At 41.0% G+C, this 144,179-nt stretch overlaps 2 protein-coding genes across 4 annotated transcripts; both read left to right on the top strand.

The window, feature by feature from the left end:
• The first annotated feature begins 85,484 nt into the window (after nucleotides 1-85,484).
• BOD1L1 (biorientation of chromosomes in cell division 1 like 1) lies at nucleotides 85,485-123,322 on the top strand. 3 transcript variants are annotated; one of them, XM_080624993.1, is made up of 25 exons: nucleotides 85,487-86,018; nucleotides 86,514-86,638; nucleotides 87,861-88,051; nucleotides 89,292-89,921; nucleotides 90,387-90,536; nucleotides 91,900-92,069; nucleotides 93,124-93,247; nucleotides 93,604-93,748; nucleotides 94,436-94,511; nucleotides 95,408-101,534; nucleotides 103,689-103,756; nucleotides 105,209-105,278; nucleotides 107,832-107,875; nucleotides 108,774-108,861; nucleotides 109,922-110,001; nucleotides 110,666-110,750; nucleotides 111,717-111,790; nucleotides 113,108-113,183; nucleotides 113,264-113,298; nucleotides 115,244-115,289; nucleotides 118,395-118,429; nucleotides 118,544-118,628; nucleotides 119,079-119,232; nucleotides 120,849-120,992; nucleotides 122,185-123,322. In XM_080624993.1, the coding sequence occupies exons 1-25, from the start codon at nucleotides 85,812-85,814 to the stop codon at nucleotides 122,291-122,293; spliced, it is 9,138 nt and encodes a 3,045-aa protein (XP_080481119.1). In that variant the 5' UTR covers nucleotides 85,487-85,811; the 3' UTR covers nucleotides 122,294-123,322. The 3 variants fall into 3 exon arrangements, 2 of the variants coding, with proteins under 2 accessions (XP_080481119.1, XP_080481120.1); XM_080624994.1 differs by lacking the exons at nucleotides 85,487-86,018; nucleotides 86,514-86,638; nucleotides 87,861-88,051 and adding an exon at nucleotides 88,620-88,695; XR_013957570.1 differs by lacking the exons at nucleotides 103,689-103,756; nucleotides 109,922-110,001; nucleotides 110,666-110,750; ... (7 more) ...; nucleotides 120,849-120,992; nucleotides 122,185-123,322 and having other exon boundaries at nucleotides 85,485-86,018.
• A 17,852-nt stretch (nucleotides 123,323-141,174) lies between these two features.
• Nucleotides 141,175-142,467, top strand: NKX3-2 (NK3 homeobox 2; the record flags this gene model as incomplete). The annotated part of the gene is made up of 2 exons (XM_080623717.1): nucleotides 141,175-141,574; nucleotides 141,992-142,467. The coding sequence occupies 2 exons, from the start codon at nucleotides 141,175-141,177 to the stop codon at nucleotides 142,465-142,467; spliced, it is 876 nt and encodes a 291-aa protein (XP_080479843.1).
• Between the last annotated feature and the right edge of the window lie 1,712 nt (nucleotides 142,468-144,179).

The raw sequence follows: 144,179 nt of genomic DNA, 5'->3' as shown, positions 1-144,179 counted from the left end.
GGGCTGGAAGACCCCATGATGACTATGCCTGATGACTGCAGTATTTTCTAAATGGCTTTCCACAGTACCCAACTTTTCCAAGATCTGAAGTTAGGCTAACAGGGCTGTAGTTCCCTGGGTCTTCCTGCATGCCCTGCTTGCAATTTGCAGTAACACCGGCAAGCTTCCAGGCAGCAGGGATCTCTCCAGACTTCCAAGACCTCGGGTAGATGAATCATTGGCCATAAACTTTAATAATCATCAATGTAGTGCTGAATCCATGTGACATACCAAATCTGCAGCTAATGAGGGTGGAACTTTAACTGAGTTTGAACAACACATCTCACTTGGACTCCCTTTATTGTTTTTGTGACATTTACTTTGGTGTACTCAGCAGGGTGTAATGGAGGCATTGCTCCGGAGGTGCAGATGTTCCCCTTCTCCCTCAGATGGGCAAAGGAGAAGTGCTTGGTCCCACCGGCGGTTGCTGGGAAAATTGAACCAGGCTGGGGCAATGGTGCAAACAGTGGAAAGCATGCGAGCCGTCTTGGGCACATGCTCAGTAGAGGCACCACACTCAAATCATTCCTGTGGATGATCAGGAAGGAATCGGAGAAGCAGTTGGAGATAGACTGTTGAAAAGGAGAACTGAAAACGAAAGCAAGCAAACAAGTCCTCTCACAGCGCTGAGAGGGAGTTTACCTGTGGAGGTTCTGATGAGGGTAGTTCTGAAGGGGTGAAGGAGGAGCTGGAGGAAAAAGGTTGCTATCCTTAAAACGGGAATGCAGTGAGCCCAGTCCTGTCCGCATGGCTCCGGGACAGGACAGGACCTCAGTGCGCCCCCTCCCTTCACTTTTTGGCTATGGCGGGGACATGACACAAGTCAGTCACCCCCGCCCGCTGGGCTGGGCCGGCGCGGGAGGATCCGAGGGGTCGGTCCTAAACCCCTCCACGGCCAGGCAACGCCGCCGCTAGCTGGAACCGTCGCTGGGCAGAACTGGCTTGGCTGCGGTGGCCACAGAAATGCCCTTTGGAGAACAGCATCGGTGACAGGGCTGCCCCGAGCGAGGTCAGGGATAGCCCGCCGGTCACACCCGGAAGCTGGTGAGGTGGACGGGAAGAACCGTCAGGGGCCCAGAAGGACCCAAAGGCGGCCGCCCCCCTTCGGCCTAGGTGTTCGCCTTCTCGCAGGACCCGCAGGGCTCCTGAGACCAGAAGCCGTGCTTTGGGGCTGGGGCTGCCCGCTCCGCCTGCCGAACACATCCCCTAGGCTTAGAGCAGATAAACCTGGATGTGTAACTGACCCCCGGACCCACATGAGTGTTTTCAATAAAGAGCAGGCAGAGGAGTTAGGTATTAACCCGTCAAGGAAAGCTGTAGGTACGGTGCGGGTAACGGGTGTAGCAGAATGTCCCTTAGCTCGAACTCAGCTCTGGGTAGCTGGGAAGAAGGGGATGGTAGCGGTGGGAGTGGTTCTGAGCTCTCACAAGGAAAATCCATGAGGCTTTGACATACTAGCAGGTAAGCGATGGTATCTAACACAACAGGCCCGGCAGCAGCGAGCTACCAATAACAGCAATGAAAACAGGGACTGTGGTGGATGTTCCTGATTTACACAGGGAGGTGCAGAATCCAGCAGTAGGACTTGTTAAATTTCATATCATTATTCATTGCCCATTGCTCCCAGCTATCTAGATCCATGCAATCTCAGAAGAAGGATCCTTCCTCCATAATTTCCAACCTGACTTGCCAGAACTGGGAGCTTTGGATAATTCAGTAAGTATTTCAGGAATTGGGAGTTTTTTGGTGCATAACTGTGCTGTTCACCCTGTCCTCTAGTCCACGACCACAAAGTAAGAACATCTCCTGGTGAATTTATGGGGTTTCTTTTGTCCACAGAAAAGTCTAAGTCTTTTAAGACCTTAATTTAACTTGCATCTGAATGCTAGACTTTGAGCATTCTTTTAATTATTTACAGGCAGAAACAGTATTTCCTTTCCTCACTGGCAACATTCTAAGACTTCAGGGTATTATTTGTGATCATTCCTGTAATTTTGTCTGGAACTCATCAGAACTGTTAGCAAACTTACAGAACGCGACTTCACACCTAATATAAGTGAATGCAATTTGTCTGTAGACTAATGAAACTAGCTCTCTACGCTTTATACATTAAAGTTCAAACAAACACCCTTTGGCATGTTGTAAGCATTTTTACCTGAAGAACAATAACAATTCCTTTGATTAAAGCTTAACCATCTTACAGATCATTGATTAATAGGAAGAAAAGTGTGTGAAGACTTTCAAGGGGGAGTGGATATTGAAGGATCTCAGATATTGCAAAACAGTCAAATTTTTCTTTTTTTTTAACAGGTATAGTTTTCTGAAAGATGGAAATTAATCAGGTTTTTTTTTAAATAAATGTTCTTTCACTCACTTCTAAATCTCAGTATACACTTGGCCATCTCAGTAGTGCTACATGGCCTTTGGAGACACAGCCCTTGTTTGTCCAGAGCTCTTAAACTGACTCACAGGTGAGCAGGCACTAGGGTACAGGTATTATGCTGACCTACTGGCAGCAACAGGAGGTGCTAATTTTTCATCTTTTTAAATAGTTGGCTGTTATTCAACTGCTGAAAGAGAGCCTGGTGTTTCTTGCTGTTTCTACAAAAGGCTCCTCTTGGTTGTTCAGGGCACTTCATTTCTTGGTTGTATTGTGTACAGCCCTTTTATACTCTTTTGTGGCTAAGATACACTTATTTCAGTACTGCATGCGTGGGAATTCTTTTAAAATCATCTAGAGATTCGTTTACGTTTCAAGCCAGAAAGGACCATTAGATTGTCTAGTCTTTACATCACAGGCAAATTATGCATCACACTTACATGGAGCCTAAGGACTTGTTTCTGACAAAAGTATAGCTTCTACAAAGCTATTAAACCTTGATGAACATTCTAAGCAATGTTAGAAAATCCACCTCTCCTGTGAATAATCTGTTGTAATGGAAATCACTACTAAAAATCTGTGCTGTATTTTTCAGATTAATGTATCAGCTTTCTGCTTCCAGACATTGATTCCAGAGCAGTCCTTTAGAAAACCAGATTTTTTGTTCTTTATTAAGACATTTGTACACTGTCACCAAGTCTTGTTGGTGAGTTTTTCTTTGTGAAGCATTTCCTCCAGGTGTCCCGTAATTTCTGTGTCTCCCTGTAAGTGTCTCCAATTTCTAAACAACTTTTTAAAATGAAGGTGCCGTTAATCTTACTCTAGCACGTGGAAGTTAAAATCAGTTCCTTATTTCTCATCAGTGATTTCTAGTGTATACATCCCCAGATGACACTTCTTGTCAGAAGGTAGAAAGAGTTTTGGAATCAGGACTTTGTAACCCTTAAACCCATAGAAGAATCCCATTCAGTGGCATTTCCCTCTGTGCGTTTATTCTGTGAGATCTATCATTTAGCCAATGCTTAATCCCATTTCAGGTATTCAATACTGATATTATAGGAAGCAACTTTTAAAATAAGGGTCAAATGTCAGTGCTAAGTCAGATGTCATAGAAGTCTATCCCTCTATAAATAATTTTATAAATCTAATCTAAATTAAAAATCAAAAAACACATCAGGTTTATTTCAAATCTTTGCCATAAAAACATATATTGTTTCATATTTATATATTTCACCCCTTTTATTTCTTTTCAGATTTAATCCTTCATCAGTTTTTCAGATGTCTCACCTTGTACAGATGACAGGATAGCCATTCTCTATGTAATCGGTGTTATTCCTCTGGTTTTTTTTAGTATTAGCATAAATGGTATTCTTCCAGACATCTGTCATTTCCCTGGGTTTCCATAATACGTTACTAGCCAGCTCTTCTGGAGATCTCGAGAAAGTTCTCCAATTTTTAAATATTTCTCTTTTACAGACACTATTGTCTCCCTTAGTCACTAATGCTAAGGAATACTGGACTAATTCCTCGCACTGAATGCAGTGAAGTACCTCTTGCCCCTTTCCATATCCTCCAGAGCCCATTTGCCTTTAGCAGCCAGCAAAAGTGTCAGATACTTCCTAGGCCATTTGCAGATCTTGTCAAAATACTCTTCCCGGGTTCTTTTTGTTGCTGGTGTTTTTGGACAAATACAGACTTCAGTGGTTCAGTCTGCTGCCAGAACATGATGCAAGGGTCTTACATTCCTGTTTATTAACTAAGTTTATTAACCAAAAAACATTTCATCAAACATTGACTTTTTTGATTTGGAAAACAAAAATCACACACTATGTGACCTGAACTATAATCTCAGACTTCTGTTTCCCACATCCTCCTGAGTTTTCCATCTCTATCAGATGTCCTTGTATTCACCCAAGAGTTCAGAATTACTGGGAGTGTATACAGAAGTGTATACACTGCATGGGCAACACATTGCAGGTTATTCCTGCTTCAGGTAAAGGCAAACCCAGTCGTGGGGTTGCTTTTGCTCTGGGACCCGGATGCAGGGGCAATGCTGTCAGATTTACTACAGTAGAACCATCCAGAGTGCTGTTGGGCAGGGAGTTGATATGAACCATACAAGGAGAGACATGAGATTCTGACTTGATTTACATTGGCAAAAGAAAGTCTCAAATGAAATTTCATAATACGGCATTTAATAAATGCATCTTGGGAGATGGGCCAGTATGTCCGAAGGAGAAAAGCTAGTCAAAGTAGCAGTGTTGACACCAGCATAAATGGGTCATTACTAGTCAGAAATAGACATAAGCTGAAGTCCTTGGTGTGAGAGGGCACACTGCAGTATCCTTGCCCTGGCCATCATCCTCAGCAGTTCCTCTCCATACTGTGTCCTCCGTAACCTGCGTACATTTTGGTACTCAAAAACCACACCTTGAGAGTTACATCGGTCTACACCAGTCTCTGTCATCCTTGAAGAAATAGCCTCAATTGCAAAGGAAGGACCACTTTTTGTTTATTTCTCAAATGACATTAAAAGTGTTTGGGCAGAAGACAATTTCTGGAAGAGCACACAGTAGCCTGTCTTGAGTGCGGAGTGCGTATGCAATGCAAATAAGGATTTATGTGGGGAGGGAATCAGGTTTGTTTTTCATATTATTTAGTTTTGTTTGCTTGTTTGTTTTATTTTCTTGTTAAACCAAAAATATTTTCCTTCTCATTTGAATAATCATGATTACTGCAGTACCACCTCTGACAGCTGTAACCATTACTTAATAACAAACAGAAGGTAGAAATAATGTGAAACTGCTGTTGCAAGTATAAAGAAAAAGAAAGTTCTTTTACACTAGATGAGTGAAATGAGTAAATGGGTATTTATTGTTTAGACATGTAGTACTCTTCATGCATATTGGAAGTGACCTTTCTCCTTCCAGAGAAGTGCCCGCCAAGTGTATTATACTGAACCAATTAAAATGTGCAAACATCCAGAAGGCAATATAAAAAAAATAGCTACAGTAAAATACAATGTGTTTACAAGCAAACAGGAAAAAGCAGTCAGGTTTGAAATACATTTCCTTCGTACTAAACTAGGCAGCAAAAGCTGTACAACAGAACTAGATTATCACAAAGCTGTTTATCATTAGAGTGGGAAGGGAAAGGAAAAGAAGAAATTTTGAGATAACTTTGCAAGCGGATTTTAACTTTTTATAATATATATGCCATTCTTCGTCATTCAGTGACTAATTTTCTACTGTACTTCACTTGGAAGATGTTAGCTACAAGTATATGAGATTAAAGGACTTCTGATGAGAAACAAGCCTCACATTGTGAATAAGAGAAGCAGAGTCCTTAAAATTAAAACTACTAAAAATACCACTCTGGTATGAATGCTTATGACTTGGAAGTTTGTAATTTTATAGCATTTATCCTCTACATTTATTTTCTCAGGTCTAACTCTATTTTCTGTGTTTGCAACAGATTAAACTTATCTTGCTGCCGTGATCAGAATGGTTCGATATTCAGCAGCAGCATATATGAGTTTCCCAGCACTTTCTGGAGACAAGAAACAGGACATACAGTAACATACTGGGACTTTGCTGTCTATGCAGGTAATTGCAGATACCTGTACTGGTACACCTGAAGTCCTTTTTTGACCACTGCCAGCGTACACAGTCAGTGTGAGATCTTCACCTCACTAGCTCCCTGTTTGATGACTGCAGGAAAGCAAAGGCTTTGTAGTAGCCTTTGTATGGCTGAACTTCACTTTCAAAGCAAAGAGCCCAGTAAGGAAATACAGCACCACTTTTTATCTCAAAATAATTGCGCAATAAGTCACAAGATGTTGATGCTGTGTCACAGCTCTGAGTAAATCTGAGATTCTTTTGGTGTTTCATTTCTTCTGCCCATAGCAAGACCCTGGCTGTTACTGTTAACTTTTCATAAAGCACCATATTTCCAAGATGTGGATATCCCCGTGTTTAACATTTTAGATCCTATGCCCCCCAAATGCAGTCAGATCATCATGACTTTTTAATTTAATGGCAATGGCCTTAGATGAAATCATCCACTAGATAATTAAGCTGCCACAAAATAAAAATGTGAACACAGAGGGAAAAATCCTGCTTGCGGTGCATCCAGCACTACATTGTTCTTGGATTCAGTCTCCAGCCTGGTGTCGTGTACCCCTGCTTACCTTGACACAGCTGTGGAGCACTACAAAAGCAAGTTAAATATTCACTAACCATCCCAGGCACCAAATATCCTAGGGCTCTACAGATTATGTCTGTCAGGGGAACATACAAATGAAAAACCCACCAAGCTGCAATGCAGCTCAGTAGCAAAGTGCTTACAAATTTGTCATGCATACTGTCATTTATTTTGGCCAACAAAACTTTTTCAGCTAGTTAAGTGGTTTAACTATTTGTCAATTTTAAGACCAGAAGGTATTTACGTGTTGGTGTAGTTGACATCTACAATGTTGATGAGGTCAGAGAGGCTAATACTACAACGTCTGTATAGAGGTTGTAATTTTCAGGTGACTTTTAGCTATAACACTTCATTTATAAGGACATCTTGCTCTCTTGAAAGACTTCAAATGGGGAAGTCCATCTGCCACAGACCAGTCTAAGGTTTTCAATTATGTAAATAAAATACTACACTGCATACACTAACTCTGCAGACAGACTAAGAGAAAGAATGAACCATAGGTACTGTATATAATTTGCCTTGCTTAATATGAAGGAAAGTCCACTGAGCACTAAACAGTCTTCTGAACAGAGAGACACAGCAAGCTCCAGCAGGAAAAACTAAGTGAGATACATTGGTGCTCACATAGGAGCAGGCTTTTGGGCTTAAGCTTTCTACTGCCTGTGTCCATCTGCCAGATTTACATTGAGTACCTATGTACCTATATGTAGAGGTACTCTGAGCATAGCATGAGATCTAGCAGCAACATGGAGTTAAAATACACCGTCATTGTCAAAGGATTCTATCTTCCTTATAACTTCTGACTTGTCCAATACCCACAATTTTTGTTTCTTTCTTCTCCTGAGACAATGTATACTGACATTCAGTGCTCAATCATTCCTCTCTCAATAGGCACAATAATTATTAGTCTTTTCCTACCCAATGTATAGGGTTATGTTCATGTCTTTGAAAGTTGCTCACCTCTTCAAACATAAAAGGGTAGAATATTGAACACCGTAGCAGAAGACACAAAAGTTGCTAATATATTTTCCAGGTATGCTTGCAAGTAGTAGAATTTAATTACTGAAAAGCATCAATCACTGGTTTTAGGTCCATTGTGAAAAGTAAATTAGATTTCCTTGTATATTATGAAGGCCTTTCCTTTGTTTTGCAATAGAAATGACAGCACAGACATGAAAAGCACAAATAGAAAAAAGACAAAAGAGAAGAATTGGACTGTGAACATAAATGTCATAGTGGCATACTGGCAGACACAATACCACCTCTGGAATTGATACTTTACTAGCCTGACACATAAAGGCACATGAGTTAGTACATAGGTCAACAGGAGTTGAATGCAGTCTAGCAACCTCATTAATGTAAAAAGAATAGAAAGGCCAAGAATCACAGAATCATAGAATCATTTAGGTTGGGAAAGACCTTTAAGATCATCAAGTCCAGCTGTTTAACCTAGCACTGCCAAGTCCACCACACTTGAAAAATCCCCCCTTTGCCAGGGCATTGCTACTCTGTGAATATAAGAATAGCTGAACTGGTGAGACCCAAGATCAACAGGAGACAGGGTCTGAGGTTACAGCTGCCATAAGGGAGTAAACTAAGGAGGACTAAGCAAAAGGCAAGAATAGACTATACCTGTCCATGATACTTTCCCAGCCACCACCTGTTTTTCAGCTCAGGGACTTCCTCAGTCAAGTCTGGTGTGTGCATAGTTGGTGTCCCCAAACTTATTTCTCTTCCATTAATGTGCCCAGTCTCTCCTTGGTCCCCCCTAATCCTTTAGTATTCACTGAATCCTTTAGCAGGCAGTATCACTGACATATCAAGAATATGAAAACGTATTACTGACATATGAAGACGTATCACTGACATATGAAAAATAACCTACTTGTTTGTTTTGAAGCTTGTTCCTACTATTTTGCTTTGATGATCCCCAGCACTTCTAGTGGAAAAGGCAGGGAACCATCAAGCTCCATCCATCCTCTCCACCTCACTCCTGATTTTATAGCCCTCTAGCATGTCCCCTGTAATTTGTCTCTTTTCCAGAAAGAAGAATCTTAGCTTACTTAGTTATTCCTTACACAGCACACGTTCCATATATTGATAGCCCTTGACAATCAAGGACAATTGAACCTTTTCCCAGTTCTACTATGTTCTTTCTGAGATGAAAAGAACAGAACAGTATAAAGACACAGACATGCCATACATTTTTATAAAGGCATAATCATGAGCTCTGTTTTTTTCTCTATTGCTTTATCAATAGTTCCTAACATTTGCAATTTTGTTGCTGTTGTTGTTGTTGTTGTTCAGTGCTGGGCACTGGGCTGTCATTTTCATGGAATTTTCAATTGTATCCCCAAATTCTCTCTCTAAACTGGTAAAGCTTAGGTCAGAACCCCTTGTTTTACAAATGAAATCAGTGTGATGTCTTTCCTACGTGCATCACTTTATTTTGCCATGCATTTAATTTCACCATCTATGCAGGTTGTACACATTTTCATTCAGATCTGTCTTTTCAGTTATTTTCTGTTCTTAGCAATGTTTCAACAGCTGCTAAGAACATAGCACACCAAAGCCTTAACACAGAAACTAGTATATCCATTGCTACGTTCACTAGGATGCCTCCCAACCAAGAGGTCCTACTGAAATATCAATGTGGGCAGAGAGGAGACATGGAGTTCCAAGAAAGAAACTAGACAGGGAGATAAAAGAATGAGGCTGAAAGAGCTTTCTGTCTCTTGGCGATTAATAATGTTCCTCTTTTGGGGAATCTAAACTGTAACTTGTTCAGTCATTTTATAAAGGAGAAAGTGAAATTCAGCCACTCTGTGCACATGGAAGTCCTGTCTCAGGTCTGAAAATCAAAAAGAGGAAAAAACTTTTAAAGGCTTAGGGTCCTTATGATGAAGGCATATCTGGCTTGTGCCACTGCTTTCCTTGTAAAAATTGATTTTTTACTGAGGTTATAGGCAGTGTTTATTATACCATTATATATTGGAATTTTTTGCAGCTATGATAAACAAAGGCCAGAAGATCACAAGGGAAACTCTACCAGTAAGACACAGAACAGAGATCTCGAGCTTGTGTATTCTGAGTTTAGTGAAGAGACATGATTATATACAGGTTGATAAGTTTGCGTGCACTCACAGCACTTTGCTGATCACAGTAATGCAGACCTATCCTATGATGTTTGAAAGCATGATCTGATTTCTAGTCCTAATTTAGGTGTTGTCTGCAAGGGACACTTACATATTTTTACTCTTTTTTTGCTCACATCCATTAAATGTCTCACCCAAAAGACCTGAGAAGGGTATGTTCTAAGTTTATTTTCCACTGTTGTAGGTATACTTATTTCCCTATTTTGGCTCCAAATAAAGAACTTCCACTGTAGAATTCTACCAGACAGCTCTGTGAGAGAGTTTAAATGTTGACAGTTCATGCAAAGAGAATTATTTTCAACAACTGTTGCAAAACAATTTTTTTACCCAATGTGGCTGTCTATAGCTAAATTCCACTGGGCTTCTCTAAACGCCTTCCTCCCTTTGTCACATTCCCACATGCTTGAGAAGGTCACTTAACATTTCTTTTGTCCTGAACTATTGAATACCACTGCCCACTGTCACAATTACTGCTTTTCATCTTTCTCTGTAGCTTTGCTAAACCCTCTTTTATGTTAACACAAGTAGAAACATTTGCAAAGTGCTTAGGGATCCATCTGCTTAGCAGAGTATACATGTAGGATCATTGCCACTGATAATAGTTAATAACCTTCTCCATTCTCGGGGAAAAACCTGTATTTATTTTGTCTAGAGCCCATCTTCAGGAAATAAGATGACACAATTCGTCATGATCCAAGCTTGCATTGTGTTCTTGGGTCAGGGAAATAAAGTGATGTAGTCTGGGAAGTCAGCCTAAAAGCTTCTTAAATACAAATGGTGTCAGAGCTTCAGGGGAATGCTGGGGCAGGGTCTTGCCAGCTGCGCCCCATCCCTTTGCCTCAACAGGAACTAGGGGAGCAGCCAAGGGCACAGCCAGCCCAGGGCATCAGGCACCTCCCTGGGCACAGGGTTCCGGCCAGAGTGGGATGTGGATCAGCAGGGCTGGAATGGGGTTCTGGGCCAGAGACAGGGTTGGGAACACCTCAGGAGTGTCTGGCAGGAACAGTCTATCCCATTGGTGCCCTCAGGCCACGGCAGCATGCCTTTGGGTGAACTCCAGCTAAAGTTTTCTACTCTCTTCATCCTTCGTCCACTCTGCCTCTATTAAAACTCTTGAAAACTAGTACCAGCAGGTCATAGCACACTAATATTCCTCCTGGTGTGTTGGCAGGCCAAGCTTTAACTGGTGCATGACTGAGTGTTTCAGTCGTAGCTGCATGTCCTGATATTAACTGGGTTTGTCATGCTATGTAAGGGCCATGATCAGCAGCTGGCCTCAGGCAAAGGGAAAGTAATCAGTCTTTTGGAGAACTTTTCCAGTGGCTGCCAAGAATTTTCTGCATGAGAAAGCCTATTAACAAGCATCATGTGAGAGAATGTTTACAAAAAGTCAGAAAATGCTGACCCAGGATAAGGAGAATGTCCCCTTTACGTAGTTTCACAGCTGAATAGCTCTCAGATATTTCATTGAAGGGATTTATAGATAAGAGTTACAAAATAACTGGAAAAAAGTGCTTTTAGAACATGTTTACACCAACAGCAGCCCCGTCCTGTATGGTAATTTTTGAGCAGAGTTTACGTTGCAAGGTACCAAGGAATGTTCCTGGAGTGTAATATGTGTGCAAAGTAAGATCTCAAAGGTCAGATGGAGCATCTGACCCCAGGAGCTGCTTACTCACTGCCTCACCTTGTGACTGAGCCAGCGTAATGATAGGCTTGTGAAAGCCTTGTGCACAAGTTAACTTGATCTGCTCCTAAAGGAAACTCAATAAAACCTCAAGTTGTGTAATGAAAATAAACTACACAATTACCAATGGCAGCTATTCTATTATTTATAATCCACAAGGAAAAGGGCATTTTAAAATATCTTTCCAGGAGCTTTGCCAGAGAAGCAAATATTCTCATAAACTATATCTTTTAATTCTGTTACAATTTTGCTTTTTTAGGCTATGAGAGTATGTTCAGAACTGAAACATGGAATTTAAGTGTTTAGGCTGACAAAGTCATTTTCCTCACAAAAATATATATCGGAGATTTTTTCTCAGACCAAACATTCACTAATTATATCAGTTCAACAATTGTCTTGTGCTCGCCTCTAAACTTTGACATGCCTGAAGCAAAGCAAGTTCTCAGGTGCTTGCAGGTTGCCTGCCCTAAGCCTGTCACCAGAAATTTACCAGACCCTTGGCAGAGCAGTGCCGATGACATGTCATCTCATGCTGATGTACTTCTGTCACCCATGTGATTGCTTTCTTGTCACTGAGCTGGAGGAGGGGGAACAAGCTTCCAGCCTCATCTGCTGCTATTTGTGCTCAACTGCTGAGACTTTATTGGCCTCATTTAAATCCAAATGAAAAAAAGAAGAACTGAACCAGTTGTGACAGAAGAGATTAGTCCAACTTGTTGCCACATGACATGCCTGAAGTTAATACTCAGCATCGCTGCTTTGAAATAGTGACATTTCCATTAAAAGAGCTGCTAATCAAATCACCCTGAACTAAACCATCTGCCTTTGTAACTGAGATTCTATCTTCAATGGCATTTAACATAAACTGTAAACACAGAAAATGATTCTTCCTTTTATGTATTACCTTGTGGTCTTAGCAGATAGATTTCAAAAGGTGGTATGTTTTACCTTACTTTCAGACTTTTCCACCTTCTGCCTCTCTGTGCCTATGGACACTGACGCACACGTCCTTAGATTCTATGTACGCATACAATGGTGATACTATAAACAAAGTTTCAGAGCAATTTAATACACATCCTTCAGGTGAGCTCTGCTAACTAATTGTGCCTGCATCTCCTAATGTATCCCGTTTTCGGTCCAGAAACTGGCAGAAATAAAAGACTCCTGATAAATGTTCCTGCTTTTCTCAAAAATACCCACTCTGAAATTTCATCCACAAATTACACTGGACTGAATTTTGAGGAATATTGCTTGGTTTAGGTAAGAAAGATACCAAAATCAATGCTTTATGGCAAGGGAAATAAAGTAAATAACAAAACTGCACAGAATCGTGTTTTCATGACCTTTCTTGTGCATCTTCTGATGGAAAATAGTATAAATGGTCTACACTCCACACTGGTCGCGCAGACACTGAGCAGTGTCTCAGTAGGTAAGCAGCCACACACTACCACAGCTGCTCCTGGAGCTGTGGGTACAGAGATGACAGAGCTGGTGGGAATGTGCCTTCAGTGGAAGATGCATCCTTTTACCACCTCCTGGAGAAAGGTGTTCACTGAGCAAGGGGATATGTCACCTGGGTCTGCACACCCAGGGATGCTCTGCTTAGAGAGTCCAAGGCAAAGCTGAGGTCAGAGTTATGGTGTTGGACACGGACTGAGAAGGTGAAGGACTCTACCCCAAGAGATTGTGTGAGTTCTTTCATGTGGGTTTGCAGGGGTGGTAGGCTGCTCCCCAGAGAGCTGCTGCTGGTAAATATTAATGATTAACACTGCTGATGAAAGGGAGGAGGCCACAGGAGCAATTCTGAGTGACCTGGGGAGGTCACAAATATTGGCAGGAAGTATCAGCCCTGAACGAAGAAAACTCAAAGAGCAGCTTCAGAGCTGCAACTGGAACAGCAAGCTTTAAATTGTGAAATGGCAGCAACAAATGCAGAAAATTAATTTAGGATATCACAATTGTATGGTGGTGCCTTTTGCCCACTGACTTCTAGAGATTTTCATGTACACAGCCAAGGTACAGCAATTCTGCACTCTTTCTATGTATGCAGCATATGTATGAAGCAATTGGAGCTTAATGGTAATAATTAATGGTTTTGTGAGAAAATTTGAAACATATTCAGTGAAAACTCTTGTGAGGATTAATTCTTCTCACAATACTAATTTTAAACTGCAAACTTAAATAATTTTCAAAAGTATTTTACTTTTTTCATAAACATGAAATCATAATTCCCACATCTCTACTGTTACATAATGCTCTTCGTGACAAAAGCTTTGCTTCTGTGAAAACAAAATAGTCTTTTTCCAGAAAATCTGGTTCAGTCAGAATTAAAAAGCAGTTGAACGCACATCTGGTTCCTACAAAATATTTTAACAGAAATCTCCTGACAGCCCTCAGACTCCTACATGGCATATTATAAAACTAGCTCATTTTGCTTGTTTTGACCAACAAACACCTGAATGTAGCATCAGACATTAATATGTCTGTGTTATCATTATCTGGATGAGCACAAAAGATTTAAATTTAAAAGAAAATAAAACAATATTGGCATGAATGTCATATCTTAAAAGTTACACGAGTGGTTATTCCTAAGAACTGTAAGTTTTCCATCTGAGCCTGATTCGTCAAAGCAAGTTCCTCACACACGTTTGAATCTGTGCACAAGTCATGGCCATCATGACTGGCCCAGCTTGGCATCAGAGTAACACAAAGCACTGCTGCCATCACCAAGGTCAATAAGCTTGGTAGTCACACTGAAATGTGTTTGCCTGGGAGCCTTCTCAGGGACTGCTCTGGCCCTGCCAAGCACAGTCTGGTGTTTGCAGGCTTTGCATGGAATTACATAGAAGCTATTCCAGGCTCTTGGCAGAGACATGCTGGAACCTGGGATGTGCCACCTCATTCCATTACTTGCTTTTTTACCTTATGGAGGACATGATTTTTCCATTTAAGAATGCAGCAAAAGCAATCTGCAACATCTGACTGGCTGATAGAAGCAGCTTTACCAGAGTGCCAAATGGCTGAGGCCTCAGCACAGATCTCATCATCCCCCTTGCTCCCTATCGTATGTCTCACTCTGTACCAAAGCCCTTTTTTTGCTCCTGCTTCCTACCCACTTCTCACACATTTCTGATACCCTGATATAAGTATATACAGCTTCATGGGATCAAAGGATAACGTGGGCTAGGAGGCCTAAAGCCCAACCTGCTGCTCAAAGCAGGATAAGATCGGAGATCAGACCAAGTTGCTCAGGACTTGACCCATCTGGTTCTCAAAAATCACTGATGGAGACCACACAGCCTCTCTAGTCAACCTCTCTCTCTCACTGCTTGCTATCCACATAGAGAAAAAGCGCCTAAAACACAGGGGTTTGTGACAGTGGCTTTCCCTCAGAACTACATAAGCATATATAGGTTAAAGCTGCGCTCTCCTTTCCATCCAGTGTCCCCAAAGGTCACAGATTAAACAGCCCATTTGGTATCCTCTGGACTGAGCGCATGGCAGTGTGAACCCTGTGTGGCAGCCTTTGGGGATCTGTGGCCAAGAGCAGAGCTGTGTCAAACCTCTGCACACCCTGTGCTGTGCTGTTTCTACCTGACACCTAAACATGTCCATTTAGAAGACAAAACTCTGTGTCTTCTTCTCTATTTGTCTTTGCTACACTGATGGTAAATGGGAACAGGGACAATGGTCATCATGTTCAAAAAAATCTCTGGGATTTTGGTGCAAAAGCAGTTAAATGAGCAATGCCAAGATACTTCTCAACTGAAGAAGCATGGAAGGTGCAAACAGGGGTGGTTTTTGAGGACAGCAGTTACAAGAGTGATAGAAATTTGCAGGCCACAAGGCTCAGTGCAGTAGGTATATTTTCTCTACTTTGGAACAACAGCTTAGCACTGTAAGTAGAGAGGCTTTCCACAACTATTTGTCACAGGGTTGGCAAGAGACAACTGAAGGAGATGCACAAGAATCTGACTGACCTTTTGCAACCAAGACCACACAAATGCATTCAATGCAATTACCTTGTGTTATTGTGATGAGAGAAAATTTAATTTTATCTCTGGACCCAGACGACAAGTGTTCCAATACCTTATTTTTTTTCCAGTGATAATGTCTGAGGGAAACTCTGAGTCATCCAGAGAGGGAAGAGATAAATAATATCCACCTTGAACTCTAGACATAGATGAGAGCTTTCCAACCTGATGTTGGGAAAGAAAAGTCTGTTTGCTTCCTATAAAAGAAGGGTAGTATTTTGTGAGAAAAAGTGGAACAGGGGGATACAGAAGCCACTCAATACCTAACTTGTCAATTATTGCACAGTTATGCCTTCCAGCATCTTCCAGAGCAACTGGTTGCAGCCACTGTCAGGATATTGGACTAGTAAATCCTCAGCCTGATTCAGTATAGCATCAATCTTGCATTAGAGACATGCTGCAGGGCAGGCAGATTCATACGAATGTTGGTAATGGTTAGCAACATTTTGCTCTGTATGTACTCTGTCACAGGGACTTGAAAGAGAACCACAAAACAGAGCACTGACTTGTTTGCCAATATGGAAGCAATTCTACAGGGAACTTTGCTGGAGATACAACCCTCTCCTACAGATTAAGAGCACTGCTATCAGGCGCACATTGTGCACCATAATGGGTTTGAGCCGAGAGTTTGCATAGGTCTTTTTGTTATTTAGCTTCCTTCTGATTCTTAGAAGCATGAAAAAACTCAGAAAAAGCGGATTGCTTTAGTTGTTAGAGCACAGAGTAAGCCACAGTTGCTCGAGGTCATTTCCCACAGTCTGTCTGGCTTACCAGTGAATGCCTGACAGTTGCCAGTGAAACAGCTGAATTTGTTGTATTTTTTAAATGGTTGAAGACAGGAGCTTCAGCACAGAGAGATCAATTAGCCTGTGGGAATGACCTTTGCAGCATCCTAGATCAATTTGAGCTCTTGCATGTGTGCAAAAGATCTGAAAATGTGCAGCAGGCATTTTTTTGAAGGGCTCAGATTTCTAAACCCAGAAGTAGCAATTCCAAGGAAAACACAGATCCAACAAACTATCGACATAAAAGTCTGAGCTATTTGTGCTATTGGAAAGGAAAATAAAAACAAAGAAGGCTTTCCCAATTAAAATCTCTAGACTACTTCTAAAGTAAAAGTCATACCCAGCTGAATGCAAAAACAGAAATGCCAAATGGGCTGCATTTTAGGATCAGAAAATCAATCTTGGCCTGTGGAGGGGACTCCGGGGAGCCTCCCAGGGTGTTAGGGGTGCCCAGCCCTGGGGCTGAGCCTGAACTTTGTGGCTACGATACTCCCTTCTGCATCAGGATGCCCAAAACAAAAGGAAGGGTTTGAGCAAAAAGAGAAGTTATCAGAAAACCTGCAACTTAGGAGCTCTCGCTATCTTCATCAGCCTAATTCCTGCAAGATCCTGGAGTCTAATAGTCTTCAGTACATGCTCAAAGCCTGGTTTGAAGCTGTCCCTGCAATTTGTCCCCATAAATCCTACCAAGGTATGGTCTGTCTTGTTTGGGTAAGTCGTTAGTGGCTTCCCATTTGTCACATCATCTGTTACCCCAATGCACACTGCAATCTCAAGCTTAAATTGAGATATTTAGAAGTGGCTGCATTCTTTATATGACACACTGATTATATGAAAGCATTGGTCTGCCCTGTATGGTCTCTGGATTAAACTGATCCAATCCAAATTACATTTAAACAAATTCAAATGCACAGCTTTTGGCTCTGGTACAAATGAATAAAATTGAAATAATGCCTCCTATAAAGGCAACTGCTCTTGCCAGCTTCTTTAACAAGGCCCTTGTTGGTTGATCCTGGTTTCATCTCAGATGTCACACCAATGTGCATCTATAGGGAACTTAATAAAAAAAAAAAAATGCTTTGGGCTTTGAATGGATTAAGTACAAGAGACTTGCACCATAAGAGTGCAAGAAACATCAGTGATTTGGACTTTCTAAGTATTGAACCATCTTGAAGAATTTGTAACCTTGGCTAAGTCAGCAAGCTGGGCCAGGAGCATTTTAGACTAGCCAGTTGGAAATGCCACAGAGAGGAACAGTGTCTAAGCCTATGTAGTACAGACAGCAGTAAGCTGGAGAAGCAGCATGAGGAGGTGATGACAGTGCTAGAGAAGAGAGAAAAACCAACTCCCCCTTTACCAACCATTCCTGGCTGGTAAAGACCAAGTCATGATATTTCTTACACTAACAGTTATTACTCTGCCTATGTACAGACAAACTAGTCCCAGTTAAAAATTGAGAACTGTATTTGTTTGGTTGTTGACTTTGTGAAACACTTTGTCCTTTTCCTTACTCTGAAAAACAATTAAATCGGATTTACGCTTTGGCAGATGTGGAGCGAAGCCTTTTCCAAATCATGGGAAGGCTGCAAAATTATTCTACGGGCTTCAATGAGTGAAAGTAGAAAACCAAGAGGCTGGAAAAGGTTTACACACTGATGAATACAGGGCAGAATTAAAGGGAATGAAGAAAATTCCTGGAAAAGTCAATGCACTCTCCCCAGACTATCAGATATTTTGGTTCACTTAAGCCATGTGTTTATATTACTATTATTTCTGAAGTTCACCTTGGTAAAAACTAACCAACTGTCTTGGTACAATGAGAAACAATTGAGCAGGATAAAGTGAAAGAGAATGAACAATGACCTTTCCTTCTGCAGAGCCCATTGCTGAGAGAGGCAGGAAGAGATCTATCTGGTAATGTTTATCTGACTAAGGCAATTTACTGGATGATAGCTTTCCCCAGAAGATCTAAGGACAAAAATGGCATAATATCAACTCACAAGGGACCCACTAATATGAGTCCTAAAATGAAGCCCTCCGTGCTGAACCAACTGTATATTTCACATATAAGCCATGCCGTTGGGATGTTTAATGTTCATCTGGAGAGCAATAGACTAGTGACAAGAAAAATAAACAAGAGCTAAAGATGAAGATGTCCTTCAACTGAGAGTGCTTCACTTTAGGAAACCCAATAAAGTGAGTGAGAAACTGTGAAGCATGATTGCATTAAAATAGGCAATATTTTTTGTCTCTTCAGTGGGATGACTTGGGTATTTTATGCCATAGGTTTCCATGTAATTATGAGAACAGTGGTTTCAGCTTGCTGTGTACTACTGAAAGGTGGAACTCCATCTCCTGGTGACAAAATCTCATTTCAGTGGGAATGGAGGCTTAATCTGTAGCCTCCTATATATGTCCAGGTATCCTAACTATTGGGCTGTAGTGCCCCTCTGTCCTTTCCTCCTCATGCATGCATTTCCTGACATTTCAGTGTATCAATAAAAGTGTTGCTGAATCTTCGCTTTTTCCTTTAGAACTTTTGATTTTTAACCAACAATTGCTTTGTCAGAAAAATCCCTGCGAGCGCCACATGAAATGTACTAACAATTGGGTTAATCTAATAAATGCCTTTATTCTCATGCACCTCATGGCCACAATATGCCAAGCTAAACAATCCAAAAATACACACAAAGGTTGTCAACCTTGTTTTCAAGCCCCTGCTTAAATGCATCAAGCCACTAGATCTGGAGTAAATATAATTAAGCGAGCAGAGGTGGAAGGCTATGGCTGATTTCATAAGGCATGTACACACATAAACACCTATAACGGTAAATAATCTTTTCCTAGGGTGAAATAGGAAGCACAAAATGTCTGGAGGCATAAAATGATACAGTTTATATAATTCCAAGGTTTTCAGAGTAACTGGTTCCTTTGAGGTCACTTGCAGAGTTGTTTTTTTTCCTGTAAATTGCCACTTTTCCATAAGTATTTCAGCATTTCTTATCCCAAATTGTTAGAGATTCCCATTCTGTGAGGTAAAATATATTTCCATCTGCCCTCTTTACTTAAAAGTTAAGCAGAAGTCAAAGTGTCAAGAGTAGCTTGAGGGGTAGAAAATTCAAATATTTTTCTGTTCTAATTTTAAACTTGGAACTTGTGGCCATTCTTAAAATTAAGGTATTGATCATTATTCCCAATCAGTCATGCTACCGTCCTTATTTTCATGCCAAGGTCTTTTTTTAAGCATGTCGAAAAGTAATCTGCACTATTACTTTCAATTACAGTTTAATAATTTATGAAATTATTTAGTATCATACCTGCAATATGTCAGTCAGGCTTCATTACATTGCAATGAGGTCTGATTTAACACAGTCATTATTGCTGCTGTTAAGGGTTTGTGGGGGAAAGATTCCTGCAACTGTATTAATTTTAGCCGTTTTAGACTAAAATAAGCAGCTACAGATAAATGACAGTATACATTGGGGTACTTACGCATACCTAAGACTATGTCTCCTAATTGCAAATACTTGCCTCCTGGAATAGCTCCATGTTTTGCATTCCGTTAGGGAAACGTTCTCCTAATTTCTTACTGCAGATTGTTTTACAAGCAAGGATGAGCTATGAAAACTCATGAGGAAGGCAAAGACTTGCATAGCATTCCCTGGCAGCTAGAATGCAGGCAGCTTAACCGGCAAGAAGACTCTTTGCAAGCATTGATAAGGACATCATCTTCATACAAAGCATGCTCAGGTCCGTTCTTGGCTTTAGGCTGGCCCCTGTGTTGTGGTTACACTAACAGTGGGTTTGAGTCTATACCCCTCACGTATGATATCGTTGGTGGCACAAGGTGAAACAGTGTGCCAAATAATAAGGAAAATCTTTATTCAGTTCAAAGAAACTTTGAATGAAACAACATTTGGGAAGGAAGATTATGAGGCTTTTTCCTTGGCATTAGTTCTCCAATTTACCTTTAGGTAGCCAGAACTAAAGCTTTGCCAACTTTGAGATCAGGGGTTATTCCAAACTTTGAAATTAACATAATAAAACACAGGTATTTGGGTTTCTCAAGGTGTGTTCTGTTTTGTATGGAAGCATGAAATCCTGCAAACATGTAATTCAGCCAAAGCATCTTGCAGTATGTAGAAAGTTGCACTTTTCCACTGGTAATATGAAAAGCTACTTTCTCATGTTTCAGTCTTCACAAAAAGGCAATCTAGTTTTCCTAATCATGTGCATAATGCCAGGCCAGGACAAGGACTGCTTCTGTGCCTGCATGTACCCCAGACCAAGGTAAAGTAGAGGGAAAAAAGCAAACCAAAAATGTTCTTATTTACCCAGGATTTCATCAGGAACAGAATTAAACCAAAATTTAACTCTCCCAAATAATTGGAAACAGCTTTTACTCCAAGGTTAATGCTTCTGACTGCAAGCCCCCAAGGCAATATTGTCTCCAGTTTGTATTTGATACAGCTCCAAGCCCAGCACATTGAAGAAATAATCAGTGTAATTCTTTGCTGTTGCGTTCAGCTCATTAGGCGCTTTTTTTTGGACTCAAGCGTCGGTGGCTGAAGATGATTTGAGGCATCAGTCAGAGGGGCTGTTCGGGCGCTGTGCTGCTCAGGAGCCACAGCGGCCTGGCAAGATAGGAAGTGTTAACTGAGGCTTCTGCTGGGGAGGGAGATGGCAGACTTGCGTGCAGAATTAAAGTAGGAGCAAATATAAGGGGAAAAATGAATCATAGTATTGATGTCTGGAAAGAACAATATTATGACTATATGAATTTAATGACTGTTGATATCTAGTTCAGTGACAGGTAGTCTCATCCACAGGGACAAAAGTACACTGTGTGCTTCGAGGAGACCTGGAGGCAATCCTTCAACTCAAATCCCATGAGAGGATAATATGCTATGGCTTCTTTTATGCTGGAGGTGGCATCCTTTCTAGATCCCTTCTGAGTATGTCAGTTGATGATAACAGCATAATTTGCCTTAGAAATTTTAATTCCACACACGCGCCCTTTTCCTTACAAAGAAGAAAAGCGTGAATGTTCCCTTTGAGCTGTCCTGAATAAATACCTTAAGAATATTAAAAATGAGAAGTGGATTAAAGCCTTCTGAGTGAATTCCAAACTATGTAGGGCACTTAACTAATTTTAAAAGGAGAGATGTTATAACGTTCAGTGCTCACACTGTGTGACAGACAGTGTTAGAAACAGACAGAGTCTATCTGTGGCTACAGCCAGATGTATGATCTCTCCTGGAACAACATCTGTTTGCCTTTACCCTGTCACAGAGGAAATGTAGTGAGGAGCAGGTAAAGCAGTCCTGTGACATCATGGTTGTTCTACAGGAACTCCTGGATGTCATTAGCTGTTGCACTTTGTTTGCCCGTATTTTATATTCAGCATGCATTAGCGGTTGCTTGTTTTGAAGTTCTCCAGGGTATTCTACAACGAAGTTGCCTGGTAGCAGAACAATCTGTGCTCCTCAGATATGCAAGTGACTAATTTTCCATCAATCAGAGATGAGACTTAAATAAATAAAGGTACTTCATGGGGCTGCTGTGCCTAATGATAAGCAATTATATAAAGTCAAATTAAGGCAGTTCTTTGTGAAGGTCCTGTGAAATTGGTTAAGCAAAAAGAATAACTGCACCATTTCAGTGATTCATCCTATTGCTCATTTCAGTGGGAGCATTATCTCAGTTAACTGATGCAATTAATATGAAAATGAGGAAATCATTGTTTAAGGAGATGAGGAGAGAGAGGGGGTCTTAATGCGGCAGCAGTGAAGAAAAAGAGTCACAGAGATGGAAATTTGCATAGGTCAATGGTAATGTAATGCATTTAGCACATATTCAAAGCTTAACTTGCATAGTAATACAGATCCATTAAATTCTCATTATGATGACCTGTGTCCAACACAATTCAATTTTTCTGAATCTTAATGATAAAAAGTTAATTACGTAAGGTGAAAACCTTTTGTACTTGGTCTTAAAATAAAGCATTGAAAGGGCATTGAGACTATCTTTTAGATATGGCAGGTAGTTTCATTTCTGCTTAATTCAATATTTTATTAAGCATGACAAGATCTGAAGTTTGGCTTCTGTGTGCACTGCAGATTTTTAATGTAGTCAGTGGCAATAAATAAGCCTTTGTCTGTACAACTACAGTTTAGTGCTAGCCATTTTCTACTTACAGGCTTCAGTTACAGATTGCATTCCTATTTTATTCTGGTTTTCTTATTTTTAGCAACCAGAAAGCCTGTTCAAATCTGGGAGAGGAAAAGACATCTTTTCCCTTTCAGTGCTGTATACATATTCTAGCTTTTGCTCCCCAGACATGTCTAAACCAACAACTCTTTAACACGGTACAGTGCAAGGTCTCCAGCAGCTGTTTCTTGTCATTTCCTGATTTTGATTCTCACCACAGCTACAGGTGGAAGATAAGTGTCTGAGTGCTGCTCACACCATTTCCTTCCACTTATCCCATATTCACAGATAATGGTCATTCTTTGACTTACTCATCCAAGACAGGGAGCAAATGTGCCAGTTTCTTAGTGCTCTGAATCATACTTTGGATTAAGCAGAAGGTGTGGAGATATGCTATAATCAGATTCAACAAGGCAGGCTGCCATGTGGAACAGGTTGTTGTTCTTAAAAGAGGGCATGCCAGGGCGGCACCTTCCTTACTCGTTTACATTCAAGCCGCCATATATCATTCAGGCCATGTCAAGCTATTTTAAATGGTGATTAATATGCATTTAATAGATTTATAAGGCACCTTTATTAACATCTGTGTAATGTAAGTAACACTTAGTGCAAACGAAAGCCAAGTCCTGCAAATATTATTCTCCTTGTCAGGGTCTTTTATCCTGAAATCTGCATTATACTCACTGCAGTACATGACTGGTGTTTGTGGAGGAGATCCAAGTGATGACTTTAGCCACCTATCACAGAGCCAGATCTTGGGATTCATTTGACAAAATGCAGATATCTGCAGAGCAGATGCCTGTACCTGAGCTAGACATGCAGGGCTATTCGTGCAGGAAGTGAAGACACCCAGCCACAACACATCACAGAGCAGGCAGCCACATGTGGTCCTGGGCAACAGCCCAGTCCCAAAGATACAAAGCTACATGAAAAAAAATATGACACTAATTCTCTAAACCCAAGCCTGAGATCCAATCCTTGCCTTGCTTTTAAGGCTACAATTCACAGTAGTTTAAATTGCCACAGTCCCCTGAATACTCCAAAGTTCTGTTTTTACCTTCCTCTAGTGTTTGTCTGAGTTCCTGAGCAGCTATTTGGCCTACCAGGGAGACAGTTCAGCTCTCTCAGCCAGCATAAAACTAATCCAGCCCCTGCCCATGCATACACGCACGAGTGGGCACTGGTCAGAGCATCACCAGTGCTGGTGCAAGGCAGGCTACAGGCACATCTCTTCCCAGCGCTGCCCTAGGCTCCCTGTTGGATCTCTCATTGCCCGTGATTCAGTTTTTTAGCACCACATAGGAGCTGCACTTTTAAAACCATTTCAATGCTTTGGAATGCAGATAAGCTTTAACGTCTAAAAGTATGTAAGAGTTAGGTAGCTAAATATTTTGTTGGGTCAGAATCCTATCACAAAATAATTGATCTCAGTAAGAGTTAAATGTCCATTGTGGCCTAGTCTTAGGCATTTAACTACCTTTACAGATTTAAGCATATGTGCTTCAAAGGTGTACATCTTTACAGACAGTTTTCAAACCACAGTTTTATGTTTTAGAAGAGGTAGAAGATAGATGCAGCACATAAGCTGCAAGGTTATTCGGTCGTTCTGCCTGCTCCAGCTGTTTTCATCAGCCTTCTTTCTGGCAACTTGCTGACAGTCACGTGCTGCCCCCCTTGAGGTGTCTTCATGTGTGGCTGGTCAGTGAACAAAATCTAGCTGAAAAATAACTCAGAAGAAAAAAAGTCACTCATTAATACCTTGCTTTTATTCTTTCCTGGTTTGTCATTTCACGCATGGGAAAAGCAAGCAGCTCTGGATGAAACCATGTGGTCAGTCTTGTGGAGTCAGTGGAGTATGTGGAGAACTGTAAGAAATGGTTCTATAAAATTAATTGTGATTAAACCTATAGGAGAAAACAACTTGTAGATCACACTAATCTTGCTTAAGGGCAGCATATTCACCAAACTACTTCACAAACATCACTCTAATTAATAAGCTTCAGTTAAAGAAGAATCAATAAATACTGCTATTCATAGGAAATAGGTATTATGTGAGGAAGAAGACTGGATTTTAAAATAGGTCAGTTTTCTCCAAGCACAAATGAAGATTCTTTTAGTGAAAAAAGAAACACCATGTAGTAACAAATAGAGGAATATACTTCAATTTAAGTTTCACTGGTTTCATTGTTTATGAAGATCTGATGAAATCATTTTATCTCAAGCATTGATATTTACCAAAAGGGGAATTCTGTTTCTAATAATAGAGAAAATCCACTTTGCAACACAAACACCATTGCATATTGCTAAAAGAACTCTAATGTGCCATACAAATAGAGCAACAAGCAAAAGCAATGCTAGGAAACCCTGATGACTATAAACAGATATCAAGAAATTCACAGTACATGCTGTGTGATATAAAATCTTTGAGATTAGATTGATTTCCTTTATTGTCACTATAAAGCATCAGAAGAGTCTGTGGATCTTTTTCTTTTAGCTGTACAGGTGTTTCGCAACAAACAGCAATAATTTGCCAACAAAAGAAGAAAACTGGAACATGTTCTGTGATTCCCCACAAAAAGTTTTTCAGAGGACATATTTTTATAAGCTATCAAAATCCCTTTCTTTGTATCTTGTTTCTGTGAGCTGCTACTGTTTTGTGACAATATCATGACACATTGCTGTCCAATTTCATTTGCAGCCTCCTTGTAGAGGGAGGCTCTACAGCCAAGCACTTTGCTGGTATAGATGATCCACTGGGACCTAAGAAGCTATACTAGGGACATGAGAAGAGTCTTATGGGTTCTTTGGTAAGAGTCTTATGGTTTCTGTGTTTGTAACCACAGTCTGTGGACAGGGTAGAATCCGTTAGGAAAGAAAAATGTTTGAAGTTTCTTTTCACAGATTTCCAGGTTTCAGGTCCTTCTTGAGCTGGACACTGGCAGTGGATATCCAGTACAATTAGTTTCATGCAACAGTTGTGTGAATCTCCAGGAATTAGTCTAATCTATTTGTGAGACACTCTTGGCCCTTGCAACACCTGGTAGCAAGGAGCTCCTCAGCATCTGTGTTTTAGGCTCTATGAATATGTCTCCCTTTCCACCTCTACTTTTTTTCCTGTCCACTGTCTTTTGCATCAAAAAGCTCTCCAGTGGTCTGCTCTAATGACCACTATGGTATCCAGGTCAGCCAAGGACAGTAAGCTATTCCAACATGCTGTTGGTTCCTCAGTGCTCACTAGCTTCCACTATAATCTGCAGTTGTTCTTACATAGACTGGCATCCAGATCCATCTGTATTTTCCACACCTGTTAAATATCTTTGATCATCAATAACCCTGAATGGATTTGCCTTCCCTAACTTCAGAGGTCTGAAATTAAGCCTTTTGTCTACACTTCTTGTCTGTGCTCTGTCTTGTCAGATAGATCCCTCTAGAGGGGTATTCAGATCACTTTTCTCAGGCCCGTATTTTAGAATGAGATTAATTGCTGTCTGTGAACGCATTTCCGCCTCCATTGATGAGGTGACTGACTTAGGCTAGATACACGGGTTTTTGATAGCTAAATTTAGAAGAGATGACTCTCATGCTGGGTGCCTTCCAAAAGTCAACCAAAAAAAAACACCCAAAAAAACCAATCCGACCCTACCTTGCATTTCCACATTGTTACTAGTATTAGAAAATGATGTAAGGCATTGGCATGGGCTCACATTCCCCTATTTCCTTAGCTACTGATTCTGCAGTACTGAAATCAATATAGGCTTCATGCAGAATTTACTAAAGCAAAAGATGCAGATTCATTATGTATATTATGGGACTAATAGGACACACAGACCCTAAGTGTGTAAGCAAACCCTCTGGAACAGCCTTCTGTCACTCTCTTCAGTATCTGCTCTCTGCGACCCTATCCCAGAGAGCTTGCCCAGCCTGTAGACGCAAAAAGCTTAATTCAGCCATTAGAACCACATTCAGATTTCAGAACTCCTCAGAGCTAAGAGGGCAGGTCCAGAGACTTAGGTGAGACCCATTTCTGTTTTAACGCCATCAGTAAAATAGTGCTGAAAAACATTGTCTCCCATTGCCACTCACCAAAGCCAGGCAGCGACCCTTGTGCAGCTCTGCTACCTGCCAATACCCACCCTGGGAAGACAGAGCCCTTGCAAGCAACGTTTCTCAGGGCAGCGTCTTGCATGTCATAAATAGGATATCTGGGTTTCTAAAACAGCTCAACTTGCTTCACTACTGAAGTCCTGGAAAATCAAGAACGACAAAAAATGGCATCTTGCGAGGCTGTCAATTCCCTTCGCTGCTCGTTCCCAAGCTTTTGCTTTTGGCACGAACACATCCCTCTGCTGCAGTGATCCCTGCATAAAATTTAAGTAATCATCCTGATAGGTTGCTAGACTAAATTTTGCTGGATATGCATACAAGAATGTGAAAAGCTATTTTTGTGCAACAAATCTTGCTCTGTTCTAGCTCAACAACAGAGAGGAGGGTAGAGCAATGGAGAAAAAGTTAGCGCTGTGGGAGAGGCAAGGGGTTTTATTATTTCACTTACACAAGTATAATGCAGCTGTGTCCTTTGATAGCTTTAATGCAGCTCCTTCTAATTTACATTGGTGTAAGTGAAATCAAATAAAACCCATTATGTCCCTGAACCCCAGTAAGCGATCAATGTAATGCAGACTTTTACAAGCCCAGTTTCTTTCTGTAATAGCAAAGGAACAATATGGGTTTACAGAAGGGCCGAGCTAAAGATAAACCTCCACTCTCTTCTCTTTCTTAGGCTGCAATCAGAAGAATCTAAATGGCCATTCGAGTATGAAGACTAAGGTCAAGAAGGACGACAAAAGATCAAGTGAAAGCCTGGAAGCTGAACCTGGGGATAATCTTGCAACTGAAAAATGTTCAGTGCACAGAAGATCATCTACCAATTATACAAAGATACGAAAAATCAGAACATTCATTAAGATTCTTTTATTACTTCATTAATAATGAAGTCAAATTGAGTTATAACAAGTTAGGATATGAAGATGATTTCTTTGTATTGTTAAATATACTTGTTTCAATTTTACTGCCTCAGAATTGCAGTATAAAATGTATTTCAAAAATAATAGATACATTTGTAGTAATTATAGGATAGCGGCACACTCAAAATGCTTTTAAAATCATGCACTCCCCAGACTTCTTTCAGCACCTCTTGTCTCTGCTTATTTTTCTCTAGTTCTCCTTTCTTAGCACTGTCATCTTCACTGTGAGTCGGCAAAACCCCCACCATGTCTGGTGCCAAAACCTCCTCTGCAGCTCTGCAAGTTAAAACAGTCTGTCTGTAACTCCCTATTTCAGCACTTTTCTGATCTCCTCAGGAAAAAAAATAAATGGTACAATGGATTCTTTCCTGGGGAATTTGCAGCAGGACTCAGGATACCTCCAGGGGCTTCAGTGCAGCTGAACATCAGTTTACCTCAGATGAAAACTGCCATTCTCCATTCTCTTTTTTCTCATTCATACCTCCTTTGGTCATTTTTCACTCTGCTGCTCTGTTTAATGCAAGACGTGTTGTAGGGACACTGGTTGTATGAAATACATGATGTTAAACAAATTATATGCTAAACAGTCAAGAGAGTGACAATGCCCTTCCTTGCAAACATCCTCCTGAGTCAGTGGAAGTGGCTATCATACAGAACATTCAGAAGTCAGCTCTTTAATGCAATAGCAGTTCACTTGTGTTGACAGCCAGAGATCCAGCTTTCTGGGGCTGGGAGTGACTTGTCTCACATTATGAATTGAAATGAGATGAAGGCATCTTAAAAGTAGTGACTTCCACAGACAGCTTGGATGAGCTTGCTGACAATGCAGCACAGGAACCTCCTAGATGAACTGCTCTGCCCCAGCACAACAGCCTGGGACACAAGTAAGGGAAGAAGGTATCTCAGACGAAGAAAGGGTGGTGGTATTGCCCGTGGTCCCCTCAGTCCTCAATTTCATCTGCACAAATGGAGGGAGCGAAAAACCCAGCTGCCCAACGATGAGGCCCAAGTACTCCTAGGAAAGAGATTTCCTGACTCCCGATCTTGAATTTCTTCTGAAATGAAATACTGTCTGCTCCCGCAGTCTCCTGCTTCAACCTTTGCTTTTCATTGCAGATATTGAAATCACCATTCTGTCTTGACACTCAAAGATGCTCTAATCAATACCACTGGAAATGTCATTTAACTTTTCACTCGGGCGAAAGGTGATGCTGACATTCTACTTTTCCTGAGTTTCCCGGGAGAATATTTAATCTCTCTGACCTTGCAGATATTTAAGGAACCATTCACAAGATAACATTGCATCGTGGCAGCCAGCAGGGACTTTCTCACAGACAGCATTTTGCCTGCAGGGACCACAGACAGCATATGGATTCAGATAGAAAATAATAACAAAAGGGAGCACATTATTGTTGTTTATCAGTATCACTCACGGGTGTATTTTTATTTCTGTCCATTGGAAACAATGCTGTTGTTTTTTTAATGCAAAATGGCTGTGACCTATGAATCTGGTGATGAGAAACTGTGGTGGTAAAAGCATATGAATAAGATTTACAGTTGCTGAATGCAGACTAGCCCCTGCCATCAGTAATACTTCCTCTTTATGTTTCTCATCCCTTTGGAGGGGATGTGAATGTATTCTGTGGGCATGCTATCAGATTCAGGGGTCAACAAGGATGGCAGTCACTGGCAGTATATCTAAAGAGCTCTGGCATAGGCCTTAGAGGAAAGCTGTTTGCTTTGCAAAGCAACAGGAAGAGATACGGGGGTTAAGTAGCAGAGAGCAGTGGGACCCTAGTGGAGCTGCTTTGGTCGGTCAGGTGTGGGCACAGCAGAAAGCAAAATAAATTAAACTCCTCCAGCTGGAAAATAAATATGAAACAGCAAGTGAATTTGTGCACTTCATGACTGAGTGAGCAAAGCTTAATTCTCTAATTATTACCTCTATTCTACCCACTGAGATAAAGAGCGAGTTAGGAGAGATAATCAGGTTCTAAAATACTGTGCCCTCTTGAATTCAGCCCAAATGTAACAGTCAGCAATCATTCCAAAACTGATGCAGTCTCTTGAAAGATCTATAATACTATAATATTTGCTATTTTGTAATTTTAAGTCAGTAGCAAGTGAAGAAAAGCTTCATTCTTTATTTTTTTAACCCACTTTTCATTGCTGATTCAAATGGTTGAATTGCAAAATTGTGCATGTATTGCACAAAGGTCTGGTTAAAGCGTTTTGCATTTTACATTATTCTAAATATTCATATTCTTCGAATTTAATATAAATTCTGCTAATACCACCCAGATGTAATCTTGCATTCACAGTCTTTAGTTATGTCAATGACATATTGTTTCAGGATTGATCATAAAATTCCCTGGTTTCACAAAGGCACTCTGTGCATGTAGCTACTGTACAACAAAAAAGAAGGGGGTGAAGTTCTTTTTAGTTTTTGCAATATGAAAAGAATAAAAGATATCAATAGAATAATTCAAAATGCTACTTGCAGTCACATTATGCGTTAATTATCCCGTGACCCTTAAGAGTGCCTGATAGCTAAATAACAGTCTAATCATTTGTTTCAGCACTTCAAGATTAAATTTTATTCATTCAATACCTGCAGTAGATAAAAGAAAAAAATGGAAGAGATTTGATTTGGGTCCATACAATTAAGAAGGGTATCAAGGAAGCTGATCAGTTCCTCCTTCTTATCTCATCCCTTTCTTCATGAAAAAGAGCAGTTAAGAAATAAAGGTCTGACTGAATAGCATTGAAACTGAACACAAAGAGGAAAGACATGCAAGCTCACACAGGAGGAAGTCAGCCAGAGGTAGCTACTGGAAGGCAGTAAGTCAGCTGGCAGAGCTTCAGTTTTGAAGAGGTGACACAATTCTCATCACAAACAAAATTGTTACCACAGGAGACCCTTTTGCAGAAATGGTTGTTACCATGTGTTGTATATAAGGAAAGGGAACAGGGGAGGAAAATGTATAACCTCAATAGCCATAGGTGACTGGAAGAATGATCGCCACTCTTCTGGGCGATGGCCATATAAAGAGGCAAGGGTCCCAGCTTCCTCAGCAAAGCCATGCCAATTAATGGTGCTCAGAGCAGCACAAGATGCTTCTTGGTGAGGTGGCTGTAGGAAGAAAGAAGTCTGAAATGGTTTTTTGATCACAACAGAAGTGGATCTGCAGAGCAAATTGCTCCCTGCTTCACAGTGCACATCTCTGGTTGACTTCAATGAGCTCTAGGCGGAGCCTGTAGGTTTGGCTGTAGCATGAGAATGGTCAAGGTGTGCTTCTGGAGAGCACCTTCCAGTTCAGTTTCATTTTTATGCCTCAAGGTTGCCTGTGATACTAATCAAAGTGTATGAAATAGGAACAACTGGGTAATGCAAAGTGAAAAGATGCACAGGTTCTAGGATAGGCATCTTTTAAATTATTTTAAATATTAATTAATCCTAACAGCCCAATAAATGGCCATGAGTTACTTAGTGCAGTGTTCCAGAGGAGATATCTCTCATATGTCCTCCTCAGCACAATAAGAAAGCTTTTTTTCATTTCATCTTCCTGTTGATTCAGACTCTGGTAAGTCTGAAGCCTGTACTTGCTCTTTGCTCAGTACTTACTTTGTCAAATTCCTCAGGGTTTTCCTGAGCAAAGGCTGAAGCAGTGTTCCCCAAGCTGTCCCCGCCTGGTATGCAACATGCTGCCCAGGAGCCTTCAGCTCTGAGCTACAGGCACTGCTGTGTGGAGAAACAAGCATTTTCAGAGCAACCTACCTAACAGGGAGTCAGACGTAAAACACAGAGGCAAACAGCCCAATGCTGACCATCAGCTACAAGTGAGTGATAGGTGAGGAGGCTTCTCCTATTGCAATCCATAAACCTGGAGCTAAATGTTTCTACCCCATCTGCAAAACAGAAAAAAAAGCAAGGGAGGTTCCAGCTCACAGGATCCAATAATCCAATTAGAGCATCCTGGCAATGTCAGAGAGCCAGGCTCAAACCACTCTTCTGGATGATTTGATTTTTGTCTCTTCTGTGCTGGGGATCCCTCCCTTGGGAGCTATTCATTGTGCACACAGCATTAAACATTTAGCAAGGACTGAGACCTCAGCTTCCTAGATCTCAGCTGAGTGCACTCACCAGAGGGATATAGACTCAGTTAGACCAATATAGTATTTAACTGAGAATTGACCTGCACTGAAGCTGGCCAAAGCGCTCCAACAGGAGGAATACCTATGGAGAGTGGCTGGTATCACTTTTCTGACATGTGAGACACCAAAGCCTGCTTCAAAAGCAGAAATCTGAGTCAGGACTTCCCCTGTCCCAGAAAGCACAAGCTCATTTTGAGAGCCAAGGACTGTAACCCGTGGCTTACAGGTGATCTTTGCATCCCTCATGCCTCAGGTCATGTTGTTAAAAATTGTGTGAGAATGGCCATTCTGAGAAAACAACTCTGGTCCTTCATGGGCAGTGTGATAGAGTATGTGCAGCCTAGTGCACTTTTTGGGTGAATGTAGCTCTGCTCTGCAGTCCAGACCAGCCCATTGCTTGGCAAATAAATAGAGCAAATGAATTGGACAAAGATCAAATTCTTTTCTCAGTAATGATACAATTCCCCAAGCTTTCTGATGCTGTCAGTCAGATTACAGGTTTTCAGGACAAAGCAGGTGGATGAATATGACATCAGTGTAAAAACATCAGGATCCACTCCCTGCTGCATTGTTGCAGTGACAGGTATGCATTTCTGCCATAAGAAGAGTTACAGACATAGACAGGTTGTGCTGACAGGACAATACATATATTTTGTGGAGGAAGCTAAAGCTGCAAAAAAAAAAAAAGGTCCTTCTATTTCTTTAAATTTAAGTGATTACACAGATAATCTCGTGTCTCTTTGGATAACAGTTTACAGGTCCTCACTGAATCATTTAATCTCAGCAGGCACCGTGGTGTTCTAGTATCCTGATGGGCATTTTCTCCCTGGCATATGTTGAAATTCACATTCACTCCCTGCCCTGTGCCAAAAAATTATCTAGATTGTGAACTGGAGCTGTGTGTTTGTTACTATCAGCTGACATTTGAGGCATGCTAAGAATTCTCATTTTAGGGGCTTTAACCCATGCACTCACATGTCAGCTCCACAGTACAGGCAAAACCGTTCTGAAACAATACAAGTTCTCCAATGATTTGCCCTAAAAAAATGAACTTTATGTTAAATTTGCATTTTGTTGTTTTAAGATTGTTACAATTCTGTTTTACTCTTCTAACTTTTAGGAGAAAATCACAGAAGGCTGCTTTAGAAATCAGGAAATCTCAGCAGCTTAAAGAAAGCTTTGCTGGGTGAGGCAGTGAGCTTCACTTTTAGATCAGGTCTGACACAGCATGGACTTCTCTGGGCTTCGAGTGCTGCACATAAAAACTTAGTATAAACTTTGTCCTATTTGAGATTTTTCTGTGTTAATGCTGACTGAGGCATTAAGCAGTTGTAAAATCTGCCACATAAAGTTTTGAGTAATATAAACTACTAGAATATAGAAACTCACATTAACGTAACATTCAGGTTACAAACAATAATGCTTAAAAATCAGGAAACAGCAAATTTATGGCAAAGTCAGCCGTTAATTCTCTTCCATTTGCTCCATTATATGGATTATAACACAGGATTTTTCTGCCTGTTATTTTATTCCATCTTTATTCCCATTGATTGCTATAAAATAAGAATATTACAGCAAATTATCTGTAATCATAAGACTACCTATTTTTCCTTCAAATAAGATAGTATAATCCCATAAATACAGCTGGGCATGCACCGGATTTCTTATATAGAAAACCTTTAATTAAAAGAATCCTAATCCAAGATAGAATGAAAACCAAAACAATAAGAGGAATTAAATCCCAAAAGAAAATCAAATGGAATGGGCATTTTAATATTAAAATTAAATCATTTTATCTGGAGTCTGACTTGCTACCGAATGTGGCGGTTGCTAGAAGTTCATATGAGTGCAAAATGCACTTCAATACATTCACAGAAGAATCTGGTGAGGTCCAGTGAACACAGAGATGCCTGCTCTGCCTCACAAAGTTTCTGAACAGAAAATTGCTACAGGCTGATAAAATGCTCTGTGAAAGCACACCACAGTGCTTCCTGAAAGCAGAACAGTTAGATTTTTCCATGGATATCTGACATTACTGCTGTCAGAGACAAGACACAAGGTTCTGGCATCCGTGGGTGAGATTGGTGTGCTGTCCCCTTGAACCACAGCATCACAGAATGGCTGGGGTTGGAATGGACTTCCAGGATCATCTGATCCAACCTGCCTCCACACCGAAGCAGGTTCACCTGTAACAGTTTGCACAGGATCGTGTCCAGGCAGGTTTTAAGTATCTCAAGAGTAGGAGACTCCAAAACCTCTCTGGGCAGCCTGTTCCAGGGCTCTGCCACCCTCACAGTGAAGAAGTTCTTCCTCATATTCAGATGGAACTTCCTGTGTTTCAGTTTGTGCCCATTACCCCTTATCCTGTCGCTGGGCACCACTGAAAAGAGTCTGGCACCATCCTTTTGACAGTGGCCATTAAGTTATTTGTACACACTTATAATGTCCCCTCTCAGTCATCTACTCTCCAGGCTAAACAGGCCCAGCTCGCTCAGACTTTCCTCATAAGAGAGACGCTGCAGTCCCCTAATCATCTTTGTAGCCCTCTGCTGGACCCTCTCCAGTAATTCCTTGTCTTTCTTCAAATTGGAAGCCCAGAACTTCAGCCTCACCAGGGCAGAATAGAGGGGAAGGATAATCACCCTTTGCCTGTTGGCCACACACTTCCAAATGAGCTCCAGCATACCACTGGCCTCCTTGGCTACTAGGGCATGTTGCTGTCTCATGGTTTTGTCCACCAGGACTCTCAGGTCCTTCTCTGCAGAGCTGATTTCCAGCAGGTCAGCTCCTGACCTGTACTGATGCATGGGTTTATTCATTTCCAGGTGCAGGACCCTGCACTCACCTTTGTTGAACTCCATTAAGTTCCTCTCCATGCAGCTCTCCAGCATGTGCAGGTCTCACTGAATGGCAGCACAGCCTTCTGGTGTATCAGCCACTCCTCCCAGCTTTGCATCATCAGAAAATGTGCTGAGGGTACCCTCTGTCCCTTCATCCAGGTCATCAGCCAGTAAGTTGAACAAGACCAGACCCAGACCCATACTGACCTGGGGAACACCACTAGCCACAGGCCTCCAATGGGACTTGGCACTGCTGATCACAACCCTCTGAGCTCTGGCATTCAGTCAATTCTCAAGTGCTGATCTAATTTCCATTAATTGCATTTTATTAAATTAGAACAATATAGGGGGCAGGGAGCAATCAAAACATAGAAGTGAGCTATTCCATGCTGAAAAGACCAGGACACTCCATTTTCAATTAGCTTTCCAGAGGAGGATAACCCATCACTTTCCAAAGTAAAAGGGTTACATGAGGAAACATCTTACACCCAATGTTCTCTATCAATCAGCTTTGATTCATAGGTCTAGAAATTAGCAATACAGAAACTCTTGGAGCAAGAGAAAAATTAACATTTTTGTTTTTACAAGACTGAATTTCCTTTGATGAATGTTTGTAAATGTGGAAATTACATAGAAATGAAAGCAAACTGTAAAACTTCACTAATAAATTTACATGCCAATGACAAACTTCAAAATAATTGTAGGTCTTTCAAGAAAAGAATGTCCAAATTTAAGACTCTACTTTCATAGTTAGACTCCCAAAGACACGGCCTTGTTTTGCTTAAGGTCCTGTACTTGCCATTCATCTGCACATCCATTCTGAAAGATGAAACTAGAAGCCATGGATAGAAGTACATGCATACAAATGTATACATTTTGCAGTAGCTGTTTCAGCTAATGTCTATTAGAAAGAAACAATGTGCTTAATACATTAAAAAAAATGGAAACAAGACAAATCCAGAAAGTCTTAGAGCATTAAAACTAAGGTGCATGAAGTATCCTAAATGGAAAACAATCTGGAGTGTTTTCATTTCATTCTTAGTACTTTTAGTCTTGTGGGCTCTATGGAAGGTCTCAGTGTTTAGGGGTCTCTGGCATTATGCGTTAGTCATTATTGATAAGTGTTTACAGTTCTCCAGGTGGAAATAAAATGTTAAGCAATATTCAGCACCATTGTCACATCACTGGATAAGACATTTTCCATCTCCAGAAGTCAAAAGCACTACAAGTGGATAACAGCCCAACTTTCCACAGGCAGGAATTTAAGAGCTTGCAAAATATGCAGGGTTTTCTCATTGAAGAATCATACCATTACAGCTAATGGAGAAGCAGAATGATCTGTTAGAGCTATTGCGAAAATGATTTCAGCTGTAAATGTTGAAGGCAAAGAGCAGGAATCATGAATGTAAAACTATCTGTGCAACTATAGAGACATGCCTCATAGTGCTATTGGCTTGGCCCCAGCAAACGCCATCTTCAAGACAGAAATTTATACTCTGTTGCCCAACTATTTTCCTCCAGCAGATGATGATGAATGAATAAAAATGAATCAAGCTGCAATCAAAACATTATTCAGATGCTCACCTTAAAGAGTTCCTATTGCAAAATAAAAGAACAAAGCAAAATAAAATGGCTTTCCATTTCAGCCCTTGCTGCCAGGTTGATTCTGGCCTTGTTCTACAGGTTGTTTCAGATAAAATATATTTTTAAAAGCCTTTGAAAGAGGAACAGGTATACAGGATTCCTTTCCCTCATGTGAGCTCCTCTGACCGTGCTGGTGCAGCTCTTCCATTTCTGACCTAAATAATATTCAATTAATTTCTGTAGCTTTAAAGATGAGGGTGGAGAAAGGTTTCTTCATCTCCAGCATTGAGATGGAGAACTCATCCCCACTCCCCACTCCTCTCCAAATCCAAAAGGGTACCAGGGGTTTGGTGTCTCTGGACAGGAGACTGGTATCCTCACTGGTTCTCCTCCTGAGTTCTGGGTGAATGCTGAGCCCGAGCCTGGGACATACATGAGAATGGATGATGAAGAAAGTTTGTCAACTTCAGAGAAAGACCATGCCGTGACCATGAGCAATTGAGAAGGTGGTGATTTACTTTCACAGAAGGCAGGTAAAATAGAAGAAAAAAATCAGAAACCAGGATGATCTCAAGATTTTGGGCTCTGGAGACATTTGACAAGTCTAGACATGAAGGACATGGTGTGTAATGCCTCGTAGAGTAAGTAGCTGAGAAGGAAATGCTTTTTCAGACTTAAAAAAACAATTGATACTCTAAAGAGGGGCAAAATGGTCTGTTTATGCAGCCAAGCCTTACATGTCAAGAGGAAAACAAATTAGATGCTGACATTTTACACTTTTGTCGGTGAATCCCCATGTATGGAGCACCCACAAATAAAAGCTTCACATCCATTTTTAACTTCACTTTTTTAGGTGATGAAACTTCCTGAAGCAAAAATAAAGCAATGAACTAAAGTAGAAGGCAGCAGACTGAAGTTGTTAACAGGCTAACAGCATGGCCATTGCCTAAAGCCAGAAATAGCTGATGGATGATACAACAACAGTCAACAGACAAATCCTCATTACAATTGTAAATTTTGTGTCCCAAACAATTTACTCTCTTCACTATCATCCCTACACTCACTTTTTGCAGCAGATACACTACCACCTTTCAGTGCTGGCATGGCATGCTTCTTCTGCATCCCTGGCACAGACTGTAAGCTCCGAGATTGCCACTGTCAAACTAGAATGATGGTTCTGGAGGAGCATCGTGGCAGAGGGACCAGAGGCAATGTGCAGGTGTGTACTGGCCAGCCTACAGCATGCTGACAAGAAAAGCTGCCTAGTGGGGGATTTTATGGGCAAAATAAATACGGGAAGGGAGCACCCACCCATGATCAGGTGCAATCTGTACCACATGGCAGAGAGGATGCGCAACTACAGTGTGTCTGGATGAACTGTACTCTCAATCCTCAGTTCACAGGAAAAAGAAGTCTTCAAAAGAATGCAATAGTATTTCAGCAGAAAACTGATGGAAAAATGAGGCATTCAGAAAAAGACACAATGAAGTTTAACACCAAAAAAATCCTCTTGCCCGTTGATGCATATAAATATGTGGTGGCATCTTCTTTTCCACCTAGCACTCTTTTACATATAGTCACATAATTATAGTCTATGTAAAGGTGCCTGGGCAGTCTTTATTCTTCCTTCCCTAAGCATCTGGGGGTTCTATTTGCAGACTACAGAATGCTTTTGATATGTAGGTTTGGTGTTGCTCACATTACAAATAGATGAAATGGAATATAACATGCAGAGCTAACTTCCAGTCTGCTGTAAACTCGCTGGAATCACTGGAGTAACACAAGTTGCAAACGTGGTCTGCATATAAACAAAGAATGTTTTTTTCTCGACTCGTGTATTCTGGTTGGGCACTGAGACTGGCTCTATAGAAGAAACTTAACTTCCTTTAAAAGTAAAGTGGTGAAAGTAACTCTCTAGCTGCTTGATTAATGAAAACAGTCTTCAGTGTGAAGCCTATGACTAACATGTTCAATAGGTCTCTCTTTATTGATAAATTACCATATATCTCCAAGCATGCTATAATTAGGTAATAGGGCAGAGTTGTAAATCTAATTCAATTTTTATTGATATACCTCAGCTCTGTATCCCATCCTGTGGGACTGCTAGAAAACCAAAGGGTTGGTTTTATACCTTTCTAATTTCAGAGAAATACATCCACTGCACTCATAGAAATCTTGCAGCTACAAGCTATTGCTGAGTGCACCAGACAGGGAACTCATTACTCTCGCACCATTTTTTATTACTTCTTCACCTCTTTCTTCTTGTTCCTGACTTCTAAGCTCACAGGAAAAAATGGGAAGGTACTTTCTCACTGCTTAGACGTTGCTGCCTGAGCTTCTGTTTTCCATTTCATTTGAGCTTGAATTCAGCTCACCTATAAATTCATTGACATGTTGAATCTGCTTGAAACACAAAGTGCCGGTGGAAGAATGGACCGTCTCAACTTATTAAGGTCCTAAACAAAAAGGTATCAACCTCCTGTTCCAGCTGGAAGGATTGAGCTTCCTTTTTTGGTTTGGGTTATTAGCCTTTGCTTTATAAGAAGTTTGCTCATGTGCTCAGCAAGGTAGCCTGAAAGGAATTAAAATTCACCGCTGGGGTCTAATTATCTCCTGCTGCATGTCATTTTGCACAGTGCAGAAGGAGAAAAAATAAATAAATAAAGATTATCAAAATTTGCACATTGGAATAGAAAAATTACTGATCCAGATACCCCTCCATTTATTTCACATGGAAGGAGTAATGACCTGAATCATTTTAAAGGTGAAATTCAAAGATAAAGCAAACTTTTGACTAATCCTAGCTTTACATATTGCCCCAACCCATGAACCAAAGTGTGTTTGCCAGTCAGGTTCCCCCTCCCAGTGGCAGAGTTTCAACTAACAAACGTTTTCTTCATTACCCTTCACAGTTCTTTTGCCTTTTTCTGTGTTGCCTCTGCCCATAACCTAATTGTCTCCCCAAGTTGCTCTGCAGCTAATTAGGGTCAGACACTTGGATAATGTAAAGCAATTTATTCTGTGGACTTGGAAGAAGCTAAGATGTTGCCACACGCCTATCAGTTGAGAACATGGGCACTCTGTATTTCTGTTTTTCTCCAGCACTAGGCTCCATAGCACACCAGGATTCTTGGCTAATAGGTTCCAAGGGAACCATCAAAAAAGTGGTTTGACTGGATTAGCTTCTCAAATGTTACAGTACATTGATATATCCTTACAAAGGCAGATTCCAACATTTAATTTCTGAATGTCTAAGTTCAATCTGAGAATTGGAATTCATTTTCATCTCTTGTATGAGTGCAGAGAGGCGTTTACCAAGGTTTATACTGACAAATATTTAACTATTCCTTCGTATGACAGTGAGCAAGCTAAAGACTCTTTGATGAAACTATAGATTTCTTTAACAGTCTATACTTAGTCTGCTACTATTTCACTTCAAATATTAATTTATTTATTTCTGTGAGTTGTCTGTTGCCTCTCCATTATTCCTTGCCTATTACTCTTTGGGAATCTGGCATACTTTTCCACCAATTGGCTAAGCTAAGGGCTCATTTACAGATAAGTCAGACTCTTCAAAAGCTGTGACTGTTGGCCATCAAACTGTCTTCCTCAAAACTACTAAAACTGTGTTCCCTTCTGTTGCTATATCTAACTGCTTGTGCATAGAAATATACGTTCCTTAAATTATGGGGTGTCGGAAGGCATCAAAGTAAAGAATTGTAGTAGATATTAATAAGAAGCTGCTGGCAAGATGGCCATTGGCAGAAAACATCACCCTTTTGTATAAGACAGAGGAAGTTGGGATTTTACTTGCTAGATAGAAAGACATAGATAAGAAATAATTTTTATTTGCCATTTTATTATCTGAACCCTGTTATTTCAAGACCTGTATCCTGATAAACAATAGCAATAAGACAGGACTGGGCATTTTGAATATTACTGCAGGGCTTATGTTATGGCTTTCTTAGTATGCGGAACTATATGTTATACTTTCATCACTAGGCAAATCTCAGCCTTTGCCTAATTTATGGAAAGATAAAAACATCACTGGTTAGAACCAGCAGCTTTTTCAGAGAGGAACACAATAAATCCACAAAACTACATACTTTTCAATTGACAATACTATATCATTTGAAAAAAAAATGGCTGTTTCCATCTGGTCAGCATCTGTTAAGCTCCATGTCACTACAGAATGTGTAAGATCTTTTTCCTCTAGTGTTTGCTAAACTTGATGTGATTTAATTTCAAAATCAAGTGATGCACATCTTAGAAAATAAGAGAAAGAGGGACAGAATCTTCTTTATACCTGCCCTCGGAGATACCTGTACTGATCATCTCTTGTATTAAATACAGATGAATTACTTGACCCTTTCTACATGATTATCCAAACTGTCTTTATTTCAGTTCTCAGGGATGCTGTCCTTTAATGAAAACCACTATGGACTGGAATATATTTTATATCCTTTATTTATTAGTAGCTGATTTCATTGGCTAGAGACTGTGCAAAATACATAACAATTTATTTGGTCAAGGACAGCTTCTTAAACTAACAGATTAACAGAGACTAACAAGAGATGACATGGGAAAACTGGCGTGCCCAGGTTCCCATGCTAGGTCAGTAGCAGCTCTAACTCAGCCTATGTCCCAGCTCAGTTCTCTGTCCATCACCCAGGATCTCTGTTCATGGTGAGGTTCAAGTAAGTGGCTGACTTACAAGCCATGGTTACAGATCTTATATCTCTCACAACAACCATGAGGCCTTTTTCTAATTTACTTGATTCTCTTCACATGAAAGCTAATTACAGTGGTGAACAAAGCCACTTCTACCCATCATCATCTGATTTTCATACTTGCTAAACATCCAGCTTAATCTTTTGTCACTTCAAGTATTGTAAGATTTCCCTTTTGATAAAATACAGGTGGCAGAAATAGATATGAAATATATGTCTGCTGTATTAGCAGCCAACGCATTTTTTTTTTGGCATCAGTAGCTTCTCAGCATGACAAAGCAGTAAATTCTTTGTTTGTATGAAACATATTTTCATCCAAAATGCCTTATTATCATGTTTATTGGGTCACTTTCACCTATTTTATATCATTGTTATTCCACTTCCCGCAGGGAATCACTGCTGATTTGAAGCACTATTAGATAAAGATGAGCCCATACCATACCTCAGCATAACTTCAAGTTTCCTTTATTTTGTGAAAGGTTGATTTAGCATTAGATCAAGCATCTCTTGAGACTTTCCATAAAATTGAACTTCTACTGAAATACCATGTTTTGAGATAATCACATGCCTTAGAAGTCACGGATTATGTGTATCATGTAAGATATTAAACCTGTCAAGATGTTGGGTTTAATATGTCTTTTAGTTAAGACCATATCTTGACATGAATTATTCCTAGCATAGTTTCTCACACACTGGTTCAGCAAGCAATCATCCACTACATCCATCATTTCTGTTGCTGTCTCACCATATGTCTCAGACAGGGTGGAGGGGGGAAGTTTCCAGTTAATCATTTTTTTTTGCATTTGGTATGCAAATCACTCTAAAATTGAATGATGTGGCAATTTCAAACAGCATTGTCCTAAGGAAGATGGAAGGTTTAGGACCGAGCTAAGTTTGATCGGTTTACTGGGTGTTTTGGTGGTGGGTTTTCTTTTCTTTTGCTTGCATCTTTACAAAATCTTACAGCTAAAACAAGCTCTCAGGATAATCTCTCGCCTATTTCCTCCTCAGAGATGTGTTTGCAGAAACCAGTTTTCTATTATCTTAGTGAGAGGCTTCTGCTTCTGTAATATTTCAAACCTTCATCTGTCCTTGGCTGCCACGACATTCATCCGTCTGATATAAATGGGGGAAAAAAAGTGCCAGCCAATGAGTGAATGCTCCTTTAAGTTAATTTGTTAACCAGGCATAAAGGGTACTGTGCTCACTGAAGCTGCATTGGCAGCTACATCCTCAAAGGTTTTGTGTCTCCTACAGGCAATGGGTAATACAGGGCAGCAGGACTCATGACTGGACATTTGAATGGTAGCGCTTTTGCTTTTAAGAACAATCTGTTTCCACCAGCTGTGAATTAATCCACAGAACAGTGGCACTGCATAGGTTGCTCTTGGCTCTCTGAAGATGCATATAATGAGATAAACAATGGTTTGTTAAGTTTTGGATTCATTTTCTAACCTCATGAAAAGTTCCCCATACTGCGTCCCAACACTGGGAATTGTCCAGCTGTAAATGCACATCAGAAAGCACAGAAGGCTCCAATTTAGGAAGCCTTTAGGAGCCTGAATAAAACCTTTGCACAAAACCATCAAGGCACTGACACCTGTGTTTCTCAGCTTTATAAGCCAGGATGCCTGTGCAGTCAGGCCTCGGCTGGACACAGAACAACATAGGCACAGGGAGAAGGGACATCATGAGGTTTTATCCTTGTGAAGAGTCCGTGCTGTGCACAGGCTCCCAGATAGTCTCTTAGGCTGCCTGCACTTTCTTTCTCTGTAGACAGCAGCAGGGATCCATGGAAGCTATCATCACCAGCAACAACTGGTTTTGATTTCATACTTTCTCTGTAATTAAGACATATTTTATAAGCAGCTCTTTGTTTTAAGGGATCATCAGGTCAGCTTGGAGCTTAGCTTATAAGACAGATACAGCAGCTTACTGAGCATGTTTCCATCTTTTCATTTAGCAAGAAAAGCTTCCTACTTCTGATAAGGGCTCCTCCTACACAGACCACTTACACACAATCCAATTAAGCAAAAAGTGGATACAAAGAACATAGGGTCAGGGGTTTTTTTTAATGTTATCCAGTGATTTTTCCATATAAAAGCATGCAGATATGTGTAGGAGCAGGGATGGTATGCAGATCTCCTTCTGCCAGGTGACTGTACAAACTGCGAGGTGATACAGTTGTATTTCCTCTTAGTCCGTCTTTGATCTACTGAATTATGAAGGTTTTTCTTTGAGTGTAACAGCTTCAGTCAGAGGCACAACAGATGCTCTCTACCCCCTGATGCTCCACTCCAATTCCTGTACCAGAATCGTGGCTGGGCCTTTCATATGGAAAGGTGAGAGATTTGGATTTGAACCATCCCCAGCAAGGCAGGAAGCTGAGATGGAGTCTCTAAGACTCTTCACAAGCGATCCAGCTTTCACTGTAAAACAGACAAGCAAACAAAAAACATATAATATCAGGCAGCTCTGGAGTTTAGGTTCCTCAATATGTAAGTAAGAGCTGAGAAAATGACTTCAAAATTACAGTTTTCAGTATATGCACTTCCGTTTTGCCAGTTTTAGGCATCTACATCATTTTTGCAGGAGATCCTTCTACTTTGTCCTGGAAAGAAGTCCCATTAGTTCCTGAGCAGGAGAGCTACAAATAGTACATTCTTCGCTGTTGACAGAGAAGCGGCTGTTTCTCAAGCTGCCTGGATATTACCAGTGACCAGATTTTACAGCTGAGAGTATTTCTGTTATTCACTTGTGGTTTAGTGCCTGTAAGGGCAATTTTATCCAGCATAAAGTAGTTCTTTGGAGCTAAGCTGTGCCACTGCACCCAGCAATTACTAAGGTATTTTCCTTGCACTTCTGTACCTTGAAGCTGTGCCTGAAATGCTCCTGAGTCACATATGGGGCTCCAAACCCCTGAATCTTCATTAAAATACAGCCTTGTGTTTCACACAAATAATATTGGGCTGTTGAACAGGCAGTCAATGGCCTCCACAAATACCTGCCTGCATCCTCCCACCTCTAGTCACTGAGAGTCCCATTAGTGGACTGCAGCTCAGAAACTGTTGACCAAAACCTCTGTGGGTCATGCTGGTATTTGGACCTCAAAGTATTCATCTTTCAGGCATAGAGCAGGTAGGTGCAGAGCAGCCTGAGGCAGAGAGGTTGTCCCCCACTGCATCCCTGTGCTATATGCAAGAGAAGGGTGCACCATCTTTGTCCTAGATTGGTTGGAAAATTACTATCTCCCGTCACTAAAAATAGGGGGGGGAAAGCAGGGGGTATTTTACTGTTAAAACAGGGCCTGCGGATGTGACCCAACCTTGATTCATCTCTTACAAAAGGGAAAAAGAACCAGATGCGAATGGAAAATGTAGAATAGTCTTTGGCCAGGAACCTCAGCTAAGGATGGCCTATGGAGGGCTGCATTTCACACCACTCCTAAGGGGAAAGGACACTCCTTTAGCTGAAAAAATAATGACCAGTCTCTGAAAACCATATATTTTATTTTCCCTCGGTATCTCACAGACGTTTTACAATGGCAATAAAGTTTTAATTTAAAGCATCAATGATGCAATCTTTCAAGATGTAATGCTTGGTTTAGTCTCTGGCAGCTCTTTGGTCCAAATCTCTTGGTCTTCACTTTTCATGGGCCATTAATGAATAGATGAACTGCAGAAATGAAACTTGATCCATTAAATCCATGCCATTACTTCTTTTGTCCTCTTTATCAACTGTATCCAGACCCAGGTAGTAACTGGAATTTTCCATAAACACCTATTGCTTGTTCCATATTTCTTTCCTCTTTGGGCAGTTGTTATTTTAGTCTATGGATAACTTTTGCCTACAAGACCTCTTGCATGGAGAGGAAATTTGCTATGAATACTGATATTATATTGACTCATTTTATTTCTAAAAAAATGCTATGACTTTGCATAACTCGTGCTCGGGAATGTATTGTTTTGTTGCCTAAAGAAACATTAATCACACATTCAAGAAAGACAGGGGAACAGAAATAACAAAGATGAAACTGGAACAAGAAATACATAAAGCATTGGAAAGATGTAAATAAATTAACCAAACATGCCTGTTAAATCCTAAGAATAGCAACGATTTTAGAGAAATAATTGCATACATGCTAAAGCAAAATGTTTCTGATCGTGACTGTTGTGTTCTGTTTTGATAGCCTAAGATATTCCACTGTCTGAAGCATCTGAAGCATTGAAGTAATTTTCCTTTCAAAGTAAAAAGAAATATCAGATGCATAAATAGAACTAACAATAAAAGTTTTTCTACAAAAAAATAAAAACCAAACTAGAACAAAACTAGAACTTGGGTAACTTATTTTAAAAAAGATCATGAAACCAGATTTTCTTTTAATCAGAAAAAAATGCTGTGAACATTTTTAGCAAAAATAGATATTATTTTTAAAATCTCTTTACTTGACAAGCTATTTTCTTTGAAATATGAACCCAGAAATTTCTCAACCATTTCAGTATCTGATATCATAAAAAGCAATCAAATCATAAAAGTATCTGATATCAAAAAAAAATTGCTTGGTGGCAATGTCTCTGTGACATCCATTTTGCTGTGTGAGTTTCTTAGACTCGCTTATCACCTTAGAATTTGGAAGTCATTTAACAATATTAAGGAAACATAAAAGTTGTCTTCCAAACACAAGAGGGGACACTAAAACAGACAAACATAGTTAAGCAAAGCTTCAAAAACATCTACTCTGTTTTGGATGGTGAGTTTGAATTCTTCCAAGCTAAGCACAGAAAAGACAGAAGATCTGAAATTAATGGGCCTGTATTAATAGCCTAATCAAGGACACTCTGAGGAGAAAACTAGAGAAACATACACGAATTTATTTGCAGTACTGTTCCCCATTGAGGCTGCCTTCCCCTTCCCATCATTGTGGTGGGAGGGTTACTCAAAGCTGGCACTTGTCCTTCACCACCCTGACAGAGGGTGATTTACCATACCAATGGCAGGAGGAACCACCAGCTGCTATAAAAGACTGGGCAAAATATCTCCAATCTTGTAAAAACTGTCTGATCGAGGAAAATCTGTATAACCACATGGAGGTATGATTTCTGTTGAAATAGCACTCAGGGGTTGTAACCAAGGACATGTTCCTACCTCCCTGCGATGATCCCCTTCCTTCCCTTCTGGGGCAGGAGGTTCCAGGGATAGAGCTGGAAGAAGCAGGACACAGTAGCTTGCAGACTTGTCTAAACACACTGGCAACCCCCTGTGTGGTCAAGGTCACACAGAATCACAGCATCACAGAATGGCTGGGGTTGGAATGGACTTCCAGAGATCATCTAGTGAAACACCACCACCACCAAAGCAGGTTCACCTAGAGCAGGCTGCACAGGATCAGGTTCAGCAGGGTTTTGAATAGCTCCAGAGAAGGAGACTACACAGGTTCTCTGGGCTGCCTGTTCCAGTGCTTTTTAACCCTCAAAGTAAAGAAGGTCATCCTCATATTCAGATGGAACTTCCTGTGCTTCAGTTTGTGTCCACTGCCTCTCATCCTGTCACAAGGCACCACTGAAAAGAGTCTGGCACCATCCTCTTGACACCCACTCTTGAGATGTCTGTATGCAGGAATAAGATACCCTCTCAGTCATCTCTTCTCCAGGCTAAACAGGCCCAGCTCCCTCAGACTTTCCTCATAAGAGGACTTTCCTTATCTTCATAGTCCTCTGCTGGACCCTCTCCAGTAGTTCCTTGTCTTTCTTCAACTGGGGAGCCCAGAACTGGCACATAATCCAGGTGCAGCCTCACCAGGGCAGAGCTGAACTCCATTAGGTTCCTTTCCACCAGCTCTCCAGCATGTGCAGGTCCAACTGAATGGCAGCACAGCCTTCTGGTGTATCAGCCACTCCTCCCAGCTTTGCATCATCAGAAAATGTGCTGAGGGTACCCTCTGTCCCTTCATCCAGGTCATCAGCCAGTAAGTTGAACAAGACCAGATGCAGGACTGACCTGGGAACACCACTAGTTACCCACCTTCAACAGGACTCTGCACCACTGATCACAACCCTTTGAACCCATTCAGCCAATTCTCAGTCCACCTAAGTGTCCACTCATCTAACCCACACTTCTTCAGCTTACCTCTGAGGATTTATGGGAGACAGTGTCAAAAGCCTTGCTGAAGTCAAGGTAGACAACATCCACTGTTCTCCTGTCATCTACCCAGCCAGTTGTTCCATCATAGATGGCTATCAGATTGGTCAGGCATGATTTCCCCTTTGTGAATCCATTTTGACTACTCCTGATAACCTTTTTCTCCACATAATTAGAGATAACATCCAGGATGAGTGGGCCTATCTCCTTTCCAGGAACTAAAGTGAGGCTGACTTGTCCTCCTTCTTGCCTTTTTTGAAGCCTGGAGTGACATTTGCTTTTCTCCAGATGGCACAAACAGGCATAGTTTCAATTCAGAGAACAAAACCAACCTCTTGTTTCCTTACATTATACAGCAGCACCAGAGGCACGTGTTGTCTCAGTTTGCCATGTAGCCTACCTGCTTCCATGCTTCATCCAACACTCTTCCTCTATAGGAATTTGAACTTACCGTTTTCATCAGCATAGTGATATTCTTCTTCTTCACCAGGGCTGCTAACATCTCATCAGTTAAGTCAGGATGCCAACCAAAAAAAAAGATTTTTTTTGTTTTCTGAAGCTAAAGGAAAAAAAAAATCAGCAATGAAACTTAAATTATGCATTTTATCCCATTTATTAGCCACTAAATTTCATTGTGCAGAAGCTTCTAGTGTATATCACTGTTTCCCTGTTTTTTCTTTCTTCCTTCCTTACAAAGATATGAGCAATTCACATCCTAGCTAATATGATGCTGACCTGTAAAAAACACAAAGAGCATGTTTAACAGAAAGGAGGGAAACACTAAATCAATGTATATTTATTTTGTTTGTCTCAGAACACACACAGACAAATACACACACACAGGGGTTTCAATGCTGTTTTACTAAAACAAATCTTTAGACCCCCATCAACAAACAGCCGGTCACTTATTAGTAGGAATCCAAATGGATATTACAGAGCCTGACTACTTGTGCTTTTGAGATGTAAATATCAAAATTGCTTTTTGAAGAAGTAAAATGTAAAAGCAGTTAAAGTTCAGGATTCAATTTTTTCCTCTTCTTTTGATAAATGCATTTACATTTTAATTTTCAGTGTTTTCAATTTTCATCAGTGAAAGGCTGCATCTCCAGATGAAAAGTACAATAATAAAATGTTCTCCACTCCATAATTTTCTTGTAATTCACGGAAATGATCTGAGGGCATATAGCTTACGACAATATATATTATAGTGTTCAGTGCAGAGAACTCAATTGTTAGGGCTGCAATTTCAAACATATGTATATTAATGAACTGGCTGTGGCTTCATTTTAAATTCCTATAGACTTTTTTGCTGACATAGAATCATCACTGCTGTAATCTTACAAATCTGCAAAGATTGTCAGAACTGTGCATGTTATTTCATTTATTCGATCAATATAAGTGTCAACGCCAATTACACTGCAGAAATCCATGTAATAGTCCTATTTTTTTTAAGTCCATATGGCACCATATATTATGAAAGGAATGGAACAATGCAACATGCTATGTCTCACATAATTTGGCAAAGCAGCGTGGCTTTATTTATAAGAAGAATATACTATAAATCCTTTTCTGTTTTTACTGCAATCAGTTCCCTTTCTGTGCTTGAAATTACAAAGAAGATTTTGCCAATGTAACAAAAAAGGTCCAACCAAACACTGGAAACACTATTGGTCTTCATCCATAGCATAAGATAGATTTTAGCTACACACTTTAATCACTCTGGCTACTAGAAGCCAAAGAAAAAATTATTGTAACTTTCCAAACAGACAACAGCAGCTACGGTTAACAACTGTTCAATGCGGTACCCATTGTAAAATGTAAGATTGGTGTGCAGAGCTACAAAAAACACAGAGGCTCTATTCTCAGAAAAGCTGGTACATCAATAAATAAGTTGAAACCAGAGAATAAGGCAAAATTTGTAGGAGGTCAACAAAAGTCTGGCAGATAAAGCTCAGAAGTGAGGCTGAAAAACAGCACAGGATGGAGAATACATTCAGCATGCTGCCAAAGAATAGAAACAGGCTGCAAGTAATAACAGGCTTCCTTGGGGGAGCTGCGATTTCATCTCAGCACGGAGAGCTTGCAGCTGTAGGGAAGTGTCCCTCTGCCCATGCTAAGGAAACCCAGGGAGCCGTTTGAAGGCTTGCTCTTTGGGGAGACTGCGTTCTTCTTTATTGCACATACTGCAATAGGGTTTTCTTTCTGCTTGCAGCAGACACCTTTCCCTGCTCACATTCTTTCTTCATTCACTTTCATTCTTCACTCTTTCCCTCTCTAAAGCTTTATTTCTCCCTGCCCAGGTTTGCAGATGCTCCCACCAGCACTCCTTGCACCGATTTATGTCTTCTGATCAAGTTTCATTGTTTAGGTTTTATCAGCATTCTCCTCTACCCACGACTGTCTGGTTTATCCTCTTTCAATACGGAGAGATGGAACTAAGAGAGACCTATAGCCCTCTCTCCTTCAGCAATGGTGCTTGTGAAGGCACTTCCCATGGGCTTTCTCCTCCATCTCCAATCATCCCATCCGGACAGAAGAGAGCCTGTTTTAGAATAAGAGGTGAAAATGTCTGGCCTTAGCAAGCCAGTGACTGAGAGCTGGCTGCTTTCTGGAAATACATCTAAGGATAAGCATCAGGAAGATCTGTTTAAACTAGAAGTTAGTACTGGCACTAGCACGGTTGGAAAGGAGGCATGAACGACATGACTGGAAACAAATACACACAGATAGTTGGGTCTAGGAGTCTAACTTCTTTTGAAGGAATAGTCAATAAACATAAGAGTATGTAACATAATGCTTGCTTGCTCAAATCTAGTGTTCTCAGCCCTGATACAACTGATATGATTTCAGACATGAACATCATATGATCAGTAAACTACTTTAAAAATAGGAAGAAAGCATATTCACTCCTGCAATAATTATTCCTCATTGTATTTACATCATTATACGCATTATTCTAAACATATGTGTATTTATTCACATAGTGATGTTGTCGATATTGTTTTCCTGAGAAAGTGTCTACTGAAGTAGTGCTGAAACCTGAGTATTTTGGTGGAATTGTATACATAGCACTTGTTCACTCACAAGATTAAGTCCTTTGGAAACTTAGTCAGGATTGTTGTGTTCACTCATCCTGAATTTATTTGACCTTAATCCATGCTTGATGATGCACTGAAAAAGCCAGAAGGGACATAGCAGACATAATAAGAGATGTGCCTCATGGCAGGGAACAGTTTATTCTAATGATTATTTATAAACCCCTTCAGTTCCCAAAGATGTGCTTTAGCAGTTGATTATGGGGTTTTTCTCAGCGTCTTAGAAGCTGTTCCTAATAATATAGCAGATTTCTCTAGGTGTTAGAATTGTTTAAGTTTCTGATTAATTTTGTATCAGCTGTGATACTAAGAGGAGATACTTGCCCCTAGTCACAGCCTGTACAGCCAGAGATAACTTCACTGCTAAACACCTACCCTTGTACAAGCAGGCAGTTGAGAGGGTTTCTAAGATGAAACTCCCTTTGACTGCTCCAGATATTTTTTTTTCCCCAAGTTAAGGCCGCAGGACTTGGCTGTGAGTTTGCAAGTGCCGAGTTGCTGAACCAAGTTTTACTACTCCATTACTCATGTGTCTCTCTTTTTCCCCAAACTCTCACAGTTCCACTGCACCTTGCAAGAGACGGATGAGCCAAGAAACACCTCTTTAGCAATACATGTAGCACTTTCCAAGTGCCAAGTCATCTATTTTACGTAGGATATAAGCAGTAGCTCTGTGTGCTAGACTGCAGGCCAACTGTCCTGTAAATAAATCCTGGTCTTTCCAAGCTCACTCTCTGTGCACATTTAAACACTTCATCCTGCAAGACTCGGGGCTGCACCGTCATGCACAGCAGCTAGAAGAAGGAGGCTGCAGTCACAGGCAGCCTGCAGTAAACTACTGGGGGCATCAGCATAGACAGCTTCCCAGAGAAGTTAGTTGCCAAAGTCAGGGTTAGAATCTGACCACTTCTGCCTCAGACCAGGACGTTGCGGCTCTCTTTTCTTGCACAGGTTTGACCCTGGGAGTACAGAAGCTGAGGTTTCCCTTACCATCCTTCTTGGCAGCTAGCTGCAATGGACAGTGAGTCCACAGTGGGGTAGAGAGGATAAGGGAAATAAATAGCGTTGTTAGCCAAGGTTTGCTGTTACCTGTATATAGCATTCTCCACTGCAAATGCTTGGCAGAGATGTTTGTTTCTTAGGAACCATTGAAGCTATTTGCAAGCTGCTTTTACTACAAAATGACTGATTGTTCCTATTCATAGGCAGGCCTAATTTACCTTTCTGCCAAAGCAATTTTCATGGAAAACAGAGTTTTAGACAACAACTGCAAAAAATACCTTCTTTGTAGAAAGACACAACTGACGAGCAGTGACCTCCCTGACCCCAGCCCAAAGATGTAGCTTTTATGCAGGAGTCAGAAAAAAATCTGTAATGGGTGATGAGGGAAATCACTGCATCCTTTCAGGATTATTATGTGCTCTTCCAGCACCTACTTCTCCGAAGGGCTGGATCCTGCAGCATGACAGCAGTCACTGTGGTTCTGTGCATGCTGCAATGTCACTGCTGGCCTGACAAAGTGAGATAAGCCACATTATGCTGACTTGCAGTACCACACACTTGCTGTGACCATTACATGCACAAAGACACTGAGCATTCGACTCACTAAATCCCGCAGGGGAGTTATAATATTGTTTGATTAGCGGCCACGCAGCAGCATTCTTCCAAAATCAGGTTCTCCCACACTTAGGCAAAGCTATGCCACAGTAAAGTGCAGGAATGGGCTTATAACATGGAAATAGCTACCACAGTCAAAGTACAGTCCTGCTTCCACTGCAGTCAACTGCAAAAATACCTGACTTGAGTACACAGGCATACGTGAGGCTGAATTAAGCCCATTCCCTCTTCTGCAGCACAGCTGCTTCCCCAGCATCCTGCCTTCCCATTTAAGCACAAGCAAAGAAGCTTCTCACTGTCTCCTCAACCTGCGGCCTGTGCAGAGCATCTCAGCTATGAATGCCTGCCCTCCCCACGACCTTCTGCAGCCCACAGTACCTCAGTACCATGCCCTGGCTTATCCCAGATACGAAGTGGAGAAAAACCTACTTAGAGGGGGCTTTGGCTTTGTTAGTCCGTAGCCTCTGGATTTGGTGGGGTTTTCTGGTTGCAGTTGAGCTGACTTTCACAGCAAACAGCACAGATTAAGTTCTGTGCTCTGAGCAAGGATTTCTCATTTCATACACCATTTATGATTTTCTGCAGCGGTTTCACAAAGTCAGTATCTCTCCATAACACAAAGATGAGAAGGATGGAAAATACAGCTGAAAAAGTGACAAACCTGCAAATTGCATTTACGGAGAGTTCTGGTGCCACAAAGCTTCCACAGCAATTTTATGGAAACCTAGCAAATTCAGTATAAATAAATTTTCAGTTTAGGAAAGTTATGCATTTATGGATTTCAGCACAGTGCTATATTACAGCTTAGCAGAGATGCTAAATATCTTCACACAAAATGGAAATTAAATCTGCTGTTCTATTTTGTCAGATCAGGGCTTTGCCTGTGGTACACTGGGCATAGATTTCACTGCTCTTCTCTCACAGAAGTTGCAGTAGCAGTGAAAAATCACACAAACAAAGCCCACTTTTGCAAAGGTTGCAGACACAAATTACATCAGATTGCTCTGTAACTGGCAAGTGAAGTCTTTTTTCAGCTTCTCTGGGGTATTCCATCCATTGCTCATTACCAGAAAGTGAACAGAGGCTATTATAGGAGAGCCCGGTATATTTTGGTGACATCCTGATTCCAGTGAAGTAAGCAGCAAAAATCCCACAGGTTTTATTAGAGCCGCAAACTGCTCCTTTGTTCTGAGTGCTTGTTTTTATAGCCAGAGCCAGTTGCCAAAATGCTGGTCCTGATCCCGCTTCCATAGCTGGATATTCAGGACTTACAGTGACCTAAATGGGTGAAGTCAGGATGGTGTAAATCAGAGAACTGTGGCCATCTGCTGTAAATTTCCAGACACCAGAAAGCAACTGAAGGAGTGAGAGATTTTTTTTTACCAGCCTTTAATTCCTAATGGGAAAAGGTTTACAAAGAAAAGTCCTATCGTGCCTGTCACCCATATCTTAAGTCAGTAGGAAATAACGTCAGGAGTATACACACACTCACAAACACACACATATGAAAACATATAATTGAATTCAGGTTGAAATTATTTTCATTTCAGTACAGCATACTGCCATCAGATAAATATATATATATATTATTCTCTGTCTAGCTCTTCCAAAGGAAATAATACCAAAGGTTTAAGAACATGCATTGGCTTCCTTCCTGATAGGATTTAAAACGTTCTTTTCCAATGTAAGTGCAAAACCAAACATTAAGGTTGCAAATCAAGCACACTACTCACGCACATTCAAAACTGATGTGAAAAACCTGGACCTGCTGAAGACAGTGGCACAACTCCCATTGACTTCCATGGGGCCAAGATTCCATCCAGTGTTCCTAGGAGAACATTCAATTGGCCACATTGTGTATCTCATTTAATTAGCTACACAAACAGACATGATTTATTAAGGTTTACATCCAACAAAGAAATCAGTTGAATTGTAGAAAGTATTTAAATTAATGTATCCATAACAATAGGACCTCTAAATTAAAGTACCATTCAAAATTTTATATTTGGTACTGCCTGACTTCTTGCTTTCCAAAGAAGCATTGCAGTAAGGGAACTTTGAACTTGGTTTCCCACTTTTCCCAGCAGCAAAGGGATCAGCTAACATATGAGTTTTATCAAAAGCTTCCTTAATAAATAAATAAATAAATAAACCCTTCAAATCAGAACATATTAAGGCACAAAATGCACAGAGACATGGGTAAATTATTTTGCTCTTATTTTTCTCAAACCAATTCTCTGCTTATTTTTAACCCGATTACAAATGTACTGGCTGCCAGTAAAATTTGGATCCAAATTTTTCTGCTAACCAAGTGAAATCATTTGGATAGCAAACTCAGAATTTCTAACATCTTAATCAGGTTGTTTTCTGACTTTTTTAATAGTGAAAGTAATTGGGTACATTAAAACTGCAATTCCTTAAAGTCAAGACAAACATCATAATAAAATACCCATTTCTTTGGGGAAAATCCTAATATGAGAATGAAACCAATAGGATTTTGTTGAAATTACTTCAGTTAGAAGTTAACAGATTAATCTACTTGCTGTAAGTTTTGCTGCATCTTAGGTAGTTTCATAGGAGGACTGGAATTACATATTCTATTACACAGCCACTACATATCTTAAAAGGTTACGAATTTCTTGTGACTTCATGGTGGCCAGAATAGACAAGCAGATCATTCCTATATGGCAAAGCTGGAATATTCTACTCATTTTGCTTTGTGCAGTATTTGGCCTCAAGCATCTCAGTAAGTGAGAGACTAAGCTGTCATGCCCTGCTGTCACCCCAGGCTGGTCACATTCCTCTGTGCCCCTGCAAGAGCAGTGCATTGACTGGCAAGGGAAAGGCAGGCAGTACCAGCACCCTTTGTGCTACAAATGGTGGGAGAAAGCAGCCGAACCACAGAACAAACCCTGCTGATTCCCAGCATGGGAACCCACTGATGTGCAGGCAGGCTCCGTGCCACACTGTGGGCCAGAGTCAATTCTTCTGAGTGCAGCCAGGGGCCAAAAAATGGCCATCAGGCAGACCCTGAGCATGTAGAAAACATACACAAAACCACCACTGAGAATGATTTTGACTTCCAAGAGCAAATAATTGCCACCCCCACCCAGCCCCAGACCAAATATTTCCAGGCAAATCTGTACTGAAAGGGAATAAAGTCTGACTACTGTAGGCAACTGTCAGAAACTCTAAATAATGAGATTTGGTTATAGGCATTTCTTAATGCAGAACAGCAGTAGCAATGAATATGCTGGGACAATGCAGGGGTTTTTGTTCGCTTTCTGTGGAAGAAAATAAATGGGGAACTTCATATATTCACTGGTTCCAAAGCCAATAAAAAATAATCACAACCACCCAGCATAACCCATTGCACAAGCAAGTTGTATACCTTCTCCTGAGTGCGTGATTAAATAGCCTCCTAAAAGATGTGCTTTACTTTTGCCATAAACACATAAAGAGATGCTGAATTTACCACATTCCTTGATAAATTATTCCTTTTCTCCCTGCTAAGAAACTATATCTTTTTTCAGGGTTCATTTTATCTAACTTCAATTTGCAGCCATCTTGTAATGCTTTTCTCAGCAAGACTGAAAAATCCTCAGTAAAGAGCCTTGCTGAAGAGCCATGCTGCATTTTGCTATGCATTAAGCACCCTTCTTTCAAGCCATCTCTCAACTTTCCCTTTGATAAGGAGTTCAATCTGTTCGCAGCTTCTCACATCATGACACTTCATATCCAGCCACTGGATCTTGTTTGCAGCCCCTCTGTGCTTCATAGCCCTTCCAGTCCTGACCTTTAAATAAGATTCCTGTCTGTCTTGCGTATGCTCTCTCATTTGTGTTGCAAACTTCACAAACCCAGAGCCTCCCATACACGCTATCAATATACTGTTAACCAGCAAAACTCTCACTGAAACTCAGCTGTTAACCACTGAAATGGGATCTTTTGCTGTTTTTCTACAATAACAAGAAACTTTTACAGCAATTTTAGTACTGAGGCCTATTTTAAATCACATCAACTTGTTTTAAACCCCGACCTGTGGACATACCATACCCTGGATCTCCCCTTGATGTACCATGGGAAATACAGCCCACCACCATAATTACTTATATTCCCTTTCTGTTACTCTTCCGAACCATGACAGCTTCCCACCAGCATGGTGCAAAGGACAGTTTGTCTGCAGAGCTGGACAGGTGCTGCCCTCCCTTCCTCACCCATCTCCTCCTACCTTCCACAGCTTCACCTGGCCACAAGTATCTAATACCATGCCTCACACTGTAATTTTTCTTCATCTATTTGGGGTTTTTTCACAGTGGAAAGGGAATACAGTTTATGAGTTGGATTCTGTGGGTTTTTCTAAATATCACTAGAGGAAGCCAGTATTTTACCGACTGAAGGAAATTTATAAACAGCCAATTTCTAAATGAAACAGATGGCTTATTAAAAATGAGCAGTCGCTTCTCTGGCACACACAAAACCAGTTTTAACTCTTTTTGTATTATAATATTACTGGCTTTGTGTATGTTACAAGAAGAGTAACAGTTATCATAGACCCATGACGTTAAGCAACAAATTAAAAAAATCAGATGTTTTTGTTACAAATTGCAAAGATGCTATTACCATCACTTAAATGTATGTAACAGAACTAAGGAAAACATCAAGCTAGTGCTGAGTTCATAAACAACTGCATTCATTTATTGCCAAACATTTGCAAAATTGATCCAGACCTGCTAGACAGAAAAATCACTACACTGGACTTCAGAAATGACTGCTGATGCCATGGTGCCCCTTTTTCACCTAACTCAGGGTTAGATCACTCACTCAGGATGTGGGTAATCTAAGTTAGCTGGAGACATAGGGACTTTTTTTCTTCTTAGAAAGTGAACAAAACCTCATAGCACATCAACAAAAACCTCAGTAATTCAGACTGCCCACAGATGTAGCCTAAACAAATAATCATGTATGAGACAGTCTTAACTTCATAATTGCAAAAATGAATAAAGACGTTTTCCTGCTGAGCTGGACAAAAATCTAAAGAACTTTCACTTTTCATCAAAACTTCCCACATAAATCTTCACACAAGCTTCATATATATATATGGATGTATATGTATTACATATATGCTGTAGAGGTGTCATTAGAATACAGCTTTAATTTCTAAGAAGTTAGGGAACTGGAACTTGGTTTCTCTCCATTTATCACATCTAGTCAGAACACTGGAAACAGCACACTAGTCTGAGTCAAAACCTCACATGCCCAAGATTTCCTAAGACATGAAAACAAATTAAAAGAAAACAAACTTGTGTGTTCCTTATCCAAAGACTGCGGCTGTTCATCTGAATGAAACTCCTGAGCTAAATCCTGAAACTTGTAAGATTTCCTTTTCTTCATCAGTGTACTGTATGGAACAAGCAGCTTTGAATATATTTGTTTGAAACTGAAGAATACTGCTCCCTAAGACTATCAATAAACCCAAAGAATATTAATACATCTATACCTAGGTGAAAGGTATGATAATTCATCATCTGAAATCCCTGTTTGGATTTTCTTCACAGACACAAAGCAAGCAAGCATTGACCTCTAGAACTATTTTCAGCAGAAAAAGGGGGTCATTGCAAAACCTATATACACACCAGCAAGCTAAGATTTTTTGCGGCCAAGGATTTGCATGTTTGTTGGTTATCTAGTACATAGAGCTTCCAGAAGCTTTAATCAAGCACCTTCCATGGTGGAGGAAAAAGTTATCACTTTAGTCACAAATGTATTTCCATAACGGATAGCTTCCCCAATCTTCCTAAATGAGCTTATACTCTACTTTTCTAGAACCACGTTGCTAACACTATCATAAGATATTGGTATATTTAAGCTAAGTTTGAGGATTTCAAAAGACGTTCAAAGAAAGTAACCTCATGACTTTCTAGAACTGGGTCTCTGTCTTGATGCTTATGAATAATGAATTTGCAGTAATTTCATTTAGAGAGAAGCATAGAAAGGTCACTTCAAACTCGGAAAATGAGGCAATGTGATTCTATCAGAAATCATGTTGAAAGGACTCATTTCTTCAAAAATAAAATAAAAGAGCAGCTAGAAATATTAATCTTGTTCCAAAGAAGTATGATAGAAGAGAACACATGAAAGATGCCCCCAGCCTGTAACAGATACACTGCCACATTCAGTCTGTGATTCAGTTAGACAAAGAAAGCATGTATATATAGGCTGCATTTTATTTCAGTTGTTGCTTCCCTTCCATAGGATATTACGTGTTGAATACTGCAGCTGTTCAGTGCCGTGCTGAAGGACACAGCACGGGCTCCCACTGCTGCAGGATGTTGTCCAGAATACCTGAAGACACTGTGGCATTATCTCACCATCTTTTCTGGGCATTAGGAGAAGAGTACAGGGAAACAAAGTACCAGCAGTCCTGACACATCATAGGTACCGTGATTTGGTTTTTTAAATGCCTTTAGCCAGTGGGATAGCAACTGAGGGCATTTCTAACATCCATGTTTTATCAGATCATCCTCTTTAACCAATAGTAGTTTTAGATGCTGATGTGTGTTGCACATCCTTCAGTAGCTTGCCTTTCCTGTGATAAAACATGGTATTTTCTACCTTATAGCTACTCCCCACCCTAAAAGGTTGTCATTTTTGCATTGGCCATACCAAAAAACATTTATACAGAGTAACAGTGATTGATACTTTTAAGTCTTAAAATATTAGCAATGTGGCAAGCAACTAATTGCTCTGCTTAGTGTAAAACAAGAAATAATATCCAGTCTGAGCTGAATTAAAAGCCAGACAGTGACAAAACCAAGAGGATTTGTGTGTGTGACAGTGCACTTGATTTATTGCCTCAGATTGCAAGTAGTAAAAAGCAATGTCAGTACTCATTTTCAGGTGACAAAAGATATAAAGAGGTTATTGTAAGGACTCCAACAAGTTTCTACAGGTCTGAATTGAGAGAAGATAGTAACATTAGGTGTTACATAGGGGTGCAGCAGAAGCACAACAGACTGAGACTAACTGTCCATGGAGAAGCTTCTCTGTAAGCAGCTGAGGGCTTCAACCCTCAAGAGCTGTATACACCCAAAACGCAGATTTTCAAAGCTTTTATCTAGTCCTGAGGCATTCAAGCTGCTAACGAATAGTGAAGTCCCCAAGGCATGCAGTACTTTGCTTCTAGGCGAAAAACTGTGGTCATAAAAGAAGAGTTCAGCACTGAGCTCATGCTTAATTCCCAGCAGGACTGGCACAGCGAGGTCCCTTGTTTCTCTCCATGGTTTAGCCCCACAAGGTCATGCACACTGGTAATATGTACCCCAATCAGAGCAGACAGCGTACCCTTTGGATCGTTTACAGGGGCTGTCAAGGGAAACATACTCAAATCCCTGATGCTTACACAACCCATTTCTCAGAGCAGGACCCCAGCATCCAGTTCCAGGGTACTCAGAGGTGAGCCACTAGTAATAAAAATCAATGGCAAAATCTCAGCAGAGTCACATATTTCACACTTGTCTCTTTTATGCTTTCACTAGGCCACTGAAAAACACAGTTAAGTCAGTTGGGGTGGGTTTCAGCTTGTCTAATTTCAGCTGCCTGAAACTTAAGTGCCTGTTCAAGGGGATATTGTCAACGCAGAGAGACACTAGCAGGGAGCAATTTATCCCATGGATCTCAGACACCGACCTTAGGATCAGACAGCTCGCTGTCTGGAGGTGTCTCTTTCTGTTAGGAATTGGGGTATATCTGTACTGCAGGACACTGCAATCCTGTAGTCTGGCTCACTCTCTAATGAGCCCAGAGAAGTATTGGGGCTCTTGGGGCTCGCCCCCACCAGCCCATGGGCTCAGGTTTTTCTGCAGAAACAGCCAGGGCATGCAGAGGGACAGCAAAACCTCCAATTTTACCCAAAAATGCAGTTGGGTTACAGCTTCATCTGAGGATGAAGACCATTGAGGATATTGCAGTACTATACATTGTAATATAAACAGTCCCGATTCATAGCTTAGGTGAGGACCATTTTAGACAGATAATTAGAGGAGATGGATCGAGGATTTAATTATACATACATTAATGACACTTTTAAGGCTGCTTATGAAACAAATGACACCAGAATAAACCTTCGACACACACTCTCTCAGTGTCTTTTAGACTGAACCCATGATAATGGGTTTTAATGATGATAACAAATCTGGTGCTTGATTTGAAATAACCATGTTGCAAAGAAATATTCATTGAAGTGTCACTTAAAGAGAACTTTACATAAATAAGAAGAAAGCTGGTCATATTTTGTCAATTTTTTTTTTCTTCTCTTTTCAACTAGAATTGGCCAAATCAGAGATGAAAAGAAGCTTCCTTCCCATTCTGTTTTACTGTCTTCTGAAAATAAGGTCCTAACTGGTGTTACTTTTCTGAACCATTATTTGAAAGTATGTCAGAACTAGAAGTAAACACATTCTACCTGCACATACGTACCATTAACATGGTAGCATTTAATATTACAGTGTTGAGGTACCTCTACTAGTGCTTTGCTTGCCACAATTAAGTCTTTAACACTGTGCTACCCTAAATGTTTTGTGGATCTTACAAAATGGTTGGTATTTTGCATGTTACTTCCTTTAGTGAGTGTCACAAGAAGGTGGACTACATGAAGACTGCTCTATTAACTAAGTACACATTCCCAGTTGTTACAGGTTTCCTTTGAATTGTCTCAAGTTTCTGCAGGATTTATGAGCTTAGGCATGGAGCTATCTGCATAACATAGGATAGGTGAGAGAGGAGATGTGAACCATCAAAAAGCACTAATTTCATTTTCAAATGTTTGCTAAATAAAATGCTTCAAAAGGTACTAGAATAGCTACTCTAGTGGAAAACAGGAATTTAGCTAACGTGTTTTGGTTTGTAAGTATATAAGATAAAACTAATGAATGTCTGACATACAACAAACAATGAAATATGGGCTGAATACCAGCTATTCTCAGCAAATAAAAAATACTCTCCTAGAACTGCCTTCTGTAATCCCAATTTATCTTAGTAAAGCAAGTCAGGACATTCAAGTGGTAAATGCTCCATCCCTGGCAGTGTTCAAGGCCAGGCTGGACAGAGCCTTGGGTGACATGGTCTAGTGTGAGGTGTCCCTGCCCATGGCAGGGTGGTTAGAACTTGGTGATCTTAAGGTCCTTTCCAACCCAAACGATTCTATGATTCTATGGACTCCTAGAGAACAGAAATACTTTTGCAGCCCCCTTATCCAGCCCAGTTCATAGGTACAGTGCTGTCACTGAGCTCTTGATCTCATATAACCTCCATGTCTGTACCACCAAAATAATGTCCTACCAGCCTTTTGTCTAACAGCTGTAGGAGTGTCATACCAGGTTAGCCAAAAGAATAAATGAGCTTGAAGATCTTTGGTTTTCAGTTACTACTAAAGTTTGCTTTTTAAGGAAAAATGGGCAACAGTGGGAAATTCTCTCCCTTATTCCTGCCCTTTCCCTGATTATTTGGGGTCTGATGACACATTTGGACTGCACAGAAAGCTCGACACTTTATGGCTTTGCTCTTATATCCACTGTCTTTGCTGCACTGGACATCCAGCACACATACCTGGACTGCAGTGTTACTGTGCTTAACACATCAAGAGATGTGAAACCTTGCTGATAAACCTTGCAATAAACATTGTGTGCATGGCCCATACACACATAGGTTTGCTCATGAGAAAAAGACAAGCCCAGCTTCTGTGGAGCTGAGCCCCTTAGAAAATACTGACTAAGACCCAATCAGGTAGGAAGGCAATTGGTTTTTGAGCTTAAGGAAAGAAACAAAATAGGTGCATATACTGCCATTACCGCTTTAAGAGAACATTCTCTCTTCTGGGGATGCAAATAGAACAGAGCCCTGCAGGCCTCCACCTGGACTGGCCCTGCTATCAGTTCATCTCTTTGAACCTTTGTCTGGCAGATGCTGTATGGAAAAAAATAGGTTTGTACCATCTACCTACAGCATGTGCCATTGAGGGCTCACTAGAGCAGTTCTGATTTACCGTGTCTGGTCAGTGAACGGTACACTGAGCCAGGCAAGTCTTTGCAGCCAGGCGCGAAGCAGGACAGACAGGAACCTGGTGAGGCAGATCATTCTCAACAATAGTCTCTAATTCAGAATGAAGTGGCAGAAACAGTACATTATGGATATTATCGTCATTATCTCTTGCTACCTGTAATAGGTTTTTATATCATTTTGCTCATTTTTATAGCTTGATGGCTCAGAACCGACATTCTTTGTAATTCAGTGGAAGAAATGCTTGATTTCAGATCCCCTTGTTCTAGCCATCCACAGAATGGATGAAATGGGGATGTGACTGCGAGGGTAGAACAACTTGTTTTTGCGCGATTCAAACTAAGACATTTCTAAAGCATGGTATTTTTATCCACAAAGGGATAAAGGAAATTTCTTGTCACATTTCTTTTGGTCCGGATTTTGTTGTTGGGTTGGGGTGTTTTTCATTTCTTTGTGCTCATGAAAAAAAAAATATTGAAAGGAGCAAACTGGGCAAAGTGCAGTGTTCTTGAAGCTGCAAGGAGGGATTCAGCAGTGAAAAAATCTCAGAGGACTACACAAAATGGTTACACAAACCCCTGAACCAGGATCTGTAGGATTTTCCCAGATGACAATTGATAGTCTGCCTCTTTCAAACTGTCTCAGGACACAGAGGAGAATGATACCTCATTATGGAAATATCATAAACTGTCCCTGTGTTTTTATCATCTGAAATTGAAACCTCTTCTATCAGAAGGCTAACAGCAGGTTAGCAATCCGTGTTTCGATAGAAACCCTGCTGTAAATACACAATAGTTTAAAATCACCACTATCCTGGGGGTGTGCCAAGAGTCTGCACCAGGGCAGCTCTTGGGCAACAGATAATGTGTGCTGCTTTCTACTTCTTTTTTCAGCAGCTTATTGTTCTTCTCATGTGTTTGCTGGTATAAGCGATGCCCTGCATTTCTGCATGTTCTGCAGGGATGCACACCCCAAGGAGAGAGCACAGGGAAAGCAGGGAAGTTCCAGTTTGGAGACATAGAGGAGAACAAGTACCAAGGGGCATTGTAGAGCATGGGTGGGGAAAAGCAGAAGCTCAGGGCCAGAGTGGCAGCTGAACTGGGAGGAACATGACAGTAGAGAGGCACGAACAGGGTCCTGGGGAAAAAAAGCCAAGTTTGGAAATATGGTGCAAACACAGGAGTTCAGTGGGAAAATGAGATTGTGCACAAAGCATCTGAGGGATAGGAAGCATGAGATGAAAGAGAAGGAACCTATTACAGGTACAGGAGAAAAGCAGGGATACAGCCACCAGCAGCACACTGCAATGCTGATGGACACCTGCAACATGGGGATGTCATTACTGAGAGAGGCAGTTTCAGGTGTCACATCCACTGCTGTTTCACACTGCTAAGTCTTTATTAACCTGCCCACACGTTCGCTTTGCATACCCCACTCATACTCTTACCTCTGAGTATTCCACTGGCCCTGTTCTTATTTCAGTCAGTATTTATCAAAATGGTGGGTGTTTGATCTGTTGTGGGAAAGGAACAAGAGCTCACTGGGGAATGCAGGTGAGTTTTCCGCCTCACTTTCTCTGTATTCTTTGCTAGACAATGCATTATTCTCTTAATGCCTTTTCTATTTTTTAAGTTAAGTACAGTTAATTTCTTGCAGTATCTCTTTTCCTATGCTGTTTATTACTGACAGTGTTCTTTGCTAACACCTTCAGTACTGCTTCCAGCTGGGCTGGGCCTGTATTGCTTTATATATCTCCTGTGTTGCTCCAGCTGTTCTAGATGAGGTCCAACCAGAAGCAATTCTGGGTGATGTGACAGACGGTAGTCACACATCCCCTGAAAGACTGTACTCATATACTCATGTTCAGTTTTTGTAGGAGTTTATATATCATCTCTAAATGTTATTATGCCACTTAGAAAAGTGCAAAGACTTGTGCTTGAGGAGGAAAATAGTAGGTTTGGGATTATCCTCATTTACTGTGGGTGTTCTGTCTAATCTTAGACAGGCTGTCAAGAAATCTCTATTCCCAACACAGTAAAATGTAACCTTTATCTGTAGGAAGTTCTGTTATGCCGGAGACATAGAAACCTTGGGCACAGCCTTTATCGCAAAGCTTTAGCCAACAGTATATGCAAACTGATCCCCAGCTATCAGAGGTCTGAAGTATGAAGTCCAAAGCCTTGAATTTATCCTGGGTATCTGCAGGTTGGTTTGGGGAATAGAAAAGGTACAGGTTGTGTGGGCATATGTTGTTTTCTACAACTTGCTGGGATGATCAGTGCCAAGCCTTTCCATACAGGTTTAAGGGATTGCCACTGCCTGCAGGAAAATGGAGTCACAGGGAATGGGTTGATGTTTATGAGATGGAGCTAGGGTCCTCAGGATAGCTGGAGATGGTAGAAAGCATTCCATACTGCTATACAGCTGTGCAAGAGCTTGTTTGAAATCTACATACCTGACTGGCAATCAGCTGACTATTGTGTAACCTCTTACGTAGTGTTCAAAAATATAAGTTAAATAAGGCAGGGTAAAAAAGATTTTATCCTGCAAGGACTCTACAAGTGAAAGAGTCTCATAGGGAACACTGACAGGTCCTAGATATAGTCCTCAGGGCTTACACTGTTAAATTCTGTATGTAATACATGCTCACACTCTGCTGTTTTCTAAGGAGAACTGAAACACATACAGTTTTTTATCCCCCTTGGGCAAGTGGTGTCACTCTAATGCTTCCTATATATTTCTCAGAGACAACATCCCACTACACTATGCTGCATTTTGTCTGGATTGCCTGTATGTAAATAAAACCATCAGCACCAAGGAAGAAACAGATATATCAGCCAAATACTGTTTTCTTCTCCAAGTTCTGGAAAAAGTTGTGTTTTATGAGTAAATATTAATCTGATTATTACTTTAAGATCATTTATTTCATCTCAGATGTGTAAGCTTATGTAAGAGTGTGTTTAAGATCCTGACTGCTTTTTTTCTGCATGAAACCATGTTTTGCAAAAAGAAATAATGAAAATCTCATCATTGTCCGTATTAAAGTGGATGTTGAAGGTTTGGTTTCATCTGTTGAAACTGTTATTGACATTACCTTAAGGCCACACATCAGTGGTAGTTTGCTTACAGATCCCACAAAAACAGTACAAGCACATTTTTAAACTGATGGCTTCTCACACCACTGGTTTTCTCTTCTAAACATAGGACTAAATTCTGATGAAAGGGATGTACATGTACAGCTGCTAGAAAAGAGCTCACACCTGTACAAAGCAATGGACCTGTGCCCATAGATTTCTTCCAGATGCCAGTAAATGTACCAGTCTATGTGTATTTTTCTTATAGAGTTACTACTATACTATTTTTCATAAATCAAAATACATATGAATCCTGTCCCTAAATCAATCAGCTATAATTTTCAGCCCCAAAAGTGGCACAGTGTAATAGATACAATTTGTTGCCAATCCAATTTCTTGATCACAGTTGACTGTCTTGGACAATGATGTGAGTAGTAAGAAAACAAAGCATTTATATTTCATAGTAATGCCATGGTACTTTACTGACAGTGAAGACTGTTGCTGAGAATCCTGATTATAAAACTGACTTCATACAGCTCCATCCTAGGATATGTTTTTCAAGTTATAACTATCTAATCATGCATTCATTCAACAAGAATTTTTTCTTCACATGAAAAGATACAATACTACACAGTTTAAAATAAAATTTGGAACTGCAACCATGTATTTTAGTTTTTCTTGCAATGCTAGAATACACACAGCCATGCTAGCTTTTGAGAGGAAGCACAGATTAAAAATGTGTGTTATGAAATGCATTTCATGTGAATAGATGTCAAAATGGCACACAGTTTCAGCCCTTGACTAAGTTAAATAATTCATTTAACATATTAAAATGAAACTAGATAGATTACAATGGATAAAATATTAGCAGAGTATCAGATTCATATTACCTGCTATCCTACAGAGACTGTCTTGGTTTTCTACTTCAACCCACCATCCATCCTGCTCACTTTTATAAATCATATAGTTTGAGAAACCTATACTGGAGTGGCAGATATAGCCTGCACATGCCTTTGGGTGAGCTAGTAATGCAGAGCTGTTAAATCAAGAGAGCAAATCTTAGGAGCAACACTTCGCATTACAACCTCTGCATCACGCAGCCCAGTGCCGTGACTGCAGGGATACTGCAGGGTGAGAGCACACCAAAGGTACAGCCCTGTTTACAAGCTCTTCACAGTACTTGGATAATAAAAATTACTGTTAGATAGAAAGGAAAAAGAAAATATTGTTACCCTGTGCCATATTAGCGACATTTCCTACAGCAGTGGTTTTTTTTAAGGATAAGCAGAATGTGATGTGCTTTTTAAAGAAAAGGAGAAAGAGTTAAGGCACCTGCACGCATACAGCAGGTAGCTTATTTGGGAGTTCTCTTCTCTGCCTATGCATGGAAAAGACAAACATAAGTGCTTACAGTAGAAGCCCCATTTTGGAAGCATTTTCCACCAGAATAAAGTATGTCACAATACTATCTCATGGACACTAACCCCACATATGACATGTGAAGAGCTAGAGAAAATAGTTTGATAATAGGAAAGCATACTGAGTGTAGCTGTTCTCTTCATGACCCTGAATTCCATTCAACCTATTAGGTAAGGGCACAGATAGTTAAAAAATAGCACTTACTGAAGCCTCAGGTGCTCAGCTTGCTCAAGGGTGATACAGGAGAAACTCTCTAGCTAACAGCCATTTATGCCTTCCTCCTGATTTACTTACTGAAATGTTTTTCCCCACTGATTAAGGTAGTTAGGCATGGTTTTCCATGCACTTGCTTTGGGGACTTGCACAGCCCTGTAACGAGTTCAGCTGCACATAGGAAGGCTATAGGAAACTTGGGTTTAATTGTACAAATTTTTTAAGCATTCATTGAGGTTAGTGGCATCAGACTACATTCTAAGAGAGAACGAGGCCAAAAAACGGTTGCTAAAAGATATGAGTATTTAGGAAGAACAGACTTCTTCCTTACAAAGAGAAAATGATAGAGCCAGAAACTGCTTTCTGCCGGGAAAAAATGCACCACATATGCAAAACTGGAAGATGCCTAGGGGAAAAGACAAAGTTGATATCAATGTGAGTGGCATCTTGGGGAAAACCCCAGCTGACAGAAGGAGGCTGCATAGAGGGAAGAGTGCTGGGAACTACTAGACGACTGACTGGCACATATGTGGTTTCTGGTGATTAAAATAAGCCATTTAAAAACAGACCTGCTTGAAAAGCAAAAAAGTAAATTACATTATACTGGATGGAGCAGCTACCAGATGGTCCAGTTACCAGAAGCTACTAGATTTTGTCTGGGGGGGGAGGGTGTTGTTGGTTTTGTGGGGTATTTTAATACACACATGCGCTCACATGAGCAAACGCTCACGGGCCAAACTGGACTGTAAAAGCCATCTGGCACTGCCTGTGTAAGTTTACTACATTGCTAAACCTCATTCTCTGTGACATTATTTATGGTTAGAGGACTAATTCCAGTCTCAGCCAGGCAACTAGGCTGCAGTCTGGAGCTCGAAAATCAGAGGGCATGGAAAAAAAGCAGTGAGCCATAGGGTGGATTCTCAGCTGTGAAGAGACAATTTCCAAAAGGAAAATGAACTTCACTTTCTCTATTCCTAACATGAGTAATGGGATGGTAAAAAGAAAATTCCCCTCATTCTTTGCTATAAATCAAGACCTGTAAAAACCTCCCCACACCCTTTACACACAGCCAAGCTCCACAATCCTCTTCCAACCAGGATTTATTTTTTTTGTAGTCACCCATTGCTTTTGTCCATCTTCTCCAGTTCCTGTCCTTCAGGACTTCATAGCATTTGATAAGTTTATGTTCTCCATTCACTCATCTTCTTCCAGTCCAATTCCACTTCCCTGCTCTGGCATATTAAGGGAGTTGTGATCATCTCCAGGTGTATCCTAAAAATCATAGAATCATAGAACGGCTGGGGTTGGAAGAGACCTTAATGACCTACCACCATGAACAAATGGCATCTCTCACCACAAAGCATTTATAAAATACACTTATACCACTCCCTATATTACATCTCCTGTACATCTTTTTTCTTAACTTTTAAGGAAGAAGTTTAACAACGTTGGCTTGAAATGAAAGGCTTTAGTAATAAGATCCTAAAGGATCTTATTCTGGTGGTAACTGGGCATTATTTTTATAGAACAATCAAGGCATTCAAAAGAAAGCTGAACTTTCACTGATGAAAGAATCTATCATTGTACTAGATACAATGTCCTTGCCATGGGGTCTAATCTGGCAAGTGGCTCAATACAGTCAGAATTCAGTTTAGTTTCATTAAATATTCCCTTTGGCTGCAATGCAGAATTGAAGGGGGAAAGGGGGCTGTATAAAAAAGGAAAAAGAAACAGATCTATGAATGTGCAACAGCAATCCATATAGAGCTAGTTTTCTAGCATATTAAAAGCTACAGCTGCATCATATATGTTACGTACCTCTTCCCTCTCAGCTGAGACTGGGATCTGAGGATGCAACAATAGTGTTTCAACACTGTTGCTAGACCAAAGTCCACAATCCAAAATAAGACTTAACATACGGTACAAACATAGCCCAGAGTAAACACTGGGCCCATATTTACCTTACAGTCCCTGAAATTCACTGGCAAAACTTTGAGTTGTGTGAATGTGAACTAGCTCTGATCTACAGAGCATCTTGACAAAGCTTAAAGCACTTCTCTTAACATCCAGGCTACTAACATACACCTGTAAGGGCAGAGAGGCCCAGGTTTATTGAATTTATCTATATAGACTTGTCTTTCTGTACTTCAAGAAAATTCAAGTCACTTAAATTATGGCTGAGGGCATTTACGCATTTACACAGAGACTGGATGTGGTTCAGTTTGTTTTCAATATTCTGAGATGAAAATTTAGAACTCTGAATTAGAAGGTAATGAAATTTAAAATATAACAAGAAAAATACTTGAGAAGGCAATAGTGGAAGTTGCAAGCTCCCTTCTATAAGGCTGCTAACACTTTGTAACCAATTCAACCCAAAATGTTCCCAGGAGTCAGGGAAAATACTATAAAGAACAATAACCCATTCTAAAATTAATTCAAGTCACAGATAAAACTCAGAAATGCTCTGATCACAAAAGATGACACCTGCAATGCTTCTTAGCTATTTTCCCCACAGAAACACTGACGAAAAGTAAACCAAATAAACTAATGTGAAAGCTAGGATAGTTCACTATGATTTTCATAATCCCTTTTCCTCTCTCCCCCATCTTAAATGCAGATTTTACGCTTGAAAACACTGTTGAGGAGGCTGATCCAAAGAGATTCAGCACAGTTCTCTGCAGAGGTCAGGGACAATGGCTCCACTCCACCTCTGCTTATTGGCCATATATTTCAGACTAACTTCTAAATGGAGAAGTATCAGTACTTTCAGTATAGTCATTTGACTTGATTATAATCAGGCTGTCAGAGTTTCATTTTACAGTAGTAGAAACACTAAGCTTCTGTTATAATTCTGTGGAATTTATAGAGAAAGATCCATCCCCCAAGGATGTGTGTATCTCTCCACCAAATGTTTGGGCAGACCTCTGAACTCTACAGGACAACCTGAAACCTGCAAAGGCTTTACACGCACTTACCCTGCCTTTAATGGAATTCCACTGATGAAAGATAGCTCTTCAAAAATTCTTGCTATAGGACTAGAGGATGACAAATATATTTCTTTCCCTGAATTCCCAAGAAGCTGTGTACAAAAACATTCATGAGTCAGACCAGAATTTTTCAGCCCTTTCCTAATTGCATTGCAAACAAAAGATAGGCTGCAGGTCTCACTTCTTCAACATGTAATAATCATGCTTCTTTAAAACAGTGGCATTGGAAAAATATATCTTGTATCACATTTGGTGCATTTTAACGACTTCTGGTTCATCTGAACTCAGATGGCAAATGCATCTTTGCTGATGGTATTGTTGCAGATAGATCACACAAACTAACACACATTCCTTCAGAATTTTAAGTGTTGGACAAAACTAATCATTGGGGGGCATTGCTAGACACATATCATTATCAAGCCATACCAAAAGATGAGATCTGTGACGCTCTCCCCAGGAAGGACATAATCAGATGTAGCACTGCATGCTCTGTTCCTCTGCTCCTGGAATCCCAGGTTACTCAGTATGTCACCTCCTATTTACAAGCAGGTTCTCCCACTAAAAGAAAATGCATACATGCAGTTACCCCCACTTTTCTGCAGGCTCCTGCCTTGCCTTCTCTGCTTGAAGGGCATTTTCTGGAGAGGGAAGAAGGGGTTAAAAGAAAAACAGCCTAATCTCTACACACACATTTGTCACCTTCCCCAAAATAGCTGCAGAATTTGAACACAGTATGCCATTTTCTTCCCTGACAGGTTAATCCGTTTATTATTCATCCATTTAATGAAAATACTGTGTCTCTAAGAACAAAACAAAACCTCCATCAACACTGGTTCTCTTTAAATCATATTCATAATCTTCCACAATTTGATTTGTCTTTGAATTCAGCTTTATTTTTTTAACTATAAATTCGAAGCAGGAAACCTATTTCTTAAGATTTCGCATTGTTGCCTCTAGCCATGTTTATGGAATGTTTTCTGGGTTTTGCAAAATTATCAGCATTTCATTACCTGCTTCTGCAACAGCCATGTATCTACTGTGAAAAGGTCACCCAAAAGTTAATGAACCTCATGCTTAGCCAAACTGCTCTGCTCCTGTGGGACAAAAATTTTCACAAAACTCTGCAAGGCTCATCTTGCAAAGTTTCCTGAACATGCTCCAAAAAAAGAGTAGTTAGAAAGTCACGGTGCAAATCTATCCTCTTTTCACAGGCAACTGGCTCCATTAAGATCTTTGCAAAAACATGGGGCTCAAGTTCTCAATGGCACCATTTCCAAAGGAAAACTACTGCAGTGTTTTCAACCTGTCACAGAAGTATTGGGGCCATGTAGCTACACAGAACAATCATATTCCCTTCCAGGTTTTAATTCTTCTAAAGAATTTCCTGTCTCCACTGGAAGCACCTCTTTTGACGCACTACGTACTTTTTTTCTCACAGATTCATCACATTAGAAGACTGGATCCATTCAGGTGGTATGCCTAGATCTTTCTCTTCCTCAGGCCTTTTCTCATGATAACTACGTTGAGTGCAGAAGAATTATATATTTCATTTTGAACTACCGAATTTCACCCGAGTCCTCTTACTCCAGGCCTTATTTCCATCTTATATCCTAGCCTTTTTCTGCATGAACAGTGCCTCCCAACTCCAGCCAGCGAGCATGCTCCCCTATGTTAAAAAGGAAGTGCTAACATAGAATCATAGAATAGTTAGGGTTGGAAAGGACTCTAAGATCATCAGAAAAGCCCCATGAACAATATTTGATTCTCGCTCTGATACTTCCTTTCCCTGCACTGACAACTGTTGCCATGTTCTCTGATTTCCAGTTCCCTCAGGCAGCCTCTACTCCAGCAGCTTCCACTTTGGGACCATACCTAAAGTTTGCTCTTATCAAGGAGTGACACCAGAGAAGTCCAGCAGAATCTACTCTTCACGAGCCTTGTGTTGTGGTACCCCACTTTGCCTTTCTTAGGTCTGAACATCAGAAAAAATCTGTGGCCATTTAATTGCATGTTTAACTGGAGCTCACAACATCCTGAAACACCTTTGTGGACCCTGACGTGGTCTCAAAAGTGACACGCTGCTGTTAGTTAGATTTTGAATCTGATCTACTACTTAGGCACAATAACTGCATGAACATGCAGGAAAAAGATGACTGGATGATTATTGTTGTTTTATTTAATTTTTTGAGGGAATGTGCTTGCACCAGGGAGTATATTCAAAAGGAAAACAAAAAAAAAAGGGGGGGGGGGAATAAAAGGAAAAAATGTGTAAAAGACAAGGGCAGTTGTTCTGTGGTTGTTCTACTTTGCACTACAGGCAAATCACGCCAACAAGAAAAGGGATATTTTGTCTTTTTATTCTTGGAGGAAATCATTACAGCATTAAATGTCTGTAGGCAAAGTAGAAATAGAGCAAGACTTGCATTTAGGGGATGTTAATTCAACTGAATGCAAACTCAGCTAGATTCTGTGGTGTCTGGATCTCATTCACTGATAACCAAGAGGTGCTAGTTCAAGTGAACTGTGTTTTCCACCTACATCAGCCTCTTAGTTCAAACAATGCCATTCCCAATTGAAAGAGACTATGTTGCCTAATGTTGTCAGCTCATGATTAGGAGCTGGGGTTTCCCAAATACATAAGCCAGATTAACAGCAAGGTAAAAAATTAATAGGACTATATTGTGAGAGGGGAGAAACACAAAGAAGTTTGTAGAAGCTGTAAAAACTTCTGGTAACCACTAGAAAAAGTCTAGGCAACCCCAGACTACCAAAAGGCTAAGATCTGCGGTATGCCTCCTTGGTCTAGAGATGTTAACCTCATCTCTTATATGTCCCATAAGTGCCCTTTCCAGTTACTGATTATTCTTGGCTCTGAAAAGGAAGTCTTCATTTCTCCTTTGAGATGTCCTGGTTTCACCCAAGTACAAAACAGGAAAGGAATTTTGGGTTAGAAAACAGTTCCTTCTCTAGCTGCATTACCAAATCCTAATCTCCACCCTTAAGAAGGCCTCCTCCCTGGGGCTTCAGCCATGGTCACCTTTTCCATGTTTTCCCCAACAGTACTATGAGATAGTTCTGTGAGATAACAGCTCACAGAGCTACTGAAGGTTAACTGTTGTTCAAAGCACTCCTTGGAAATTAATAGTATGTGCAGAGGTATAACTCTTAGGATTAGGACTCGTAGAGGCACAACAGGGGTTGACCAGGTTCGAGCCTTAAGGCACTGCAGCAGTCCATGTGCACATCACAACCACTCAGTCTGGAAAGGACCTCCAGAGGGCTCTGGTCCAACCTCCTTATCAGAGCTGGGTCAGCTGTGAGATCAGACTGGGTTGCTCAGGGATTTTTCTAGCTGGGTCTTGAAAACCTCTGAGGGCCGAGACTGCAGAAACCCTCCAGCCAAAATGTGTATTTTAAAACATCTGTTGTTCAAGTGCTGCCTCAGAACAGCAGTTTTTTCAGGCCTGAATATCCCACTGGTTTTAAGTCAGCAACTGTTCCTACTTATCTGTCTTGACAGAAGTCATCACCATGGCATTGAAGCACCTGGAAAAATTGCCTAAGGGACAACATGGAAATTGCAACGCAGCTCCCAGCACAGCTATGAGGACTCAAGGACAACAGAGTGCCCAGTGTGTCTTGCAGGCTGAAGGGGCTAACTGCATGTTCTTATTTCACCCAAAACCTGGGTGACTCTATTCCAGCATAAAACCTCCAGCTGCCTGCCTGTGGTGCAGGCAGACGGCACTTCCCAAGCTGTCAGCAGATGCACAGGTACCATCAGAAATTATGAGCAGCAGCACAGAAATACATCTGGGCATAGGTGGAGCAATGAGGCAGGTCATAAACAAAGTAGATGAGGTTCTTAAAAACAGCAGCTCTTTTTGAGAAGCTAAGCTTGAAGATGTAATGACCCACACTTTTTATGTTTATTCCTGAGACTACACAAACTCCACACAACCATCACTGTGCTTCTTTAAGTGAACAAAAATAATGTTTCATACTCTTTTTTTGACCAACAGACATAAAGAATCTGTGCAGTTTCATTTGTTCTGGGGGACTGCATGCCCTTAGCGTAATTACTTAACTTAGCTGTAACTTACTTAATTTCCTACTAATCCTCAACGAATTTCCTTAGTACAGACTGTACTGAAATAGCAGATTATAGGTATTAATAGGCCAGAGCAAATGGCAGTTAAACAATGAAACATTTTTTTCTTGCCACTGCCAATGGACAAGCAACCAACCAGGCATTTTAGGTTGCTTGTGTACCTCAGACAGCAAGGCTAAAATCAAAATACCTGTTGTGAAAATACATATGCCTCTTCCAATTTTAAAGAGAAATTCAAATTTCCCACAAAGCTTAGGCAAAAAAGCCACTATTCATTCATTTTCATATGAAACCATGCACTGCTGTACATTTTGGTATGCAAAAGAGGTCTCAGAATGGAGCAGGGAGGGGGCATGTCAGTACTGAAATATACTGAAACAGCCTTAGATAGAACTGCTTTGCAACACTGGCACTTACACAGCAGAGAACCCAAGGACTTGCTGACTTTGGATATGTTTTTGGCCAATTGTTCCACAAGGAAAGGACATTAGATTGCTTAGACCTAATAAGCAAGGCACTTAACAACATGCACGGAAATACCTGTATTTTTTTCTTATTCCATCATCTGTTTGCAAGATTCACTTGAAATATTAGTAAGTGATACTAGGCCCAGATGCTATAACATGCTAGTTTATGAGGTCTGAGTACTGGCATGTTAAGTAACGTCTATGGTTCATAGTAAAAGATATGATATACACAACTCCATTTATACGGCCCAGTTTTGAGTTGTGGGATTTTCTGAGAGCTGGGGATGGGAAAGGAACAAGCATGCCTTGTAAAGCAATAGGCTTTCTAAGTTCTGCTTTTAAAAATACTTTGATGACTAAGTACGCGTTTAAATGTTAAGAGAGATTTGGAATGAGATCTCACCCAACTCCCGGTCAGAATACCCGAAGCAAAGCAGAAACAGCTATTTGAATAAAGAGTTTGTGTTGCGCAAGCTGAACTTTTCAGATCAGACTAAAAGTAGAGATTGCCACCTGCTGACCAAACGGAGGGTAGCAACGAGGACGAGAAAACGAAGCACTTGCAGCGAAATCCAGCTTCTGCCGAAACTGCGGGAATTCTGCGCTGTTTTCAGCAGAGCCCTCATCCCACCCTTGCTCTTAATTTTTCTCGCCAGCCAAACCAAGATATGTACTCATAAAGCCCCAAAGCCGTCTACTTTGTGTGCAGAAGGAAACAGCTGACAGAACAAGAAACATATTCAGGTAGCAGGTCCCTGGTTCTGTTTGCTCCAGCTGATGAGCTCATATTACCATAGAATCATAGAGAATCTAAGCATCATAGAACCATGGAATGGTATGAGGTGGCAGGGACTTTTAAAGATCACCCTACTCCAACCTTCCTGCCATGGACAGGGACATCTTAGACCAGGTTGCTCAAAGCCCCAGCCGACTTGAACACTTCCAGGGATGGGGCATCGGCAACTTCTCTGAGCAACTGGTTCCAGGATCTCACCACCTTCATTGTAAAACAATTCTTCCTTATGTCTAATCTAAGTCTCACATCTTTCAGTTTAAAGCCACTGTCCCTTTTCCTGATGCTACAGGCCTTGGCAAAAAGTCTTTCTCTGTCTTTCTTATAAGCCTCCTTCATATATTGAAAGGCTGCCCTAAGGTCTCCCCAGAGCCTTCTCTTCTCCAGGCTGGCCCCCAACACTCTCAACGATTATTCAAAGAAGAGGTGTTCCTCTGACCATTTCCATTGCCCTTCTCTAACAGGTCCATGTCTGTCTTGTACTGGGACCCCAGAGCTGGATGTAGTTCTCCAGCTGGGGTCTCATGAAAGCTAGGTATAAGGGGAAAACCAACTCCCTTGCTCTTTTGATGCAGCCCAGGATACTTGGCTGTCTGGGCTGCAAGTGCACATTGCTGGCTCATGTCCAATCTTTCATCTGACAATTGATCAAGTGAGGAGGAACATCTGATCAATAGGATTTCGCAGCAGCCTGAGGGCCCCATAGGAGATGACTGGTGGAGACAGGAGACAGTACTGGATCGCAGTCAGGGGCATGTTGCTGCTGTCTCAGACAAGTGTGGAGGCTCCTCACCACACCAGAAAGAGGGCTGCAAATGCACCTGGCATGGCTGTAGCACCAGGAAATGCAAGGCCTGGAATGCACTGTATTTCCCAATGAATAGAGGGCAAGAAGGAGGAGAAGGGGACCCCCTTTGTACTCTAAGAGATTATGACCCCTCAGGAGCTACCAGAGCATACACATAGAATGGGGACCTCAACAACAGAAGAAGCTTCAAACCAGAGCTCACATTTTTAAACACCAAACCTCATCACTTTTGGATAAATCTAGAGGAAATCAGACTATATCTGAGCAGTGCCTCTTACTTTACCATGGAGACCAGGCATTATTTTGTTATGCTATTTCCTTTCCATACTGACATGAGAGAATAAATAATAAAGGAAATATTTGTCTTCTTTCTGCAACACAGTAGTCTATTTCAACAAGACATACATTGCAAACACTACAAGAGACATGTAAAAATAAAACCCTCATATATAAATTTAAGCATGTTCTTTCTTTTTTTCAGATTTTGGAAATATATTTTTCATTCTGGGTTTAATTAAAAGCAAAACATTATAGTTTTTAACAAAACTGAACGTCCACCCTGATGTACTTAGAGGTAATTGCAAGATGACACAGGACTAAGGCCATATGAGTTTACCTGGCTCCTAGCACACAGCCAAAGGCACACAAAGAAACCTAGAGAACATCAGGAGAGAGATTATTTTTGTACAGCCCCTAATGACCTCCTTGTGTGGACCATTACTATGTCATTAACACCTAACCTCTGCATTAAACCATGCTGAAGGAACTAGCAAAACTCCTAACTGTCCTAAGGAGTCCTTCCCTTTCCCCCACATCTCAGCCATAGGCTCCTACAGCACAACACAGCCCTATGTGCCTGCAGCACAATGCAGTTTTGCCTAGTGCAGACACATACTGTAAACTGATCCAATAAACTGATCCAGGCTTCTTTTCTGCAGAGAAAACAGAAACAATTTTTCAACCTGGCTCAGTTCAGTGATTTGGCCTACACCAAAGACCCAATAGCAGTTGTGTGCTGGCAGGTAAAACAGTGATGCAAACGTAGGAATGAGCAGTCTGAGCTGGCACGGACTCCTTAAATTCTTTAAGTCAGCTTCAGTGCTCAAGTCAGAACACCATGGAACTACAAGATCAAAAAGTTGTGGCTGGTGACCAACAATCTGAAGCAATAGCAGCAGATTTGACCAGCACTTCAATTAGGAGTGCACTGAGGTAGAGCTTATCAACAAATTCTTCCAGCAGAATGCTTTTAGACTGCATTTAAGGTAAATTGGATTGAGTTTATACCAGTTACATTAAAATACACATCTCAAATCCAAAGCGAAGTGAACTAGGCTTTGTAATGCCATGAACTTCACACATACGGCAGCATCTCTCTTAATTCAAGGGAAGACCAAGGAAACTACAGCCCTGTAAGTCTAACCTCAGTTACTGGAAAAGTTATGGAGAAGATTGTATCACGTACTATTGAGAGGCATTTACTGAATACTGCAATCATCAGGCACAGTCATCGTGGGTTCACAAAGCACAAGTCCTGTTTAACAAACTTGATAACCAGGCCCAGAAACCAGGCCTGGCACCTCCCTGCGTAACTCAGGAACATCCACCACAGTCCCTGTTTTCATTGGAGTTACGAGTTTGTGGGAGTCTCTGCCCACTTTATCAAGACAACCCCTGGGAGCTTGCTCCTGCTGTGCCAGTGTGTACTTGGTGTGATGCTCAGGTGCCTACCTGAGCCTTGAGTAGGCAGTGGCCAGCTCTACCAGCAGCACACCATGGCTGGAGAGTTGTACTGTTGTCAAGATGCTGCTTTTCAGACTCACGGTGAGGCAGAGCCAGCAGGACAATTTCCACCTCAAAGGTCATCAGCTCTGCACACATATCCTGGTGGTCACAGCCTTTTCCACCCATGCCTGTGACCCTGAGGACCTGCTTTCCTCCTCTTAGTTACAAAAGTGACAAGACTTTGACACAGCTTCTGGGAGAAGACTATAACAGAACTATCATCCTGGAAAAAAAAAAAACAATGGTTATTGTTACAGACCAGAAGAAATGGAATGATATCGTCCCTGTTCGGAAAATCAAGATTTTAGATAGAAAAAGACTAGGTTAGATATAAGACTAGGTGTTAGATACAGATATAGATAGCAGAAATAGATAGACTTACAATAAATAGACATGTAGAGGCTGTTGGTACAGGCCGTAGTGTATCTGTAGTGTTTAAAATTTGTTACTTTATGTCAAAGTGAGAGAACTACAAGAGGGGGGTTAATGACAAAGCAGAAGGAAATAAATAATTGCAAAGTTTTAATGAGTTTTGCAGTCCTTTAAAAAAGATGAAAGGCCATTGGAGATTTAACAACGAACAAAGGCAAGACAGAAAAGAAAATCAGGTGCATGTTAGTGGAGATAAGAGCAGCATGCAGCCAAATAGCACATATTGAACAAAAATTTCCACTTCATTGTATTTAAACCTTGAAGAGAAACTTTGCTCTTTTACAGTATCACAAAATGAAGCCTAAAAGTAAAACTGTGCTTTGAGGCTTTAAATAGATTGTGTCTTCCTGGCAAGTTTAATTAGCATGCTTCTGTTTATACAAATGTGTCCATAGGGAGCTGGTTTGAAGGATGGAAGAATAAGCCTAGATAAATATACAGAATAATTTTAGTATCCATAACTTAAGTTTCTGCCCATGAGCAAAATGATCAAAAAAACCATAAAATTAGTATTTTTAGATTATCCAAAATCCTTGTTAATTTAATACCCTATTTTCCTAGCTTGCTCATATGCTAGTGCAAATAACCATCTCCAACAGAATCACCATTACACAGAGTGGTATTTCAAGAAAATGAGACTGTGAGAAGGAAGTTCTAACTGCAGCTAAACTGGAGCTAAAAATATCGGGGGGGAGGGAAGAGAGAAAAAATGAAAGGAGAGAGAAAAGAGAGCACAAGGAAGGGAAGGGAAGGGCAGTTGCTTGTTATGTCTTAGTGGAGGGAGAGAGACTTCAGACTTCTGTTTTCTTACAACAAACATTTAACAGTCCTGGGAAAGGACTTCAGATTTATGGAGAGTCAAAGAAATAAATTTCCATCTATACTCGACATTCAGACTGACAAAGCCATAACCACTTTAGATCATTTCCTTTGAAGCCAGCAGTCCTGGAAGGACTGGAATATTGTGTTATCAGTGATAAACACTGCAAAACATTCCACTGCATGCATCACTTGAGGGCAGCAGAGCAGTCTGAGGTCCACGGAGTAGGCCCCCGGCTACCAACCTCTGAACCTGACACACGTTTTCAGCAGGCCAAAAACCCTCTTGTCCCCCTGCAGCATGCAGAAGCATTTCCTTCACTCTACAAAAAGCCTGCTGGCACTAGCTGAAAACACTGGTGTTACTGCAATGGTGAAGGACAGAGATGGCGAGTGGGTTCATGCTCAACAGGCTTTTAGTGCAGAGGAGCACGTAAAGCTTAGGAGAACGTAAAGCTTAGGCTCACGTAAAGCTTAGGCTGCAGAGAACAGTAAGCAGAGAGCAACTGGCATGCAGTTTGTATTTTCATTCTCTAAGCCTTTCACTGTTTTTTAAAACCTGCCTTTTTTGACATTTGAGCTGCTAAGACATTTTGGAGAACTCTGAGCAGGCAGGTACTTTGGGCTCAGGTTTCCTTCCACTGATCCACTGTCACAACACACAGGAGAGGAGGGCATTGCTCAAAATGTTCGCAGCACCTTACTGATAAAAGTGAAGAATATGCCTTTAATTCAGTGTATAATGCGAAAGAAATTAGAACTGCCTTTATGTAAAGCATACCACAGAGCTGTTAAAAGAGCCTGCAGTAAATGGAGATAGCTTTAAGATATTTCCAACTACAAAATAAATCTGCTGAAGTGCAGTGCTGCACTCTTTAAGAATTACTTTTACAAAACAAGCTGTATGACATTAACAGAGCCAGTCAGGTGATGATCATTAACACACAGCAACAAAGACCACGGGGTAAAACAAAGAAAGGACAGGTTTGTGAGTCCTGAGGCAACGTCTGCAGAAGAGGCTGCAGACAAAGCAGTCTTGCCCTCTGTGCTCAGAATGGGCTGCAGACAAGCCAGCTGGATCCAGCGGCTCTGTGACAGTAGTGCTGCGCTTCAGCAGCCTGTCGTCCTTCCAGCCGGCATGCTCTAAAATCAGGAGAAAAAGGCTCTTGAAAAGTTGTTGTCCTCCTTTACAGCCTAAATAGCTTCTTTTTACTAAGCACAAAAAATGTTCAATTTTTTTTACTAATCCCATTGCTGGAGCAAACATGATGCTTCTCCATTTCAGGATGGTTTCAAACCTTGCTAGGAGCAAATAAAAGCTAAAATCACCAATCCATTCAGATTTCTTACTCTCATAGAGACAAAATTTTTAAAATACTCTTTTTCCTGCTGTAGCATCAAACTTGGGATGCTTGAATGTTTGGGGTTATCATTAGTAATAGTATTAACACTTTTCCCTGATTGTCCTTCAGATAAACCAATGACACAGAAAATCTTGCATTTCTCACACTCCCCAGCATGAGTGCATCAGTCTGAGACTGCTTTCCCTTGTCTGACTCCTATGTCAGCTCCTACTCAGAAAGCAGCTGGTCTCTGGATATATTCAGAGCAGGTTATCTCCATGTGCAATATATCATAGTGGATCCAGGCTTCTTGGTTGGTTTTTTTCTAATTCCTGCAGGAAACAAGTTTGCCAGCCTTTCTCCAACCCCTACCCTATAACTTGAAATGCTTGGACAACTTTAATGAAATCTGGTGGAAAAGCATGAATCTTAAAGACATTAAATTCCTATCATCTTTTGCAAATCAACAGGTGAGGAGGAAAGACTCTGAGCAAGCATCCGTATTTCTGCTGTTTCACTGAAGATCTTTTTTAATTCCATGTTCCATCTTCTTCAGAACAAGTCCCAAGGGCTGCCTCGAAGTGCAACAGTTTGGGGTACTCTTCTGAGTAGGCAGAAAATCTCCAGGCTCCTATTCAGGCACAGCACCTGAATTTACAGTGGGACCAGCCTCAGGTGGCCAACACTCCTCTAGCCCAACTTGATGGACAGCCATTCAAGGATGGCAGGTATGCTGCTGCGGTATCCAGTGGGATCTGCACAGACTGGGAACATGGGAACAACATTGGCTGTACCTGACCCATAGCCTCCACCCACAGCCGCACCCAGCAGGGTTGTGTGTTTTACCTGTGCCTCCTTAACACCTGCCCTTTCTCTGCATGCTCCTGCCTTACCAATGACTTCAGCTAGAGTTGGCCTAATTGCCCAGCACTAAGGGGAACCAAGCACAGAAAGTAGGTCAATAGCAGCAAAATGACCCATCTTCTTCCCTCCCTCCACTCCACCTCTCCTGAAAGAATGCTGTCAAAAGGTGACTCACCATTCCTCTTCCTCTGAACGTGTGGCACCCCCAACACAAAAGAACAAGTCAAAACCCCAAGTTAATTTTTTTCTTTTAAAATTTAATTTTCCTAAGCAAGAGATTCCTAAGTTACTAAATACAGAAACTCTTCTTTTTACTTTAGGATTACAACTAAGGTTGCAAAAATTATGGCATGAGCAATTCTGAGCACCCTATTATTTAGCAGCAAAGTCCTGCTTTGATCCATCTCCCTGCTGACTTCAATGGAACTGTACTAAGTATAAATTAAAGCAAAATTCAGTCCATCACCTCTACTTTAGGCTTCATGCATCCCATTTAAGCAATGCCTCCACCTTGATTTCACCTTGCTGTAGTCAGCAAGGAATGCTGATATAAATGGTGTCATGCTTTCATGTATCTACTCACTCTGCTTTCATGTTTAAGCTGTACCATTTTACCTTACCATTAAAATTACATTTAGGCAAAAGTGAAAGAGTGTAGAAAGAGTGTATAATCTCTTGTGTTCTCTCTGGAGAGCAAGCCTCCATTAAGATTTTTCTGTCTCCCTGTACGCAAATAGCAAAACCATGTATTTTCCAGTCAAAAACAATGAGCAAAGTGAAAAGCATATAAAGAGAGCACAGTCACTCATTCTAACATTTTTCATCTGAATGGAGAAATAAAGTATTATTTCTTCAGGAGGCAGGAACCTACACTTCAAAAATGAAAAAAATATGCTGAGATCATCAATCATGTTAGTGAGAAATAGATGTCCAATCTCTCAGATGCCAATAACAATCCCAACCATGTTGCATCAATTAGCCATTGATTGCTTGCGAAAAGGTAAGAAAGCTTTAGTGCTTCTCTCACTTCCCTCATTATCATGGAAGAGTGCAGCACAAAGAGCCGTACCACAAGTCGCAGCCATGGCCACATGGATGGGCTTTCCTGTCACGGCCAAGTCAAGGTTCCATTTGCCCTTGAAAATTCCTTTCTGGTTTCAGGGGAAAAAAATAACTTTAATACACAGACTTATTTGATTATTTGTGACAGTAATTTTCTTTTGTTCTCAAATGCCATCTGCTGAGCAGGCTCTACTCATCTTCTCACAAAACCTGGGGATCGAAGAACTAATTCCTTGGCCTTGGCAGAGACATAAAATAAGAGAAAATAAAAAAAGAGGCATAGCTGTACCTTCCTTCAAAATAATGCACTTTAAAAACATCATGTGCAAACTGGGTGTCACACTGAAGTTCTGAAACTGGAAAAATAATCCTGACGTTTCAGATAAAGTTACACTCAGAAGTGTAACTTTAAACCCTTTTACATGTTAAAGCTAGATAAAAGAGAAAAGTTCACTTCCCTGCATATCAATGAAAACTTACTAAAAAATACAGTTTGTTGAAATGTGACTTCAAAGACTTTACAAGTGGTTTTCAAACTTTCCAGACAGTCTGGTTAAATACAATCAGCAAATACAACCAGTAGTACTAGCTGCTGAACATGAAAACCTTAGCATTTTTAAAAAGCACTTCAGTCTATCTATTTGACTAGTCACTTTGAAGAGCCATTACGTGCTTTCACCATTGAACTAAGGCATCACTGACAGCAATCCCGTTGCTCAGCTCCAGTGCAAGAATCAGGATCCCATAGCAGGCTTAATTTTGCTCAAGGAATCTCTTTAGAAGTGCCAAATAAAAAGAATATACATATCTTTATACAGGCTTGAACAAATAAAACCACTGCTAAACATGGAAAGAAACATGTCTGTAAAGCCAAGAAGAGCACTTCAAGCATGGTTTATTAACCAACAAAGAGTTTACCCAAATGTTCCTTATTTACCTGAAAAAAAAGATGTTAAGATCACATCCCCCAGACTTGGAAGTCCAAGAGAATTTCACCCACCGCGACTATTGCCATGTAAGGATACAGACATCACTCTGATCATATCACAACTGAAGATATAGTCCATATCTTGACTACATTTAAGTCTTGCAACTAGAGCATCTCATGCTACACCTCAGCTGAAGCCACATTTGCTGTTATTAATGAAGCACAAAACCTCAGCAATGTTGGCACCATTTCTCTGCTGTGTCAAAACCAGGTGAACTAGATCGTGACCAGTGGTGTTGCTCCTAGGCAGAATAATTTTGCCCTTTTTGGAAAAAAGTCCTGTATCAGCAAGCAAAATCTGAGACTTTAACCAGAGATGATCATAAAATACACTGTTTATGCTGTTTATGCACAGGGAGAAGCAAATGTGAAATATGCATGAGAAGATGCACATTTATACAACAAATCAATTCATCACGAACAGTTCTGGGTTTTACTGTGCTATGATAAAAAATGTAAAAGCTACACACCAAAATAAAATAAACCTCAAAGAATGGAGCAATAGCGGTAACACAGATGGTGCAAGGCACAGACATGTTACCACATATGTAGAGCAAGAAGTGAGCAATTCATCTGGGACAGACCTCTAGCTGGTTTTGGGTAGCTATAGCATTTTTACTCTCCAAGAACCTGCTCTGGCATTTCAGTCATTCCTGGTGAAAAGTCTTTATTTTCCTAGAAAACTAAAATTTCTTTTAAACAGCCCTCCTTTCTGTGTGCCCTCATTTGTAAAAGACTACAGAGATTTAAGAGGAACGTTACCCTTGTAAGCTTAATACTGCCAGCAACACTTACTTTATCTTTAAAGAGTGCACAACTTTGCAATAGAGTTCATTGCTGAGAAAGGGCATCTCTTATCACAACCAAACCTGTTCAGATTGGTACTTCACTCCTATGCAAAGTGAAGAATTTTTACCTTCTTTTTGCATCCTTAATCCATCTTAATTTAAATTCATGGTTTGCTTATTTTCAGGAGACTTCCAGTCTCCCTCACAGCATCATCCCATAGGACAACGTACACTTAGGCCGAGACTACAAAACCGCCATTTTCAGCCAGCATTTAGGATATATTTTATTTGAAAAATATCTGATGAGCCTGAAACACTCAGTAAGTTGCATGAAACATGGGATGGTACATAATTCAGAGTACAGAACTATCTTGTACATTCAGCTGTTGAATCAATTAACGTATGGATTATTTGTTGCAGTAGTTTCAGACCACTAGGCATAAGTCTCCGATTGCCCTTAAATTCCCAAGCCACATTCCTGCTCTCTAGTATGTATCCTTCACAGTGCCATAGGCCACAGATATTCCAGGTTGTCCATGGCATCATGTGTATGGTAAAGTCTGAATTTTTTGTTAACTATTACAGTAAGTCACAATGTTCTACAAATGTCTACAAATGGTCCCTAGTAGGGAACTAGGGGTAAGCTTTACACTTCTAACCTGCTTTTATGTCTGAAGGAACAATCTTGACAGCCTTGCCTTTACAATGAAGCTGATTTTTAAAGATTATTGCAGAGGGAAATTCCTAACATTTGTAGCTTGATTTGTATACAAAATTTGTATAGCCAACCCACTATTACTGCCAAGTCTCTTTTCTTTTGCTGTAAGCCAGTCACCCTAAGTACATTCTCAGACTTCCTTTCATCCTTACCCAGGATAAGACTGGAGCTCAGCCACCAAGACAGGAAGTAGTTGGAGAGCCAAACCACACATAAGGAGGATGGTCCCTCAGCTACTGTCCCAAGTACAATGAGAAAAATCTGTTTCCAGATTTTGTTTATTCCCTCTGGAGTCCTGTTTTTAACAGGTCAGCCTGGGAATTACCGCCGAATTCAAAGATTGTGGAACCACAGGACACTCAAAAGAAGTGACAAAAGCAGTTAGAGCTGCTGCCGGGACTTCAGGGAAGCATATTGTATAGTTGTGACCAAAACAGGAAGTGAAAGGTATACAAAGTTAAGTGGCAAACAAGAGACAGCCTGGAAATATCGTAGAAACTCAGCATTCTGTGGGGATGCACAGAAATCTAAAGGAAACGTGCTTAAACTCATGTTATTTCGAGTATCACTTCCCAGCTGCCTCACCTCACGGCCCGGAGAGACTGAGGACGTAAGACACAGGATGCCTTATAAAGATCATAGCCCCCCTTTACTCTTGGGGGCAGCTGCCGGGCAGCAGCGTCTCCTGACGCAGAGAAAGGCGGGTCGGGCGGCGAACTGCCCGTCAGCCGCCGCTAACGGACACCGGCTGCTCTAAACGAACACCTCAGCCCCCAGCAGCTCTACCACTCCCCCAGCGCCTCGCAGACCCTGCCCCCGGCCGCAGGCCCCGCCCCGCGCCTCAGGGAGGAAGCGCGCGGCGCTGCCCCCACCATGATGGCGGCCAGCGCAGGAAGGGGCGGGCCGCGGGGTGGAGCCGCGAGGGCACCGCCGGGGAGCGCGGCAGCGACGCGGCGCCCGGCGCCGGGGGGAAGCGGGCGCGGGCGGGCCTGCGCCGCCCGCAGCGTCCATCCGCTGCCGCGCGGCGCGGGGGGCTGCCAGCGAGGCGGGTGAGGGCTGAGGGCCACTACGGCCGCCAGCCCGCCCCCCCTCCCCACACCGCACCCCCCCGCGCCGCCTGATCGGGGGCCGCTCTGGAGCGGGCCGCGGGCGGCTCCGCCCCCTCCGTCCCCTTAAAGGGCCCGCGGCTATTGCGCGCGGCCTCCGCCAGTACTCGCCTGGCGCAGATGGCGCCGCTCCCGGCGGCCCTGTTCCCCTTCCCGTCGCGCGCCGCTTCCTCCCTCCGTTCCCTTTCGCTTCCGGGGTCAGCGCCGCCGCGGCCGCTGCTCGGTAACAAGCCCCGTCCTGGGGTCCGGCCGGGAACGCCGGCAGCCGCGCCCCGCGCAGGCCCCGCCGCCTCGCCGTCCCCATGGCCAGCAACCCCCAGCCGCAGCCCCCGCCGCCGCCGCCCCCGCCGCCACCCCCTCAGCAGCCGCCGCCGCCGCCCGGGGCTGGGGCCGCCGTCGGGGCTGGCACGGCCGAACCCGAGCTGGTCTCCATGATCGTCAACCACCTCAAGAGCCAGGGGCTCTTCGACCAGTTCCGTCGCGACTGCCTGGCCGACGTGGACACCAAGGTGCGGGTGGGCGGGCGCGGCGGCCGGCGCCTCGGGAAGGAGGGTGTCCCGGCTCCCTGCCGGTGACTCTCTCCGGGTTCTGGCACGTCGGAGACAGGTCGGGCCTCTCCAAGGGCGGCGGGGCCCGGCCCAGGGAAGGCGGTGGATTGCGGGGCAGCGCGCTTTGCGCTCGGGGGTGCGGAGTGGACGCCTGGGCCCGCGCGGGCCTCCGGCACTGCCCGTGGCCCCAGGACTCTTCCCGACGGCTCTGGGGGCAAAGCTGGAGCCGCTCTTTTCGGAGGGGAGCGCGGGCTCGTTGGCGGTACAGGCACGGCGGGTTTTGTAGAGTGTTTTCAGCGATACGCGCGTGTGCAACTCGCCGCGAGGGAGCGGGAGCAGCTGCGCCTTCAGTGTGTTGAGTGGGTTCGACGGTGCTGCTGACTCTTCAAGCCCGGCCTCCGGGAGGATAACTGCTTATCCACACTCTCCTGTCCAACCTTTGTTGTTGCTTTCTAGCCAGCCTACCAGAATTTGAGACAGCGTGTTGACAACTTTGTTTCCAATCATTTGGCAACTCATACCTGGAGTCCTCATCTCAACAAGAACCAGCTGAGAAATAGCATTAGGCAGCAGGTTCTCAAGTAAGTGATGGTTTGAGGGTTTTGTGAGTGTTCTGGTGTAGCAGAGTAGGTGATGGAGGTTCTAGGTCAAGTGTAAAGTGTCTGCTTTCTTCAGAGGAACTTCTGAAGAAGCTTTTCTTTTTGTCATGTTTAAAACCTGGTATTCGGTCAGCAGCTTGCCATCAGAATTAGACTGCAAATACTACTTTGGCTTGTTTCAGACCTGGGATGTGACACCCTAGCTAAAGTCTGTCTTTACTGTTGCTTTGAGCTAAGGAAGATTAAAAGCATTTGATAAACTGAGCTCTGGGGGGTACAAAGCTGAATTCACAGAACAAAAAAAAGGATGCAGATCTAGTTAGAGAAGAGGTTTTCCAGAACTGCTGTTATGTCAAAATGATGTCAAACACTTGTCTGATGTTATGTCATTTCATGCGGGTTCCTTTAGTTTTTAATCCGAGAACTTAGAGTAATAAGAAATATTAGGAAATTTCTTCAAAGTAGCATGAGTTTGGTCACTAAATTGGGTCAAACAAGGGATTTGGGAACAAATTTACTCTGCTGTGCTCTAGTGGAACCACTGATAACTTGTACTGAGGAGCAGTTTTGTCTGGGGAAAAGGTAGCGGTTGTTTGGGATTTATGTAGTTCTTTTTAAAGAAGCAATGAGGACAAGAGGCAATACTTGCCCCACAAAGGATTACAGGAGTCTAAAGAGAACCACAGAAAGTTTTGTATTGCCATTTATTTGATTTTAGTGAATATTAAGGGGGTTCTGTAAAGCTGCAGAACTCTAAGGTGTCACCTGTCTTGAAAGTAACTTAAGGTAGTAATGATCAGTTGACTAGTTGTCCCTCATGCCTTCTATAATTCATCTGTTTGATGCTATGGGATTGATAACATCAGGTTTCTTCTTTTTTTTTTACAACTCTCCCTTTTATGGTTATCTAACATTTGTAGCTGTAACCAGTAATGATATAACAGGCTGTTCGTTGTGTTAATTTCATGTGGCTGATTTGCATTGTTTCTCTAGAAGTTTTTTTTTTCTTGGTTCATGAGGTGTAGAGAGAGCTGTTGAAATTCAGGCAAATGACTAAATACATAGCTGCAGTGATGCTCAGAAAATGCTAATGCTTCATTGGAGGCTCTTAAGAGTGTTTACATCACATGTAAATGAGCTTTTTCATTAAGATGTTTTCTAAAAGTAATTTTTCATATTAAGTATTCATGTAACTTTGTTCCAGGTCTGGAATGTTGGAATCTGGAATTGACAGAATTATTTCTCAGGTTGTGGACCCAAAGATCAACCACACATTCAGACCTCAGGTGGAAAAAGCTGTCCATGAATTTTTAGCCACATTGAATCACAAAGAGGAGGCAGGCCCCAGTACAGCTCCGAGTGAGGAGAAAACGGATGCTTCTATTACAGTACAAGGTATTCTGCGATTTCTCTGAGCAGTCTAACAAAAGTTTGGTTTTTGAAAGAGCAGAAACATTGAATAGGCTTTCTGCTAGCACAAAATTGTTAGCATCAGTATTAACAAGATGAGTTCCAGGCAGCATACTATAGCACTTGACTCTTACTGTATGTATAAAGGTAGAAGAGAAGAGAGATGTCACCATGTTACCGCCATTTCTGTCACTTCTGCTTGACATTACAAGAGATAGTTTAATGTAGGGAAAGAAGTTGGCCTCTAAGTATTACAGAATCAGATAAGACATGGATTTAAGAGAAGTGTGATTCTTTTTTTTACGCATTGGTAGATTGGAAGAAAATAACCTATTAGACACTTAACCTGTCTTAGTGCAGTAGTTGTGTGCAGTAAAATTTGAATGGCTAAGGTCCTCTCAGAAGCCTAAGTTCTGCTGTAAATCAGCCAGTCTTTTAGTTTGTTTATAAACACAGCACTTTTGCTATATGGTTTTCATTTATGTTGCCTGGTATTGACTTCTAAACACTCCTGTGGGTAATTGTCCATTCTTTCCCTTCCTAACAGACTCCACAGCAGTCCATCTATTTGTAACCAGACTCTTTATTTAAATCCCAGCCCTTTTCCTGTGAGGCCCACTTCCTTTAAAGTAAGTGGGTTAACAAGGCAGCTGCAGCTCTTAGTGCTAGTCCAGTTAACCCTTTCCCATCCATCTTCAGAGCTGTTCCTAAGAGAATGGGAAAGTGAGAAGGTATTTCTGATAGTCCTGTTGTCATAGAATCAATATGCTGCTTATGACTCCATTTTCCGTGTTGTTTATGGAGATATCAGAGGTATAACACAGAGACTTTCTGATGGAGTATTCTATATGGTGGTTCTCTGGAATCATCATTCTGCTTGGGATGATGATAAAATTGAACGGGGCTTGTGTTCAGAACAGCTTTCCCATTGACAACCCCTGCTTTCTTTAGCTGATCTTAGGAACAGCGGCATGTCACAGAGCAAAGTGAATCTCTGGTAGTCAGATAATTGCTCCAGGAATGCAGCTTTTTGTTTGGTGGTTTGTTTGGTTTGGGGTTTTTTGCCTTTTTTAAACCAGAATTTCTAAATGCAGAATTAGTCAAACCTTTTAAAAGATTTTACTTTTTAAAATAGAGTAATCTTTTTTCTTCCTTTCACTTCTTAACGTTCTATCTGGCCAGAATTACAATGGATAAGATGAACTAAAAATATTTTCTTTTCAAGGTGTCTCTGCTACAACTCCTAGTGGCAACGTAGCTAGTGATGCAATGTCCATTTTGGAAACAATAACTTCTCTTAACCAAGAAGCAAGCGCTGCCAGGGCTTCATCAGAGAACTCAAATCCCAAAAGCAATGACAAAATTTCAAAAAGACTCTTATCTCAGCAGAGTGTGGATGGTAGCACTGACAGGGAGAGAAATGCAGAGGACGTGACAGACAGAGAGAAAGCAGTTTGTGATCTTTCTGTAGAAGGGACTGAAGCATTTGCAAAGTGTGAAGATTTAAATGAGCTTCCCTGCCAAAGTGAAGAAATAAAGAATTCAAAGGATACTAATAATTTGACTTTTACAAGTAAAGATACAGGTAAAGAAATTCAACAGGAAAGTGAAGATCAAAAGAGTAAATTGTTAGATAAATGTGACAAGAAAGCAGACAGCAATGAAAAAGTTGAAAGAAGAAAAGAAAAGAAGGAAAAGCTGGACAAGAAGTCTGACCATTTAAAGAAAAGTGAAGATACTACAAAGTCAAAAGAAGAAAAGCAGGCAAGAGAATCAGAACCAGCAAAACAGTTAATTCCAGAAAAAAATAGTAATAAACATAAAACAAGTGAAAGCAGTAAAGAAACTAAGGAAGGTATGGTGTGGGCAATGTTCTTCCTTAAAATGGGCAGAAAGGGGGTGGGTTAAGTATATTCGGGATTTGAATTGGAAATATATTTGAAATGTAGGTTCTCTGCCAGTTCTGGCAAATTTGTCTAGCTAGCCACAGGTGTGTCTTGATTCATCTGCTTCAACTGAGGTACCCATGTTAGGAATCAGATGAGTTTTGATTCCTCGAGTGTACGATTGGTCATTTGCCTTACTCTGGCAAGTTCTCTCAATGACTTCAGTGTGCATTTAAAGTTTGCGTTGTACCTCAGGTTTGATTTTTGTTTTGAGTAAATGTCACTAAGCTAACACACATTTCATTAAGGTGTTACTTTTTTTTTTTTTTCCTCCTGTTTCTTGTTCTGAAGATGACTTTGATTTCAGTGGCAAAAGTTTCTCGGATACAGTGTGCTGTATTACAGCCTTTTCTGTCTATTTTTTCCTTTGCAAGAAAATACGTCAGTAGATTCAGATATGGATGTGCTCAGTGACATCACTGTCAGCTCTGTCCACACCAGTGACCTTTCTTCCTTTGAAGAGGAGAGTGAAGAGGAGACTGTAATTTCTGACAGCACTGAAGAGGGGGAGATCACATCAGATGGTAAAATACTTAGATTGCTAAGTAGCAAGAAAGAATGCGCAATGCTTTTGCTGAGTGTATCATATCATAAATTTGAGGGTTTGCAGCATGTTTTATCATATTTATTTATGAGAAAAGAATTTGAATGTGGAATGGATCGTATTTGTGCAGTTATGAAAGACAAGTAGTGGACATATTTCTTGGATTCTTTTTTTTTAAGTGGCTTGATATATTCTAAACGTTGTAAATCTTATTTGTTCTAGAATTTTTCATAGGCAACAAAAACATTTTTAATGGTAATGGATATGTCACTGTTCTCTGGTGTTTGGTGGGGTTTTTTTCTCCCATCCACTCTGCCATGAATTTGGTATAACATTGGAATGCTTTGTGCCCGCAAGGTAGTGGTTGTAGCTGACTTTGCATATCAGGTCAGGTTTAGAAGTTTAGGATTGCAGGAATTTCCAGATTCTATGCGGCCACAGTAGAAGGAACTGGAATGGATCTAGCTTTAAGAGTTTAGAAACACAAAATCTTTTCACTGACTGAGTTCACTTTTTATGTTCTCCTTGTGTAGAGCAGACCTTAGACTTTGATTTCTACAAATAAGTGGCTTTTGCAGTTAATAAGACTTTCCACTTCATAGTACAAAGTGCCTTAGTACCTGAATTGATTGTCTCTAGTATGATGTGAGCTTATCTTTTCTGCCCTAAGAATATTATTTAGAAGTACTGAATTACTCGCGTGTTCTCTGGCTTTGGTTTGAAACGTGTCAGATTGTGTTCAGTTGTAACTAAGTAGTCGTCAAGTGGAAACAAGCCTGAAATATGTTTCAGGGATACAAGTAGTTCACACAGTGTGGAACACAAGTGGTTTTGCTCCATTCTGATAAAATTGAAGTAGATTTATTTTTACTTGAGCAATGTTTGAGTGTAAACATGGTTTTGTGTATATATTTCAGTAAGCCTGTCTACTTTGTACTTACTGAAATGTTGTACAATTTTTTTGATGTAGAGAAGAAGCTTTATTTAAACGTAGCAGAAAATAAATTCTGACTTCTTATGTGGGTGTTAATTACTAAATACTGTATGTAGAAAGACACTGTGATTACAAGCAAGAGGATAGGCCTAGTCGTTGTATCCTAGTTTATTCTGGGTTTTGTATCTTGCAATTTTTTGGCTGAACGTGTGCACAAACATGAATATGCCCATCAAGTTTTCATAATCTAGTGCTATTTTGACGTTGAGGGTTTGCTTTTTTTGAAACTGTTTATGTTTTTAGACTTAAGTAATTGTTAATACTTTTTTAGTAGCTTTACCTCCTCAAAAGTTACGTTGAAACCACTAATTTGTCACTGTATCTCTACATTTCACTAACCTTTCTTCAGATGAAGAGGAGAAGAACAGTCAAAGTAAGACAAAGCCTCACGCTAATGAGCTGAGCGATGGGAAAGCCAAGCCTGTTCGTCACGCTTATGTTCGCAAACCTTTCTTGTACTCCAAGTACTTCAGTGATTCTGATGATGAACGAACTGTAGAACAGCGCCGTCAGTCCATTGTAAGTGGGGATTTTGTTACTGTTCCTTGCATTCTGGCTCCTTGAACTTTCCAGCACAGAAATTCCACTTCTTATGTGGTGGTGGTTTGTGAGGGGGAGTCTTTTGCTTTTTCTCACTATATTTTTAAGTTGTTTTTTTTTTCCCCCTTGTGTTACAACTGCCTCTCTTTCAGACTTCTACCATTACTGCCGGATAGAGTTTGAAGGCTCCTGGTGGTGAAAGCAGTGACACTCTATTCAATCTTTTTTTCCCTACTCTTAAGATGAGCAGGTTTTGGGTGTTGGCAGAGGATTTACTAATTACATGCAGCGTCTTCACAGAATCATGCTAATAAGTGGATTCTTATCTGAGTGATTTAGTAGGGAGAGTAAGAGCTATTGCACATGTGAGAAAACAGTTCTTCAATAGATTTAATATCATGATATCGTGGCAATTCTGGGTGGAAAAAGACAGCCCCATGCAGCCTGTCTTCAATGGGGTTTTGTGTAGTTCAGGTTTGTTGACTGCTGCAGGCTGTTTCATCACACCATCTCTTTACAAATATAGTTCTTGCTGTCCAAGAAATCAGTAGTTTGTGGCACGTCTGCAGCCACTGAGAATGGAACGAAAGGTTTAAGCATATTCACTGTTTTCTGTGGAAGAAGGACCAGCATACAGAAGAGGGAGCAGCAGTTATTTTAGATCTTTCTCTTTTGAGTAGGTGTATGTTTTTATAGTTAGATGCATTTTATATATATAATAAATGCATACTATATATTATATATATTATGTATGAATAAAAAATAAGAGATATTCTTCGAGAAGGCCTCATAGCCTTGGTCTGCAGTGTTAAGTGGCAGCTGGACTCTGAAACTCAACTAACTTTACTTCTCAGAAGTATTAGAGGATTCCATTAACTTTCATATGATGATTTCTAAGGACTATTTTTTTTGTTGTTGTTTCTCTCAAGCTACAATATTCTGGGGTTTGTGGGTTTTAGACTTACATTTGTAGTCGAAGAATACTCTTTGACCTAATGCTAAATTAATTGTTTTCCTTGTCTTATGTCTCCAGGCCAAAGAAAAAGAAGAGAGACTCTTAAGAAGACAAATTAACAGGGAGAGACTTGAAGAAAAACGTAAACAGAAGGCTGCAGAAAAAACAAAATCCCTAAAAACTGGAAATCAAAATGCTAAAGGTATGAGAAGTATAATATTAGCCTCTGCTGCCCTGCTTTCCCTCACTCTCTCTGCAAAAAAAAAAAAACAAATCAACTTGAAATCTTGGTAATAGGTCTCTAGTCATTTCCCTTAAAACCACAACATTTCAACAGTGATGTATCAGGAAAAGTGCATAATGTGAATTATTAATACAAATTTCGTATCTTTACTTTTCCATATATCCATATACCCTTTCATGTATCATTACATTGCTTAATTGAAGTGAATACACTAGTATTTTTTGCTACACATAAGTACTTTCTGTACTGCTTTCAGTTGTGTTTAAACAGTAATATAATAGCATGTGTATTTCACCATTGGCTTATTATTTTAGGAAGGAGTGGCTTGAATTTGGAAGAACCTTCATCAAGAAGTCTTGACTCAAAAGCTACTGGTACTAGCATTAAGGATGTACTTAAGGAACAGAAATTTTTAGAAAAAAAAGTAGCCTTGAGCAGAAAAAGAAAGAGAGATTCAAGGTATTCTTATGTTTGCTCAAAAAGAATTAAGTTTTTCAATATTAATTTTTGCAGATTGAAAATGTTGTCTTCAACTTTGCAGTTAGCCTTACCCATTGTAACATTTTACTCTTAAAATATTCACATAATTTTATTACTAGTAAGTGTGAAGTTCAGGCAGAAAATCAAGTTATAGCTGCTTTAAATATATTGCAGCTCAGACTGTGGTAGGAGACTTTAGCAGCTTTTTGCAGACAGAATGGTAATAAAGGCATGAGAATGGAGAGCTTTTAGATATTTGTGCATCTAATATGTAAGCTATTCAATGCACAAATTAAAGGCTTGGTTATTAAAGACTCGGTCTTTAAACTGATGTTTTACATAGGTACGTGCATGTGTCCATATCTGTCTACATACGGGTATATATGGGGCAAGATATCCATTTTACAGGGTCAACTGTAGTATCAATATTGTTGTACTAATATTTTCTGCTTTAAAGCACTGATGTCCAGGGGACATGGTACACATAATTTTCCAAGAGAAAAAAGCTTGGGCAAGTTGGCTAGGCAGAATTGTGTGATGATGCTCTATTTCAGGATTTTTAGTGTGCATTTCTCTCTCCTTCAGCTTTAAAAGTAGGTGGTCTACAAACTAATGCTATGCTGATACTGATTTTTCTTTTTTCATTTGTCCAAATATCTCTTTCAGGCGTGCTGAAGATGGCTGCAGAAAGAAATATGAGCCATCTGAAGAAGATTCTAAAGAAACGCAAAAGACAAATGAGGTATGTGTCTCTCAAATACAAAGCTTATGATCTTCCTTTTTTATTGTAATAGTGCTTGTTCATAATTCAGTACTAAATTGCATTTGGTCTTATGTATTATTCTTTTCCTGCCAGTTCTTTCAGTTGTTAGTGATCTGACACTGCTGTAATAATGTCTTCTGAATTCCAGTAGCTGCTAGAATACACAATCTACGTATTCAGTTCTGATATATGTTGTAGTAGAACATGAGCTATAGTTAAGCACTATTCTGTGAAGCTTGTTGGGTTTTTAAAAACAACCAAGTGTGTCCTATGTACAAAGACTCGAGGAGCGTGATCTTTTTAAACTGCTCACTGAGAAGTTAAAGAAAAACTGAATGTAGTCCAAGCACTAAAGGAAAGAGAATTCTTACGGCAAGAATTTTTACCAACAACATTATTAACAAAAAAAAAAGTGATAGTTGGAAATTCAAATTGAAGTCTTGATTTATCTTTTGTGGGTTTGGGGGTGTTGTTTGGCTTGGTTTGGGGATAGGGAGTTGTGGTGTTGAATTTTTAAGAGACAGCATAGTAGCTGTTTCTAGTAATATATGCAGAACCCAAAATTGTGATTGTCCATTTAAAAATCCATTTAAATAATTTTAGAAAGAAAAATCACATTATAAAGAAAAGATACTCAAGTTCAAATGGACTGCTTAACATTAACTTCTGTTCCTTTGGTTTCTCCCACAATAGCAGATAGCTGAAATGAAAATGGCAAGTTTCATTTTCTTGCTGACCATATTTTAGGTGAATTTTTATTATAATAATTCTCTAGTGTATTGTTTTTATAGAGAGTTTGCCCTTAACAGTTCTCTTTGGTCACATAGTGAAGGAACTGTGTAACATTTGTTTATATAAAAACTTCTCTTTTGTAGACTTGTGAAAAAAGTTCTTTGAAAGAATTAAAGCATAATCATGGGAAAAGTGAAATCTCTAAACAGCTTAGAAGACTTTCAGAATCGGTGCATTCAACTGAGGAAAGCAAAAGTGATTCTAAAGCAGAAAAAGAGCATAAAAGAAAAACCTCCACTTCTCTTCAGGCTGAAGGAGCCCAGCAGGACAGTGAAAAGGATTCCAAAAGGCAAGTGGATAGAGCAGAAGTCAATACTGAAGAACTACAGAAGCAGAAATCCATATTTAAAAATGAAAAGCATCCCAAAAAAGATAGTGACATAGAAATTCAGCATATGAGAAATGCTGCCAAAAAAGAAGCTAAGTCTTACAGAGATAAAAATGACAAGGAAAGAGCTGCTTTGGAAGATAAACTTTCTTTAAAGCACAAATATAAAGGAGATAGTGTTCACAAATCAAGTGAAGATGTTGAACTCCATTCATTTGAGAAAAGTTTGAAAGGAGAAGATGGTGGTCAGAAACATAATCAACAAATAAAGGTTGCCTCAGATGACAAATCTGAAAGAAAAAGTAAACACCGAAGTGAACGGAAGGTATCAGTAACAGGAAAAGAGGGAAAAAATGCTTCTGAGTCAGCCTTAAAAGCTGAAGAATTGCTGCGTAAGGAAAATAAAAAAGAGAGACATCTCTCAACAGAAAAATCAAGAGCAGAATACAAGTCCAAAAGGTCCCTGAGTGATTCTAGGCCACAAAAGGATTCCCTAAGTGCCTCAAAGCAACTTGCTTCTGCATCACACAGAAGGAGCGAAAGCTATTCAGAAGATAAACATGAAATAGAATCAACTAACTCTGATTGTAACTTGAAACAAGATGATGGTGTTCATAAAGATAGACGAAGATCTAAGAGCTTAGTGGAAGACAAGATTTTGTTAAAGTCTAAGTCAAAGAGTCATATTAAACAATTCAAAGCATCTGAAACAGAATTACAAGAAAATTTAACAAAGCAAGAAACTGGTCAGAAGCTAGACAAAGATAAGACAATGGAAGAGAATGACTCAGATAAGCAACACAAATCCAAGAATGAAGACAAAGTTTTTGAAGAGAGTAGTGCTGATTTTGAGCTTGTAAGTGGCACACAGTCAAATCAGGGATCACAAAAAGACTTCAGTCACAGGGTTAAGTTACATTCTGGAGAAAAAGTATCTATGAAAGAGAAATACAGAGTTGATAAAGATTTAAGCAATTCCAAACCAGAAAGAAGATTCTCTGCTGAAGGTCACAAAAGCAGAGTCGTAAAGCACAGCAACAAAGAAATAAAGAAGAAGGAAGAGAGTATCAAATTGGAAGATAAAGATGCTAAAGAAATGGATAGTGGTCATGAAAAAGTGTTGAGCATCACAGTGGCAATGGAAAAGAAACAAAGTAAGAAGATACCCAGTGAAAATAGAAAAAGCAGCATATCAAACCAAGATTTACTCGGAGAGGAAAAGCAACCAGCAAGCACAACTGAAAGCAGCCATGCTCCAGCCCCTGAAAAGTCAAGTATGAATAGTGATGGCTTGTATTCTGGTCATGGGGAAGAGCTGATGGAACTTGATTTGAAACAAACAAAAGTACAGGAAGCATCTAATATTGAAGGAAAAAACATTAAAAACTCATTCCAAGCCACAGATGCTGAGAATGCAACCAAAGAAAAAATATCTCTCTCCCTTTCAAATAAGGAATTAAAACACAGCTTGGCAGATCCTGAAGCTTGTGAATCGCAGTTTCTGCCTGCAGCTGAAAAAAATGTTAAACAAGAAGATATCCCTAATAAACAAGTTGGTGCCTTAGACACTTTTTCCAAGCAAGTTTCCATGGATCAAGGACCCAATAAACAAGGGGCTTATAAAACAAGCATTACATACAAAACAAGTGGTAGAATCTTACGAAATGTTTCTAGTAAGGATCAAGCTTCAGAAGATAGCAGAAGACCAAAGAATTTAAAAACTGTGATAAATTCTAATTTAGATGATGTTCCTTTAGCAGTTAATTCTCCAAGAGAAGATGCTGCTGATGCAAAGTCTATGGATGTGGATATCTCAGATTTGAGAGATTCCTTGAGTAGTATGTCTAAAGAATGCTGTAATTCAGATGGGACTTTATTCGAAGATACTTTCATTTTGAAGAATGATGCAGCACCAATTGTACACATGGAACAAGATAATGCAGTGCCAAGTTCTGTCATGAAAGATGAAGGTGACCACACCACTATGACAAACAGTATAGAAAAAGATAACAAGGTGCCCCAAACTGATGAACAGGCAATGGAAGACAGTACGTCTGGGCTACCTAGTCAAGAAGATTACAGTGGAGCAGCAAAGTTAGAAAGCACTCAGGGGAGCGAGTTGAAAATAAAAGAGGAAAACTTAATATCTGACATAACTGAAGATTGTGGAAGTGTACCAACAAAAGAACTTCTGAAAACAAAAGAAAGAGAGTGCTTGAATACAGATCCTTCCACAAAGGAGGGAAGAAGCACAATGATGGATAATGTGGAAAAAGATGAGATGCCTGATATTGATGATATGATACAATCTTCCTCTGTGTTAGTGCCCGAAAGAGTTCCTGAGGAAACAGTCAAAGGCTCTCTTACAGCCAGTGGGCAAGAAGAGAATAGTGTGATTGGCATGGAAGATAAAAATGAAAGCAATGCAGTAGATACCAGTGCAGGAAGTAGTAAACTTAATTTGTTGTACAGCAGCCTACAAACAACTCCGGCCACTGTGATAGGAACTAGCACAGAAAAGATCATTGAGAGCATTGTGATGGCTACTAGTACAGGGGAAGAAAGAGCTGAAGGTGCATCACATTCTGAAAAGGACAGTGATGCTACAACCACTTGCTCAGAAGAAGAAAGTGAGGTGACAGTAATCTGCACAAGCATAGAAGCCGATGAAGGTTTCACTACAGGCATATGGGTAAAAAGAAATGAGGGTAGCAGTTTCATCACAGGAGCAGGTACTGGTGAGTGTACTGTTGCAGCAGCTGAAGAAGGTGGTGGCAGTGTTGTCACCGAAGGATTAGCAGAGAGTGAAAGTTTCCTAACAAGTACAGAAGAAGAAAATCGTGACTGTACTATGGTTGATGCAGAAGAAAGTGGTAAGGAGTCAGTCAATGCAAGTGGAGTAGAAATTGAAGGCAGCGTGAATAGTGCTGGGGCAGAAGAAAAAGATGATGCTGTGACTAGTGCAGGCTCTGAAGAAAAACAGAATACCTCAGCTTGCGTAGATACAGGCAAATCTGAAAGTTCTGTATCCTGTTTAGGTGAAGTAGAGAGCGATGGAGCTGTAACTAGTGCAGGGACAGAAACAGGTGAAGGGTCAACAAGTGGTAACAGTTCAGGTGAATTTAGGGGCAGTGTGAGAGCTAGCCAAGTTAAAGAAAATGAAGGTACTGTGACTTGCACAGGTGCAGAAGAAAGAGGCCATAACTTTGTCATCTGCTCAGTGACTGGTACAGACACCCAAGGAGAAAGCACTGTAACTGGTGCATGTATTGCTGTGGTCACAAACAACAGTGCCGCAACTGGAACTAGTGGTGATAAATCTGAGGATACAGTAAATGGTGAAAGTGCAGTGACCAGCACAGGCATAACTCCAGAAGATGATGCTGAAATTTCAGTTGTCTGCACAGGGCTAGAAGACAGCAATGAGGGGTTTGCAGTTTGTTTAGAAGCTGAAAAATGTGAGAGTCTAATGGACAGTACAAGGGCAAAGGAAGAAGCCAATATTGCTACAGTCAGTGTAGGTCTGTGTGATGATGAAGGTTTCGTGACTAGTACAGGCTCAAAAGAAGAGGATGAAGAAGGTGAGGGCATTGTGACCAGTACAGGAAGAGGAAATGAAGAAAATGAGCATGCTTCTACTTGCACAGGAATGGAAAGTGAAAATGCACTAATTTGTATAGGTGCAGAAGAAGATGAAAGTTCCATTGTCTGCATTGTTGCTGAACAAATGGAAGCAGAGTCAGGAATGGCTGGCACAAATACAGATAAGCTTACTGTTGACAGCATGATGAGTGCAGAGGAAGAAGCTAATTCTGACACGGACTGCAAAAATGATAAAGGGATTGTTGAAAGCAGTGTAACCAGTGCAAGTGCTGCAGATGAGGGTGCCTTGACTGCACATATGGGAAAGAACGGAAGTACCTTGATTCCCTTAGATGCTGAGGAATGTGAGGGTCCCATGACTAGTGCTGTGACAGTGCAAGAGAAGAGTCACTCTGGTGCCAAAGACAAACATGAAAATGCCATGACTTCCTTTGACAGCAAAGAACTTGATACCTCTATAAGTAGTGCAGTTCCTAAAGAAGATGAGACTTCTCTTACTCCTGCTGATAGAGAAGAAAAAGTAAAAGGTGATGTCATCTCTACCAGTACAGTAGAAGAAAGTGATGCTCCTTTACATTCAGCCATGGATGATGAGGAAGGTCCGCTTGCTGTTGCAAGAACAAATGAAAGCAGGGAAAGCTCTATGATCTTAGTAGACACTGAAGACACAGAGGTGCCTATGCCCAGTACAGCTTCAGAGTTTAAAGAGTGTGTGCATACTCTAAGCAGTAAGCAGGAGAAAGATGAGTGCACTATGATTTCCACCAGTATTGTGGAAGAATTTGAGGCTCCTATGTCAAGTGCAGCTGTTGAATATGGTGATCAGCTCCCCTCCATGAAAACAGAAGAAACAAATGAGAATGCTGCAGTTTCTATAGATACGGAAATATATGAGGTTCCCATGCCCAGTGAATCCAGTGCAGGAGGAGATGGTGATGATGATGAAAGACATCCAACTGCTAGCAGTAAGGAAGAAAAAGATGAGTGTGCTATGATTTCCACAAGTGTTGTGGAAGAACACGTAATCCTAATGTCAGGTGAGGTCACAGAAGAGGCAGTTCAACATGTGTCAGACACTGAGTCAAAAAATGAACCAGTAATGATCTCTACAAGTACAGCAGAGTGTTTTGAAGCTCCTATGTCTAGTGTAGCTGTACAAGATGGAAACAAACTCACTGCTTCAGAAACAGAAGGAAGGTATGAAGCTGCTATGATCACTACAAGCATGACAGAAGAATGTGAGATAGTCCTGATCAGTGCAGCACCACAAGCTGAAGGTCAGCTCATTGTAGCAGAAAGAGATGAAGATGCCATTATCTCTCCGAGTGCATCAGAGGAATGTAAGATTGTGGAGACCACTGCAACTATAGATGAACGGTTTGGACTAGCCACTTTCAATGCCGATGCAAAAAGCAAAGGTTCTGTGATTTTTGTGGGAGAATGTGGAGCTCCTGTGCTGAGGGTTGCCACTGACAGTGAAGATCAACAAGCTGCTTCAAGTATAGGAGATAAGGAGGAGGGTGCAGTGATCACTCTGAGCACAATAGAAGAATGTGATAGTCTCTTCACTTTTACAGTCATAGAAGAAAGTCAACTTGCTGATGAGAGTACAGAAGTAAAAGACAAAAGTGAAGAAGTTTGTAATACTGCTAACGAGATTGAATGCATCCTATCAACTACAGGCCCAGAAAAAAGCAGTAATTCTTTGCTTGTGGTTGGTAGAGAGAAACAGACCGATGAGAGTGGTGTGAGGGGAGAATCAGCAACATCTCAGCCTTTAGTAGATGGTGAAATCACAGAAACAGAAGAAAGCTCAGTGAACCTCATGAGTGTAGATGAAGCCCTTTGTGTTGAGATTAGTACAGAGACTGCTGTGAGTCCAAGTCCTTCCTCAGAGGCAGGCGAGGATGATGAGCAAGCTGAAGATGTTTTGCATGAGGATGTTACCTCAGAACTCTCTTGTACGATTTCAGAAGCAGAGGGAGAGAGTGAAACTCTAAGGAATGTAAATTATAACTCTATTCTAGAAAGTGACTTTTCTGAAATAAGGACTCCCCTGCCTAGGGCACAAGCTCTTTCGTTAGTTTCTGCAAATGAAGTGACTGTAAATACCGACCATGGTGAAGTGACAATAGAAGCAGAATTGGGGGGAAAAAGTGACTTCCCTTTGTTGCATGTAGAAGAGCTATACAGCAGTGATTACAAAACGAATTTGGTCAAAATAGATGATATTGGAATTGAAGTTACTATTCAAAAAAGTAACGCAACCCTTAATTCAGGTGAGGATTTCTTCTTCCTTTTTTTAACTCTTCAGTTTACAAGCTGTTATGAATAGATGTGTTGTGCTGTTATTATAGTTAGAAATAACTTACACTGTTCACATATACTGGATTTCTTTTTTGGTTGCAAAATAACTATTAATAATATATTTGAGATTTGGTGACAAGTATTTAAGCATGTGCTTCTGGGAGTATAGGAGTGACTGAACACAATTATCTGGGTATGTTGGAAATTAATTGTTAATAGAGTACAAAAAAGCCATTAAAATTAGGTCATTTTAAGTCAATGTATATGAAGTGGTTTGCAAGGGGTAGTTATTGTGGGGCTACAGATGGGTTTTGCTATTAATGTGTTTTGAAATTCAAAAATGCCCTTACAGGAAAGAGGATGTGTTTCATTTAGACATACTTTCAGCATTTTTAAAAGGCAACTTCTCAATAATTATAAAGGTTAGGAATAACCATCCTTAATCATAACTGCAGATTTTCACTGTATTATTATTTAATGGTCATATTCAGATTCATTCCTGTATGCTGAATTTTGTGTTGTGAATATACTTGAAATGGCCCTCCTTTGTGTTACAAAGGAATCAGTCATCCTAAATAAAATAGTATTTTTAAGCAATGACAGGTGTTTATTTTAAATACAAAACTTACAATAGTTATGATGTGAGTTATGATAGTATATGACATTAAGGATATCCCGTTTTATTTCCAGATCCATTTTTCTGGTAGATAATATTTGAAATGAATTTGCATGGTTGCTAGTTCCTAACATACTGTGTAGTGAACATCCTGCTGTTCTCAGCCTTTCTCCTCTTTGACCCTCCAAAGTAGTTGAAGCACCAAGTTTATGAAAACTAATATATTCTCTAGATGCCATACTGAAGTGAAGATTGACTTCACTATAAATTTGGAGTAATTCAACTGTAGAAAAATAGTAAAGAAATGTGATCCTTTTTATACAGAAGGATGTGGAATGATGTCCTACTAGTGTAGCTATACACTAGTACTACTTTTAAAACCTTTCAAAACTTTTTCCTTCTCATGTCTTGTCTTTTGCTGCTGATTTAAAAAAATATTTTATAATGTGAATTAGGTCTAGTTTCTCAAAGATTGACTCCATTCTCTAGTTTTATTGATATTGGGGCGAAAAAGCTCACTCTGCAGATTTTTGCGATCTTGGGAATTTGTCAGGGAAAGATGCCAATCTAGTAAACTTGAAAAATGTTATTCACTATTTATAAGGAGACAAACATGAGCCATGAAAATGTAAACTGCTACACTAAGATACTTCTGTCTTGGTGCTTTGCTCAGTCCTTGTTTTCCATTGATGTAGCCTCTTTAAGTGCCAGTGGTAATGGTAGTCTTATTCTGTGGACCACAATTTAATCACTTCACGAGCATCATAGATGAATTATCATGTTACAGCAATTTCTTTTTGTTTACGAAAAGCTTTATAAACAAGCTTCTGGAATAGGTGTCCAAAAAGGCTGTAGATGTCACATGAAGATGATGTCTGAATGGCCTGTTTTTCAGATATTATAAGCATACAGCTCTTCCCGTGGGGAATGAAATAGATGGGGGTTTAAGATTTTCTCAGATTACATTGTCACTAACAGGAGCTAGTGAGCTTTCAGTCTCTGTGGAAACTGGATAACTTCAGTGGTTATGGTTCTAGAGCTTATGGATTTCGATCTAATTGTCACTTAATACTAAGGATAACATTTTTCCTTAACTCTTAGCTCTGCATTCATTAATACAGAGGTGATTTGCTGTCTGGAATTTGCTATGAAAATCTGCTGGTGGGGTTTTTTTGCTTTGTTTTTTTGAAAGAAAGGTAAGGGGGGAAAAAAAAAAGCCAAAGTCAGAATTCACAAATAAGCTGCAGTAAATCCTGAAAGAGCCCATATTGCCAATCCTTTTGTATTTAAGGGGAATGTAGAAGTACTTGAGTTCTTGCAGATGCCAAGTTAGGGGTTTTTTGAGCTGCTTTGCTACAGACAGACTTGCTATTGTTTCTGTTGCCTACAGGAAAGGATTAAATTCATGTGCTGTGTTCATAAGGTGGTACTGAGAAACAGCATCCTACTGTAGATGAGATAAATACAGCATAATGTAATTAATAATTTTAACATATTTGTATTTCATTAGGCAATAATGCAGCTTTACCAAAGTTGGCAGAAGAACTAGAATTTGAAAGTAACTTGAGAACTGACGAGGTATTTATATTTTGCAAATTTTGACTATACTGTTTGTTGTATAACTATACATCTTGCTAGGGTTTCTTACTATCTTTTGATTTTTGTGCAGCAAAAATGGCATTTGAACTTCAAAACTTTGGAAGAGTCACTTTTCAGATTATTCAGCTGTGCTTTTCTAAGTAGCTGCCATTTAAATTGTGGGCTGTCTGTGTTATTCTGTGGTAGAACCAATTCTTTCCGTCAGCCATGCTCCTTCTGTGACCATGACATCCAAGTTTGCTTTTCTTGTTGGTCATGCTGTATGCATGTTGCTTGTGATAGTACTTGTAAAATGGTCATACATGCATTAGCTCTTTCACTTAGCAATTGTTAGTTTAGTTCTTTGAAATAGTAAACATGCACTGCTGTTCATTTCCTTGTGTCATTTCCTTGCCAGTCTTCAGACTCACCTATTCTCTGTGTTGAGGAACACTTGTTCCTGTTCTTTACTGTTATCAGATAACTCTGTTATCTGTTCTAACAGAGGATAGGGCATCCTGGGTAATCCAGGGTACTGGGGCTCATAGCAACCTATAGCTTGTGTATGAGCAAAGATGAGCTTGTTTGTGTGTGTCTATGCTGTGATCTGTGATAGCCAGGGTTCTAGATGGGTTAATTCTTCATTCAGATGCAGGACTGGATCCACGTATTCATATCTTGCCAAACTCTGATAATAAGCATTTTGATGGAGAACATGGGCCACAGACTCCCAAGCATCTGTGGAAGGGTGGATCTGCACAGAGCTCCTGGCAGCAGCTCCAGGGCAGATGAGCTGAGTAGTTCTAAACCATGGTTTTGATGCCTGGGATGCACTTCAAGAAAATCCAAGTCTGGTGGGATGTATTGATTTGAGTTCCACCTGCAAAAAGCTGTACTGTTTGCCAGCATAAGGTAGTCCTAGGGTCAGTATAGGCATGTTCATGTGGCACTGTAGCTGAGTGTACAATGTCCAGATCTGACCCAAGTACACTTTGCTCCATACAGCACTATCTATGCATTAGTAACATATAGCTGATCTGCAACTTTAATTAAAAAAAAAATCAAACAAAAAACCCCAAAACACATGAGTTTTAAGAGTTCATAGTACCTTGTTATACATTGCAGGTACATATTTTTCTGTATAAGTGAACATTTGTAAAATACTGCTCAGAGTAGGCTTCCTGAGATTTCACTTGAGACCTCCTTTTTTAAACTGATCCCTGGTACCAGAGTTAACTCTAAGGTCAAGGTTAGGCACGGTATGGTTCACAGTATTTTAACTTAGCGCAGCTATTGTTCCTTATTAGTGTTTTTACTGCTCTTTTAATAAAGCTTTTTAAGACTATTATAAATCATGATAAGATAATGTTCATCATGACATGAGAGAGAGGAGTAAGGCATACTTATTTTGGATGTCGGCAATATTTTTGTTTCTTTTGATTTTGTGTTTAGCCACAACAGCCTGAAAGTCCAAGAAGTGAAGAGGAATATGCAGATCTTCATACTAAAGAGTTTCAAAAAGGTAATTTTTGTCTTGATACCAGCTTACTTTTCATACCTGCTTAACTATTACTTACGATGGGAGGGTTGTAGATTTGATATGTACTGTGTGTAGATGGACTGAAGCACAGCCTGCAGAAATCTTGAAGTATTTCTAGGAGCTCATGTGGCTTTGCGTTTGCTTTGTAGGAAAGGAGGGTCAGCCTTTTCTTCCAATATGATATGCTGAAAGACAGGTAGAAAGCATTTAGGATTTTTAAAAGTAGACTGCTAACATTCTATTTAAAATCAGTAAATATAAAAGAACATTTGCCCAGGAAAGATAAAGAAACTTCCCCAAAGAATGGCTTTCTTCTTTATAACCTTAGAACATCCTGAGTTTGGGTGTTGTAACAGGCCCTATGAGACTATAACAAGAGTAAGTACTATCTGACTAAAGCCACAGAGACTTTAGGGAAAGTATTTTCTTTTTTACTTTCTGGCTGTCCAGAAGATTAAAATATTTCTGACCATCCACTGAAATTGAAGAGCACTTTTAAGTAGGTAATCACCTAGCTAGAAATCTCTGTTCGTCAACTTGGATCTGTGCTAAGTAATTCCTTTTCCATGTATTAAATTAGTCTGTGATAAGACAAAAAAAGAAAAATTCCCCATTTCCCCAAACCACATATTTTAAAATGTGTTGCAATCATTTGGCTTTCCTATTAAAGCAGAAACAAACCCCCCTGCTTTGTTCCCATCTTGATGGATTTTGTGCTCCAGATGCATTACAAAGTTGTTTACAACACTACCAGATGAGAGTTAATCCTCAGTTAATGGAATAACAAGCAAAACTAAAGCAGATTCCAGGAGGTACCAGAGATACTGCTGCGTATAGACTCCAAAGAGGTTAAAGATGCATTTCCTCTTATGGAAAATTGCAGCTGAAATGCTGTCAAAGGACACAGTGTTAAGCTCCCTTCTGAGTTTTCAGATGTGCATACCAGAATAACCATTTATCGACTAGAAAACAAAAATAGGGGTGAAATATGAGCATTGGTATAAAACTCTGAATTCCTTTTTATTCTTGGGGTAGGTCAAATTCACATACCTGGTTTAATGGTGGTGAATATTCATGTAAGTGATAAGAGATATGCTCTGCTCACAAGAAAGAAAATGTAAACTCTGAGAATCGGTTAGAAGAATGTGCTTTTCAGGACAGCAGAGCCAACACTTGAACTAGTTTTTCTGTACTGTGAGATTTCTTTGAAGTGCCTGAAAAACCGCATCACTCCACATCACTCAGTCACCCAGACAGTACTTAAACTTTAAAATGTGCAGATTGAACTAGCTGTGATAATCTTGTTCCATGTAAAATGTTTAACAAAAATCCATTTGTTGTGTAAATCATGTTGGATATGGCATGCACTGAAGAATAATGCTTTGTAACTCTTGGTACAGAGTTTTTTCTTTTTCTTCCCCACCAAACAATAATCTCTCTTTATATGTATATACATGCATATATACATATAGCTCAACGTACGTAAAAGGAAGTTGTTTAAAAGACAAATGTGTGTCCTGTCATGAGTATGAACAGCAGACACAGTAGTTGAGTAGTCCAAGATTCCTTGGAATGTAAACAAATCATTGCTGTTTGAGTGGGTAGGATCTAGCTCTTCGTTTGACACTGCTTTAAAAATTGAAAGATGTTGTGCAACTGAACAGTATAGCTGGGGAAAAACTGGTGCTAAAACATGTAGATTTAAGAAATGAGATACAAATTATATAAAATTTTACACAGTAGTTTTCTTGAATCATAGGCTTATGTTCTTACTGTAGCTGAAAAGTGCTTGGAATGTTTTAGCAGCTTTTTTTCATTAAAATATTCATAGCCTTTATGAATCAGACTTTAAGGGGTTTGTAGAACACTCAATGAAGCAGATTCTTTATGTTCCTCTTTATGTATTGAAATGGCTTTGAAAGGTGTCATATTCTTTCAGAAGTGAAGGGTATTCATCAGCTCCCATAATTCATAATTATTTTCCATGTTTTTGTGATATGGAAGGCAAAGGCTGTACTTCATCAGAGTTAAAATACAGTAGGGTCTAGCAATTGAACAATTGCCTTGTGTGCACTATATAAGCTACAGGTCTCAGCAGTACAATTACACAAACTTCAGTTGTCTTCAAACATAATATTACGGCATAGATTTCATTGTGTTTTACTTCATTCCATGATCCAGCATCTAGTGTTGTGATGGATCAAATTCTGATCCATTCAAATGCTGGAACTGTATTTGAAATGTCAAAGTTACCATATTTTTCATAGATGGCAGCCTCATGATTGCTTGTTTTCTAGCCATAAAGTGATTCTTGGTTATCCTATACTTTAGAAATCCATATTCTTCATTTTTATTTTAGTTTTGTTCAAATATTGTTAATAAGAAGATTGGATACCTTTTACTTCCAACATTGAAAGTTAGTTTTATATAGTTTCAGGTACTCTGGAATCCTTTCAGAAAGGTGAAGTAGAGGATACTATGACACTTCTCTCTTGCTCAGCTTTTCTGATTATATTTGTAATTATTTTTTAATAGATCTGCTGCAGAGGAATGTTGCTTTAGAAAAAGAAACTTTTCATGTAAGTTCTCAGGTTTTAAACTTCCTCTCTAATTCTGAGATTTTTTTTTTTCTTACTTGCGTTTCCTTCTATTTACATTAAATATTCTCAAAAGGAAAATACTATTTTTGTGTGTTAAGTTTATGTATATGTGACTGTGTAGCTGTGTAAGTTGATGTCTAATTTGCCAGTATATAAATCTTGTATTGTTGTTCCACAGTCTGTGACTATTTCAAGACTGTTACTGGTGGAAAAGAGAAGCTTGATTGTCCTCCTTGAGAACAGAGGACAAAAATAGGGATTATCCTTGGGGCTTTTGATAAGGACTATAAATCTATTATTTTAAAGCAGTCTACTGTGATTTCACAAGAACTTGAAGCTTATAAGTATAAAAGGATGACTGGGAAAGTTGCAAACATGAAGTGTTTCTCATGGAGCAGAAACAAGACATTTAACACAGATACCAAGTTAAGATAATGTGTGCTGTCTTAAATTTGGGTAGTAAATTTATTTATTACTGTGTTGTAATGCTGATGGGACACTGATGCTAGTGAGATACTTCTGTTTCTGGATATATATAGGAGAGTGTCTTAAATTCAAAAATGTTTTATGTGAATTGATAATAAACTCCTTTAAAGCACACGGTAGGGTGCTTAATTAAAACTCTTCTCATTAAAAATATCAATTAGAAATTCTGAAAATAGAATAAGTCAGAAGTTCTTTCATGGTGTTATCCTATAGTAGTAGCATTACTTGAGCTCTAGGAATATATTGCTTTCATAATACTGCTACTTTCATTCTAATGAGTGTTGTGCTTAAAAGTAGTAAGTAGGAAAAGCTTTCTCCCTTTTATGTTTAGAAACTTTGTGGGGGGGAAAAAGAAGGTAAGGAGTTACCTTTCATCGTGTTTTATATGTAGGTGGAAAACTTGGATACCCAAATAACTGAAGAACATAGATCTAGAGGAATACAGTGTAAATCTTCAGGATCAACGGATAAAGAAAAATGTGAGTGATGCAGAACTATACTAATTTGTGTAAAGCTTTTCTGTTGAAAAGCAAAGTTCTGTTGCAATTAGGCCATAAAATGGTATTTTTTGGAGGAAGGAATGGAATATCAGGAATTCCAAACTCCAAAACAATTGTTCTTCCCAAAACAACTTTAATATTACAATTAATATATTTGACAAAAAATATCATAACAAGTTTAATACTGCACAGAAGAGTATTACAGTAGCTTTTTTGCTTTTAAGTGAACAAACTTTTTTTATTTAATCATTAAAATCGTTACTAATTTTACCATTTTTTAATAAAACACAATGGAGGAATATAAAGCTGAGGAGACCTGATCATCAGAGGAAAATCTACCCATTCTGGCTGGATGCTTCCTTCTGTTAGATTGGAAAGAACTAAGTTTTAGTGTAACATTTTGTCTGTCTAGAAGCCAAAAGTAAGAAGGAAGTCAGTCCACTGAATGGCATAAATATTTCTAACTTAAAGTTAGGTAAAGTTAACTCATTGCTAATGAGACATTTTGTTGACATAATAGTTATGGGGTTGACTATGTAATGCCTCTTCAAGTTCTGCCCTCAACTGCTTTTGTCTTTTCAGAATAAGAATAATTGAAAAAAATAAGGATAATTGATGTATTTTTTTGGTAACAGATTTATTCTAAGTATTTTGATTTGCTTAAGTGAATAATTAGAAAGCCTGCTGTATTCATTGTAGTGTCCCACATAGCATTAGCTGCTTTCTTTGGGTGAGTTGAAGTTAAGGTTGATGTTTTATTTCTTGATGTGATACCTGACACATTTCAATTTTGATCTTATATTTAAAAACAAACAGAAAACCCACCCGTACAATACAAGAAACATGGTAATTCTTTTTTGTGGTTGTTTTGCCTTCACTTTTTGGAGAGGGGTTAGCAAAACTTTCTGTTCTTGTAAATAAGATGCTACTTTTCAGAATCTTTTAAATCATGGTAATGAGCTGTTATGAAAGTGGCATCAAAATCTGACAAATGCAGAAGGCACTTCTGTAACAGTTGAACTGTTGTTTCTTTTTACAGACAACCAGCTGATTGCTCAGGATGTGAGGAAAGATGATGAAGAAAGTCAGTGTTCCAGAGCAGAACCTGATAACATAAAGGTATTTTCAAGAATATTTTCTTAATGTTCTGCAATTGTAATGTAAATAAAATGGAAGTTTAAGGTTTATTTCTATAGCAGATTATTTTGAGAGATATTTTCATTAACTGTAAACTACTTCTGCATTGTCTCTTGAATACAAAATGACTATAGAACTAACACACTTTTCAAGGGGGAGGCAACTGAAAAAAGGCAGGGGTCTGTTTTACTATGCACAGCAGCTGAATCCCTTCGAGGTGTGATGGACAGATTTGCACATTATTAAGGAGCTTGGAATCGTGTGGACCATTGCTGGATCCTGGCTATCCAGCCAGTTCAGTGTCAGTTCAGCAGTCATCCTGACCTGAGATATGCAAGAAGGCATTGAACTTTACCTGAATTCTGACTTTGCGCTGATCCTTCTAAGGCAAAACAGGAATTCAGGTCAAAGTAGATGTTTCTTTTAAGAGCACACATGGAATATTTCTCACCCACTAATTTTGGTGAAGCTTCTCAGCATCAAATTTTTTGAGAGACATTACACAATCTTGATGAATAAAATAATTACTCATGTATTGAGATGTGGTTTGGTTTACAGGGTTTTTTGGGTTTTTTAGTGTAAGTAACTGACAATGACAGAATTTGTAGTAAGACACTCTTTTCTGTGTTGTTTCAAAATAATCTAGGAAGTTATTTCAGATGATACAGCAAAAGTGTCCAGAGAAATTGATGTAATGCATACACCTCCTAAAAGTACTACGGAAGAAAAAGGTAATGAAACTGACTGTTTTGGGCAATTTTATGAACCCATACTGAATGATAATTTTTTTGTATTTGAATGGTTCTGTGAGAAATTAGGAACTTGATCCCAGGAAATACTTGCAGATACTCTCTAGCTGTTGTCTGTTCTAGTACTGCTATCCAATAATGCATTAGTCCCAGTTCCTTTAACAGTGAGAGCAGATTTGATGTTTATGCTATGCTGTCACCACTTCATTATTACTTCAGCGTGTGTCTTGGGTAGGAAAGCTAATTGCAGATAAAGTAATGGATAGGGAAATGGCAAAATTCAGGTATGTGACAAGAACTTTTCCTAACTGACCACAAATAAGATATGTCCTTCCACTTGGGGGAGGAATATGTGTATGTATGTTATATATATTTTATAATATTACATATATATATATGTGTGTGTTTATGTGTATGTGTATATATATACAAATAAATATATTCACCTTCAAAATCAGTCCTGTTTGTTTCTGTAGAGAGACTAAACAGGAAAGAGCAAGCAAGTTGTGCTGTTATATTTGACTTATTAATTGCACTAAAATATATAATAAAATGTGGTGTGTCCACAGTGCTAATACTGGCTTTGATATAACTTCAGTCTGCAGTGGGCATGTATCAGCTTCCTGTTTTGTGGAACGTGGGAGAAAACTGAATAGTGGATTGTGTTTATCTTACCATTTCATGGCAGGTCATGCTCTTGAGCTTTTGTTTTTACCTTAAATTAGAAGACCTGTAACTCATCTAGTGTTAGGGAACCATTCTGGCAGACCAGTGTACTGTTACTACAAGGTAAATAGCGTTTATTTCTGATGGGTGTTTTTAGAGGATTTCAGAATACAGAATGAAATAATGCTTTTAGTGCAGAGGTTGTGGCTTGTACCTCTTTGCATAATAAACCAAAGGCATACAATTTCTCTCTTCTTGCCTTTTTTTTTTGTATGTGTGAAGATGAATTTATCAGTGAACAGGAAACATCTGAAAAGGAAAAGCATGATCTAGAATCAAATGAAAATTCTCCAGAGGTGAGTTCTTGTTCATGGTAGCTAACTGAGATAATACAGGTCCACACTGAAAATAAATACTTTGCATTTTGTTAACAGCAATATTAAAACTTTGACTAGACCAGCATAGCTTGTGAATATTTATGTTCGGTACTGTAAAGTACCGAAGACTCATGTAATTCAATGTCACAAAGCATAAACTTATAGACCATAAGATGTCAGTAGCTGATTACTGAAGTGGAAATAAATCCCTTCCTACATTTAACAGTACTTATAAATTGTATAGAAAGCAATTCTATAGAGCTGTCTTGTACAGAAATCATGTTTTCTGAATACCCTGTAGTTAAGATATGGACAGTTTAGGCACTAGCAAATATGATCTGGCTTTACCAAAATATTATCACTCAACAAATTTAAAGTTCTTCATGTTATCTCTTAAGTATATACTTGTGATATTCTACAGTGGTGGCTGTAAACAAATGTCTGAACCCTACAGTTAAATTTGTTGCTGACCCCTAGAAATGGACAGAGTTCTCATAGGGATGTTGGGTTGTCATTTGGGGGGTTTTTTGCCTCTAATTTGGAAGTTGAAGAAAACTTAAAGAATAAATTGTTACATTTGTTCCCTCAGAGCTTGAGTTACTAAGATCTGTTGTGGGAGGAGGCATCACTAGACCTCAGTAAATCCTGAATGAGGGACTTCATGTTCTTTCCTTGTGAACAGGAGAAAGTCTTATTTGGGATTTTGTGATCTGAACAGCTGATCATATTCAGTGCTTAAAGTTATTTTTCAAAGCTTAAACTTGAAAGTAAGGGGCCTTTTTTACTAAAGGCCTTATTTTTATAGAGTGTCACTAATCTGTATATTGGGATAGCTAGGATGTTGGCTGTTCAGTTGCACTTGCTCAACTGTTATAAATGTAGCCTCTGCCATACGCTATTTTGTTAAAGGGTCTCACAAGATATAAAGTTTGCTATTCTTGTAAGACTGAAAAGATGTGGTTGGGTATATAGGGTAAGCTAGCAGTATTTGTGAGATCAAGTGATAGAGTTGGGGGAAAGGAGGCACAAGGCACTATCTTGTCAGGCGTGCTTTGTGCCTGAGGCCAGCCATGGAGAATTTGGTATAACTGGGAGTTGTTTTGTTTCTTTTTGGCTCCATCAGTGGATTTCGTAACAGGCAGTGTCTCTTCCTGCTTCATTTATATTTTTCAACTGACAATCACTACTTCTGCCATTATTCCATTATGAAGTCAGCAGCAAGCTTTGTATTATATTGCTCAAATGCTAAATGACAGTTACAATAACTAGCATATTTTTGTCCTATACTTTTAATAGGAAAATCAGCCTGTAATAGTGAAACGGAAAAGGGGAAGGCCTCGTAAATACCCTCTTGAAGCTGTACAGCCTGGTGGTAAGTAGTTCATAATACCTGTGTGTCAGAACAAGGAAAATAACAACATTCAAGTTCTGAATTCATATTTCTTCCCTCAGGTGGGGAGTCAAAAGCTGATATGAGCACTGGGAATGTAAGTGCCTTTATTTTGTTTGGGTGCATTTAAACACAGTAATTCAAGAGCCATTTATTTGTTTAACAGTTAACAGTATTTCAGAAGTATCTTATGGAAAACTTGGTAACTGAGTTCAGTCTAAGCAAACAAGGACTATTAATAGTATCTCCTAATATAATTGAACTTTGTAAGTAAAATAGACTATTAAGTTGGAACATAGCAAGTAACAGGATCAAATTTAGTACAACATACTTAATACAAATCCAGGTGTTAAAATGGCTTGCAGTATACTTGTACACAGGGTGAAATTCTGATTGTCTTTTAATTTGTGCTGAGAGTAATTTTGGCCTGAAGGGCAAGGGTGACTTTGTTTCAAAAACTTGAGATGTTTTTCTATACTGAACCTATCATACAATAGCTCTTAATGTCTGTAAAATATTGTGTAATGCAATTTTATTACCTATATTAACGTGTACAGCTCATTGAAAGGATAGAGATGTGAGTGGTAGTAACTTAAGAGCTCATAAAACTTACCTCTTTGTTTTAAAGCTCAGCAATGCTTTAATTTCTTAACCCCTGTGAAGTACATTCACTGCTAAGAAGGTACTCTGTTGGGATTGTTTCTGGAATCCACTTGGATTACAGGACAGGGTAGTAGTAATGGATCAGCCATATTTGCATTGTATGACTAGTTGATTTATTCTGGTGGAAGGCTTCTCTGTTGGGAATTCCTCTATGTCAGAATCCATATTATTGCATAGAAAAGAGGTGATTTTAAAAATGAAGCTGTAATGGAACTTGAGTGTTCTGCCTGCCTGCCTGGTGAAGCACCAGGCATGGCTGTTGGAAGTTTTGGGAAGTCACCTAGGCTATAGATAGCAGGAGTTCACGTCCCTGCTTGTTCTGTCCCTGCAGCATTTCAGGCAGCCCTTTGAGTCCTGTCCCTTCTGCGGGTCTGGTGGAGCTTTGTTTCACAATTCCTAATCAGTTCTTCTTCCTATCCCTCTTCCCCCCAATATTAATTTAATGAAATGTAATTTGGATTGGTGTTGTGTTTGGGGTTTTTGTTTTGTTTTATTTGGGGAAGGGGAGGCTTGTTGGGATTGGTGTTTTGGTTTTTTTCCAAATAAGAATGGAAACTATTTTAAAATCCCCCTCAGAAATAGATATACCTTGGCATCCTCAACTACTGGAACAAAATCATCTTGTTCTAGTTAGACTATTTTAAAGCTCTTGTACTTCTCAGTGATGACTGATTGATGTGTCAGTCAGTTACAGGCTGGCTCCAAGAGGAGCGATATCTGCCCTCCATCTGAGACAGTGGTTCTGTAAGGTGAGATACTATCTTCGCATGACAGTTTCCCCTAGGCTGCTTTGAGAACATGTTGCTACTTCAAAGTGTAGACATCCCAGTGTAGTTGTTCAGTGATGAAAGCAACTGGATTTTTTGGACTGTCATCATAGGAGGTTATGCAATTATATCATAGCTCTTTCTGCATTCTGTATAAATGCAATATTCTGGTGATACATAACTCTGCAAATGCATATGTGTCTGTATGTGTCACATTAAGTGACTGCACTAAATTAGTTTTGTATTGCTGATAGTTACGTTTTCAGAAATGTAGATGATTGAAACTGCTCTGAACTTTGCCTTTTATTGCAGCGACTCTACTGTCAGTTAGGTTACTGCAGCTGCTATTTTTTCTTTTTTTTATGGGCTGATTTGACCCACTGCGAATTTTAATCGTATATGGAAAAATGCATGCTACTGTTAAGAAACTCAGTGCAAACTTTTCTGTATGCTTACTAGAATGATCATGGGTTCTAGATACGCAGGCATGTACTGCTATGAATAGGAGCAAGTTTCTCTGTTTATGTAATACAGTCCTAGGTTTTTCTGATTTTTTTTTTTTCTTTTTTTTAATTAAAAAAAAACCAAACTTTTTTTTGTTTTTAATTTCAGCTCCAGTTTCCTATCTTGGTGAATAGAGTTAAAACACCTCAAACTGGTAAGCAAATGATACCGGCTTTAACAAATAAAATAAAGGTGAAAGACATAGAAAATCATACACGCCCTTCATAAACATCATCTCTGGCAGTCAGTATTATCAGTGTGGAAAAACAGAGCAGTGAAGACTTGTCCCTAATTCCTACTGAGTTTTTATTTGTAAAAATGAGCAGCTTGATAACAACTAATTTCAAAGAAGCAGCTGCACTGTTAAGTGCTAAATAATGTATTGCAGAATATACAAAATAATTATTTTATGAGGATAAGCATATGGCAGAGCTTCAGAGGAAGGTAGATACCCCATCAGACTGGTTCCCATTTCTGCTTGTTTTCTTTCATCCAGCAATTATCAGTCACACTTAATACATTAACTGCTTCAAAATTTGGAATTCTGTTCAGTCAATTGGCTTATCTGTAGATATGTATCTGAAGAGCTTAGTGGTAGTTTGAGGGGATATTTCTTTCCCCTTTCACAACTGCTCTAAGATCTTCAGATCATCGCTTAACTTTAGGCAGAAATGTACTTTCAGTGCTTCAAACTGCTATCAAGTAAAGTGAGATACTTTTCTGTTTCTCTTCCTGTTCAGACATCTGTGATTCATGAAAGGTCAAACTGTGACGAGTTTTAGGTGGCATAGTCAATTCTTTGTGTGTATGGAGTCTGAACTGCACTGGTTGAATGTTTAAATGTGTCTGTCCTTATTATAGCCATTCATAAAATAGACTTGAAAATCCATTCAGGAAGCAAACAGACTTGAAAGGCAAGTTAAAAAATGGCTTGTAAACAAATACAAACATTCATGCAACAAATCTGGAAAAAACCAAGTCTTCAAATCTTCTGCAGGTTTCCAAAAGTTCAGGTTTCTACAGAGAAAATAATCTGGTAGCACGGCACATATGGACTATTTCCCATTTTCTCAGTATCTGTTAAAATGTCAGCTTTAATCCATATGCTTCAGAATTGTCTCTGGAGAGTTAGCTGATTGTGTGATGCTTGGTTTCTGTCAACTGCAAAGGGAACAGACAAGAATATTAGAAAGGTGTAAAAGTGCATTCTGGTTTGCTTTTTGTTCAAAAGGATGGACACCTGACTGTGTACATAAAGCTTAATTTAGCATGTTAAGTAACATTTAATTTTCCAGATAAAAGGCTAGTGATGTCACAGCAATTTTAAGAAGAGTGTATAAAGTAGATGAAACGTCCTGTTAAATTTTTCATCATATGTTAGTATTCATGTGAGAAAAGGGTTTGAAAACCCCTGGCAGTGAAAAGAAAACAAAGTGGGATCTCTCTCTGCAGTTCACTTATTCTGGTAATTTCTGGATGTTCTGCGTAGCAAACCCTTGTTTGCTATGGTGACAGACTTGCATGCAAAGTGAGAAGCAAAAGGATTTCTTTTCAGTCAGTACAACTTGTGTAGTTAAGAGACATCTGGCTTCTGAAAGCAGCATTCTCCTATAACACTGACACTGGACTTGAAACTACAATTGTTCCGCACTAATCAGCGGTTGCTTTTACTACTAAAAATCAGTAAAATTTTTAGATACTATAGCTTATTATCTTTTATCTTTATATATTTATCTTTATGTATTATTTATCTTTATTATATTTATCTTGAAGCAAAGGTACTACATTTTCACATCCTAAAGAGAGAGTTGTGTCTATCAAGAAAGGTGTGTCTTCCAGTTACATAGAGTATTCTTAAATCAAAAACCTTTCTGCTGTAACTTTGCCAAAACATACTAGATTTTTGTAGTATGTCTTTTGAACACAACGGAGCTACTAAATGTTGGTTATATGTTAGATTTACTTTGTGTAAAATACTTAATACATTTGTCAGTCCTGTTTTATTGCATTTCTGTATTGAATAGTTAAATATCTGTGTTTTATTTCATTTGCTTTCGTGTAAGTTTTTCCTTATGGCCTTAAAAAGGGAACTCCAAAAACCATGTGTGAATTCAAGAATATCTTTCTGTTCTTTGAGATCTCTTTTTGATCTGTTACATTGATATTCTTCTATTTATTTACCAGTCTGATTGGTGATGGGTTTAGAGTTGGTGTCGTCTTTTGTGTACCTTTCAGAAAACAAAAATAGGCAGCAATTTTATGGCAGGGAAAAGAGGTATAAAATTTGCTTTCATTTAAGTTGCTTCTCTCCTTCTATTGCTAAGGATTTTTATCCTTGCAGTGTTACACATAATTCAATTTGACAAAGTGCAAAAGCTTTGAAAAATAATCCCTTTGTTACCAGCGAGTTAGTAAAGGTAGAAGTGAGAAGCATCTGCTATGGAGGGAGATCAGGTTGAAACGTGGATCATAGGGTTATAAATGTATTTTAACATGCACAGGCCAGTCTTTAAGAAGCACTGAACTGGAAGTAAGAAGTACTTCAGCAGCAAAAGTCATGCTTGATAATTTGCATAGGAGGTATTAAACAGGTTTTAAATATTGTCCTTTTGAGTCACAGCCATCTTGGTGCTTCACTACAGGCATAGTTAAGTACTAGAACAGATTGCCTGGAGGAACCATGTTCTTGGAAACTTTCGGAATTGAACAAGATCTTGAGCAGTATGATCAGATCTGTTAATTGAGCCATGCTCTGAACAGGAGATTGGACTGGATGACCTCCAGGAGCATCTTCTGAACTAAAATTTTCTGTGATTCTGTAATTAATAACAGAATCATAGAATCATAGAATAGTTAGGGTTGGAAAGGATCTTAAGATCGTCTAGTTCCAACCCCCCTGCCATGGGCAGGAACACCTCACACTAGACCATGTTGCCGAAGGCTCTGTCCAGTCTGGCCTTGAACACTGCCAGGCATGGAGCATTTGCCACTTCTTTGGGCCACTTGTGCCAGTGCCTCACAGTAGTTAAAAGAGGTAAGTAACTTTCACTTTTCCATTAAAACAAAACAGCATATGCCACAAAGCAATAAATGTCAGCCATATAAAGCCTTACTACTAAAAAATAAAGCATAAAATTAATCATTGTCCCAGTCTCTGTATATAGCAAAATACAACAAAGTTAAAACTAGATAAACTAGATAAAAGCATTAAATATTCTGTGATGTTTATACAAAGTTTTGTTTTTTCCTTTCTTTTTAGGTACAGACATATCTAATAAGAAAGAAACAACAAATGTAAGTGTAGTCATCTTAATTTATAAGTTTATAAGCAGCATGTAATGAAAAATGTCTGTCTTCTATTTAAATTAGACTGTTCTTGCCTTACGTGCTTCCATTTTATTTTTTCAGGAAGAGGAAGCTGAGAAAGCAGAAATGATTGTGCGTAAAAGGGGAAGAAAGCCCAGGCGTTCTCTGGTTCCATCAGAGGAATCTGGTAAAGGAAAAAAAAGAAACTGTGCTATTCCTAACAGAACGAGAGGATATTACTGTGCCTTTCTGTTTACTAATAGCAACAGATAGGCTTTACTCAATTTTCCTTTCTTGAGGAAAAATCATTCAGTTACATCTAGTGTAAATATTATGTAAATATGTGTAAATTGCTGTAATCTCATGTCAGAATTGCTACATCCCAGATGCTTCTATAAAGCCTCATGAATTTTCTGTGAATTCTGGCTATGAGCTGCATAAGTAAACTCTGGTGAATGTGTGAGCAAGATTAAGTCAAACAACTGTGAATTAAAAATGCTGAAGCATAAAGGAAATGGAAAAGTACTTACTTAAAGTGGGATTTGTGAATAGAATACCTTTTCTAAACTAAGCGTCCATATCCTTTTGGAGGATTTTTGGAACATTATAGCACATGTGTAAAATTTTACATGGACAGAAACGCTGGAGCCGGAAAGAAAACGTCGGAAATTAACATCTTCTGAAGATGAACTTAAAGAGCAGGAAGAAGGAGAGGAAGAAGATGGTGAGGAAGATGATGAAGCACATTCCGGGGCCACAACAAGATCAGCCACAAGATTAGAAGCTCAAAGGTAACTGTCTGTCTGTAGAGACCAAAGTAGCAAGCTTTTTCTACATTATTCTCAGTTGTTGTGGGGGTGTTCAGGGGGTTTGTTTGTTGCTTACTTTTTCTTAAGTTCATGAGAGCTTCCCAAATAATTTTAGTTAGATTTCTAGTACTGCTTTTCTAGGTATGAAGAGACAAAAGGGTAATTGGAAAAACTGTTATAGGGTCTCAGTAGACAGACTTGGATATGTTAGTAGGCAAGAATTGATCCTGTTGTCAGTCTTAATCCTAGTGATGTCTTGGAAGTTGAGCCTGAGGGCACTTAGTTCTGATAGGTTAAAAGGGACCTCTGACTTGACTGCAGTTCACAGTTTCATTTTTGGAGTTGGAACAAGGTGGAAAATATAATTATCCAGGTCCATTTGTTTTTCCAAGTATTATCCATGTTAAAAACACGCATCTACAGTACTAGAGGATTTAATTTCTAGTACAGTGATCTGAATGCTCCTTGTACTGCAAAAGATCAGTGTGGTAGCAAGAGTTTTGTTTTCAAGAAGCTGTTTTTAATCTCCCTTAGCGTAACTCTGCCTTTCTTCAGGATATTTGTTGTGGAAGCGTAGATCAGTATCAGCTTTGAGAAGTTCTGATTCATATTGCTGCTTTCCAGAAGAGAACTCCAGGCTTTTTTTTTTTTTATGTTCACAGTGTAAATTCACCGGATTTACTTCATACCTAATGATATCATAATATATGTTGGCTGTGGGGCTTATTTGAAGCACTATCCACAGTATGCTCTTGTATTCATAATTTCAGAGCTAAATCAGAAGGTACTTAAGTAGTCTTCATTTAAATAAAAACTGAAGGTTTACTACTGCCATTTAGTAAGCAACAGTTTTGTTTTGGTTAAAGGTAAAGGGACTTCCTTTAGTCTCATGTAAAAGTTTAGATATTAATGTTTTCATTCTGATTGCTTGTGGAAACATCAACTTTTTTATTTATAGATTTGTTTGGATTGCACCTCAGATTTCTAGTACTATTTTTCTAACAAAGCATCTCAAGGTGCTGCAAACAGCCTGCATTTTGTAAGCAGCATCTGGGAATAAGGGTCTGCATCTTAATCTTCAACATTGCTGGATTATCAGTTTTTCTGACTTAAGTAATCTGTTTTGCTAACTATGAAGTTGATCTCTAGTAACCAGTTCTTCATATTTCTGAACTGGTGGATGCTGAAGTTAGTAAGTTTGTGCTTTACACTCAATAAGCAGATTCTCTTTGCTGCTGCTGCCTTTGCTGCTTTTGTTTTTCTGCTGGCACTGCAAGCTATTTTTTTAAATATGGACAGTTATGTACCAGAATTATTGCAGTTTGGAATTAGGTTTTTTATTTAGTTAAATACTGTCTGTAAAGTAGCCTTTTGATTCTACATTTAATATGAAAATGCATGTTCAGTATTGCAGTTTGTTGTCTCAAAGCATTGTAGATGGTTTGGGTTTTTCTTTTCACTGTTTCTTTTGGCAACTTTTATTTACTTGTTACAAATACTGTGCAGTCTGTATTTTCTGCACTTGGAATGCAATAAGAAAGTGACTTAGTAAAAGTATTTTGTTATATATGTACATTCATCATTCTTTTGTATTACAGAAAGCAGCCCAGCAAGCCAACCACACGTGCAACTTCTAAAAGCAGCAGTCCAAGTTCAGTTTCTCCTAAAAACCGACAGAACCTATCAGCAAAAAAAAGATCTCCAAGTGACTCAAAAATGAATAAATCTCCTCTGTTGACACAGTAAGTATTGAAGTTGAATCCTGTTACATTACTTATTTTGGAAGCGACTACATTGATCCTTTCTTTGTATGAAATGTACTGCTTCAAGAATCTGAACAGCAGTATAGTTTTGCTGTGTTCTGTTATTTTGGGATACATAACAGCTTTTAAAGGATTTTCTTCTGTTTACATCTTTTTCTTGTTTTCTTTAACATTTGAAAGACTTAGATATTTTTTTATTTTTTTTTTCTTCTTTCATCCTCACAAACCTCTTGGGAGAGTCTTAAAATGCTGTTATGCAGCATTTTAACTTGAGCTGTGATTCTTTCCTGAATGGGAGGAAGAGCAGCTGTAGTTGAGGTTAAAGCAACATAGTTTCAAAGGTCTTTCTAGGATCAGCTGATAAAAGACTCTGAGAGTCTTTATAACAAGTTTTGAAAATATTTCCCTTTCCCTCTTTTCCCCTTTTTAAAGTTGAGATTGCAGTGTAAATTCCCAAGAGTAATAAATGTGATGCACCGTTGCTATTCATCTTGTAGTTTACCTGTAAAATAGGTTATATGCCAAATACATTTAGCTGTCATCCACTCTGAAGTGTGACAGTGTCTTCAAACTGAACCTCAGGAACATGTGTATCGCGCAGTCACTGACCGACTGTCACGGTTAACCTCATGCTAATACTTTGAGTGGTTATGAATACCCAAGAGTTTAAGCCACATTTACAACTGATTGCAGCTGAAATGTGGTGGGCTTATATATGGATGCTTAAATAGAGATGAGATGTATGGATGCTTAAATATACATGTGATATTTGCCCTTTACTCCCCCTTGTGTATGCAAGACTTAAGCCACTATTGCTATTATCTTTCTGAGACAGGGTTGCAAGATAATGTAGTTCATTACATTCCATTACAATCCACAAGTCTTTCCAAAAGAAAATGGAGGAAGGAGGAGAGCTCCTTTTACACCCAGAGCACTCTCCAACATACAGAATTAGTGTCAGTATCTTGCTAAGATATGATGCGGATGTGCAAGGTCTCCCTGTGGTCTCTGCTGGTATATGATGTCTTAGTAGTAAACTTTTAAGTAACGTGCTCATCATTCATCAGAGGTGGCCAGTTAAGTTCTGTCCTCCAAACACGATTGTGCCTAACCACCCTTTCTGTTTTACAGGTCCTACCATTGTTAAAATAATTATTAATATGTTTTTCAGGTTAAAGGTGCAGTCCAACAAGCGTAAAAGGGAAGACAGCCCGACAGTGGTACGGAGAAAAAGCCAACAGAAAATGGAGGAGACACCAGTGAAGAAAGCAAAACGATAATCTTTACCAGCTAGTACTGCTCATGGAAGAGTCAAAAGGAAAAACATCTGTGCTTCTATTTTTTTTTAAAGCAAAGGGATTTGCACGTGCTTGTTTCAGAGCTCTAAGTTAATCAATGCAGTACTTTTAAGTTACATTTTAAACAGCTTTATAAACTATTGTTTATACAGAATATTATGTACATTTATTTCAAATGAAAATTAAGTTTACTTTGTATCTGAATGAAAACAAAGTAGTTATATATTTTATCATTGACTTGGAAAGTTGGAGTTTCCCAATGTGACATGCTAATGCAGATGCTTCCAACCCATGAGGCACCCCTGGGCCTACTAATACACTTTGTACATAAACTTGTAAAAATAGGTTGTATTTTACTCTGTGTATGAATCTAATCGACGATGAACATTTTATTTATTATATGGAAAGCATTGGTCTGTAAACTTTAGTATATACATTAGGTTTTTTTAATTATATATTTTACATTCTATGCAGATGTCGGTAGGAAACTTCCCCTCCACTCCCCCAGGGCTGTCTAGAACCTGAAGTTCTCTCAAATCTGCTCAGACAGTTGGTAAAGTATTTTTCTCGCATGCATTAAAGTGTAGTTTAGCATAGTGAAAGGGACCGGGCTCCTTTCTGTTCACACTTGTGACAAAGTATAAAGTTTAAAATGTAATCTGAACTAGATTATATTTTCACTTGTGAATTTACTACCAACTGCAAGAAATGGAATAGTATTAGGTTAGGTTCATCCAGTCAGCCAACACTACCCTGAAGCGAAGCAGTTTTATTTTCCAACTAAACACCTGTTCTTTTAGTATTTGTCTTTTTCAACAGAGGGACCCATTGAAATCAAATGTCACTTCTTAACTGTAGAGCGTCAGCATTTTATGTTACATTTTATACACAGGTATTAAAAAGAAAAACCTGGTATTATTGCCAGAATCTTTTTTTAATGTATATTAACTCTGGTAAGAGCAAATGTTCAAGTGAAATTGTATATAAAGTTAAACTTTTCTTATGATCAAATGTGTCTCTTGTTATGATGTGATGAGTTGCCAAACAATCTGAGATTATTTTAAGTGTTCTGTTGATATTCTGGTTTATAATTAAAAAGGATTCTGGGGGGTTGGGATTTTACTTTTTTTTTTTTCTCGTTCTTTTATTTTACTTTTTTTTTGTGAGGTTTTTTTTGAACTTGTAAGGCAGATGTTTCCGTCAGATATTCTGCTTGGTTTCTTACTGAGATTTTTATATAAAAACTATAAAATGTTTGCCAAAAAAAAAATCTGAGTTGCCCTATTTTATTATCCTTTCATTGTATTGCTGTGGACCTTGATTTTACAGGTGTATTTGGATGGAGTCATACCTATAAGCTTTACCTGATTAGAGTCTTTAAAAGTTTACGGGTGCTTATGTTCTAGGTTATATGAACAGTAGGGAAGGGACCAAACTACCCAGCTTAGTACACTACAAAAGCAGATGTACACATGTTTTTCCTAAACAAACTTGAGTCTTAAAGAAAACCTCTGCTCTGAAAATTAACTCCTTTTGGTTTGTGCCTTAACTCTGATGCCATACTAGTACATACCTTGCTAACATGCTGCTGATATATACCTATGTATTACTAACATTTCTTCACTTCTTATGCAGTTGTAGAATAACTTGAATCTTTTCCTTTAATTTCCCTTTTCTGCACTTTGCCCCCTGCAGTATGCATAGACCAAAACTAGGTTTCCTCTCAGCCTTTGTTCTGTAAGGCTAAATAAGATGAACTGTTTGGTTTTTCAATTGGGGCTTTTCTAGACTGTCATCGTATTTGGAGTTCTTTCCTGTCCCGGTGGAGATTGCTCAGGAGGGTTCCTAAGGAAGCCCCCCACTGGACTGTATGTTGTTACCATTTATTCTCTCTGCTGGTAGTACCTGTCCTCCCACAGTACAGTTTGTGTTTGCCTATTTCACGGGCACATCTCTTCTGATGAGCTATAATGATTGGCAGAACTCCTACTTGTGTTAGATCCTCTTGAATCCTCTTGACTGTCTGTTGTCTAATGATCTGGGTAGAGAAATACCACCCTGAAGATCAATGACAGTCTCTTCGATCTAACCTCCTAAGTCTACTGTCCTTCCCCTTAGCGATGGATAACATTTAGGAAAACCCTGTTGTCTATGGAATGTATCTTTGATCATTCGTTAAATTATTCTGTAATATTAAGGCATTAAAGGAATTACCTTTCAGCAGGAGAGCCACTTCTACTTAAGGGGAGGGGAAAAATATGCCAATTCAACAAACTTTCTAACTTGTGCACACTTCACTCACTGCATGGTTATGAGAACAGCTTCTTGTTCCTTGTCTACAAGACAGACGTTTCTGTCAGGCCGCATCGCTGTCAACCCATGTTTAGATTTGGGGTTTTTTTTCTGTCACCTGAATTAGTATTACACTTTATAGGTACAGCTGTGGTCGGTTGTATTTAAACATTACTTGGGCATAGAAACTGTAAACATTCAAAGTCTTTCATACACGGTCTCCCAGATCCCTTCCTGAGCACAAGGAACAAGGTGGAGCAGAGGAATATTTTAACCTGGGATGCAGCAGGAGACACATCCATCTTGTCCAGAAGCTGGGTTTGTAGTCTAATTACAACCTTGATAGCTGTATAAAGCAACTGTACTTTCCTTCACCCATGCAGGAAAACACTACTGTTCTTCACTCTGATGAAACAATGCCATGAATGTTTTTCATGGAGATACTTGCTTAAAGCAGTTTCTTGCAACCTTTAGTGCAAGAATACAGCTACCCTGTCACCCAAATAAATTTTGAAACCACTTGGCTGGGGTTTATTTATGTTATAGGGGCTGGTTTTAATTTGGTTCCTTCTCTTGGAACTGATTCATTTCTCTGAATGTTAAAATATTCAGTGAACCAGAGCTATCCTGGTGGAAGATGGAGTTCAGGTCCCCCTGCTGAGTTTTAGAGAACAAGAACTGTACCTAGCTGGCTGTTGACTAGTTGTCAGTATCCCTTCGTATATTCTCATGCATTCTACCTAAAGGTTATTTACAGTTCCTCACTGTCTTCAGCCTATAATACTCTGGGGTTATCTACTAGGTTGATTTTAAATTGCACAAATGGATTTTGTTTGGTATGGGGGTTTTTTTGTTGTGGGTTTTTTTTAAGCCAACTAGAGGGTCGTCAGTGAAAAATCATTTGAAGTTTTCATTTTGGATAGGGTCTGGCAAGCTCTGAACTCTTGCATCTGGTGACATTTCCCTCTAGAACCTGATCCAAAATCAGTAGGTGCACTCAGCAGCTGGGGCAAAGTTTTTGCTGATGCTGGCAGATCTCTGAATACCTCAGTTTTCTATTCCAACAGCTTCTCTAGTAACACATCTGCCTCTCAGGTGGTTTCAGTGGTGGTTTTGAGTCTGCCGCATCCATCCCAAATACACACGTCCACTGTTTCTCCTCTCAACCTGTTTTCTGAGAGCATCATGCATAGAACAACCTCTGGCCCCAATCCCTAGGAGGCTGTGTACTGTCCTGAGCTGCCTTCATCTGTCCGGTAAAAATTTGTACCATAAAACCTGGCAACCAAGAGCAGCAGGAGCTCCTGATCACCCTGACAATCAACAGCCATCCACTGTGATGCAAGTCCAATACAGGCTGAGGTGTCAACGCTAAAGGTGATCAAAGTCTGATATTGGTATCAGGTTCTGCAATGGGAAAAGATCAATTGCCAACACAAACTTTGGTCATTCTTGCTTTTAGAAGAGTTAGCAGAACCTTTGTGGTGCTGAGAGTCACTGGTGTGAAGAGAATTGCTGCCCTGAAGCTGGGATACACAGAGTGACTTCTACACATCCTTCCAAAGCAGTGTCTGATTTCCTTGAAGCTGTACCCGTTATATTGCAAAGAGTTAATTTAACTGGTAAAGTCTGGAGTCATTCCGTCTGAGATGTTTCAATTTTAAGATTTAATGTGAACATCTTAACAAAGGTGACTGCACATTCATATGGCATATGCTGACTCCCAGCTCTTGGTAACTTAGGTGTTCTCAACATTGCCTGCTCGGTCATTTAACATACCAGCTCAGAAGACTTGTTACCTCCACGATTTCAACAGCCCTCCATCTATTTCATTTGCTTGTAGCTTCAGTTCAGAGGAAATTGCCCGTGTCAGCCGTCTGCAAGTTTTGGCAACTTGTTAAAGATACCATGCTTGCTCCTTCCAGTAGATTCCTTGTCCCAGCTATGTACGTCATGCTCCATTACTTCCATCAGCTTCTCAAGAATCCTGGGCCTGTTTCAAGCAGGGTGTTTTTTTCTACTAAAACATGGAAGTTCACAAACACCAAGGAAATTCTATCTACATTCTGGTCTTTGTTTCCAGATTCTGTTCTTTCACCAAAATTCCTTGAAAGGCTATTTCTGATTTAAACCCCCCTTCCTCTTCCAAATATCAGCTTTATAGCTGTTATCCTTGCTGGCTTTGTGAATAGAGTCCAAAAGAAAGAAAAAACATAATAAACATAAATGCCTCTCTAGGAGTCCGTAGATAGGTGTATTTAAAGCTAGGAACATCGCACTCTTGCCAAACAACCAGGGAAGGAAAATATGGTTTGAAATGGTCGTAACTTAGTAGGGCAGGAATAGGGTTTTGGCACTGACTGTGCAATTAATTAGCCAAGAGTAGGGGTTTGTGGTCAGGCTGCAACTGCAAGGACACCTTTCCCTTCCCCTCTTCTTCTGCCCCTTGGCCAGTGCCTTCCTCCATGACAGTGTTGAGTTGTACAGTCCCTGCTGCCCAGGGATCCTGACATTTCTCCACAAAACTGAACTGCAGATAAGTTTTTAATGTGGTCACTTTTCTGTTGATGAGGCTGTGCAAATACTGCTGCCTGCCATACGGCACAGAGGGAATGTGGAATCACCCCTCTATTCTACCATGAATTTGGGTACACTTAAGTTCATCATGCAGGAACTCCAGCAACCCTCACATGCACTTATAGTAGCTCTGTATCAAGTAACTGGTGTGTAAGTGGACAATAAGATAATTTGTGGGCTTTATCTTTTCCTAGTGAGAAAACAAGGAGGCTTCTTGCAAGAAGCATGAATTACCAAGTACTCAGGGATTCTTGCTGTCTACCATGTCCCAAGGAGAGCTCATGCAGCTTTTGAAAGCTGAAGACAGACAAATTTAGATGAGAAAGTAAGAGATGAAAAACAAGTACTGAAAAATTATCAGAAGTATTTTGCTGGGATTGGTGACCATAATGTCACTCACCCTGTGTTGCTGTTAGCTTAGCTTTTGGTTATGAAGTGTTCACAGGCACTGGCATAACTCTGCTTTAGAGTTAACTGTGACCGTGAGGTGCAGGTATACTGTGGTGGTGCATCTCTGTCCCCACCATCAGCATCCCTTATCAGCAAGCTAAGGTAATGCAAGAAACTGTCTGAGAGTTCCTGATCTCTAATGTCACCAAATACATTGAAAATAAATACGCTTTCTGCTGGGGAAATATAAGCCTTTCTGTCAGTCATGAGTTCAGTTTGCAGATTACATACCTCCTGCATTCCTGGTGAGCTCTGCTTTGGGCTTTTCCTTGTGGAGGGACAGCGTTTATATGTGGCTCCAACTAAGCCACACAAGAAGTGCAGCTCTTTCCTGGGAATAGAGCTAAAGAATAAAAAGCTCTACCACGTATTTTAGAGTAATTTGGGCCCTCCCTCACTGGAAAACCACATGAATGGACTAAAATTCAGCTGCATTTTAAACACGGTCCCTTTGCTAATCAGACAGCCAGAGACAACGGGCACTGGCTGTTCTTCTGTGCGTGTACTGAGAATGTAATTAATAACAGAGGATATCAAAGCTATCAGTCCTATTGTCAGCTGGACAACTTAACCCTCTAATGATGTCCCTTCCTTTTCTAGATTTTGTTGTAACATGTCATACGATACGTAATGGTTTATGTAAGTCAGCATATATTATGGTGAATGAATAAAGAGGAATACATAAGAGAAAAAATTGTTCCATGATCATATGCTTGATGCTCCAGCACCAGTTCTAGTATATAAATTTAAAAATGTTAAATAGTCATTCCTGCTGCGGTGCCCAAAGCAAGCAGAGATCTGGAATGTGACTTTCCTTTTAGACAATAATAGGTTCACTCTGCTTTTTTTATATAAACAAGAACTAAGAATTGCTCAGTAATATAGTGCTTATTTAACTTTATTTAGCTAGGAGCTTTCAGGCTAAGTAAATAGGTAATATAAGGCCACTTAAAAATAAAAGTCAACTGATCATAAAGCTTATTTCAACTGATTCTGAACTTAGAACTCTATTCACCCCCAAGCATGAGAAACAGCCATCTGAGGAAGCTTTAATACAAGTAAAACAGAACTTCCACACTCCTGGGTGCAATTCCAGTGAGATGCCAGCTTCCTTTCTGTACCAGAGAGGGCTGGGACATGGGAACTAGACATGAAAGTGGAAGAGGGAAGTCACCAGGTATATGCACTGGGGGCTGCTGAGCCCTGGGCAGGCACTGAGAGGTTGTACCCTTCTCCTTCCCTGCTCCCTGCATGCTAGAAGTGATGGGAGTGCCCAAGAGGGGGCTGGAGGTTGTAATGAGTTGGTTCTTTTCTTTATGAAGATCCAGCACCAGCACTGCTGGAAGTCAGCTGCATGATAGCCACTCTCCTGGGGGAGGTAAGGCCTGGCTGACGCAGCGGGCAGATTGCTCCAGGTAATTCCAAATATGTGATGTCTAACCAAATCCTACAGATAATGTAGGATTAATGGCAACCCCCATGACACCTCTCCTTTGTTGCTTTTAGTTTTAAAACAATTTTCATAACCTGAAATTCTCTGTTGCAATTTATGCCTTTTGTTTCCTGTATGATCGTATATCTTTACAGCAGCGAGCTACCTCCTTGAAGACGGCATTTTGCTTAATCTAGTTTCATTACTTTTCTGTATTCAAAAATCAAAGCTGTTTTTGTTCTCAGCTTTCAATGTCTCATAGATTTGCTTTCCCCACTAAAAAAAAAAAAAAAAAAAAGAAGAAAAAAGAAAAAGGAAAGGAAGAACTTGAAAGCCTCAATTTTAAAAGAAGCACAAAACGAAGTTTTCTTCTGTTTTGAAATAAACACATAGAACAAGGAAAGTTCTGCATTAAAAAATAAAATAAAATAAATTTCAAAAGTGCTTGTTTTTCCCCACTCGTAAGACATCTGTGATTGTTCTTCTGACTTTTTCTCATACAAAGGCTTCAGATTCTTGCCCTGCAGTCAAGCTTTGCAGGTATACATTAGTTTGCCATAGCCTGGAGCTAACAGACCAAGGAGCCTCTTTAAGTGTAGCCAAGAAAAGAGAAAGGCAGCTGTGCCATGTAACACATTCACAGAGCTTTACTGTTACATGTGACTAGCTTCATTTTTCTGGCATGAGCAAAACCCTGTCCAGTTACCATTATACCCTCAGAGATGCTCAGACAATTTTCTTGTATTTTCAGGAAGTTTTGCTTCTGAAAACAGAGATAGGCTCAGGGGTGTAAGTGCTGAGTACTTGAAGTACAATTGGGTATTTGCTGCTATGATTATATATTGCAATGGCAATAATCCAAAGTGGAATAATCCCTCACAAGTGAACACAAAGAGAAGCAAATGCTACCACGGTACTGGATGTGGGGTTGTGTTGTGCTGAGGCGCTCCATAAGACAGAGAAGGAAAATTCTTTCATTCCTTCATAGCAGTCTCCCTTTTAAGAAAATAACAAAATCTTGTTAGGGGGTTGTATTTCACTTAATTCATTTAATCCTTCTCTTGGGGTTTGTCAATTTGATTTCTTGAGATAATGAGATTGTCCAAAGACACCAGTGAATAAAAGGCAGCCTTCCCAGATCTCATTCTTTTGCTCCTCTCCCTCTTTTCACACCTTTCTCAAATTTTCTTAGCTTTTATCACTTTAGAAATACAGGGGAAAGGACTGGCAGCTTTTAAAACAGGCAAAGATGTTCAATTACTTTTGTTTTCACTCAAGGGCATCAGACTTGAAACAGGCCATCTGCACCAGCTCTTCAATTTTCATTGACCAGGAGAGAGAGATGGTGCAAAGCCAAAGTGCAGCATATCCATTGGACCAATATTTTCTCTGTGCTCACACAGCAGCTGGAATATTGTGTCTTGGTCTGGTTGCGGTCTGGCAAGGGTGAATATACTAAAATATAATGAGAAAACTTTCAGCTTACTCCAATACTCTGTTGGAGCCAGAATTGTTACAAAGGAGAGGTGAAGATGCGGTGGGGCTGAACTCCTTGGAAGCATGGCTGCTTTGCCAGTAAAGGAGCCAGCCTTTTCTCAGCAGGGCTGATGTCCCACTCACGTGGGTTTGAGACCTTCCCAACCTTCTCCCACAGCAAAATGCACACCTAGAAGGCAGGTGAGTAACTTGCCTGACTGCACAGCAAGGCCAAATTGTGCATGCTACAGAAAGGGAAGCCCAGTCTCAACTACACGCATCAGCCTTATGCAAGCGTATCAGCAGCCCTATCAGCATGCACGTCACTCAGGAAGCTCTGGGGCAAATCGTGCAAATCTGCTTCAGAAGAGCAACTGCTGGGCTGCGGTTTGGTTGAAAAAATGGGTTTTCCACACAGAGATAGTCCTAAAATAGCCACTAGATGGCAACTGGTGCCTGCCAGGTAACACAGCGTGCGCCCTGCGCCGTACACACAGGCACTGCCACGACCCCGGAGATGGATGGACCCAGAGCCTGGTTCAGGTTAGACCAGACCCGAAGGGGCTAGTCCGAGGAGCAAAGAGCTATGCCATGGTCCTGGAGCCACCGCTGCTGGGAATCCTCACCTGCCCATCCACCAGCTCCTCCTGGGCAATGCACTGCACCCATTAACACAGGCAGGATGCCACCGGCTTTGGCAGGGATACCTTTGTTCAGCTCCATATATACTGTATAGCATACCACACATAGGTCTAAATCCATCAAGTGTAATGTTTATAGATGCAACATACGCATGTTAAATTCCATATAACGTGGGTCTCTTTATACATCAAACTGCTTGAGAAGCAATATATTTAACATTTTTTTCTCAAGTGTAACAAATTAGATTTGGAGGCTTAACAGGATCCCAGACCAATCCCAGACCTCCACATTTCTCCCATTTTCCAGCCCCCTGTTCCTAGCACTTTTCCAGTGTAAATCCCCCCACCCTCACTTCTCATCTGACCTGTCTTTCACTGCTCAGTGCCCATTTGTTCCCACCCCATACACTACAATTCCTTCACAAGGTCCATCTCAGCTCTAGGTTCTCCCTGCCTTTCCTCTCCTGCTTTCTTTTTTCTTTCCCTCATCACTTTGTTGCATACTCCTGGATCAGACCAGATCTGAGCTCTCTCTCTGCCACTGTCTTCATTTTATTTCTTTAGAAGTCTTTCCATCAGCTCTGGTTTTGCCTCCTCTCAAACTTCTTGAAAAGACCAAGAATTTTTGTGGATGGACAGACTGACATCCAAACACATCAGACTCAGGCTAAGGGGCCTTCATGTTTAGTCTTAGAATCATAGAATCATAGAATAGTTAGGGTTGGAAAGGACCTTAAGATCATCTAGTTCTAACCCCCGTGCCATGGGCAGGGACACCTCACACTAAACCATGCCACCCAGGGCTCTGTCCAACCTGGCCTTGAACACCGCCAAGGATGGAGCATTCACAACCTCCCTGGGCAACCCATTCCAGTGCCTCACCACCCTCACAGTAAAGAGTTTCTCCCTTATATCCAATCTAAACTTCCCCTGTTTAAGTTTGAATCCGTTACCCCTTGTCCTGTCACTACAGTCCCTGATGAATAGTCCATCCCCAGCATCCTTGTAGGCCCCCTTCAGATACTGGAAGGCTGCTATGAGGTCTCCACACAGCCTTACTAGTCACTAAGAGTAAAGATGATAAGAGAAGTTGTGAAAATACTGAATAGAGCAATTACAATCCCCTTTTCATAAGCCATTCTTATTCCTCTATTTAGTTTCTTATTAACTCTGATGTGACTGGAATCAGGCTCCCAGGACCTAGCAAGCAAGAACTGGGACAGAGTCAACATCCAACACCAGCTGAGCCAGCAGGTGGGAAAATAAATCTCCTCTTGAAAGAAATTATCAAACACTCTTTGCATCTTGGAGAAAATGCTCAGGGGATTTCTCTGCAGGCTGGGGCCCAGATGCTGGGGCACATGGTAAGGGATGCTCATCAAAGCTAGCTACAGCCAATAAAATCCCAGTATTTTCCTAAGCTGGTCTTACCATGAGGCTCAGAATCATCACTTCTTGAAAAGGAGTTTATTAAATGCAAAAGTTCGGGACTGTGATGTTCATGAGAAATACCACTACCACATACCATGACCAAAGAGCTAGGGCTATTGAAATGAAGCAATGCACAGATTCCTGTCATGACACTGATTTGGAGATGACAGGCTACTTTTCAGATCCACAGCTGGTAGTCTTGTATTGTCCTCCCTGAAAGGATCTCACTATCTCGTTATCCAGGTGTTCTGACATTTAATATTCTCTCTGTAGAAATAGCTGTTACCTTATACCAAGGCAGTTCTGTGATCTGCCCAGGCCTGCTTCTGAAGTCACCATGTATTAGAAAGTAGCTCCAGGAGCTGCAGTAGTGCTTCTGGCCATATGCAGACCAAGGAGCAAGGCTTTAGGGGTCTGAAGGTGGATGCTCTTCCATAGCCCCCATGGACTGCAGAGATGTCAACTTTTGTCTCCAGCATGCTGCTGCTCTTCCCAGAGCCTGCCAAGAGTTCTCAGGGTCAACACACGTTATAGCTGCAGAGGTTTCTTACTGTTAGCTCTTGAGGAGCCACTAAAGCAGCTAAATAAAACTCTGTGAATGATATATGAAGGTCCTTTAGCCTTTGGACAATTTTTATACCCTCCATGATAACTATGTGTAAAGTCAGAGATATGAATATCAACATGGGCACGACTGGTTGATGTGCATATATCCCATTTGTGTTTGGGGTGTTCAGTCAACCAGACAGTCATAGGGTAGTACATGGATGCTAGACTAAAAGGGCTTTGTTGCATATTCTGCCGAAGACCATACTGTACACACCATTTGAAAGCTATGAAGCATAACACTTTGTTTTATTAAGAGCTGTATTTCCTGATAAAGGAGCATATCTAATGCAAAACAACACATTGCCCTGCACAACCCTTCTCAAAAGGAGTTCCTTTGACACAGAGGTGTTGCACAAAGTGTAAACTGCGTGAAAGAAATACAGCCACACCAGAAGTCCTCCAGAGATATAGAAGGACAGTTGATAGCAACATTCTTGGCTGAAGACTGGGTTTTAAAGCTCCCTACAGTCAGCAGCCTGCCATGGTCCTGTAAGAGGCTGGAACACTGAGAGTACATAGAGAAAAACGTGGGTGTTTTAATCAACTGTTATAAAATACAGACAATACTATAAAGCACCAGAAGGCCACACCACACACTACCCTCTTTCCAAAGCAGGGAGAGCAGAAAGTTCTCATTCCTTCTGCCAAAAATAACCTCATCCGTAGTGCAGGAAATCACAACTTGCCATCTTGAAAGTATTACCCAAATGTCCTTCCAGCCAGCACTCCTCTGCCTTCCCATTTCACTTGCAGGCAGATTTCTGCATCCCTTTGTTGCAAAAAAACTCCTGGAGAAATAAAAGGACTTCCTCAGTTTTCCAAGGGATTCATAACTGATGTTCTGTCTACCCACAGGTCTGGTACCTCTCACATTGCAAGTGTTCCACTAAGTCACAGGAGACTTTTAGTACTGGAGACTTCTTCACTCTATTCAAGCAGCAGTAGGTGCAAACTGCTTTTGTCATATTACACACATTTATTCTTTGTCATCTGTCACCTGCCTTAATATGCATTTCTTCTGTTAAGTAAATGCTAAATGTGTCTGGCTAATAAATTGTAGAGAGAGATACTTCTATGACACTGCCATAGAGTACTCTGAGAACACACTCAGACTGTGCTTGCCTCAACACCATAAAAATGCTCAGAAGGAGACAACCTATATCTCATTATTTTATTTACCTAATATATTACCTAATATTTACCTCATATATCTCTTTACCTAAATTTAGGTAAAGACAATACTAATGAAGACAGGAATCCTGACAGAGAACTGAGTGTCATAAGGACAAGACAGGGTGAATATTTGCAATCATCTATAATTGACATGCTCAAAGTCTCTATGTTCTAAGATGCACACAGAATATATGAACAATATCTGTATCCACAGACAACCTCTGTCATGTTTGCTAATTTTCAGGCAGCCAATTAAATTAACATGTGAGCTGAACAAAGCAGAGTCACTAATTTATTTGTGAAGTTTATGTAAGTATTTGTGTTCTCACTGAGCAAGCCAAAAGAATTAATGATTTAATGTAAAAGCTGTGTTCAGATGAAATGTACAGTCACTGTGCATACAAAATCACTGCCAGCGGAAACAATTCACACAGTGAACCTGCTAATTGCCCTAACTTCATAAATGCAAAGCTGGATCCAAGGTCTCCATGTTCAAACAGCTTGGCTTGGCTGCTCCACCATGGGTTATGGGGCATGGATCGCAGTGAGGCCACGACCATGGCCATTGAGGCAGCTGCAGGTGTGGAGTCCCCTGTCACACAGCATGTGGAACCAGGGCCTTGTTTTCCATCAGAGGTGTCAAAAAGCTCCCACAGAAGCTGAGGTCCTTTCAGAGAATGGAGATACCATGAGTGAGATTCTCAGTACAAACTGCCTGGGTTCCTTCTCGGCTCAACAGAGGGATGGAAAGCTCCCAGGAACACGACCAACCACCCTGTGCAATTACCTGCTGAACTCACACCTCTGATTTCTCTTCAAACACTTGAAGTCAATCACATAGCCAAAACAGGATGCATGTACCACGATTCTCATCTCTGCACCTGAGTCCAGCACTGGAGCTCCTGAGTCAGATCTGCTTCTCTGAGCAGCCCACACTGCACACCAGAGATCACCAAAGACATGCACAGAAATGCCATGTCCCACCTCCTTGGGTTAAGCTTCCTATCCAGTGTGAGGAGGATGTGAAACAAATGAGTCCTTGATCTCAAATTCTGGAATTTTTGAGTAATCGGTGATCTGTGTAAGTTTATAACAGGTAAGTCCCAAACACTCCCAGATATTACTTTTGGTGGGTGTCTACTCCTGATATAAATAATAAAGACAGAAAGAAAAAATAATATAAAAAGACTGTTGACTTGCTATCAATAAAGATGTGACTCTTAGACAAAGGTGTGAAATCACTTTGTAAATGTAAACAGCTCCAGTATCCTGAGAGGCCGGCAGGCTTTCTTGATTTACCTAAGTGTCAGAAGCAATAAAAATATTTAAATAATACCCCAGTGTAGCCATTGATTTAATTACCAAATTAGTCCCTCACACATGAAAAGTGAGCTCAACTATTTCAAACAAAAAGTAGGAAAGGTTATTACTTATTTATAGATCAAGGAGCAATAGTAAAGGAAACCTGGACTTCATATGATGTTGTGCCAAATAAACATCGAATGATTAATCTGTGCTACGAGTGTTCTTAAAAGCCCAGAGACTTGTACAAGGCAAATGCACCTACTGTAATATGGCAAATGTTCATTTAAATGTTCTAGTAAATAAGAAGGAAAAAATCAGAACAAGCTGATAGATCAGATACTGTATGGATGACTCACACATATATTACCCTGGTATAAGTCACTCAATCTGTTTCTACTTCCATATTTCTATCAGAAAGTGCAAATTGAATAGATTGCCTCCTCCTTTAAAAATTGTTTGAAACAGATAAAAAGCTAAATACAGGGGCTAAATATTACACTAATTTTTTCACAGAAGAATTCAACAGCTTTAATTAATGACTATAAAATGCATCTGGCCATTTGGATATGCTGGTTTGTTTTTCATTAGTAAATCAAGTTAATCTTGTCCAGGTTGTATTTCTGTGCTACAGATAAATACTTCAGAAGATGAGGACTATATTGCCATTTACTGGGGTAGTAGGAAACTGGACATGAAAATAAGGAAAGAATCAAAAAGAAAAATCCTTTTCAAAGATGGTCTGGCCTGAAGGTGGCTGTGGAACGAGGCTCAGTGTGAATGCAGTTCATGGTCTCCTGGCACCATGCAGCAGAAACAAGTGCACCGCTTCAGTCTTTCTTTTAGTGTCATGATTAGAGAGCCCTTACGTCCTTTCCTTTTCAGGTCTTTCAAGGAGGAATAATTCCAGAGAAAAACTGCCATGCAGTGAGTCAGATGTTGGTAGTTTTGTTTTCATGGTTGGTACTCTGCATGCTGAGCCTTCACTTCTTATTGTAGTGACCAAGAAACAAGAGGGTGGTTTGGGTTGGTTTTCCCAGAAATAGCATCTCTGAGCAATAAAACTGGGCCAAACTGTGTCACTGTATATATGCAACCAGCAAGATTCAAGTGTTCCTTTCAGTTTGTTTCTAAACTCCTATCGGAATGTTTGTGTTTGAGCCTCGCAGCCTTAAAGGACACAGGCTTTTCCCCAAATAAGGAATATGAGCAGAGAAGAGGAGTGCAAACCAGCTATTAAAACCTACTGAACTAATTTGCTAAGAGGCTGTCAAGTTAATAAGATCAAAGTTCTCATTGTCAGTATTATATTTGCACATTCTCCGAATTTAATATCCAGTTTGGTACTAAAAATCATTCAGATTTTTCTCTTAATTATAGGTGGTGTATCCCCCTCTCACCGAAGTCTGGAAGCACCTTGGATCCTGATGTCAGCAGCAAAAAGCAACTTGAAGGCTGAGTGTTGTGGCAGCTACTTACATGAGGTCCCTTGTGAAATGCAGGGAGAAATCCTGCTAGTAACTGGTTTTAGAGATGCACAACTGTCACCTACTGTGCAGCTGTGGTTACAATTGCTTGGAAATATATTGTTATTACCTAAGGAACAGAGTCAAAACCTGCTCAATAACAGATGACCTGAGGTTTTCCTGCAAAACCATCAAGTTGTCCAGGACATATTCATGTGTCTTGCTGCACAGCCAGAGGAGCGAAGCCGAGGTAAAAGCCATGAACTAAATCTTCCTCATCCCCAACTGTCACAGCGGTTTGAAATTCCTTCTGGGAGAAAGCATTGTTTGCACCATTTGCCGTCTTCCACCTAAGGCCATGCAAGACACAGCAGGAGACTGCAATGATTTGCATCCCTCTGTGTATATCAGCAGGCAAACTAGGAACAAGTCTGGGAGACAGCTTCTGTCTAGGAAAAAAAAGACCACCTCTAACTGGGTATGGCAAAGGTCTCATCTACCACCACTGCAGGCTTTGGGAAGTGTTGCCAAGACAGCAACAGCATTGGGTAGCCCAGGGCCTGAGGAGGGAGAGCAAAGGGGACAGACAGTCGGGACAGAAGTGGGACTGAGCTGGCCTGGCTTTGCCTGGGAGCTGGCACATGGAGCCTTCTTCCCTGAGTAATTTCCCATACTGGGTTAATCCTATCCTGAAGGAAAGGCTGCGCTGTTCCCTTTTCCCAGCGCAAGCTACTCCCACCTGGGAGCCCATCTGGGTCTTTTTATATAACATTATACAATGTATAAAAATTGTGTGCTCTTTACAAATGCTTTTTTTAAGGTTTTGCAGACACCTTCGCGTGTGTACTATTTTTCACATGTCTATCTGATACTTTCATAAGATGCCCGTGAGCAGGACACATCCTTCCCTGTTTCCTCGCCCTTTGCACTGTACGCAGTGATTCTGCGAGCCGATTTCTCCCCACCTGGAAAGAAAATGCCTCGGGTGACTGCAAGAAGCCCCCTCACTCACGCTACAACCAGACGGGCTCCGCTCCCGCTCTCCCAGCCCACACCACGGCTTGTCACTGGATGGAGGACGGGGCACTGGGGCTGTGCCTGGGCACCGCTGTGTTCCTCGGGCTCTCGATGTGGCCGCGGACCCGCAGGGCGCCCCGAGGCCGGGCAGTGCGGCGGGGCCGCCTCTAGGTGGGGCAGCCCGCCCGCCGCAGCCGGGGCTCCCCGCGGGGGGCAGAGCGGGTTGGGGGGCTGCCGGCAGGGCTCCCAGCGGGGCTTTAGGGGCTGCGGTTGTGGGGCACGGCGGGGTGGGTGCTCCCTTCTGCCGTGTGAGCACGGCTGTAGAACTGCGAATCCGGCGCAGAATATGGGGTCCAGGTGCTTCCAAACCGCGCAATGGCGGGTGCGGAGCCCTTGTCAGGGGTGCGGGAAAGGTGGAAGTTGTGCCTTCGCCTGCAGAATTTCAGGCGCTGCCCTGCCCGCCCTGCCGCCTCCTCCTGTGCCCGCCGAGCCTTTCACTGCCCCGTTTCCACCCCCCCGCCACGCCCGGACGGGTGGCCGTGCCCGCCGCACGCAGTGTCCGTGGCCCTTGTCCTCCGGTGTTGCCCCAGCTGAGCGCGGCCGGGCGCCAGCTGCGAGCCCCGCTCCGGGCGGGCAGCAGGGAGCAATGCCGGGCCGCCGTTCCCCCATCCCTCCCTCCGCCGTTCCGTCCCGCTCTCCTTCTCTCGTGGAGGGGCTGGAAGGTGGGCGCGGCGGGACCACCCAGCTGGCCCCTGGCCGCCGCAGCCCCAGGGCCGCCGGCCCTGCCCGGCCTCCCTCCGCCGCTCCCCTGCGCCTTACCCCCGCTGCTGCTCTCTCTCCTCCCGGCCTCGTCCCCAGGCATTTCCTTCCCTGAACAGTAGCTTTCTGGTCGGGAAGAGGGCGCAGAGATCGCCCGGGAGGCGGGAGAGAGCAAGAAAAAGAAAAGGGGGTGGTAGGGAGGGGGCTGAGTAAATTAGCAAAGAATTAGAACTGTTGTAAAGTAACCGCAGGTATTTCCAAGGGCTTCGGAGCGAAACCCTGTAAATCAGGGACTTCGCGGGATGGAAGCTGCCTGTGCCGGAGCTCGGCGGGGGCTGCGCCGAGGAGAGCGCCTCTTCCGCCGCATCCCTGGCCCCAAAGGGCCGCCTGCTCGCGATCTGCGCACCTGAGCAGAGACCCAGCACATAAGCGGCCCTGCGCTGAGGTCCTACCTTCATCCGTGCCCGGAGACAAAGCCACAGCTCCCACCACCAGCACCTCCAGCCTTTTCCCCTTGGAAGCGTGGAGCCCTTCCTTTCCTCACGTCTAAGTTCACGCGTCTCCTCCGATTCCCCAGATTTCACCTCTCGGCTCTTTAGCACCCCTTAAAACGCACACACAGGGCATCTTTCCTACACCTCCCGCACATCTCCGCTCAAGTGGATTTCTCGCAGGTTCCCCAGATATCTCGTACTTTTCTCTACCTCTTAAAATACGTTCCCCTTTTACAGGAAATACACTGAAGGCATTTCCTGAGTGTATCGTGGCACCGACGTCTTGGGTGGCAGAAGCGGTGGCTTTCCCGGGAAATACCTGTGTGGGAAAAAGGGATAACGAGTAAGCCCAAGCGGGGTTATTAAAAAGGGCTGGATTTGTTCGTAAGGTTGAAGCCTGTTCTCTCTCAGTCACTCAAAGGTGCTCTACGGCTTCCCTACACAACCGTGCTATGAAAGCGGGATTATTTATTTCGTTAATTTATTTTCCGGGTAAGAATAATGACCGAAAACATTTATTTGATGTTGGAGTCGTTGATAATCTATTGTGGTGGCTTCGCGGTCTGCTGAGAACAGGCGCTCCTCTCTGCGGGTACAAGGCGGGATGTGCTGGTGGTGGACACATGCCAGGGAAGCAGCAGGTTGGCACCGGGAATGGGGTTCCCGAAACAAAGCCGAGTTGTAGGGGCTGAGGGTCAGCGTTCTGATACTCTCCAGCTCGTTGTGCCGCCGCGTCACCCCAGCACCAAAAACGCGAGGTGGCAAAGCGCTAGTGTTTCATTTCCCGTGTACCTGCTGGATACCCTGGCCGGGATTTTCCGATTAGCTCCGAGGATGCCGATAGTGTCTGAAACAAGAGGAGGCGAGGTGCTTGGGTATCCCGGCGGTTTGGCAACGGACCGCGTCGATACCATTCACGCGCGTGTGATGATTTCCAAAAGCGTACTGTTTAGGGCCGTTCCCTTTCAGGGGAAGCACAATTTCTAGCAGATTAAAGTCCGCTTTCCTTGAAGCTGCCATAAATTTTCCTCTTAAAAATGTTTTTAAGAGACTCAAGGACCCAAGACCGTCCCTGACAAAAGGCCGACCCCATTTTTAAACCAGCGGGGTGAGGAAAATCTCGTTTTCGAAAACTAGTCGAGGCCGCTGCGCGCTGACACCCGCAGAGGGAGCGGCCGGAGGTTTGGCCACTTTCTCCGCCGCGCAAACAGCGCTGGTCCTGGGACAGGCGCGCTCCCACCGCGGGGCGATGCGGGCCCCGATGGGGTACAAGGGGGAGCCCCGCGGGCCGCAAGGGGTTAAAGCTCCGCGCGCCCCGCCGCGAGCCCCGCGGAGCCGAATCTCCCCTCTGCGGGGAGCCAATCGCCGTGCGGGCCGCGCGGAGGCTGCCCAATGGGAAGGCGCGGGGCCGGCGCTGTCAGCCCGGTGAGCGATGACAGCGCCGCCGGCAGAAAAAGGAGAGGGCGGGCTCGGGGCGGGACAGAGCGGGGCGGAGGTAGCCCCGCGCCTGCAGGGACCCGCGGCGGCGCCCGGCGGAGCGGCGGCCCCGGCGGCCCCGGCCCTATGGGCGGGCGGGCCGGCAGCGGCGCACACAGGCTGCCCCCGCTGGCGCCCGCCCTCCCGGCGGCAGAGAAGGGCCCGGCACTGTCGCTGTCGCGGCCGCGGCCGGCGATGCGGTCGCCCAGCTGAAAGCGCGGCGCTGTCCGCTGTAAGCCCGCGGGGGCCGCCCGCCAGCCGCCGGGCCATGGCCGTCCGCGGCGGCAACGCCCTGACGCCTTTCTCCATCCAGGCCATCCTCAACAAGAAGGAGGAGCGCGCCCGCCACGCCGCGGGGCGGCCGCAGCCATCCGGGCCGGCCGGTGGCTGGAGGCTGTGCGGAGCCGCCGAAGGCCCGCCGCTCCCATCGCCCGCAGCCCGAGCCCCAGCAGCGCGGACCCCGGCGGGCTGGGACTCGGACTCTGCGCTCAGTGAGGACCCCGAGGGCGAGCGGCGCTCCGAGGAGGAGAGCGCCGGTGCCAGCGCCCGCCCCCCCGAAGTCACAGGCGGCGGGCGGCCGGCCGTAGCAGAGGAGGCGCAACCCCCAGAGGCGGCGGAGCGGGACGCCGCCGGCCTCAGTGACAGCGAGATGTCGGCCGCCGTCTCGGGTAGGGGCAGTCCCGGCAGCAGCTACTCCGCACTCGCGCGAGGGGAGCGGGAGGGTCCGGGAGGAGTACGAGGGGGATTTGAGAACGGGAGATGATCTGCACTTTCCACCGGCTCGGCGGGTTTGTCCGGCGAGCTGTGCCGGGGGAAAGAGCATCCGAAACGTGTCCCGCGGGGCAAGGGAGGGCGGATCGGGGAGAGCTCTTTGCTGGGCCGTACCCCCAGCCAGAGAGGGCGCCCGGCGCTTAACGAAGAGCGGGAAACCCCACTGCCCTGGCCCGCCGCGCGGTGGGCAGCTCCCCTCCCGCCCCGTCGCCTTAGGCTGCCCGGCTGCGCGGGTGCAGTCCCGCCGAGGAGCGCGGATGCGGGTGTCCCGGTGCCCGCCTGCCCTGACCGCCGTGCTCTCATCCTGCCTGCAGATCGCAGCCCCCCAGAGGAGGAAGACGGAGCGGGCAAGTGCGGCAATCTGTTGCCAGGAGAGGAGGAGGCGGCAGCGCCGAAGCCACGGAAGAAGCGCTCCCGCGCAGCCTTTTCCCACGCGCAGGTCTTCGAGCTGGAGCGGCGCTTTAACCACCAGCGATACCTGTCGGGGCCCGAGCGGGCCGACCTGGCTGCCTCGCTGAAGCTCACCGAGACACAGGTGAAGATCTGGTTCCAGAACCGGCGGTACAAGACCAAGCGGCGGCAGATGGCTGCCGACCTCCTGGCCGCTGCCCCCGCTGCCAAGAAGGTGGCCGTCAAGGTGCTGGTGCGCGACGACCAGAGACAGTACCACCCCGGCGAGGTGCTGCGGCCGCCCTCGCTGCTCTCCTTCCAGCCCTCCTACTACTACCCCTACTACTGCCTGCCCGGGTGGGCTCTGTCCACCTGCGCCGCAGCCGCCGGCACCCAGTGAGGGGCAAGCAAACATAACCCGCAGCACCCCCACCACACACACTGGCAGCCAGGAAACCCATCTCCCCTCTGCCACCTCCTATCCCTCCATCCGCCTATTCATCCATCCATCCAGCTTCTCAAATCCAGAGCCCCAGCTGCAGCTCTCGGTGCCTCGGACAGTATTTATTATTATTTTATTGTTATTTTTATTATTAATATTATTTGGATGGTTCCTCTCTCCTCTTCCAACATAGGACTTGCGGGCCACCCTGCCCCGATCCTCACCCCGTCCCCACCCTGCCAGCCGAGGACTTGCGCGATTCGGCACGACTAGTTCATGGTATCCATGTTGTCAGTGTTTTTGGTGTAGACTTTTTGTTTGTTTGTTTTATTTCACTTCGGATTGGTAGAGACTCGATCTTGTGTGGGACAGAGAAAGAGAGAGGAGGAAAAAAAAAGAGAGGAGAAAAAGAACTCAAACAAAAGCAACCAACCTGCAAAACCAAACGCAGCTCAAACGAGGAGATTAAGGACTCCCTCCGTGGATTGTAAGGAAGATTATTTTTGACGTCTGTTTGAGTCGTTGGTCTTCTAACTCGTTGCGAACTGATTGTGCCTTGTATGGTGCTGAATGTAAGGAAGCCTCTTTCAGATCCCCCCCTGCTCTTGTTGCCCATGTTATTCCTGTACTCCATGAGCCCTGGCAAAGGATAAATGTGTCACAAAAGGATGAGACTTGCATTGAAACGCCAGACTTCTTCTTTGCCTTTTTGTTTCCTGAGATCTTTCCGTGTTTAGGGAGGGAGGAGTTACAGATTTTTCGCACTTTCCAGTTGTATTAAAGTTGTTATTATTATTTTTATATTCAATGTGAATATTTCTAGTCAGGCTTTTTAAGAAATCGATGTAATGAGAAATCGTAATACCATCAGTGCCTTTTAGAGTTCTTCTGCAGCCCTCTCCTTCAGGGGTGGGGATTTCAGATCTGCTCAGCAATGTAATTACACTCACTTTCTTTCAAGATAACTCATAACTCATTGCTTCCTAATTTTTTCCTTCTTTTTTTTTACCCCGCCGCCCTCCTTTCTCTTTCAATGGCACTGTGCACTCAACTAGATTATTTACTTCAAATGAATTGTGAATGTTTGTAAGCTACCCGCTGTACTTTTGGGGTTTTTTTTCCTTTTTAATTTATAAACTTTAGTTTAACACTTGGTTCTGCCGCTTGTGTCGTTTCTGAGAGTGGGCACGGATTTCCCCAGCGACCTTTTCCCCGCAGCTGACTTCAGGCTGTAACACAGACCACATCCCTCCTTTTCCCACTCGCCCGCAGGCTGGCAGCGGCTCCCCAGGGCCGCCTTGACCGTGCTCACGGGCAGCGCCGGCACCGGCTCTCGGCTCTGTCCGGGCGCCTGGAGGAGTTACCGCGTGTCTGGGATGGAGCCGCAGAGCTGCTGGTATAGTTTGCGGCTGCGCGGGTTACAGTGAGCCGCAGGAACATCGGATCGGTTTTCCCGGCGAGGGCGGCCTCGCTGTGCAGGACGGGCAGTGCTCGCTGCCACTGGCCGTGTCTGTTTAAATACCCTGGCGGCTCGGGTAAAGCTGTGCGGATAGGAGAGCGGTTCTCTCCTTGCTGTAGCCCGGGGACTCTGGCTGCGGCTGAAGGATGGAGCTGTACGGTCTTCGGCGAAAACGGCCGAGGCCGTTTGTATCCCGACACAACAGCGATAG

Source organism: Psittacula echo, assembly GCF_963264785.1.
Source record: "Psittacula echo genome assembly, chromosome: 1".
NCBI classification, from domain to species: Eukaryota; Metazoa; Chordata; class Aves; order Psittaciformes; family Psittacidae; genus Psittacula; species Psittacula echo.
Note: the sequence above shows the minus strand (reverse complement) of the source record. Positions and strands in the feature narration are given on the sequence as shown.

Bases quoted from the DNA above. Each gene is read 5' to 3' on its own strand.
- BOD1L1 (XM_080624993.1), top strand. From the start codon at position 85,812: ATGGCCAGCAACCCCCAGCCGCAGCCCCCGCCGCCGCCGCCCCCGCCG. The intron at 88,052-89,291 runs GTATTCTGCGAT...TTTCTTTTCAAG, and splicing joins TGCTTCTATTACAGTACAAG to GTGTCTCTGCTACAACTCCT. The intron at 108,862-109,921 runs GTGAGTGATGCA...TTCTTTTTACAG, and splicing joins ATCAACGGATAAAGAAAAAT to ACAACCAGCTGATTGCTCAG.